Here is a 117,783-nt window from a genome sequence, read left to right as displayed (position 1 = left end):
ATATTTTTTTTATTTCAAAACAAAGCAGAAACAAGACCTTTAACTGCGTATTTGTATTTGAGCTCATGAGAGGTTCATTCCAACGACTCAAATGTCTACAAGAAAAAGCAAAGTGATGTTTGAACGTGACTGATCAGAATTAAATAGAAAATAGATGGTGTTCATAAAATGTGAAACTATACTATACTATACTAGATTATAGGTCTGATATTTCAGTTATTTCCTTCAAGGGAAACAAATTAAACTCATTTGTTTGGTCGAACAACAGACCGCTAAGCTACAGGATTGATTTTATTTCTAATCAACTTCACGAGGCAGCAGTGAAACGGGGGATACCTCAGAACTCTGAGTTAAACAAAGCAGAAAAGTTTGGCATCACAAGTCACTCTCTTCTTTGCTCTGATGGATTTTAACACCCAAATTGGATCCCTGAGAAAAAATATCCTTGAGATTCAAAACTGGACGTGACAATTTTGGCTTTGATAAAAACAGAGGAAACCAGAGGAATCTGGGCCATTTTCCCATAGACTTCAATGCAGTTTGAATTCTTTTTACAACCAATGGAACTGTCGCCCGCCGGTCATTAAAGCACTGAGACTCAAGGGGTGAGCTGATTTGTCAGGTCAAAGGTCAAGGGCGCTCTGACCTCACAAAACCACATCCCAGAAATTTTACATCCAAAAGGTCAGAGGTCAACTTTACTGTGACCTCATAATGCTTGTGGGCGCTGCAACTCAGGTTCGAGAGTTTGTGGTCGTATTTTCTAAAACTTGGATGGTTTTCAGAGATGTACAGCCTTTAACCATGTTGCATACTTTAATGATTAAGTTCTCAGCTGCCAAACAAACAATTTTATCGAATGAATTACTTCACTGGAAATGATTAAAAGGTCGAGTGCTGAGCCAAATTAGGATTGTTCTTATGTGTCCGTACATGCTGATTGTTTTAGATAAAGATATGGCCCCCTGCCAGCGAGCCAGTTCTGAGTAAATGCCATTTTAGTATTCATCCTTCTCTTGAACTGTAGCCTGCAGGTTTGGTCAGGTCTTAAACCTGCAATGTCAATTAGCACGCAATACATCATCAAACTAAAACAGCAGCTCACACTTTCACCGAGGAGTCTAATACATATGCTGTTAGAAAATCTTGATTGAATTGATTGTATGTAAGTGAGCAACAGACCTTTGTGACTCTGTCAGGATAAATAAAGTATGTATATCTATCTTGAAGATTCTAAATCGTGTGTCGCCGATTCACAGTGCAAACATTCACCTTTTTTCTGGCTTGTTCTCAGATCTGCAGAGAATCAGATCCAGGTCCTGTCCTGAAAGCAAAAGCGGCACCGGAGTTGGATGCCAACACAAAAGCCAGTGAACTCCCAGAGGGGACGTTCACACAGAGAGGCATAAAAGATCCTTTAAGACATGTTCGCTCATTTTTCTGATTTTCCACCAGATCTGCCATCAATTTCAAAATGAGCAGCTTTCTTTTTTAAAGTTCACTCTGAGTCAAACAGCTTTCACTTCTAAAGTGCTGGCTGGCCGCTGCTTTAAGGAGACATTTTATCCTTCTGCTGCAGGAATATGACTGAATCTGTTCAATATTTCTGTATTCGTTCATTTTATTTATAGAAATAAAAGCTTCCTGCTGTGTTATGGTGCCTGTTCTCTGTCGTTTATCATTCATTGCCCACTTATGATGAGAGGATGTCTTCCTTTAGCTCTCCACATTGTTAAAAGTCCTGCAGGAAATTGCTCAGACCTTCCTGGTCTGTAAGCAGTGAATTCATCAGGTCAGGAATGTTTCCAAAACTGTTTCCATTGTGCGTTCATGTCAACAACACACCCAGTTCACTCTGCCCAAAACTTCATTAATATCTGTCCACTTGTCTTTAAAAACTAATTATTTCAAGTCATCAAGGCTCTTTTGCTGTCACCCAAACCTGAACTGTACAATGTGTACCAAAGGATTAACAGGTGTGTTACAAAATCCTCCAGAACACCTCTAACAGGTTTGTTTGTTTGCCAGATGGATTACACAAAAAGTGCTGAAACATCTGCAGCCAAAGCTGGTGGCAGGAAGGATTGTGCAACAGGTGAGATGGTGGCAAAAAAAGCCCTTTTCCTAAATGTTTTCAGATATGTTTCTCTGCTTACATGGATCACGATGTGAAGAGATCAGGAAAAATAATGGTGCCAATCTGTTCTCGCTGTCACAAAAATATTCAAATCTGAAGGAAATGAGATCTGTTTCTCCGGCTACAACCACTAAATCTGGTTTGATTCTCCAGGTAATGTTCCGCTGTGACTGTTTATTAGCTGTTGAAACAGCTCAGTGCTCTGATCCAGTCAGTGTGTCCTCAAACAGCCAGCTGATTTCTGCATTCCACGAGCCCACTGGGCAGGTTTTATCAGGAGGTGTTATCTCCGACACACCCAGTCGTTCCCCACGCAGGCATCAATCCTGTGGAAATGTCTTGTGACATGTTTGCCCACTGCATCTGTCTGTCTGTCTGTCTGTCTCTCTATCTGTCTGTCTATCTGTCTGTCTGTCTGTCTGTCTGTCTATCTGTCTGTCTGTCTGTCTGTCTGTCTGTCTGTCTATCTGTCTGTCTGTCTGTCTATCTATCTGTCTGTCTATCTGTCTAGCTATCTGTCTGTCTGTCTGTCTATCTATCTGTCTGTCTATCTGTCTGTCTGTCTGTCTGTCTGTCTGTCTGTCTGTCTGTCTGTCTGTCTATCTGTCTGTCTATCTGTCTAGCTATCTGTCTGTCTGTCTGTCTGTCTATCTATCTGTCTATCTGTCTATCTAGCTGTCTATCTATCTATCTGTCTGTCTGTCTGTCTGTCTGTCTATCTATCTGTCTATCTGTCTATCTAGCTGTCTGTCTATCTGTCTGTCTGTCTATCTGTCTATCTATCTGTCTGTCTGTCTGTCTGTCTATCTGTCTATCTATCTGTCTGTCTGTCTGTCTGTCTGTCTGTCTGTCTGTCTATCTATCTGTCTGTCTGTCTGTCTGTCTGTCTGTCTATCTGTCTGTCTATCTGTCTAGCTATCTGTCTGTCTGTCTGTCTATCTATCTGTCTATCTGTCTATCTAGCTGTCTATCTATCTATCTGTCTGTCTTTCTGTCTGTCTGTCTATCTATCTGTCTATCTGTCTATCTAGCTGTCTATCTATCTATCTGTCTGTCTATCTGTCGATCTACCTGTCTGTCCGTCATACTTTCCATTTAAAAAAAGCAGAAATGTAGATTTCTAATATGAAATAATGGTTTCACACATATGTAGGAGTTTGTTGGTGCAGAAATGCGTTTTTCTGAAGTCGGTGATATAAAGTGGCATTTTCCTGAAAAATTAGAGGTTAATAAAAAACGTCATTGTTCCAGAAGTCCTCAGTAATCTCAGAGCCATTTCAATGCTGTTGTGATGTGACGACCGGCCTGGAGTTCAGATTAGTTGGCTTAGAAAGAAATGATTCATTTAGCAGCTCTCTTGTTTTCATGTCTCCATATCTGCACATCGTAGTCCCAACCCTTCTGTGGAACAACATCTAAAACAAAAACGGAGGGATTTGTTCAGCATGACAGTATGACAGCAGATCAACGCTCTAAGGAGGTTCCCAGGAAACACTTTTCATTTGTGTTGAGTCAACTCAACGCAAATTTTATTCATAACAACTGATCAATTTGACAGCTCACACCTCAACACAAACAACAAAGTCTGCAGCTCTGTGGAAGATCTACCGGCTCTACTCATCATAACTTTTGTTTCTGAATGCATTAACTGCCTGATTTTAAAGCAGCTGTTGTCACGCTGAACTCCAATCAGTTTGCCATTTATCTCAAATGTCTTTTTTAATGGTGGAGCTTTTACATTTTCTAATTTAACTTACAAAGTTACAAACTTGCTGATTGTCAATCAGCAGGGAGCGTCTTTTAAACATCATTTACTTGGTGATTTTGTCCACCTTGTGAATTGTTGGATCCTGGAGCTCATTCAGTTATTGTGCTGGCTGTCAGTCAAAGGAGGAAGGAAAGACACACACATGTTTACTGAAAGTGGAACACAACAGAAACAAAAACAAACCTTAAAAACGCCACTTTTATAATACCGATAACCGCTTTGGATAAAATATGAATAACTGGGCACACCACAGGCTGTTTTTCCTCCCTAAAGTTTTGATGCTTAAAGTAAAGTTGGCTGATAAACGATGTTCGGTACAGTAAAAAAAAAAACAGCCCGTCTAAGCTGCTTTCATGTTCCTTTACAGATTCAGCTGTCAAGTTTTAATTTCCTCAGAACCGATGTGAGCAGCCAAATGTGTTTTTGGGAGGAGCAGAGCTCTAAGATGACTCCGGCTGGCACTCATGTTTGTTTTTAACAGGTCATACTAAAGTGAACTTTGGAAATGAGCCTAATTACCTGACTCGGATTCATCTTTAAGACTGTGAGGTTGATATTTCTGAGAAGTAATACTTTTGTTTGAGATTACTAAAATCTGCATAAATACAACGAGGGCCCAGTTTATGCTGTTGCTTTAGCTTATCAGCAGGGCCGGGCTCTGTACGCAGCGAACAATGAAAAGTGGAGGTTGGAAGCAGCTGAGGGCTGTTTTCATGTTTTCATCACTTCTTTCAACAGGGGAGTCTGCAGAGCCAACACAGTAACACAGCCCCAGTTTAGACTTGCTGAGTGTTGAATTTCGTCCGGTGTGACTAATGTGCCTTCTTATCTTCTCCTGCCTAAATTGCCTTTTTTATCTTGAACAGCAGCGCTCTTAGACACTGGGTGAACAGATTTGATTCCCAGATTTGACCCTTTAGTTGCTTAATTTGACATCGAAGCAGCTTCGTATCGTTTCCCTGAATCTTTATTGTCTCAGAGTGAAAACACAGACTAAAAGGTGAGAATCCCACACATTTACACCTGAAAGTGTTTATTTCTATTTGTATAACATGTACTTTATATTTATGTGTATGTGTGTAAAAATATATCTATAATAACTGACATAAACTGAATCAATAAAATAATGAATAACGACGTACCTCCCTGGTGTCCGACCTTCTCCACGTCTCATCTGCCATCAGCTCATCAGCTGATTGTCCTTCCTGTTGGGTGTTAATTCTGCAGAAATCAGAGGCCGTTAGTAAAAATGAATGTAGACACAAGGCTGAAAAACAAATCCTGTGTTATATAAGAAGTCAGATTGTATTGAAGTGAATAGGAAAAAGTCCCTCCTTCTCCCTGACCTTATTGGATCAGTAAATTCCTAATAACTATAAGTTCCTAATGAGTTTGTGGTCTCAGTCTGCAGCTTCAAGTCTCCTTCAATATAACATGATCTTTTTTTAAATGATGCTCCCATTTAGAGGAAAACAGGCCATAAATCTGTGGATGAATCGGGGAAGCCGTCTGTGTGATTGACAGACTGGACTACAACTTATAAACTCCAGGCTTCGAAACAGCAGCTTACAAACTTAGAGGTGACGTCATCGTGGGTTGAAACTTAGAGATAACTTCACAGCTTGAGAAGGACTTGCATTTCATACAGTTTTCATGATTCCCTGACGACGACTAATGGCTTTGTTTCCATCAGAAGATATAAATTGAGACAAAGAGAGATAAGGAGAGTTGAAATCGGTCCACACTGGGCAGTTCACAGATCTCACCTCTGCCCAGCTGCACCAACTGAACCCCTTCAAGCTGCCGATGCCAGCATGAATCAGTCTGATGAAAATCCTCTCAGCGTGAAGAGGGTGAGGGTGAGGTTGGAGGCGCGGTACAACGCTGTACGCTCCCTCCTGGCATTCTTCGCAGCTTCAGCACTCTGGTGACAAATATCAGTGACCAGTAATAAACCAGAATGGCTCAGTGAGACACTGTGTCACCTCGAGGTCAGACCTCACTCACATGTTTAACTTGGCGTAATAAATCCTGGATTTATTCTTTTCTCCCTCCAACTCCGGCTGCTCCAGCTCAACAAAGACAGCAGAAAAACTCTTTCAATAAAAAAAAATGACAAGAAGTCTGAAGTCAACATTTCTATGTTTATTTCTAATCTGAAAATGGAAATACAAAATTATTTCACCAGTGCTGAAACTCTGAACTATCAGCAGGCTGAGTACATGAACTCCAAACAGTGTGCAGAACATTCACAACAACAATCAACAAAATGAGCAGCGCAGAAATGACTGGAATCCTCCACTGGAATCTCAGTGAGCACTAACCCAGGTTCTCCGGGTCCGGCTGCCTCGGCATCAGATCCTCCTTGAAGGCCTCTGGATACGGCGGCTGCTCATGTGGGAAGAAGACCAGCCTGCAGTCCTGACGTAAAGAAAGAGGTTCATTTTTAATATGGCTGCAGTTTACTGTAACCAAACGAGAAACAACTAAATGTCCCCTTACAGCTGGACGTCCAGGATCCGGGGGGGCCGGGTAATGCACCGCACCCTGCTGGAAGTGGGGGAATATTTGGGCGCCACAGAGGCCGAAGCAGGCGGCAGGCGGCAGCTGCGGCACGTTGAACAAGACGTTTGGGAGGAGAGCGTAGCTGCTGGAGTAAAGGCCGGGCATCCTCAGGGGAAAACGAATAACAGGAACAGGAGGGGTCGGCCCCATTTCCCTGAAGAAAGGATGAGCACCTGGAAGGAAAGTGGGAGCTTCATCAGCCACAGCCCGATTTATAGTACAGCATGACTGCCCCTCACTATTATTATTTAAATAAAAACTAATTTTTAACATCATAATCTTCCACTCATCTGTAAATTACAGCTACATGTGTTTTTCTTTGCAGATTCAGATTAAGTCGTTTAAAACAAACCCCGGGGTTAATTCAAATTAAATGTATGATTTCTGTTCAATGTTAAATTAAAGTTGAGTTTTAATGTTAATTAATAAAAATGTTTGTTTAGATTAAAAAAGGCGAACAGTGACTTCTTCTTCTCTCGTCGCCATTTTGGTTTTCTTCTTCTTCTCTGTCCGCCATTTTGGTTTTCTAACGCCGGTTATTTTCAGGAATTTGGCTCAAAACTCGTTTAAAATATTAAAAACTTGAGTTGACTCTCTCAGCTAAACTTTAAAATGGACTGTAAACTCACCGTAGGTCGGACCCGCTCCTCCTCCCGGTCCTCCGGAGCTCTCCCGGCGGCTCCGTCCAGGTGTGGCCGACGGACGAGCGCCTTCCTCCGGGGCCGAGGCGCAGGGAGTCCCCGCTGTCGGAGGGTCCTGCCCGCTGGTCCCGGAGCCGGAGGCCGGATCGGGGGGCTCATTCTGGGCCTTCTTCAGGTGGCGCTGGAGGGTCGCGATCCGAGTCCGCTGGGAAACCAGGCGGCACTTCCAGCAGAGACACCCCAGAAACGGACACGTCTTCAGGTGGCCCTTCTGCGGGACGACGATCCCGTGGTGCCGGCACCGGCTGCACTTCGGCCGCCTCGGCCCGGGCGGAGACATACTGGACCGGGTCCAGCGGGCTTTAAGGGTCTGAAGTCCGGCCGGAACCATCCGGATTCCCCGCTGTCTCCTCCAGCTGTGAACACACAGCTTTGTACAAAATGTATCGATTTGACCGTGAGAAGATGGGACAGATAACAGCGGCCTCCAGACAACAACCGTCCCTCCATATTTAGTTCAGACATACAGCTGACATCATGGACCGGGTCAGGACCGGGTCATGGGGTCAGGACGGGGTCAGGATGGGGTCAGGATGGGGTCATGGGGACAGGACGGGGTCAGGATGGGGTCATGGGGTCAGGACGGGGTCAGGATGGGGTCAGGATGGGGTCAGAATGGGGTCATGGGGTCAGGACGGGGTCAGGATGGGGTTAGGATGGGGTCATGGGGACAGGACGGGGTCATGGGGTCAGGACGGGGTCAGGATGGGGTCATGGGGACAGGATGGGGTCAGGATGGGGTTAGGATGGGGTCATGGGGACAGGACGGGGTCAGGATGGGGTCAGGATGGGGTTAGGATGGGGTCATGGGGACAGGACGGGGTCAGGATGGGGTCATGGGGTCAGGACGGGGTCAGGATGGGGTCATGGGGACAGGATGGGGTCAGGATGGGGTTAGGATGGGGTCAGGATGGGGTCATGGGGACAGGATGGGGTCAGGATGGGGTTAGGATGGGGTCAGGATGGGGTCATGGGGACAGGATGGGGTCAGGACGGGGTTAGGATGGGGTTAGGATGGGGTCATGGGGACAGGACAGGGTCAGGACGGGGTTAGGACGGGGTCAGGATGGGGTCATGGGGTCAGTCCTGGACTGGCTCCCAGTCTATCACAGGACCAACACATGGAGACAAACGGCCTTAACACGCTCACCTCTGACTAAAGTACAACAGCTTGAATGGACATTAAATGAAATGATGTTGGTCCAAAGTGCCGGACGCTTTGAGCTGAAAGGTGACTCAAGGTGAGCGGGAAGTGTTGAAGAGTCTGTGTGAGATGAGACAGGAGGGAAACTGTCATGGCTGATTTATTAAGTATTTTATGAAGCTCCTTTTTTTCCTTCTGTAAAACACTTCATCCATAATTTTATTATAGAGCTCAGCTTTTTAAGAAAAGTGCTGTATAAATAAAGTTTATTATCCTTGAGAGGCCCCGACTTGAACAAACATCTTTAGGAGATCTGAAGACAGCTGTTTGTAAGTCTGCACACAAAGTGACAGCCTGAGAATGGCAGAAAGAAAATCCCCGAACATAAAATGAAAACAGAAAATGAAAGTTTCCCTTCTTCACGCTGAAACCTGCCAACGCCGCTCTGAAATATCTGAGATGACCACATGTGACATAATAAATGAACGGTGGTCACGTGTGTCACCTGAGCTGAGGGAGAGGTGCCGGAACAGTTCTCATTTCTTTTGTTTTTTGTCAGCAGAGGGAGCTCAGATCGTCGGGGGTCAGCTGCAGGTCAAAATGTTGCTCTGTAACTGCAGGGAGCCGTTTGTTGACACAGTCAGTGATCAGCTCACAAAGACGAAGCTTAATGTGTCATAACCAAGTAAAACAAACTGAGTCATCTCTCTGCTTCACCTGAGCTAAATATATCACCGGCCACAACTCGAGACCTTTTTCATCCATTTATGCAAACAAACTCTAACCCTTCAGCTTAGCCGTGTAGAACGAATGATGTTTTGGGACCACGTGCTGGATCTGAAGCAGCTAAAATGAGCGACTGACAAACAGGCTGAGGGGTGCGTTTTATTTACTGACCTCTGCTGCCACGACTCAAAAGGTGCAGGAGTCTAAACAGACTGAGCTGTCAGAAATGAGGTTTTGAACACCAGCTCTGCTCCAACAGCGTCCTGGTGGAAGCTGAAACATATTCTGGTTATTATTGTTTCGTCTGTAACTGTTGCCTTATTGATTTCTGATGTTGGCTAAAACCAGCGCTGCTCAGTAGAAATACTAACTGATTCCTCGGGTCCTGATTATAATAATGATTATAATAAATCACAGCTCAGCCACCTGATGAGCTCCTTTTCCTAAACGACTTCTGCTCATGAAGCTTTTAGCTGATGATTCAGGTTTGGGCCTCTGTCATCCAGCACCTGTCAGGTCCAACGGCGTCACAGTGATACTGTGTAAATGAAACAACCCTGCAGCGCTGCAGGTGGCTCAGAATCACACAGTCAACTTTCAATTTCTACATCTTCCATAAAATAAGCTTGACTGAGAGAAAAAAAAATCCATTTCCATGTTTATTTACATCGCATAAGGTGTTACAATAAAATTCCTTGTCACCATTTTATTATAAATACACCATTTTAAACAAGGCTTGATAACCCTCATTAAAATACATCCTTCAAACCTTTTGAAACGTAATAATAAACCAAATGCTTTAATGGATACAACTACTTAATTTTTGCATCTTTTAAATGTGAGTAAAATCATGCAAAGCAGAAACACAGAGTACGAAAATAAAACAGCATCGATCCATCAAATGTGTCGCTTTAAAAAGGAGAATTAAAATCAAAAAGATACGAGGTGGAAAATACAAATACTGAATCTGGTGGCAAAACTTAAAGATCTCTCTCAAAGAAATGTTAAATAATGGCTTTCAGCATTAGTGCTCTATATAATCATTAATATACAGTACATACATGACCTGTCTGAAGGGAGAAACAGCTGTTACACATTCAGACTGAACATTTGAGCCCTGTACGACTACATACGGAAGTTAACTGGTTTTTTTTTTTACATTAGATTGTTACACACTGTAGTTGGCTTACCTGATAACACCGTAATCAAACCTTTATGCGTAGCATTGCTCCTTCACTCATGCATCAGTCAGTTTACAGTGTCACCACTGCACAATCCTATAATACCCAACATCCCTTTAAAGTGTTACACAGTATTTTGCAGGCACTTTCAAAGCATGGATTCAGGCCTTTAATGATTTTAAAGTTAGATGCAGGTTTCAAAATGGTCCACTGTTAAAAGGATTGAAATGGAGCGCGGCATGAATACGTTGATTTGTGTGCCGTTGCATAAACTTGGTGGTTACAATAAAGCTCACTCCCCAAATTAATGCCACAGATCTCTGGAAGACGTCCAAGAAAGAAAAGAGCTGGAGGTAAATGAATCATTCAGACGATCCCTGAAAGAGAAAAGGTCAATTCATTAGACTTTGAATAATCCAGAAACTGAGTGACGCATTGAAAAAAAAGGAAATGACATTTTAAATACCTATTTAGGTGTCCAAAAAGGTGTGGATTTGTACGTGTTGGGTCTTGAGGTTGGGTATCTAAATGGTCCTAACAGGCTACATATTTCTTCCGTTGGTGGGAGCTTGCTGTTGGAAGTCAAGTTCAAAAGACTATTATGTTGCTGTAACTGCAGATTTGACGTCAGACGTTTGGGAATGGAATGGAGCTCAGACGTTGGTGTATGCAGCAATGAGGCCCACGAGAGAAAAGATCTTCAAGCTTGGCATTCTTAATAAAGCAGACACTGATAGTGTTACTCAGGTTCAGGAGACTCCTTATTCTGCTCTGCAGACTGGCTTTTATCTTCCTTTAAACCACTTTAGCTAATAGTCAGAAATATACATGTACAGAATGTGTTGGTTGTCTTTAGACTAATGACCCTGAACACTTTCTGTTAGTGTAACACAACATTGTAAGTGAATAAATTCATGTTGAGTAAATGTTGAGGATAATAAACTCTTAAAAAAAAAAAAAAAAAGGTAATGTACACAGTTTGTGCACTCCAAGTTCTTACAGTACGGTATTCAGAGAGTCTGATAGGATAGCATGAACACAACTAAAATCTAAAATATACAAAAATCTAAATTATGCAACTTGTATAAAATTAAATATTAAAAGTCACGTAACAACTGTATGCAGAGCAGAATAAAGGTCATTTTTACTCCACTGATATTTAGGCATCTGGTGAGCACTGTAAGTTTCCCTTCCCTCAGTATCGACGGCCGTAGCTGGGCGAACTGTAGGAGGAAGAGAAGGTGGTTGTGGTGAAACTTGATCCTGTAGCATCAAAGCTGCCTCTTCTGGAGCCGGACCTGGATCCGGTTCTTGAGCCAGACCGTGAGCCAGAAGCAGAACCTGAGCCGCTGATGCTGTAGGGACTGTAGAGGCCTTTGCTGGACTGGGATGAAGCCTCAAGCAGCCGCAGACCCGTCCCCTCCTCTATCATGCTTCGCTCCATGGCATCCTTGTAGGAGATCTTCAGCTTGGTTTTTGGGCATGTGAGGTATTTTGAATATGCACTAACATCTCGCAACTTCTGCGCAGTGCGTGCGTCTAAGGTGCCTTTCTTCACTGCCTCATCTATAGACACTCTGTTGGTCGCATCCGGATCAATTAAGCCACCGGTCAGATACTGGACCTCCAGGAATCTCTGTCCGGCCTCGTAGTACAGCCAACCTTTCTTGAGGGCCTGGGCTGCTGACATTTTGGTTTTGGTTCTAGGATCTTCAAATCCATTGTAGGCTTTCTGGGCGAGACTGATCCGGTCTACCATAATCTTATCCACCAGCCCTTTGTTCATGGCATCGGTGACAGAGAATTTCTCTCCGGTATTTGGGTCGATGATGCCTCCAGTGCAGGCCTGGGCCTCCAGCAACCTTTGACCTGTGATATTGTCCACGAGGTTTCTGTGAATGGCCTCTGTAACGGACACCTTCTCCAGGGTTTCTGTGTCTAAGATCCCGGCTACAGGGCCAGTTTCCTCCGTTGGATCGCTCCACGTGGTTGCTGGTGTTTTTATGGAAGGTACTGGGCTCATGGGGTAGGAGGAAGAGGAGCCGAAGGACGATGAACGTGACCTGACACCACTCATGTTTCCGGACAACATGTCCGCAAACTCGGTGATGGACAGAGTTCCTGCTCGGTACTGATCGAGAGCTGACTTGTCGATCAGGGCCCTTGAGATTGCATCATCGATGTCGTACTGCCGACCGGACCGTCTGTCGATGATCATCGATTTCACTACTCCGTCCGATGAGGTGATGGTGATTTCCTCCCATTCGCACTCTTGTTCTGCAAGTTCTATGTAGGTTTGGTGGTCAATGAGCCCCTTCTGATATGCTTCATACACAGACATCTCTTTGCCAGTCTCCGGGTCGACGATCACAACCCTACGCTTGCGAACAGAAGACTTGGACGATGTCTTCCTCTCGCGCTTCTTCTCTTTCAGCAGCAGAAGAGCGAGGCCTGTCTCCGGGTCAGTCATACATCTCTCCATCAGCTGCAGGTAGGTGAGGTTTTCCTCAGTGTTGGGATCAAAGAAGCCCTTCGTGTCGTCAGAGGGATCAGTGAGGATTTCATTCATTTCTTCGTCAAAGAGGCCACGTTCATACGCCGTTTCAACGGGCAAACGGTGGCTCTCCTGAGGATCGATGATGCCGCCGGTGGCAATCTGAGCCTCCAGCAGACGAATGCCATGATCTTTCAGAATCAGGCCCTTCTTCATGGCCTGGAAGAGGGAGATGGTCTTCCCAGAATAAGGTTCCTTGTAGCCTGTGACAGCTCTTTCAGCTGAGATGAGTTTATCTTTAAACTCTGGGCCAACAACGCCCATTTTCACGGCTTCTGCGACATTTAGTTTCAGATTCTTTATGGGATCAATTACATATCCTGTGGCGGCCTGAGCCTCAAGAAGCTCAAAGGCGGTCCCTGGTCGGATCATGTTCTTCTTCATGGCTTGGTAAATTGACAGGCGGTCTTTGCTAGATTCTACATACACACCGGCGATACAACTGGTACCCTCAAGGTATTTCTTCAGATCCCTGCTGACCTCCTCCACTGTGATGAGTCCCTCAGTGAGGTCGTTGTATGTCTTTTGGTCAATAATCTGTGAACGCAGCAGCTCGTCCACAGTGATCTGCTTCCTGAGACCCTTGAAAAGGAGTCTTCTGTCTGCCAGTGAAAGCAGCCGCAGACCGCTTTCTTTATCAACTCTGCATCTTCTCAGCAGCTGGGCGTACGACTGTTTCTCATCTGTGGTCGGATCAATGAATCCTCGCACGTCCCCTGTAGGTTCAGAAATCCTGTCAAGTGTGTCTTTATTGATGTATCCACGCTGCATGGCTACGTCTACGGGGAGGTGGAAGTAGTACTCGGGATCCATTAACCCTCCTGTGGCATTCTGGGCCTCCAAAAGCTTCAAGGCGTAATCCTCTGGGATCAGGCCTTTCTTCATAGCCTGGAAGAGAGAGATCACTTTTCCACTGTACGGATCCTTGTAACCAGTCACGGCTCTCTCAGCAGAGAGGAGTTTATCATGGAGTTCAGGCCCCACCAGCCCTTTACGCACAGCTTCATCCACCGTTAGGAGCTCGTCTTTCAGCGGGTCAATCATGAATCCCGTTGCTGCTTGAGCCTCCAGGAGATTCAAAGCAACTTCAGGCTTAATCTGTCCGTTCTTCATAGCCTGGTAAATGCTGATCTTTGGTGGACTGTCTGACATGATTCCAGCGATACAACCAGTGCCAAAGAGATACTGTTTCACTGAAGGCATCTCCATTGCTTCGCGGATGGTCATCTTTTCTTGTTTCAGGAGGTTGTACGTCTTTAAATCAATAATTCGAGCGCTGTAAAGCTCCTCAATGGTCACTCGTCTCCTGATGACATCACAGGACATGCTTTGCTCTGACATCAGAATCTCTCTTTGTTCGATGATTTCGATGATGACGAAGACTATTCTCTCCTTGGTGATTTGGCCCAAGCGGTACTGCTCCATGAGGCGGCGCCTCTCTGCTTCTGGGAGCATATTTGAGTTCATGACTTCCCAGATGGTCGTACTCTTTCCTGCAAAACTTTTATGAGGGACGTCAATCTGAGTGTTGGCCAGATCTGTCTGGGCTTGCTCCTCCGTGTACTGATAGGATTTCTCGACAGGAGCTGGAGCCTCGGCCTTGGACAGAGGCAGGTAGCACAGACCAGAGTTGGGGTCTCTGGAACATTTCTCCAGCAGCTGTTTGTAAGTTACACTTTCATTGGTGTTGGGATTGGTGAAACCTTTAATGTCTCCTGATGGATCATTGAAGGACTTGGCAATTGGTTGGCTGAAATAGCCGCGCTGAATGGCTACGTCATCAGGAACACGGTGGCTGCTGACTGGATCAATGATCCCTCCCGTCGTAACCTGAGCCTCCAGGAGAGGGATTGCATGCTCCCTGAGCACAAGCTCTTTCTTCATGGCTTGGAATAGTGAAATCTTGTTGCCTGTATATGGATCTTTGTATCCTGTCACTGCTTTTTCCGCTGACAGAAGTTTCTCATGAAGCTCTGGGCCGACAACTCCAGCCTTCACAGCGTCATCCACAGAGTACTTCAGATTTTTCACTGGATCAGTAATGAAACCGGTTCCAGCTTGAGCCTCTAGCAGTGCAAGGCCAGTGCTTTGTTGTAAAATGTTCTTTTTCATCGCTTCATAAATGCTGAACTTCTGATTTGAATCTTCCATAGTGACACCATCAATACGGTCAGTGCCCTGCAGGTACTTCCTGACCTTATCAGTTTCACTGACTTCCTTAGGCGTCTTCTTGCCCTGTTGGAGTTGATCGAATGTGGCTTTGTCAATTATGTTGGAGTCAAGTAATGAGCTGGCAGTGACTGGTGCCCTGAGGCCTTCAAAACAGGCATCCTCCTTTGTTTTGTCCTCCTTTTCATCAACCATTGTCACTACAATCTTTATCAGCTTCTCAATGGTCACCTGCCCCATTCTGTACTGACGAATCAGCTCTATTCTTTGCTCCTCAGTGATGTATACGGAGTGTATGATCTCCCAAATTGTGACTTTTCTTCCTTTGAATGGTCCGTACTCCAGCTCCATAGTTGTCTGGTTCAAAGCTTCTTTTGTCTTAGCCTCTGTGATCTGCTTGTCCTTCTTTGGCTTTGCAGCCTTCTTTGAGAGGGGAAGCAGCAGAAGTCCAGTTTCCTCATCGGTGACACATTTATTTATCAGCTGTGCGTAGGTTGCATCCTCCTGTGAGTTGGGATCATAAAAGACCTTTGTCTCATCAGTGTTTTTGTTCAGGGTCTTGGCCATTTCCTCATCGAAATATCCACGCTTACAAGCCACCTCATGTGGGATGCGGTAGCTCTTAACGGGATCGATGATTCCACCTGTGGAGAGCTGTGCCTGCAGCAGGCGGATGCCTTGGTCTTTCTTGATTAGGTCTTTGTTCATGGCCTCAAACAGAGACACCTTCTTTCCTGTGTATGGATCTCTGTAGCCGCTGACAGCTCTTTCTGCTGACAGAAGTCGTTCGTGCAGTTCTGGGCCGACGAGACCAGATTTAACAGCTTCGTCCACAGGGACCCTCTCATTTTTGATCGGGTCGATTACGAACCCTGTCGCTGCTTGAGCTTCAAGATAGTTCACTGCAGTCTCTGGTGACAGTAATTCCTTCTTCATAGCTTGATAGAAAGGCATTTTCTCCTTGGTTGGCTCATTCAACAGCCCAGCGATGCTCGGGGTCCCCTGTAGTGCCTTCTTGACAGGCTCCATCTCAGAGATCTCCTTCACCGTTATTTTTCCAGTACTCAGCTTGTTAAACAGGTCTTTGTTTATAATCTTACACTCTAACAGTTCATTGGCAGAGACCGGAGCCCTCAAACCATTAAACACATTCTCATTATTCTTCTCCTTGTCCTCTGCAACAGTAATGACAATTTTGATGATCTTCTCCACTGTGATCTTGCCCGTCTTGTACTGGCGAATCAGTTCCCGTCTTTGTTCTTCGGTGAAATATTCGGAATTGATGACTTCCCAAATGGTGACAGTTTTCCCTTTAAATCTTCCAAACGGCACGTTGACCATTGATTTACTGAGCACTTCTTTAGTCTCAGCATCTGAGTATTTTTCAGTTTGGGCGGCTTTTTCAGATACTGGTAATATCAGCAGGCCGGTCTCTGGATCTTTGGTGCATCTCTCCAGTAACTGTTTGTAGGTGATCTTCTCCTGAGTGCTGGGGTCGATGAATAATTTGCAGTCCTCACTGGGATCGGTGAGTTTCTTGTTCATGTCTGCATCAAACTGACCCTGTTTGTATGCAGTCTGCGGGGGCACTCTGTGACTATTGATGGGATCGATGATGCCACCAGTTGCAAGCTGTACATCCAGGAATTTGGTGGCCTGGTCCTTATCGATCAGTCCCTTTTTCATGGCCTCGTAGAGAGAGATTTTGGCCCCGGTATAGGGATCTTTGAAACCGGTGGCTGCTCTCTCTGCGGAGAGCATCTTGTCATGGAGCTCAGGGCCAATTAACTCCTCCTTAACAGCCTCGTCTACAGACAGCAGTTTATTTTTGACTGGATCTACAATGTAACCAGCAGCTGCTTGAGCCTCCAAGAGCATTGTTGCGGTGTCGGGAGTAATCTGCTTCTCTGTCATGGCCTGATAGATACTCATTTTCTCTTTGGATGGAGTCATGACAGCTCCGACACAGTTCTGCCCCTTAAGACATGATTTCATTTTATCCGTCTTTCCGAGCTCTTGCACGGAGACTTTGCCCTTTTTCAACTTGTCCAGCTCCTTTTTGGTCAGGACGCCAATGTTGTGGAGCCTTTCAGCGGGAACTTTGCCTCTTATTCCCTCAAACGCGAACGGTGAGTCCTCGTCCTTCTTCACTCCGTCCACTTCGACGGAGCCGTTGAAAACTTTCTTTGTTGTTCCAACCATCGTCATGGCAACCAGCTGCTCCTCGGGAACCTCATCAGTCTGGACTTCAATCTCCTTTGTTTTGGACGCCGCCTGTTTGGAGGCAACCTCGAGGTTCTGAAGTTTCTCTCTCAGCTTTTTGTTCTCCTCTCCCAATAGTTTTTCTTGTTCAAGCTGTTTCTTTTCAAGCACTTCCATCTCCTTTTGCTTGTTTTTCATCTCCGCTTCAGCCTCCTTTTGTTTCTTTACAGCTTCGTCCATTATTTCCTGAAGTTTCTTCTTCTCCTCTTCTATCAGCTTCTTCTGACGTTCTTGTTCGTCTTTGAGAGCTTTGGCTTTCTTCACCTCGTCCTCGAGGTTTTTCTCAAGCTTCTTTTTCTCATCTTCGACGGCCTTTTCTCTTTTCAGCAGCAGTTCCTTCTCTGAGAGGAAGGATTGCTGAAGAATGGCCTTCTGCTGCTCAATTTGCTCTTGTTGGGCATTTGCCATCTGTTTGGAAAAAGGAAGGAAAAAATTTGTAAAATGTAAACAAATCATTAGTAAATCAAGACACACTAAATATGACGCTGGAGCTAATAACCAACATTAAGACTGCTCTCTACCAGCATCTTTAAAGCTCCCTGATGAACACACTAATCCACACAAAATAAAAGTGGACCGCTGCCTGCTGTCTTCATCCATATGTTCAAGTGAAAAAGTAAATAACCATATCTGAAACATCCTGTGGTGTGTTACTGTGGCTGTTGTGATTGTGTAATATTGTGTACTGAATGACATTCATGTAAATTGCTGGATGTTAATGAAAATCACTGCAATTTACATGAAGAGTTACACGTGTTGGCTAAAATACTACAGTTAGTGTGTGCTACTTCAGGGGATCGTACCTCTTTGGATTTCTTCTGAAGCTCCTCTGCCTCTCTCTTCAGTTTCTCTCTCTCTTTTTCCAGGTCAGCGATGGCTTTCTTCAGGTCGTCGGCCTCTCTGGTGCTCTGCAGTCTCTGTGTCTCTAGCTTTTGCACGACTGTTTCTGTAGTTTGCTTTTCTGTCTCTTGAAGACGAGCTTTAGCTTCATCGGCTTGCTTCTTGAATTTCTTTGCCTCCGTCTCGGCTTTGGCTTGAGCATCGCTGAGCTCTTTCACCCTCAATTTCAGTTTCTCTGCCTCAGCTGAAACTTCGAGCTGCCTCTTTCTCTCGGCCTCCAGAGATTTTTGAAAGCCTTCGGTCTCCTTGTCAAGTCGCTGCTGGATCTGCTGTTTGTCCTCCAGTAGTTTTTTAGCCTTTTCCTGAGCCTGGTTCTTCTGTTTCTGGAGCTCCTCTGCCTCGGCTTTCAGTTTGGTAGCCTCTTGGATGGCCTGCATTTTCTCCTTCAGCATCTTCTCTGCGAGCGCCCTCTGTTCGGCCAAGTCCGTCTCGGCAATCTGCCGCTGTCTGGCTGTTTCTTCGGCCTCCACACTGAGTCTGGCAGCTTCTTCCGCCAAGCTTTTCATCTTCTCTGCTTCCTCTGCAAGTAATTTCTGGGTGCTATCTTTGTCCTTTTGCATGAGGCGCCGATTTTCTTCCTCTATTTTGATCTTAAGCTTCAGGAGCTGATCCATCTGGATCTTGACCTTAGACAGTTCCTCCTCGACCTGTGCCTTTTGTTTGACAGCGTCATTTACTTCCCCTTTGACCCGCTGAAGCTCCTCGTCCAGCACTGCTTTCTGTTTGTCCGTCTCATCCAGTTGTAGCTTAACCATTGTTAGTTCCTTTTCCACCTGAGACTTCTGTTTAAGTGCTTGTTCTGCTTCTTTTTTGTGCTTCACCATCTCTGCATCAGCCTGTTGCTTCTGCTTCAGAGCTGCTGCCTCAGCTGCTGCTCTCTTGGAGGCCTCCTCCTCTGCTTCTTTCTTCAGCCTCTCGGCATCTTTTTGAGCTTTGGCCTGTTTCGCAGCTTCATCCTCTGCTGCTTTTCTCTGTTTTTCAGCCTCTTCTGCTTTTTGACGGAGCAATGCAGCCTCTTTCTCTGCTTTCTCTTTGGCTTTCTCAGCTGCTTGTGCAAGTTTCTTAGCGTTTTCAAACTCATCTTTCAGCTTCTCCTGAGCGAGGATGTCCTCTTTATTCTTACTGAGAACATTTTGAGCTTTCTGCTCTGCGGCGGTACATTTCTGCGCTGCCTCTTTGGCCAGAACGACCTGCTTCTCTGCCTCTTTCTCAGCCTTGTCCTTCTGTTTATTGGCTTCTTGAGCCTTCTTTTTAAGGCGTTCAACTTCCTCCTGAGCAGCTTTGCACTGTCTCGCCGCCTCCTCTTCTGCTGCAGTGATCCTCTTCACCTTCTCCTCAGCTTCTTTCCTTTTCTTCTCTTCCTCTGCAGCCAGCTTTTTCAGCTTCTCTGCCTCCTCTTCAGCTTTCACTTTGCTTTTCTGTGTCTCATCTGCAGTACCCTTCAGTTTCTTTAATTCCACTTCCAAATCTGACTTCTCTTTTGATGCCTTCTCGAAGCTGATCTTAATGATGTGAATTTCTTCTTCGACGACCTTCTTTTGCCTCAGAGTCTCTTCCACGATTGTTTTTTGTCGCTCAAGCTCAGAAACAGACGAGCTCTTCAGGTGTGTGATTTTCTCCTCGATGTCTTGTTTATGTTGGGCGGCCTGGTCCTCCAGCAGCTTCCTCTGATAAGCTTCATCCTCAGCCTGTCTTTTCAGCCTTTCATTCTCTGCTTCTTTAGCTTTCAGAGCGATCTCAGCTTCGGTCTTCAGACGAGTCGCCTCATTGATGGCAGCCAGTTTCTCCTTGAGTACTTTTTCGGCCTCCGCTCTTTGCCGAGCCGCTTCCTCCTCCGCCATCTGCCTCTGCTTCTTTGCCTCTTCGGCGACTGACCTCAGTCTGCTTGCTTCCTCTGCAAGTTGTTTCATTTTCAGCGCCTCTGACTCAAGAAGCTGTTTGCTCTTTTCTGTGTTCGACAGCGTTGCCTTCTCCGCTTGAATCTTCATCTGCAGAAGAGCATCCATTTCAGCTCTGACTTTAGCCAGCTCGTCCTCCAGTTGCTTCCTCTGGTTTTCGGCAGCATTCACCTCGTTCTTCAGACGCTGGAGCTCATTATCCAGGAGGCCCCTCTGCTGCTCAGCATGTTCAAAGTCAGCCTTCAAACGGATGCACTCTTGCTCTGCAGACAGCTTTTGCTGAGCAATTTGCTCAGCAAATTTCTTCTGTTTTTCCAACTCTTTCTCTGCATTTTCCTTCTGCTTGAGTGCAGCTTCTTCAGCTTTAGCCCTCTTCTTGGCGTCTTTCTCAGCCTCAAGCTTCTGCTTTTCTGCCTCTTCTTGAGCCTGGCTCTTCTTCTGGGCCTCTTCCTCAGCTTGTAGCCTCAAGCGGAGAGCCTCGTTGGCTTTCTGTCTCCATGTTTCAAGCTCTTTCTCTGCCTGCTCCCTGGCTTTGGCCGCTTCCTCCTGTTGTTGCCTGAGCTTTTCAGCTTCTTCTTGCAACTGAAGAACAGTGCCCTGCTCTCTCTTGAGGGATTCTTCCAGCTTTGTTGCCTTTTCATTGAAGGACATGGATTTAGCTTGCAGAGTTGTGGCAGCGGTCTTCTGTGCCACCTCTTCCACAACCTTAATCTGCCTAAATTTCTCCTCCTCGGCCTGTTTCATGCGCCTCTCTGCCTCTTCTGCTTGAAGTTTGAATTTCTGCAGGTCATCTAGTGCTCTCTGTTTTTGCTTTGCAGCTTCTTTTTCTGCTTCAGATTTACGCTTCAGCTCATCTTCTGCGTTTTTCTTCTTCTGAGTCTCTTCGGTGACCTGCTTGCGGAGCCTCTCTGCCTCCTCCTGAGCAGCTTTCCTGAGCTTCTCAGCCTCAGATGCCCTGTCTCTGAGCTTCTGCAGCTCGGCTTCAGCTGTGGACTTCTGGGAGATTGTTGTCTCCAGCTGGACTCTGATGATGTGGATTTCCTCTTCGATCTTCCTACGACTGACGAGCGCCTCCTCCAGCTGCTGAGCCTTGGACTTAATCTCCTGATCTGACAGACTCTTGAGGTGATGCAGCTCTTGCTGTATGTTCTGCTTCTGTTTCTCGGCGTCTGCTGCGATGTCCTGCCTCTTGCTGGCCTCTTCTTTCATCTTCAGCTTCAGCTCCTGCGCTTCTTGTTCAGCCTTGGCCACTGATTTAGCATGAGCTTCAGCCAACTGTTTCTGTTTATCTAACTCGGCCTGTATCTCTGCCATCCTTTTCCTCTCCTCTTCTTTCAGTTTTTCAGAAGCTTTCTGCATTAGTTGAAGTAGAGGGAGTGAAGGGAATTGGGAGAATGTTAGAGGTGTTAGACTAAAAAATGTGTCTAAAACATGTAGGTACATAAAGATGTAAATACATGAGAATATGTTACAGCTACAGTTTATTATCTACAACAAAGAGACTACGACTAAATACTGTATTGGGAAATGCTTGTCATATTTAATCAGTGTACGGCACACAGAATGGCACTTTACTTCACAACACAGCACGGCACTGTACTTTGATTTCATGCAGTCGACGCACTTTAGTTGACCAACAGGCTCGATGCAGGTAGAAGGAATTATACCACAAGGTTGTGTCATTTAACGCGGTTAGTATTCAACAATGTGGGACACAACATCAATTTGTGTGCATGTAATATTAGCAAATACACAAGATGTGATAAAAATGGAGTTGCTGCTGCTATATCTCAATTTCCCATCTGACACCAATACGATTGTTTCATTCTCCATCTGAGTTGTTCCTCAGTCAGCACACACAGCTTCATTTTGAGGGGTAAATAATAATCAGCATGCAAAAAGTATTAAGCATTGTGGGAAATGCACTAAAACTACACAAAGAAGCTGAGAAACAGCACAGTCATTAGAAACAATGAAGATTTCAGCACAGTTAGAACTGATCGTGTAAAAACTAGAATATCCAACACTATGAAGATTAGCTTAGTGATGCAGAAAACACAGCATGGGATCATGTGACACGCAGCACAAAGGGAAGCAGGAGTGGCAAGAAGCGACATCAAGAGATGAGCTATACCATTGAGTTCAGGTGATTATATCTGTAAGGAAGGTTCAACATTTTTAAAACCTGTGCATCCATCAGTCAGCCAATTAGACAGAAAAATGCACTTCGAGTATTTTGGTAATCCATCCAATAGGGAAAAAAATAAATGAATAGATAAAACGTCTTCTGGTTCCAGCTCCCCTGATGAGAGGATCTGCTGTACCTTAAAATAGAAATAATAGTTTTAGCCCTAAACATTCATATCTAAAAGTTTTGTGGTTATGTGGTCTCATCATTTTGAATACATTTCCAAATATAATAATAATAATAAATAAAAAACAAACAACAGGATGATGAGTTAAAATCTGTGAAACATGAAAAAGTTGTGAATCTTGAACCTTCCTTTTATTACAGACAAGGGTCTGATGTACAGAGGAATGATATGAACTGAGAGCGTCTGTACTGTTTTTGTTGTTGTTTTTTTAAATACCTGGTGCTTTGGGGGTTAATTCATCTCTTAAGCTTGTGAATAATATTCACCATGACAAAACACTGGTGAGGAGGTTCATAAAGGATCAAACACAACATTAAGTTAGAAAAGAAGAAAAGGGAAAAAGTAACCATAGATTGAGAAATAATATCTGAGCGGGCAAGGAGCCAAAACTGAAACCCCCAAATCACTGCTGTGAGTGATTTCAAGAGGAAATAAAGAAGCAGCTACCAAAGCAAAATTATTGGACAAGCAGCTGAGCGGTCAGAAAATGTGGCTGAATTTAGAGCGAACGCCGAATCGGAGTCGTGTGTTCAGACTATGTGACGTGACTTGAATACACAGTGTAGAGGAACGAGAGACGTATACATCGTGGGGATGTGATGTGCTACGACAGCAGGATGAAACCGCTTGCTTCACCGCTGTATTCTCTGCTATCGGAGTCAGAAAGTTCTGGAGTACCAACATTTTGTCAGTAATAATGACAAAATATTTCCCAAACGTTCATCAGTCAGGAGGCTTCAGATTTTAAACTGCTGCTGCTGAGGATGATGAATGTGTAAGTACCTCGTCATCCTCCAGGCGGCGCTGTGTCTCCATGATGAATTTGATGTACTGGCTGGTGAGCGTCATCAGCTCGCTGTAGCGGGTTCTCAGAGTGACATACTGAAAGAATAGCAGCAGAACAGAGGAGTTAAACTTGACTCATGGGTGGAGGCATTTCAGTTGCTAAGACAAAGCTTTAGGCTAAACTAAACATCCAATCAAAACAGCCAACACATTGTTATTTACAGCTTTAACGAGGCTGGATGATAACCAGCTTTGGCACGGACAGAGCTGCTCGTTAACACACCTCTTGGATGATGTTATCGGATGCACACTCCATTTTGGGTTTCTTTAGCGGGGATGCGATTGGATCCTGGAGGGCTTTGTAGGTCAAAATCTGGAACTCATAATCCTAAAGAGCAAGAAAGAATGAGAATAAAGTCAGACCAGAAAATAAACGTGCTGTTTTTGTAAAGCTGAAATGATCAGTACAGACCTTGACTGAGTCAATGTAAGCTTTTGCATTTTTCTGGCAGTTTTCAACATTGTCCTTGTTTTTCTCGACCTCTTCCAGGAGTTTCTGTGAGTGGCAATGAAAACATGGAAACATGAAAACATATTCAGTCTCTTTTCACGTTCCCTAAACAGGCAAAGCCACAGCTGCTGAGTTTGTGTTCATTAATATGAATCTGTTTCATAACAGTCAGTGAGTAAACAAAGTGAAGCAAGAAGATTGAATGTGACCAGAAGTTTAATGACCCTTTCCCTCTCATCCTCCCACAGTACCTTCTCCTCTGCCAGCTGCTCCTTGAGAGCCTTCCCGTCGCCGATCGGCACACCCTGAATCTTCTCCTGCCTCTGTCTCGCCTCTGTGAGCCATTGGATGAGCCACTCGTAGTTTTCGTGGTAGGAATTCATGTGGCGCCCGAGGAGGTCGAGCTCCCGCAGCCTCAGCTCGATCTGAGCGAACACGGCCTGCCAGCGGTCCAGCATGCTGCTGACCAGCTGACGGTAATGCTCCAGGTCGGCGTCGCGCTCGCTGTGGATCCTCGTCATCTTGTCGTTGATGCCTGTGGCCCTCCTGAGTTCGTCCTGCAGCTGGTCGAACACGGCCTGGTCGGCCTCGGCTTCGGTACGCATCGACTGGAACAAACCGAAATAACCGTTCATTCACAGCTAATACGAAACAAGTCACATACAACGATTTTAGATTAGTAACTGTTGGGGAAATACCTTCAGCTGACTGCGATGGTCCTCCACTTCCTTCTTCTTAGACGGGACGTTACTGACGTCACGCAGACGGGTCTCATACCTCTTCAGCGTGTCCTCTGCGTCTTTAGTGTTTCTGATCACAACATCGATGGTCTTCAGCCTGAAATGAAAAGGTTCACTCTGTAAGACTGAAAACAGAACAATCCTAGCTGAAAATTTGCCAGAAACAGCTGACATGGACTCACTTGTCCAGGTAGACAGAGGACAGGCCGTAGACGTGGTCCATCTTCTTCAGCGTGACGTCCAGCTCGGAGCGCAGTATCGGAGCAGAGCTGGACTGCTGAGGAGACGCCAGGACCTCCTCCGTCTTCTCAGCAATGGAGCTCAAGTCTTTCTTCAGGCCCTCCAGCTCAGACTGGACTTTCTGCCACGAATCATCGAGTGAGCAGACACATCCAGTCAGTCATAAGGTGTGTCTGATTCATTTAGATTCAGATGTGCTGATGTTTTTTAAGGTTACCATTTGCTCTGCAGTCTTCAGGGCACACGCCTTCAGCGGCTCCTTGTCCACCGGCTGGCGAAGGCGCGTCACTGTTCGATTCTCGCATCCCTCCAGCCTCAGGCGGAGGTCCTTGATCTTTGTCAGGTAGGTCTTACACACTGACTCGTCCTGCTCGCCTGGTTAAGTCAACACAATAGTTTTAGATGTGATCTGTTTTCAAAGAGCTCAGGTGCTGAACAATTCAAGCTGGTTATTAGTTCAAGTTTTGGCTTTGCACATAATATATAGATTATAACAAAACAAACAAACAAGCGACTGCACAAAAACAGGGCACGAATTAGTTAGAGGCATTTATTTAACAGAGAGGCTTAGAAGCAACTTTAATTTTGATGTAGTTATGCCATTTTAAAAATTTAGAAAAAAACTACAGTTCTACATAAAATCAATGTCCCTCATTTGTAAACACATGTACCCTTTTAATGACTGTATTGATGGTGATTCATTATAGTGAATAATTTTAATTTTAGTGATTCAGTCTGGAAATCAGCTGCCATGAAACACATGCACAGACACAGGTGAAGTTAGGAGGAATAAAAAAATCAGTCAGACTGATGAAGCTGATTGAGTTAACAGACAAAGTGAAACACTACAGCGCAACAGCCCTTGGCACACACACACACACACGCACGCACACTCAGCCAATGAAAAGCTCCTGTTAAACATCTGCCACTGTGACTGAAGCGCCTTACCTGCCCTGGGGGGCACGAAGCCTGTAACGTGAATCCAACAGTCAACTTACACACAAATGATCGTGATTGAATGTCAAGAACAACTATGAGGAGTAATGTGCTAAAGCGTGTATTCAGTGTTTGGGTGATGGTGAATGAATCCACAGCGGTGTAACCAAAGTGTACACACCTTGCTCTGCAGAGCTGACCATTGTGTTGTAGTGCTGGTTGGCTCTGTTGTAGTTGGACTCCACCTGCATGCGGTCCTCCGCCCCAAACATCTGGGAGTCCTGACTGTCTTGAAGGAACTCCTGATAATGCTGCTCCAGATTTCTCAGAGCCAGCCGGTACTCCTCCACCCTCATGGTTTTAAACTGCACAAAACAAGACAAGACAAAAACACCAGATCAACACACTGTTGTGTCTTTATTCCAGTGTATTAGGGGAAAACAGCAAATGATGAGTGTTTTTAAAAAGTCATCAGTGATGAAATTGAATAAACACGAGCGCTCATCCAAACACTAAACACATTTTATCCAAGCTCTCAGTTAATTTGAACTGTTCTCATACTTTCTTATACACAAAAATCTATTTAGATGTTAGCAAAAGACAACAGCTGCAATTAAAGTAACATTCATCTGATCCCAACTTATCAGGAACGGCAGCTTCTGTTTTCATTAGCTAAAGCTAACAGCTTCAGAAACCTGAAAAGGTCGTTACCATGGTAATGTTCCACGTTTTGATGATGTGGATGTCTCTCATCAGGTACTGCCAGGACAGCAGACTCTTCATGTCCACAAACATCGTCTGCCACATCGTCTGCAGCCTTTGGAGGTTTCCGTCCAGACTGAGGAAGAGCGCAGCGGTGGTGAGCTCTGCGTGTACGTGAATGTGACTGCTGACTGACAGTAATCTAAGACAACGTGAGCTCACCCAGCCACGCTGTTCACGGCGTCCTTATTGGTGGGCGGGACCAGGAAGCAGATAGACGGTACAGACGCCTCGCTGCCTTTATCGTTCAGCACCCGCCACTTGTAAGGCTGCGAGTTGTTCAGCAGGGCACATTCATCTCCTCTGTGGACGGTGATCTGCAGGGACATAAACATGGAGGCTCACGTCCAACTTGTCTAAACTTCACTCTCTAATTTATCTGTGGTCACGATGGAAACAGTGCATGCTACTTTATTAGATTCATCAGATGTTCACAACAGCCTTTAGTTGCTGCCCTGATTTCTCTCCAGGTCCTACAGAATTTAAATGTTTTACCTCCACCTGTTTGAAGTCACAAACAGCCTGGATGGGCTGTTTTCCCTTTATTGGGCTAGCAGGGTTACGTGGTTTCAGCTGGACGATTGTCTTGGCTCTGCGCTTCAGGCCTTCCAGGTGAGTTTTGAAATCAGCCAGTTGTTCTTTTTCATCCTGTTATGATAAAATTAATATTCAATAGAATGAGATGCAAATTTCAGTGGAACTGTAAACATCAAACAAAATCTCGATGTGTCTATTAAAGTAAAACCTACAGCTGCATCCTGCAGCAGATCCTCCAGCCGTGTGACCGTGATGGAGCGGTCACACGTGTACTTCCTCTTCATTGTGTCCTGCATCTTTTTGAGCCTGTCCTCTGCCTCCTTCACATCCGAAAAAAACTAGACGAGGACAAAAGTGAAGACGTTAAGCTGTATTGACCATGTTGGCTGGTATCAGACACATGCTAAATAATGATGTAACTACAGTACGAGGCAGTGAACGTACCTGGAAGTAGGCAGTGTTTTCTTTCAGGTGGGTTTCGACGCAGCAGCACAGCTGGAGGATCCAACTCCACTGAGTCTGCAGAGCTGCAGTGAAGGCCTGAGGAGGGGGAGGCAGACGGGGCAGCAGAGTGTTAATGAGTGTATATAAAATATGTGATGTAGTGTCTGGAGACTGCAGCAGTGGACTGAGTTGTACCTCTATGGTCTTCCTGGCAGGGTGTCCATCTCTCAGCAGTTTGTCTCCTGTGGTCTGGACAGTGTTCACCTTCTTCTCCCTGAGCTCCAGCTCTCTCATCAAACCCTGTTCACAACACAAGCCGGTTACAGATGTTACACCGAGAACTTGCACCACGTTCGTTATCACCGCAGAGCACTGCTGCTGTGGCCTCACCGAGTAGTTATCCTTCTTGGACACCATGTTGGTGTTTCGCTCGCTCCAGTCGTAGTTCACCTCCTCCTCCTCTTTCTCGTTCAGCCACATCAGCTCTTTGGTCGCTGCGACCACGAAGGCGTGGAGCTGGTCCAGGTAGCGCAGGCGGGCTTTGGAAGCGTTCTGTGGTGACATAGATGACACGAGTTATGATGCAGAAGTAAACTTCACCAGCAGTGATGAGTGATTTAATCAGAAGAGTGATTATTTGAGTCTGTTGTGACTTACGAGGAGTTTGCCGTACTGAAGCTCCAGTTTTCCCAGATAGTCGCGGTACGCAGCTTTACTGGCAGGTGAGATCTGACTCTGATATAGAGGAGAGACAAAGTCAAAGGGCAGCTTGGGAAGATTTTCTAAGAGGTATCACTGTTGTTGCTGTTTTTAGACCAACAGGTAACAACAAATAACAGATGTGGTTGGTGGTAAAAAAAAAAAAAAATCTTTCTCTTTCTACCCGAGACATTTCCTCGAACCATGTTTGTACCTCGTCAGCCTTTGCCCTCTCGATCTTGGAGCGGAACTCCTCCACTGACTGGTGCAGGCCCCGGTGGCTGCCCAGCTGCGACTCCACGGAGGGCAGGTCGGACCCCCACTCTCCGTCATCCACACGCCGCTGGTTCTCCTCCACCCAGCCCAGCAGATCTTTGATGTAGCGCATGGTGACTTCGTCCAGCTCTGGCCGCACCCTCATGGGGGCCTGCTGCAGGATCGTGGTGGTCTGGATTTCACGCATGGGGATCTGCACAGTGGTCACGCCGGACTTGAGCCTCAGGTTGTACTCACTGCGGAGGTTCACCAGACGCTCGTGGAGACGATACACCCTTCAGCCAGATAATGAAAGTTAGAGCTGAACATCGATTACCATGTTTGTTTTTTTTTATACTGTCTCAGGTCTTCTAAATATTCATTAGCGCCAACTTATCAAACTCAAAGTGTTGTGTTTATTGTTGCACCTGCGATACATCTGTTCAGCCTGCAGGTGGCGTCCATCTTTGAGCAGCTGAACGTCGTTGAAGAGGAAGCGGATCATTCCTTCAGCTTTCTCCAGGTCGGCCTCCATCTCTGCGGTGTGCTGAGCAGGTTTCCCCGCGCTCAGCATCCTCACATCCTGCAGCAGAAAGACGGAGACGTTACAGCTCTGCATCAACACTGAGAAAACGTGACGAGCTTTTTAATGCATCTCACCGCCTGCAGCAGCGTTTCCACCTGGTTGAGCTGCTCCTCACAGACCCCCGACTCCATCTGGACCTTACTGACTACCCTCTGGAGTCGCTCCAGCCTGGAGGGAGGGGGGTCAAAACTCAGGTTAAACAAAGGGCAACAGCTGACAGACAAACAATTATGGTTAAAAGTTCACTTTTCATTTAACTATGCCCGTTGGCATAGTTAAATGAAAAAAATATTATTGCACTCACTCCGTCTTCTGGCGGAATAAATATTTTAACTCGTATCCCTGATGCAGGAAAGCCATGGTGGAGCTGAATCTATCCACTGAAGTGCAGCTGAGATTTTTCAAAACTCTCCACAACACTTTCCCAAAACATTGAGTCAAACTCGAAGCTACGCCCTGTCTCCCATGTGATGATTAAAAAAAAAAAAAAAAAACAGAAGTTCATAGATCAAATAACCATATTGTTGTGAGATTGTTTTTGTACGACGGAGCAACCGTCATGTGTTTGCCCTAATGTGATGTTTCTTCTCACCCCACAAAGCCAACTCAGTTGCATTTCTTTCACAGAGTGGATTTTAGTCGTTAGGAAATGAGTCATCGTCATGCTCACACAGAACTGGTTTCTTAATTTTTTTGTGGTTTGTACCATTTAGAAAAAAAAAAGTAGTTTTTCTTTGTTGGCGGACAGCATGTGATGTGGTTTGGCCTGTGTACCTCTCAAACTCAGTCCTGAGGAGACGCTCTCTCTCCAGTATGGCCACGTGCAGGCGGCCCCATTCCTTCTCCACATCAAGGGGATGGTAACCTGGTGGCACTTTGACATGACCTGCCTGCACTGCACCCTGTAAAAAGGCAGTTGAACAACTGGGTCTGAATTTTGTCTCTAATGACGGAGACAGCAGCAGAATCATTTTAACCATTTAAAATCCATCCAGACGTTCGGAGATGGTTCACTTGGAACTGAAAAAAGTGGCCAATTTTCATGACTGACTGAATGTGGATGAGTAACTCACCTCAAAAGACTTGAAGATGTGTTTGGAGCGGTTCTTGTCGGCCTCCTTCGCTGGGAGCTCCGTTTCCTTAAACTTCAGAAACTGACGCCAAAGAACCTGCAGGTCGGAGAAGAGATTTGGATTTAGTTTGCCGTCAGTTTCATCACTCTGCTGTTATTTCAGTCAAAACACAAGATCCAGTCACCTCGATCTCCTCATAGCTGGTGGGGAACTTCCTTTCCTCAAAGACGAGGATGTGGTGTCTGATCCACTGCAGCAGCACAGTGACCAGCTCATAATACTCCTGCCAGCGCAGCTCCAGCTCCTGAAGCACAGATACAGGAAAGGTTCAAACCCAGAGGACCAGGTTTGGGTCCATGAACTGACACTACTGTTGTTTTACCTTGAATGAATCATACCTACGACGGGTTATTACTTAAATCATCAGGAACATTTAATAAATGCTGCATTTATTTTATTTATTCTTCTGCAGATTTAAGTTGTTCCCTTTCCAGTGATTTCTTGTAATGTTGTTGGATTTCACATATTTTGAGGACGACGACTCACATTGGCTTTAACTCCATCCTGGACGTCTGGTACCCTGGGCATGACATCATACATAGAGGAGACGTACGTGATGATGGATTTCTCATCTGGATGGGGCACATCAACATCTGTAGAGGAGGAGAAAAATTAGGACACTAATTTATTGCTTTTTTTTTTAAATCAAATTTGGTTTGTAAAAGTGGCTTTGTACACTAGACGCAGTTGAGGCAGGGAACCTGACACTTTTCACCATTTATCAGTACGATAATACCGGTTTTCCAGATGAATGGTCCTACAAAAGTGAAAAACCTGCAGGCTCCAGTGTTCCCCGGTGTAAAAGGACTCACCCTCGGGGTCCAGCAGTCTGGTGACTCCCAGCTCTCTCTCTGCCACGCTGAAGGCCTGCTCCAGATTCTCCTGGTTGCTCTGTCGGTACACTTGACTCATGTCAATCAGAGTCGGCCTGCAGAGGAAAAACCACCCAGAAATATCAGCGACTGGAAATGAGTCTTCAGCTTATCTACTCCTGTCAGTCAGAAAAGATTTATGAAGGTTTGGTATTAAATCAGAGCTGTGAAAAATGCGTAAGAGATTATTATATTAACTTTTGAGCTCTAGATCTGTTTTACTTTCTTTCTTTTATTTTTACCTGCCAGCTGGCAGGTAAAAATGTTACACTGCATACTTCATTAATTACATCGCTAGAGGCTGGACAATGAGTTGAACTATTCCTGAAAAGACAAGCAAAAACACGAGCGCTCACTTCCAGAGCAGCTTTATATTTCCTTATATTTGTTTTACACACAAACAAGACATGCTCTTTGCCTCTGAGTGCACTGTGCCAGAGAGATAACAGCAGACTAATAACATGTGGGCACAAGCACAGAGAGGATCATAACACTTGGAGGATAAAAGGCTTCTCGCAGGATGTGTAGTAAAGCCTGCAGAGCTCAAGCTTTGCCAAAACACCACATACACTTGCACCACTCTGCGGATGTAGTACTCTCTGTGCGCCGGGGCCGGTTCTTTCTCCACATAGCAGGCCCTCCTGTAGGACGGTCTGTCCCGGCTCAGGTGGATGATATCGGGCTCTGATCCAGATTCCTGCTCCTCGCTCTGGGACCCTCGACTGCAGCGAGCCCGGGGGCTCTGGGGCGCTTCGCCCAAGTCGAGGGAGGTCTCAGTGGGAATGTCCTCACACAGCATGACCACCCTGTCCTCCAGGTCGCTGACGGAGCCCACCGTGCTGCTGGAGGCGCTGGTCAGGCGCCTCTTTGAGTGCAACTTCCTCTTCAGGTTTAGCATTGTAGCAGGGGTCGAGTTAAATGAGTTGGTAAAAACTGAATTAAAAATTTTTAAGCTATGGCCAAAGGGAGAGCACTCTCATCCTTGCTTGTAGGGTTTTGTGATCCCTGCTTGCAGTGCAGTCCTCTTTTTATTGTCCATTTCCAGCCATAAACCACAGAAAGTCCTCTAGACAGCTCTGCAGCTCTCTGCGTCCTGCTCGTCCTCCTCCAAGAAAGAATCTACGGCAGAGTGGTTGGCGTACCTGTGCTTTGCTACAACCTGCTGAGCCTGCAGTCAGCATACCTCCGGGGCAGCCTTTTCTCAAATTAGCATGATACGCCCCCACACTGTCAGAGAGAAGGTGCTCTCCTGTCAGGCTGACGGATGCCAACTGCACATCCAACATGTTGTTTTAGCGCCGCGTGGCGAATGTTCCAGCAGGGTTTGGTTTGCAGCGCGAAGGCAAAGACTTAAAGTGGCACTCCACCCAAAATACACGGTTGGAGCCCAAACCGGTCGCCTGGAGGTTTCAAAGCTGCCTGTTATAGTTCAGAGTTTCCTCACTCACGAGCACGGTGGCTCTCTGTCAGTTCTTATGGTTGTGGGCAGAAAACAATATTTCAAAGCCCTGCTGTCACTGTGCACACCGAATGATGGCCGATGCAACTGTTTTTTTTTTTGTTTTTTGTTTTTTTTTTTTTACATGAAATGAAATGAAGCTGTTTTTAGAGCAGATGTTAACCCTTCAATAGAGTCTGATAATTAAAACAAGTTTTCTAAACACTCACATAAGAGGCTGAAAGCAGCTACTTCTTCAGGACATTTCAAAGTTCTTATTCATATATTTGTCAACAACCATAACTAACCATTATTGTTGAATTAACAGATAATGAATGATTGAACTTTACCTGTCCTTACAGACCTGCTTTTCTTATTTGACTCACTTTCTTTCAATATTCTTACAGTGTCAGTCATAAAATGTTTTATGTTTCTTCAGAGAAATTTTTCTAAATGTTAAGGAACAGATCTAACAACACTTTACCTGACATGTACTTACAGTAGCGTTTCATAAACCTTCACTTACAGCTTGTAATTGTTTAATGAGGGCTTTGTTAAAATATAGTACGAGTAGAAAGGATTGAACTGAGGAACTCAAACCTGAAATTTAGCTGTTTCCATAAAAGCCATTCTTTTTGTCCTGACAGGTAATGCCCTAAAACTCAAATATGAATTTTGCATTCCTGCCTCTGAACTTCTTGCAATAAATAAAACAAGCAGCGTGATGTGAAGTATGCAGAAGGTCACACAGGAGACCCTTTTAACTGCCTGTAAAGTTCATTTCCTACGGTGGTACAAGATTCCAGGTCCAGACAAGTTTTTGTGTGGTTTGAAAAATGCTTTGATGTTACATTTTCAAACCATCCATTTGTGCTATCATCATCAGCTCTTTTCTTGATCCACTGATTCTCTGGGTCTCACCTGTGCTTGTGTATGATGGCGTTGAAGAGCTTTCCGTCCCTCCAGCTGGTGGTGAAGTTGTCGCAGCGCAGGCCCTGGTATCCCTCCACCATCCTCTGAGACCAGAGCAGCAGCTTCTCTTTGGCCGTCATGTCGTCTGACTGACCGTTCACCTGGATGTCTGAGATCTGGAGGAGAAGACGGCCTTTAGTCAGCAACTGGGCTGAAATTTATTTACTTTACAGAAGCACATTTTCTTTTGAAACGTTGAATAGGAACTTCAGGTTCACAAAAAGAGAAAGAATTTTTTTTTTTTCTTTTTCCCATTTTGCCCTCTAATTTCTTCCAGACTTGAGATGAGTCACATTTGAAAACCTCAAATAGCAACCGCCACTTTGACTTGCAAGGCACATGGAATCCAAGAAACTCAGTGTTTTGGAGAGAAACACCAACACTTTGTGATTACTAGTGACTAAAACAAATCATAGGAGTGAAATCCTGTCTGAGTCATCAATGTCACTGTACTTTCCAAACTACAAATATCTGCATAAATACTCATGGAGTTGATGTCAATGAAGCAAAACGTCCCACAGCCAAATTCCTCTGTTTTCAAAATCTGCAAGAGAAAGCTATGAATCAAAAGGCCGCAGCGCTAAAACTCCCTCAGCTTATTATTTTTTTTATGTATGAAAGACAGACTACAAGATAAACTGCAAAATGAATCAATACACATGTTTGAGGTGAGTTCCTGCTGAGGCTGATGGAACCAACATGAAGTTTTCTGGTTTGATCGTTGAGTCTCATCTATATTAATCCGCCACCCGGCGGTTAGCGTCTGTTCCACGTCTATAATCGGATGTGCCAATGCTTATGTGGAGCCCACGGTGTTTGTTTTGCTGCGCCTGATGCAGCAGAAGGGTGGGGCTGCAACAAAAGCTGGCACAGGCAGCTACAACAATCACATGAAACCTTTTGCACGTTAATTCTGCCGGCTTTTTTTTTTTTTTTTTTTTTCACCTTAGCTAGTTCACCTGTCCTGTTGCTGAAAGCTTCACCTACTTCAATCACAAAATAAATGTAGTTTTATTTTGAAACATTTGATCTACAGTTAGTGATGATATTTCACATGATAAGCTTCGCTGACTGGAACAAGCTGTTTTTTTTTACATCTACATACTATTTTCAGTGTTTTGGTGGTATGTTGATGAGTCAGAGCAGAATTTATAATTTCACTTGGGACCCCCCCTTTTTTTTTTGCAGGAAAGGGTGGAGGATGGAAAAAGTAGGCCTTTCTTCCTTCTGCTATTTGCCTTTGGATGGGAAACCCTGGTGCTGCACTGCGGACGTCGGCACAAACTGACTCAGACGCTGAATAGAAACAGGACCTACGCCCTCCATATATTTTATTTATTTATTTATTTTGGTGTTGAGAGGATACCGTTATTGCACACCCATTATTTCAACCAGTCACCTGTGTATTAGTAAACCATTAAAAGCTCCTTGGAGGCTCAGAGGAAACTCTCCATTGTTTGTGATGACCAGCACGTGTTCAAACAAAGAGATCGCGGCTTTGCTTTGAGGAAGTAATGGCTGCCTGATGACTAAGTGCATCTAAATGTAAGCACTTGGTTAACCAGAAAAGCAAAAGGCAAAATTACTATTTTTAAACATACATAAATATACAACATAACAGAAAAAAGTTAGGTACAAAACTGTAGTTAGATTTTAAAACAGATTTTTCGAGTATTGTCTTCTTTCAGCATTCTCGTGGCAATCTCTGAGTCACACTGAGGAAAAGGATGCCACATTCACATCCAAATTTAACTGTAAAAGCCATCAAAGATTCTTCATGTGCTCCCACTACTTTTTCCAAATCTACCAAACCATCTGTCGGATGGATTTTTTTATTCCCCTGTCATCTGCCCGGTGACTAACACTTTCCTACGATGCCAGCACAGTTATGCTGTTAAAAACCAAGAGAGTTTCCCCACGAAAAGGAAACAAAAAAAGACTTGAGAAGAAGATCCATCTTAAAAAAATGAATGAATGGCTCTTTTCTGTGTTTAGTCCTTGGGCACTCTAGGGGCTCGAGCAGCAGTGGTAGTTGTGTATAAGAAGCTAAGTGCTGCCAAAAGTCCAATAAAGCCCATTTGGAAATGATTTAGCGCCGTGTGTTGTAGCTGCTGTGTCAACATGGGGATAAATTGAAGCTGATGATTGAACCGAGCGCGGGGAACCTCACGTTGAGGTTTCTCATTGTGCGGCGGAAGCAAACTAATCACAACATAATGAAAGTAAACTGTACAAAATGTATATTACTCATACTCATAAGGATTTGATCTTATGCAACACCAACATGCAATTTGAGGTATAAACACCACATGTTCAGGAAATGTGACTGAGATGTTGCCAGATTTCTTCAAATCTCCCACTTCAGAGAAATACTGGCCCTTAAAAGTGTCCTGCATTACCTGGAAGTGAAGGATGATGGTCCATATCAAGCCCAGGGTCAGCTTGGGATTCCCATCTGCAATGTCATCATTCCTGATGTTGACCAGTTTGACCTGAATCGATGCAAACAGAGAAAGGAAAATCAAAATGTATACTTTATATAACTAAGCATAAAAAAAGAAAAGTGTTCTTCTTTACCGACCTGTCTGTGTTTGAGAAAGTCCAGAGCGATCTGTACATTCTGCAGCTTGTGGAAGCGCATCCGGCCTTTCTCCCGCGGCTGAAAGAGACGAGATGATGCTCAACGTTACAGAGAGAAAACCCAGGAGGTTTGAATAATCCGCAAACATCAAGGCCCCATGACTGAGGATCAGGTGTTTCAGGTGCTTAAATCAAACATCTACTCTGTTGCACTTAGAGCTTCACAGTCATGGTCTTTGAAACTGAAAAATAAATAAATAAGACAGCAAATTTGAAGTGCCATTCAAATTCTGCGTGGTTGTGATGAAAGCGTTTGGCCAGAGCTTCACCAGATCTGAGCCTACAAAACATGACCCTGAAATGCAGTCGCGATCCAGCCAGGATGTCTGCGGGTGAAAGCATGATGATGAATGAAAAACGATCTCAGTGATTTTTCCCCAAATCATCAGTCTCGATCTTTCTCCCCCGAGAGCTACCAACAACCTGTGCCTGCACCTCAGCAAACACCTTTTCCTTCATGACACAGTCCAGTCGACCGTCTACAGTTACCCCCCGGGGTGATGGCTGTGACATGCATTGGCACTGCGCATGTTAAGCTTTCAGCCAGTTTCAAGCTTTGCTGCAGAGTTAGTCAACATATCAACTTGCAGTGATGAAACTTTGGCTTTTTGCTTTCAATACAGTGAAAACCCGCAACTCTTGTTTGACCCTAAATAACTCCATCTAACAGATTTCAAGGACCACACCGATTGTTCTTGTCCATGGTTTTTAATTTTGTAAACTATACATGTATCAAAAACCGTGACCCAACTTCGGTTATGTGGTTGAAGATGGATGTGTTTTTCTGCTAGCCAACCTAACTTGATTGGACTGATTTGCCCAGTTATGTCAGTTTGCAGCTGCCGCTTCTCTGTGAATTTAAAGTTTTTGAACACCTTTTATAGTGCGGTTGTTTTGGATTTTTCCGTGTTTCTCCTTCGACTGTCAACTTCTATTTCAAGTGTGGAGGCGCCTTTAGCGCAATAATGACGCCCTGCTGATGCAGCTGCACACAACCATTTGGAAGAAGAAGTTCTTGGCTACACACACAAACGAAAGATTCATAAGCTACTGTATGTGTGCTTTTGGAGAAGGTCTTTGGGGATCCTGCAGTTTTAAGTGTTGGAAAGTTTCCTAGTTTGCAGACAAAAGTCTGGTTCTGTAAACAGCTAACTTACACAAATTTCCTTCATAAAATGTATTTGATTAATTTATCACTTCAAAGATCAAAAGGCACAACCAGGAAGTTTCTTTACAGTAAACGATAACAGGAGAGTCTTCATGCATCTGGAGGCAACAGCACTACCTAAACCAACTAACATCGAAACATGACGCCTGTCTGATAAAATGGAGGAGGACGATGTTGGACACAGAAGGGGACAATATACAGGGAGTGTGACTGTCATCATGCACAACCCAGCAGCCACCTGGGGTGGTGACACATGCCACGCCCGAGGAGGCGGCCAGCCACAGTCCAGGCGCCACTCACCAACCGCAAGTTCCTCACAACGTCACGTTCCCTCGGCTACCAAGGCAAGAGCATCGCAAGAGAGGAAGGCAGAGGCAAAGGGGGAAAGGTCAGGGCAAAGGTCAGCAAACAGGAATTAGATAAAGGAAAAACCAGGGATCAAACAAGTCAGTGCAGAAAGGTTACGAGATGGAAGCAAAGAATGAAAATTAGTGTTTTAAGGCTACATCACCACACGGTGTGTTTCCAAAAGACCACTGCTAAAGGTAAGTAAAGTAAAAGAGTGCGCATAACCTCAGCATGTACTGAAATGTCCAAACAATCTCTGGAGAGTCAAATTTGACAACATGCAAGAGTGGAGACGAGGAGCCTGCCAGAGTAAGACTCAGATAAACATTTAGGACAGTTTGAGTTACAATGGAACAAATATGACAGCAAATAAAGCCCGTAGGACAGGAGAGCAGGGACAATAAGAAAGAAAGGTCTGGACAGGACGGCAGGAGAAGATATCCCAATATCTAAAGGTCAGAGGTCAGTAATGCTCACCAGCGTCTCTCCAGAGAGCACCTCCAGCAGGGAGATGAGGTTGTGTCCATCTCTGAGGTCCTCATAAAGGTCAGTGATGTGTCTCTGGGCCTGGACCGAGAAGAGAGGAGACAAATTTTTACTGACCCAACCGACACGTCAGTATGAGAGTTGAATCGATGCTTCAGTTCAGCTGATCTCCACAACGGCAGCAAGAATATCACATTAGTTTTCAATCGCATCTGACTTTAGAAAGTAAAAAAAAAAAAAAAAAAAAAAAGAAAGAAAGATGAAGAAAGTTATATAAAAGGAAAAATGTAAAAAAGTTGATTCTTACTTTCACAGTTTTGTGTTTGGGATCATTTGACATGACACAGCAAGAAGCATGAGCAGTTAGATCAGTTATAAACATTAACTACATTATCTAAGTCTTTTGCTCAGAGGTGAAAACACAAGTGAGCACACACACGTTGGCTATCATCCCTCACGCACACAAAAAAAACATACACACAATCACACAAAGTAAAGTTGGCCTTTCAGTGCAGATTGTGAGGAAGGAGGAAAGAAAAGGTCAGAGGTTGTTTTTGTTTTTTTTTTTTAAAGAAAGGAAAATGAGGGTGAGGGTGAGGAAGGGTAAAAATGTTAACACGGCTCACACACAACACCTACCTCTCCTTTCCAGTGCTGATGGGAAAGGATGGGAGGACAGGGTGAAGGATGAAGGATGGAAAGAAGAAACAGTTTGATGTGAGAAAAATGTAAAACTGGCGCGACAGAAGACAGACGACAAACATGCAGCCGCTGGTTTGATTTTAAAGACGGCAGACAAAGATCGTTGCATTTGATTTGGTCTGATCCTGTTTGTTTTTTATTTTGGGATGCATAGAGTTTAGATGACGCACTAAATAATGACCAGTTTTTACGATTTTAGGTGTAACTTCTGAGACAGCTAACAGTAACAAATCAGGCATTCTTGGCGTCATCGTTAAATCTCATGACTCTGTTGTTACCATGAGTCCAAAAAGGCCTCGGGGGGCAGCGAGACCGCCGCCCAGCTCGAGTTTGAATCTGGGGGATTTTTCCTGACAGACAAACAGCGGCTGACGACAAAGCGCCGCAAATCACAGGACGCATATGGAGGATGGCAGACATTCCTCGCTGTTTCACACACATCAGCACTCGTGTGAAAACAAAAGATCCATCATCCTGAACTTCCCTCTGAACAGCAGCCAACACGCTGCAGGTCAATTAGTCTCAAACGTCAGTGTGCTTAAAAATATTCTCTCAATGTAAATATCATTGGTAACACTGCCAACGCATGACTGTGAATGTTGTGTTCTGCGTTAGTGACAGAAAAATATTAACGTCATTTGAATCACATTATGTTTGACGCACCGATCTCTGTCTGTTACATAATGACATTACATTACCAGAGTTAATGTAGACACTGCCCTACAGAGACGTCATCAGCTGCAGTCCTGGACTCTGCAGCTGACTGCTTACATATCAGTTCTCCTTTTCAGGGGTCATAGGCCAGAATCCTCAGCCAGTACTGCTCTACAGTATCGTGGCTGAAAACTTATTTTAGAGCTGTTGGTTGCAGATTAAGTCTGGCAGCTTCCTGTTCCCCTGCAGAGCCCTGAGAAGCCGCCCTGTCGGTCTGGAGCCCAGATGTGAACCCTGAACCTGAGCCCCGGCCCAGCGTACCGCTGTGAGAGCGAGACCAGGTGTTCGTGACTCACTGCCTCCCTCAAACACACCCAGTGCAGTTAACACAAAGAGCTCTGTGAATTTTAGTGTGCAGAGACCTGATCTTTGAGGTTTTCACTTCTTCTTTTTTTTAACAATGGGATGTCAAGACTATGAATCAGGCTTTTCTTTGTTTTCTGTCTCCTGTTTATCTGCTGCTTTGAACTGATTTCATCCAGCAGCTAATCAGATCGGACAGTAGTTCATCTTCAAAGCAAACTTTTTTGTGTAATCTAATTATCATTACCAGGTGAGTTGTGGAATTAGAGTGAGACAGCACAGCTGTTAAAGGTCTTTTAAGGACATCTGGAGTCTTCTGTTTGCTTTCTTTGAAGAGAAATTTAGCCAAATGTACAGACTGAATTTGTATTAGTGACTGAAGGTGAAGTAGCTTCTTACCTTCACCAGGTGCTTGTTGACCCATTTGGTGAAGGTCTTTTTCTGGACTCGGTCCCGTTCATCTGCAGAAAGACAAAATGAAACAAAGGCTCAGTTTAAATACAGCAATTCTTCAGCAAGATCCACGTACTTCTAGAGGCTTTGGATAAAAGCGTTGTAATTTTGTGGGAAATGTATAAGAGCCTGAAGAGTTTAATTGGTGTTCCTGTCCATTTATCATTGTACAGAAAGCTTTCGAAACACAAACAATCAATAATTCATCACTGATTATTTGTGTGGATTTGATTTTTGCTTTCCTACTGACGGTCTTGTCTATTATGACAACTTAATGTGTTTTGATGGAGATTGATCAGTCTGAAGGAAATCACAAGTCTCTATAAATCTATTTCAATCACACAGTGAAATGGTTGGAAATCAATCAGCTCTTAAAACTATTAGGCTTTTGGACTGTGGCCATTTCAAACGAAGCAAAGTGATTGTCATTATAGTTGTGAACCAGAAGTGGAATATTATTTTTCGAAGCCAGAGGGAACATACACATAAAAAAATTGAGTAAACTCATAAAAAATAAACATAACTTTGCTTTCACATACAGACTTCCCCCCCAGTAATCCCACAACCCCTTCAATTAATTTTGTGACCTCAACCAATGCTTCAGAAGATGAGAGCATAAACATCCAAAACCGAAGTTCTGCTCCCACATGTGATGGGACCCTACAGGGAACAATAACTTGAATAAATAAATAAATAAATAAATATTTTTCCCAGAGCTGCAGACGATCTGATTAACGAAGCCAGAGCACTGAACATGTGACATCACCAAAAACAAGAAAGATGTGGTTGATGACTCCGGCGGCAACCTGTTCTCTGTCTTATAGCGGTTTAAAACACGTCCATCAAAACAAAAAGGGAAAGGCATCGCACATGTCAGGGGAAACCAGTAAATTCCCTCTGACATCCCTCAGATTAGCACCTTCTCAGCAACATGTCTCAACTCGTAAGACTTCTGCTGTTTTGGTTTTGACTTCACAGTCTGATTATTCTAAACAGGGTTTGCGCATAACGGCAGGTTGCGTGCTGTGCCATGTTTTGGTCACCTCTTCCCCGCTGAGCTTCAGAGATTTGACATGGCTGGTTGTCAAACCATGTTTGTGCCTCAGTGTGTGAGGAGAAGTGATCAGATGGAAAGGGAACAGAGAAACCAAAGGAGGGGACGACATCCCTTCGTGCCAACGCCCTTTTTCATGGTGGCATTAGATGAGTCACAAAAAAAAAAAAAGTGACTGTTTCAGAATCAAAATGGGGAAGTGGAAAAAACCCTCAAAAGACAAAAAATTGGACATCTGCATGACTCTGCATCCACGTGGTGATCAAATCAGACACTTAAATAAGGACAACCTGGTGACACTTTAACTGTTATTTCAGCAGCTCGCTGCCTCTGAAGACAATGTGAGGAATAAAAGTCGGAGGCTGAAAGCTGCTGTTAACATTCCTGACCAGAAAAGTAAACTTCACCGATCTCTCTCCAAAACGAGGTGGCTGCTCGGCTGAGATTTGTGGCCCGGAGCGACAGACTGAGCCGAAGACGTTTCTGCTCATCTATCAAATCAAAGTAACTCTGAGGATGAGGTGTGAGATGTCAAGTGAACTGACAGAGCAGAGTGGCTGCAAAATAAACACAAAATCTTTTTACATATATATAAAAATTTACGATAAACACTTTACTGCTTCACGCAGTTGATTATTGCATTAGAAAACAGCGTTTGGTCGATTGTAGAGTGCAGCAACAACCAGTTTAATGCAACGAAACAGTTTTCTCCTCTTTCACCAGTTTTTCCTTTAAAAATGGGTGTCAGCTCAGTTGACCAATAAAAAAAGGAAAAACCGTGACACATGAAGGGGAGTGGCCCGTTTAATAAAAGGGAGGCAGAAGACCACCAGGACAGACAAAACTAGCTCCTGAGCCACATTCAGACAGTAAATTACCGACTTTATACGCCCTTAGATTTTCGATAAACATCTGTGGGGCAGAGCTAAATACCAAAGACTTCAAAACTAGTGATAAATTCAGCAGTTGAGAGAAAGACGAACTTCTAACTCGTCCCAAATCAAATAATTTAACTGAAGAAAGCAAACGCAGGAAAACACGAGAAGCTCTACCTTTCTTGTAGTCCATGGCCCTGAGCATCCCCTGGTAGTAGGACTCGTCTATGAAGACCCCGTCACTGCCCACGCTGTCAGAGGAGTAGTTTCTGAACCTCTGCTGCATCGCCATGCTGGCTTTAAGTCAGTGATCAAAAACAAAGATAAAAGCCTCTGCGGGCCGACGTTATCTCCTGTTTGAGACTTCTACTTCTCCTTATTGCCTGAGAGGCTGTTTCACAGTGAGGGATCCTGCAGTTAGATGGGAGTGTTCAAGCCACCGGTTCAGTTCCTTAAGTCTTACTCCCTTTTTTTTCCTCCTCCTGTTCTCTGTTTGCTGTCTCTCACACTCTATGCTCCCTTTTTTTCTTTTTCACCGGCACTTGCAAAATGTTTGCCTGCGGGCTGCGATGTCAGCGGCTGTCATTCACCACAGAGTGGTCTATAGAGGGAGGGAAGATTCCCCAAGCTGGCCCAACCCCACCCACCTAACCACACCTCAGCAAAGACCCTCACAGACCAGCCAAACTAATCAGGCCTTTGCACTACTAACATCCAAATGCTCTGATAAGGTTGGTCACGCTTTAACAGAGCAGCAGATTGAATCACAAAAGTCCTCCTGAGATAAACATCTTTTTCTGACGACTATTTTCAATCTAGGGGGGGGCATTACTCTATTCAGCCCAAGCTGCGCTCTGTGGGTTCTCCGGAGCTTGTAAACCCGAAATGAACTCCACGTGCACAAGCCAGCAGTTGCAAAAGTGTGCAGTCGGATGCCTGACGGCTGGACGTGCCAGAGAGCATTAGGACGCTGCCAGCAGGCGGCAGTCAGTGGAAACAACGTTTGTGGTCATTTCTCGTCACAGTACAATCAACAAGAAAACCTGGAGCAAGAACTCGTCCTGCATCAGGATGCAATTATGGTGAAACTGGCACCGAGAGCTTCGTTTCCGTGCATAAGAGACAGCAGCCGTTTTTCTTCTGAGTGGGACGAGGGGGCTGCTGTCTGTGGGAGGGAGTCCAGCAGAGAGAAGAATAGAAGCATTTTAAGATTTCTAACGAGACTTGACTTTCATTTCAAGCATTTGGTTTGAGTTATTCTTCTTATAGCTTCTGCTGGGCCAGTTCATTTCCACATATAACAGGAAAAAAAAAGTAAAAAGACAAAAGGAGGCTGTAAGCTTTCGCTTTAAAAAGACTCTTAATAGTAACCACACTGCTGCAGAAATGATCCCAGAGACAAAGCAGCTATTGTGGGCTTTGTGCAGAGTGACAAACATTGAGTGTGTGTCTGGTTGCATGAGAGCAAAAAGAAAAGCAGGATTGTTACGTTTGATTATTGTCCGTGAAATAAAAATTTTCAAACAAGCTGTCTGAGAGAAATCCTTTGTCCCAGAAAGAAAAGACATGTTTTTTTTTGTTGTTTTGTTTTTGGGAAGGCAGCAAACTTTAGACGCTCAGCTGCTCACGCTCCGACAAACAGAGCACCTAAACACCTGAAGCTCCTCTCACCCTTGGGAGCATCAGTTTTCTGTGCAGATACTCACAAAACACTGTAAAGGAGAGATTTTTTGGATGCCAACGGAGGGAAGCAGCTTGTTGGGACTTGAGAAATGGAAGCTACTGATATTTAAGCCAGCACCAGACTTTAATCTGACCATATAGGCTGAAAAATGAACCCTGGAATTCAAAAAGAGTGCCTTAAGATCGAAGTTAGCGCCGATTCCTTCCATAGAAAAAGAAAAGTTTAGTTAATTATGAGACTTAAATCCAGTGTGGAGAATCTCTCCAGATGTTTATTGCAGTTGCCGAACTGCTGCAGTATTGTTCCCATGATGCAATCACGGGACTAGTTTTGATTTATTGATTTCATTCTTAATGTTTGCGATGTGTGCAGGATAAAGAGCTTTCTGATATCGCACATCATCACACAGTGCAGGACTGTGTTTCCCTGTTAACTGATAACATGCAGTGATTAACCTGGTTCAGAGAGAGCTGATAGGAGTTTTACAGTGACAGCTCTGCCGTGACAAGCTCGCAGCTCTGCCGTGCATTCTTGAAGAGGGCGCGCTCCCACCCCCCCCACCCCCCCAGCCTCAAAGACAAGGGGAGCCGCCTTTCTGCGATAACCCGACCCCAAACAAACACTCCCCATCTGTCTGTTTGTCTTTGCATGTGACAGCATGTGATGAGGAGCCCACTGAGGACCGGAATGTGAACTGACCCGAGCTATCCTCTGGCTCGCAGGTCTTGATGAGGCTCATGATGGAGGGATGATGGTATGAATTTTGGATGCTTCAGGGAGGGACTGTGCCAAGGTGAGGACTGGAAGCCCCGAGGCATTATGGGGCTGAGCCAACATGTAGCTGGCAACAAAGGGTGAAAGTATGCACTACCACAGAAGATTACAACTGTGAGGAATTTATTCTTCTACAAAACAAATTGAGTGCTGACAGGTGGTAGAAAAGAAAGCCTGGAGGCGCAGATGGACATTGAATTCAGGTAACCCGAAGAGCGAAAACCCTGAACTCCTCGAGTTTGTTCACATCGTGATCTCCCTCCATAATTACCATTATCCATCTCACATTATCACTCATGTGTACCAAAACGCATAATCGGTCACATGTGGTGTTTACAATCTTGTGCTGACAAAAATATGAAAACTGGATAATTGCTGGATTTATGATCTTCATGTGCGACAGGATAAAGGTATTACTCCAGACTGTCTGTCACCCCCTGCTGCTGGAGGGGCCGCACTACAAAACATGAGGAGGGCCTCGTGTTTACATTCACTCTGCTGAGCTGGTTGGTGTTTTCAGATTCAAGCTGTGATCGTATCAAAAGTGAGCACCAGTGAAAGAAACAGGCTAATTCCCTTCAGAGCTCCAAAAACCTGGAACTTCTGACTCAGTTAATTATTATTTAATCTGCCAATTATTCGCTTCATTAATAAAAAGTCATAAAAAGATAAAACAAAAAAGAAATGACAGGATCAGAAATGCTTGCTGGTTAAATTTCTTTGTCACTTGATCAGTTAATCATCTGAGCACAGTGGAGTAATATTTGCTTTGTGATAATGAAGACAGCCCAAACTGATAAAACGCATTTGACATGTGTTTGAGAAAAGCACTTCAAATGTTCAAAGCTCTGGTCAGAGACTTTCTGCGCGTCCTGTCTTTTGACCCTCGGGACTTGCTGTGTTGTGGGAGGAGGCATGGATAAAGTTAACATCCCCACCAGCAGCAGCAGCCCCTCCCAAACAGAGCCTCCTCCGGTTACGGCGGCGGCGGACGGAGACGGCGCTCGGACCTACCTGCGCAGCACATGCGGCTGTACAAATGAGGGCCCACTTCCCCGCAGCTCATTTCGTGGATGTAATTGGTTCGTCGGTATACAATCCCCCCCTCCAGGCCTCCGTACCACGGCGGCACGGCGGCGCGCATCGTCTCCTCCACTCCGGCCATCCTGCGCTGAGTCTTTGCGCCGCGCGTAAACGCACCGGGTCCCGGGACTGTGTGGAAAACGCCCCCCGAGTAGTGCCAGCCCTCAAAACTTCTCCTCTCTCAGCCCAGAGCACATGGAGAAGGAACAAAAAAAAAAAAAAAAAAAAACAACCCACACACACACACTGGGTCGTCTCAGATTGCAGGCTGTCGGTCACAGACCCGGCCCTCTTTTGTTTTGTGTGCTGAGATGAAGTGATGAGCTGTCGCCTTTGTGCGTAAAAACGAGCTGTGCCATTAAAGCGCGTGTGGGAGGGACAGCCCATAAACACACACACACACACACACACACACACAGGGCTACAGAGCCTACTGAGGACGAGCACTCCTCAGTCCTTATTTTAGTCTGCGCCTCTCCCAGGGTTACATAACCCCGCCGGCCCTTAATGCAAAGACGGCTCTTCTCTGCTGTGTGCGGGAACACTGCATCTCTCATCAGGCGGTGTAAACTCATAACTGTCCCTCCACAACCACAACAGCTGCTGCCAGATCCTGCTTTCTCTTTGTGTCTTAAAAACGTCACACTAAAGTTTCGTTATACTGATAACAGAAAAGTAACACCTCTTAAAATCTGAATATCTTACAGGGATATTCGATCACTTCCTTATAAATCAAGTAAGTCCATTTTGTTCGTTGTTTTTAAGGAACTCACTTCTGAAAGTTAAAGCCAGTTTAACTGTATTCAAATTAGGTTATTAGATGATCAAAATCTGAGTCACAGCATTCAAATATTCAGACAAACCCACCATCTGTGTTCAGCCCCAGCCTTCAAAAACATCCATACATGAATCGAATTCATTTGTCAGAGACACCACCGCTCGTTGAATGTGTGTCTGAGTGTGATTCAGATTTTTGGAGGGTTTAGAGTGATCTGAGTGTGTCCAGGAAACACGGCTGCTGGTTCTTCACCCTCTGAAATATAAACACAGATGGGAGCTGCCCCCCCGTGAAGCTGAGCCGACGGTGTGGGAACACAACGTGCTGCGGTCGGTGTGTTGTGTGACAGAATCCTGGAGAGGTTTACCACTGATGTGCGTTTTGCTGTGTTGTGTTGGTGTTTGTGGACGGCATGTAAGGACAGCGTGTTTTGTTCCGTTTTTTTTCACTTTTCAGTCAGAGGAGTCTGTCATTAAAGCCGCAGTGAAATGAGACAGAAAAAGTGAGTCACAGCTGCAGACCCGGAGCCAAACCTAAACCCGATCCTGCAGCCTGCTGTATGCGGCATGCAGCTTCGCAGACACAGCCGCCAGTTCGATGGCGCATCCCTGAACACTGGCGGGGGCAGATTTGGGTGCGGCCTCCTAAACGGATTAGACATATTCAGCGTTGAGGCCCACGTTGTAAAGCTTCCAATCCTCAGAGAATTTAAAAGATATTATTCAAAGAAACCTCGAGGTTTCCAAAACTGAAGTCGGTGTGCTCAAAGTCAACAGGAGCCTCTAAGTGTAGTCATAAAGGTTTTTAATTCGCAGAAACACATAATGACTCCTTAATTATCTGTACGCCCACACAGAGCTCAGATTCCTTTCGGGTCCTGAGGATCAGCACGAGGCCTCGTGAAGGGAAACCAAAGACCTCCTGGTCCAGTTTGTTACGGCTGTAACCAGGAAACACGGTCCAGGGTTTCTCAGTGTCAAGTTTACTACCATCAGACAGCCGGCATGTGTGAGCTTTTTTTAACCCTGGTAGGGTGAACTCCCTTTTACCTACTTTCATCTTGACACTGTGTCAAAGGCACCTTGCTGCTATAAAGGTCAGCTTGCACAACAGGACAAGTCGTGTCCTTACATCCAGTGTGCGACACTGCAGTTGTTTGACTTGTGCTGGGCCTGTAGTGTAAATAATGACCGCACGTCCAGAAGGATAGAAATCAATGCGGACGCCTCCCTCCCCCTGTTAGAAATACATCATCAAAGCACAGATGGGTGCTGGGAAGTGGGAATATGCCCAGTGCCGATGTACAGGGTGTAGTCGCAGTCTGCACTGCGGCGAACACAGCGCTGAAAGCAGATCTCCTCAGATGCAAAATGGTTTGGATATTGACAGAAGGTGGAGATAAGGATGCGGCCTGCTTTTTCAACGCAATGTTTGCCCTCAATTTACCAGTCAAAAGACTCTCCCAGACAGCCCGACCTGTGCTCCACAGTTTAGGGAACACACACGGTCGTGACAATCAGATTAATCTAAATGAATTTTACAGTTTGTACTTTTGTTCTTTGATTTGCATATTAGTGCTCTGCACATGCAGAGAGGCTTCTTCTGTCTGTTGTTTTCCTAATGATTTGTCAGTGCCATGACAGTTCCTCTTCCTGACATAAACTCGGGCAGGTCACGGCTGTGAAAACTCTTATCTAGTCAGGGTGTGTCTTCCTTGTTTCGCCTTGAAAAGGATTGTAGAGTTTATTACGAGACCACCGGGAGCGATCTGGTGAAAGTACAGTTCCTGACTTGCCTTCAGCAAAAACAATCAACAATTCCAAGTTGGTGTTCTTCCTTTCACAAACAATATAAACCTCCCTCCTTTGAAATTTTGACCACCTGAGCAGCTACATGCAGGTTATTATGAGGATATTATTATTAGGATACTTGAGTTTTTCCATCTCATCGTAAATTCTGGATTGTTTCTGTGCCCTAAACTAGTTTGTAATGATGCTTTCAGAGGCAGAATAAAGTCCTTTATGTTACCCTAACCTGCAGACTGGCTGCCTGGCATCCTCTAATTTGCCTGAAGGTGTGTCGCATTGACAGCCACCATTGTTAGAAGTTGTGTCAACATGAGAATGCAGCGTCCCAAGGTGTGTCTGGTGACACTGAAAGCCACAAATGCAGGAAAATATCTTTCAGGCTTGTCAGTGGGTTGATCAGAATGAAATGCAATTTCTTTCCCCCTTGAGGCACAGGATTGGTTTCAGATGATAATGCACTAAACCTTTAAGACAAAAAGCATTCCAAGGAGAAACTGGCCAAACAAGAACGTCAACAAGACAGGATTAACCAAAACTGAAGTTAAGATGTTCTGAGTAACTCACATCAAGTCATCCTGAAGACCCAAACAATTCAAGCGTGACAACTACAAATCTACAAAACCAGAGCCTGGATAAAGTGATGACTTCCAGCAGAGGAGGTGTGCACAGAGAAACCCCTCAGCTGGGCAGAACAACACGAGCTCTGACGTCACCAGATTACAGCCAGCATTTACAGGGTTAAGTGCAACATCTCTATAGCCACAGGAAACTGAGACGTGTGAAGGGAAAAAAAAGAGGGGGGAGTGAGGAAGACGCAACGAGCACAACGAAAAGCACTCCGGACAGGAGAGAGCAGAGACGGCAGACGAGGACAGCCGACAAGAAACGATTAGCGCAGAAAAGCTTTTGATCCGCCTCCTTCTTTAGACTGATCCTGAAGTCGGCGGGGGGGTTTTCTGGCTCTTACCTTGCTTCTTGCGTATTCTCCACTGCCAGACTACGATCAAGGTAACAATGTGGCCCACAACCACCAGGGTTGGGAACACATTTCCATGGGGGCTTGTCGGCATCGGGCCTCGTACAAAGTGGAGAGTCCCGGGATCTGAAAACAGGTGGGAGGAGGGAGGGAGGGAGGGTGGGGTGGGGGGGTGAGGAGCGCTGGGTGGGGGTGAAAGGTGAGGGGGAGTTGGGGGAGGGGCGCCTAGGGGTGTGGTGCCATCCAAGACTTTAAAACCAGCGCTGCAGCCAAGTTGTCCGCGACTTTTACAGGAGAGAGAAGAAGGAAAGAGTGCGCCCCTCCTTCTCCTCCGTGACTCACTCCTCTGGCACAAGAGGCCAGTCTGGCTTGCCTTCCCTCCCCCCTCCCTCCCCCACTCCCTGCCGCCCTGTGCTCTAATAATTCCACTCCGTCTTCCTGGTCCTTTCTTCTCCGCTCTTTAAAGTTGCAACTTATTCTAGAACCAGATCTACTTCTACTAGCGACCTTGTTGCTCACCTCCTCTTCCTCCTCTGAGCACAAGCGACTGCTGGTTTTGCCCTGCAGGAGTTGGCTGCCTGCTTTCCTATCGCTGTGCAGCCTATCTGCAGGAGTTAATAATACATAAGGTTGTTTTGTGAGACACACACACACACACACACACACACACACACACACTCAACTCTATCACTCTTGATAAGAGCTATAACAGTGCGAATGAGAGCCACCTTGATCCAGGAGTCAAAGTTTCCAACTCAGTAATTTTGTCAACCCTCCGAAGCCCTTTTCAGTTATTTTCCGTCGTGGTTTGCAAGTCGCAGACCATCCAAGCCCAACCCCTTCCTCTCTTTTCCAAATGTTTATACTGAAGCCATGCCTCCAGTCCATTTTAATTTTTCCCTCCTCACACACACTTACGCACAAAAATAAATAAATCACCCACTCACTATCAAATCATTCTCATTATATAACTTTACGATGTTAATTGTTTCCATGTGTTTGGACAGCGTTACCAGCTCCTATACACATCTCAGTGTCTCAGCTATTTAACTGAACACACTTTAACCACAGACTGTTGAAGTGCTTCTTTTTAACCCCTTATATATGAAAAAAGAGGTCCTCTTCATGTTTCTTCTGGACAGGCCCTGTTATTACAACTGAGAGTGACCTCCAAGGAAAAAAAAAAAAACATTCTCCTCAAATTAGACCTGACCTTCTCAAACCTGCCAATCAGCCAAACATACAACAGTTGGCTGTCACAATACGACCGCCAGTAGCAACCTGTTACTGCCAGCTATTGATAGCTATCATTAACTATTGAGCTGCATAAGGCCTGACAGGAGGATCAACGAACTAACTGTAAAATACACACACACTGTTAAGACATCAAAATAACTGCACTGCAGGCAAAACATTAGAGCCAGTGTGTCTGTTGTCAGGACATTGTGCAGAAGAGTGCAGAACGTGTCAAGCAGAAACCCAACACCGTGACCGATGTCATGATCCAGCAACGTGATGCTTCATGCAGAAAATAGACTTTGCAACACAGACCTACAACTGCCTTTGACTTAAGTGTCATTTATAAACAGAGGACAGTTCAGATTCCTGACCTTGGACATTGTGAAACAAAAAAAACAAAAAAAAAAAAACTAACAAAAAAAATAAATAAAATTCTAAAGTTGCCCCTAAAGACCAGAAGCTAAAATCAGAAGCAAAAGGATCAGAGAAGAAGAAAAGTTCATTGTGAGACGATGGTTTCATTCTGGATGAAAGCCTTACATGACCCTGATATGAAAATGTCAACCAACTCCCCAAGGTCTTAGAACCCGGCAGTTTAAATTGGTAATTGGTCACAGAGAAAATCTGGGAACAAAACCAGGGGAGCGGTACAGATGTCAGCAGTAAATCCATTCCACCACTCCTTCAAGGGAGGAGTCGGCCAACTCCCCCTCTCTTCACATGTGTTTGCTCAATGATTCCCAGATTCTGATACATGCCCTGCATAGTCAGCGTGCAGGCAATGTGGTCCTTTTTCCCAAAAACTTCACAGTTTGATAAGAAGTCCTTTTGATTTCAGCTAAATGCCTCAATCACGAAAGAGAAAGATTTCCCTGAGAGCACTGATAGGTGAGCGATGAGAGGAATGTCACAGATGGTTTTAATCTACATTCTTCTAAAATGCTGCCGGTGCCGGGAGCTGGGAGTGATAACATTCAAAACACGAGCATTTAAACTTTATTTCCTTTATTCCTGCGCTAGCATCACCATGTGCAGTCAAAGAGTCTGAGACAAAAAAAAATAAAATATGTATTTAAAAAAAAAAAAAAAAAAGCCTACCGTCTCGTGGTCCTGAACAGAAACAGCAGCATAAGTCCATCTTCAGACAGCGTCTTCACAACTTTTAGAGAAAATACTGAACTGCCAGGGAGTCAAACTGACCTCACGACATTGTGTTCTGATGAAAACCAGGGGGGCGTGCTGAAAAAGCACCAAAAAAAAAAGGAAAAAGGAGAAACAAAGAGAGGAAAAAAAGAAAAAGAAAAGGAGAACCGGAGGCTCGGCCGGGAAGTAAAAACTAGACAGCGCTGCGAGTTTGATTTAATTTGTGAGGCTTTCCTCAGTGGAAACAGCATCTCATGCGTGGTGGTTTCTGACGAGCACTGCTGGATCAGATCCATGTGCAGGACTGCAGAAACTCCCAGGGACACATTCACATTTTCTTACAGGATTTAGACAAAGAGCGGAAAATCTGATTTTCGCCAGAGAACTATAATAACAAAGGCTTCTCTGTGGAAGCTGTAAAAAAGTTGGAGACGGTGCAGTTATGCCCCCGTATCCACAGGATGTGGATCATACTGTAAGAAGGTAACAATGGATTGGATTGAACGTTAAGAAAATAATGGCTGGAACATTGTGTTTGTATTATAAACTGACTTATTTTCATATTAATACACTTAAATATAGTATGAGCTTTGAAAAAAATATTTAATCTGGTCTTCATCTTTTAATGAGTTAAGAACATTTATCATGTGCTTAGTTTTATCTCCTTTGCCGCAGATGTTTTTTTACATTTTGCTGAATTAAACAGTTAAGTCTTTGAAATTGTGTGTGTGTGTGTGTGTGTGTGTGGGGGGGGTCTTCACTGGTACCAACTTCTCAAATTTGATGATTCACATTTTCTGTGTTGTGTAACTGTAAGATAAATGTATGAAATAATGAAGTAATTATGATCTGCAGCCTGAACAATGAGTAATAACGTGTCTAAAATTATTTATTTATTTATTCCAGTCCACATACAGTTTGCATGTCTTTAAACACGCTCTGTACACAGCTGCCCATTGTTCCTCAGCACATCCAGACCTGCTACTTCACGTCGATGCCAGGCATCCACACTGGCGTCCTGTGCAGGGGGGGATGTGGAGCAGCCTGTCAGGGGCCTCCCTGCTTCCCACGCCCCCCCTGGATTTAACTCCAGGGAACATGATCCCCCGTGCCGCCAAGCAGCATGGGTGGCGTCTCACTCAAAGCAAATCTTCAGTGTAAAGTTGTGAACTGTAATTTGCTTCAGTCTCGCTCTGTAAATAAACACTTGCTGTACATTCAGGATCAGTGTAAACCAAACCGACATCTAACAAAGCGCCGTCCTGGACTGTTATCTGATACGCAGACACACCCATACCTGCTTCATCATCTTTGGTCCTCCGCACCAACCCAGACTAAGCGTAAAGTACTTCTGTGCTGACACCTTTTGGTAAGAAGACAGAACTGTTCCAGTAACAAAAGCATCCTACCTTGGCCGTGTTGAATCAAAGCCTCCATGAAGTCACGAGTGTAATTCATTTCCCTCGGAGCTCAAGTGGCTTCTTGCTGATTTTCTCTTTTTCACTGTGTCACGCACTAAAGAGAGGACATAGTACTGAACTAGAATTGAGCAAGTCTGTGTGCTGCTCCGGCTCTTCCATTCAAATACAGTAAGGTCTTTTTAAACGTTGGGGTTTATGTTCATTGCAGGCTGGGCTAAAACACTGAAGGGCAGATGAAAGGTGGCAACTGCCACATGTTTTCATCTGGACCGCTCTGCAGCTTCGCCCTTCTTGTGGAGGCATGGGCAGGAAAAGCTGAGTGTGGTTTAATCAGACTCACATTTCCCAGTCTCCGGTTAGTCATATATCTGCCCTGACTCTGGAAAGTTCTCACACTGACTGTGTGTTCAGGTAAAGCCTGGCACTTTAATGTTTCTCTCATTCAGAATCACTGGACTTCATCAAGCTTAAACTTGAAGTAAAACTTTATTAATACTTCAGTGGGAGCTCCAGAAAATTCTGCATGTTCTTTAACATCAAGAGAAAATAGTATTTGGGTGAGTACCTTGACCCGAACATGCAGGATGTGCATGTGAAGAATGTTCACATGCACATCCTGTCCAACAGCACAATAATTAACGGGGATAACTTTTCCCCAGCAGAGGGCAGAACTTCTTCCAGCCCTCATTTATCTAAAACACACAAAAGGCTCCAAATATCATTGGATTGAGGTTATCTGCACGTCTATGGCTATAATTAAAATCAGTCTTCAAGAGCAACGCAAATACTCGAGTGAAAATATAAACTTTAAAAAGGTAAATGTGCTCTCCAGGACTGCTATAGACATATAAAACAAACACTGCACAGGTGGTGATTTAGCCAATTTGGATTAGAAGTAAAATCTCAGAATATATTTATTCTTTTTATCAAAATGAAAAGTCTCTATTTGGATCCAAGTGACAGAGAGGACTTTAAAATGATGCACATTATCTAATCTGTATATATCCTAAATAACAAAGTGGAATTAGTCCACACTAACCCACGGTTTATTTTTTTATTTATACAAATGTTTCTTGAGACAATATATTCATTAATTGAATTGCTTCAGATGACTACAAGCACTAACTATATTTCAAGTCTGAGATCAAAGTTATCTCCAAAAAGCATCTGTAACAGCTCACGCCGAGCAATGGCACCGAACTACACAGGTTACAGTGTTGTTTTAGATGTTTGATAAACTAACAGCATGTATTTTCCCGTGATAGTCAGAAAACAGATGGATTTCTTCTAGGATACTGAAGCGCCCCTGTTAAAATTAAACTTAGTAATTGGCCATGAGTACAAGTGAAAGATTGGCACAGTTCATCATATAACCGGGAAAATTAAACCTAATTGGCAGCCTGGTTATTATTTAGCTGTATGGAAAATGACAAGGTCATTGCTCATTTCGTTAGAAGATTAAATTATCCCCCTCCCACCCTTTGGAGCAAAAGGAGTGCCAATAGAAAGCCTCCAGTGGAGATAAGAAGAAAGAGAGGGAAACAGATAAAGAGGAAAAAGGAGGAGGGAGAACTAAGACTGACCTTCTAAGAAGTCAGACCAGACCCTTGGGGCCTCCTGATCCTTCTCAAGGCCCTCTGTGAAGAAGCCCGTGGCCCCCTGAAGCAGACAGGTCTGCAGGGCAGCAGCTGGGCTGTCCGGAGGGTCTACAGGGTCACGACAGTCTCCATGAAATGCTACTCTGGACAAAGTCTCTAAAGGAGAGCTCTCGTAGGAATGGGCTTCTCCATGACAGAGTCAAAGTCCACCACTTCAGCTCTTTGAAATGACGTGTGGCTGGTGACGGAGAGGTCAGTGAATCGTGGTCAGGATCAGATTCAAGGGTCTTTGATTGGGTCTTGAGGCTGAAGGACTCAACATCTAGCTGCTTTGACGTCTTAATGTCATTCGACAACTCCACAGTATCTTGAGACACGTCTTTGGGGATTCCTGGTCCAGACGGACAAGAAAAAAGGACTGAACAAGATGAAAGCTTGGCCTCCCTGGCTGAGACAGAACATCTGATCAACTGATGCATCAACCTGATATGACCCTGATATGAAAGTTCTTCGGAGGCCTGCCCATCTCCTCCCACTGACTTTCTTGTCCACCTTTTGATGTGGGGCCTTTCCCTGTCTGGAATTGAGCAGAAGACGACGAATAGCGGCTCATAGACTGCCCTCAAATCAGCCAAAGCCAGCATCATGCCACCATTTTGACTCTGGTGATTTTCCCTGACTTCCCTGCGCATCAGTTAATGCTTCATTGGGATAAATTGTGATTTATCACACAATTCGACGCAAACAGCAATTCTAACAACCCCTCCTACCTTTTCCTTATCTCTGTCCTCAGTCGAAAGAAACAGCGTAGATGCGAGGCGAGATGGATGGAAGGAGGAGAGTCTGAGTGGGTGTGTGCACGGAGGATGCAAGAAGAAACCAAAAGACTCAGAGGGAGCAGAGTGGACAAAGCTTTCGCCCCATGTGCCACCACACACACGAGAATCTCATAAATTTCCTTTGTGTAATCAGTAACTGATTATTTAGTTTAGTTTTACCAGCTGCAAGTAAAAAAAAAACAAAACAAAACAACAAAAAAAACAAACATTTAGGCCACTGGAAATAGACTATTGTTAGTGCTACACCTATGAAAGGTAGTTTGTTTGTCCTTTAACGTGGTTATTGAGTGAGTTATTAGTGAGTGGTCTTTAAACCAAACAGTGTAATAATCGACAGGATGAATTGCACGAGAATTGAAATAATCCAGACATAACCCTCACCCTGCTTCCTCGTTTCACCGCTGAATAAAGAGAAAGTAAAGCTCATGAATAAAGAGAGAAATCACAGGACCGTAGATGCTGTACCTGCAGAACTGTAAACATCTGTTCAATACGATGTCTACATTTAAATATAATGGCTGATATAATGTGTACAATGTGACCCTCAGGCCAGACTCCGTGGGACATTAGTAAGAGATGACCCAACCATCTGGAAGACATATAGGAGCAGATTTCATAACAACTTCCTGAAAACTTTAAATGTCACATCCCTTGTGCTCATGTTTAAAATGATATTTCTGCTCTGTTTTTAAAACCATGTTGTCCGTATCCAGAAGGAAGGAAAAAGAAAAACATCACCAACAGGCCTGAAGTGCAAAACAGTGGCAGCTGTAACAAGGATTCAGCTTTTAGTTCTAAAAGCTGGTGACTTTTGGTATTTAACGTGAAAAAAGTTAAAGTGAACAACATTCTGCTTGTTAAACTGAAATGGCAGTATCCAATATAATAAACTGTCAAAGTTACTTATCCTTTCTAAAGGTTGGGAGGTGAGTCAGAGCGTTCTAGTATTTCTTATGGAAAGACCAAACCTAAAGGTCAGCCACTGAGAGAGAACGGACAGAGTCCATAATCTCTGGGCTCCGTACTTTCCACTCATAAGTCCACAACCAGCCAACTCTGCAAACCTAAATGGAAAAGCCATCAAATCACTTTTTTCCCTGAAGAGAAGACAATTGTGCCTGTGTGTAAGTCTCTTTATTTAACCTCCTCAGAGACCGATCGACACTGGAAAACAATATGGAGTCCAGGAGAAGCTAAAAATAAGACCAGGAGGTCTGGAAAATGTTGGCAGCGGATGGTGATTTTTCTCAGTTTGCAGTTAATTAAATATAGCGGCAGAACATCACTATTAGGATAAATCCCACTGTATTCTATTAGACTGTGAATGGTGCAGAGAAAAATGATAAGCGAGAAGTTTCAGGTTTTGGGGGAAACATCTGGTGTCAGTGTTCTGTTTCTAGCCGTTACTCATCTGGTAATTTATCCCAAGCAACCGTTTCACAATCCCCTTAATGAAACTCACCTTTGGCCCGTTTGTCACTCTGGGAATGATGTTCATGTGAAACAGATTCCTTCTCTACTGGGAGCAATGTTTCATAAACAACAAGACAGCAACAGCAGAGGAATCCATTTGCTTAGTCAAAAATGTCTCCTTAACAGTGTTGCACAGCTTTGTGGGATCTATTTGAAAATGTCCCTTCTGTTGCTAACGTCTCGACGCTGCGACCTCTGCAGGTGGAGATGACCCCACCTTCGTGGGGCATGGCAACCTTAAAACAACCACTGGAAAAACATTTTTATGCCAGATGAGAACATACCAGGCAAATGATGTGCTGCCAGTTCCCTGGAATTTTAATATCCTGTCGTAATATTTCAGATGATATATTAAAGTGAAGTTATCTAGAAGAATGAGGCATAAATGAAAAACATGGCTGAACTGCTGCCTTACTAGCGTCGGGCAAAATCTTGATATACGACACAGCAGGCAGAACAACCAGATCTCTTACAGGCCAAGAATTCACTGATATGTTGATTCTTCTGAAACCTTGAAGCCTGCGTTGAGCTGGTTCATTGGATTCAGAGACTTTATCTCCATGTGCTCTGCATTACCTGTCCTGGGGCTCTAAATCTAACAAAGCAGTGCCAATAACAGACTTTTTGTTTGGTTGCCACCACCAAACCACAAATGGAGAAAAACTAAACAATCTGCACCTGCGAATTAAAAACAACAACAACAAAAAAAAGGCTAAAAACCTCTGGGAAAATCTGCCTCTCCTTCTCTGAGAAAACTTTGCCTGGATATAAAAAATAAATAAAAAAAAAGCTCATTGCCATGGTGGAGATGGCAGAGAAGAGAGAATGTAGACAGTCAAAGTGATGGCGGCTGCTCTAAAACAAACCTATTCAACTCTGCTGGCAGATGAAGTGCTCTCTGCATTCCAGTACATACTTTATAGGGAGTCATTTCAGCTATATGGTTTCCCTCCAAATCGTTAAAAGCAACTCGGCGTCCTGACATTTGGAAAACAGGCCGCTGGGAAAAAAAATTCTTCGAGGGGTGTTTGCTTAAACAAAACACACAAATCACACACTTGCACAAATCTGCTGGGTGGTAAATTCACTCACTAATCTGCAACTCTCACACTTGAATATCCGTCTAACTTGCAGATCAATAAACACTGAGGGTCCTCCTGTGTGGCGAACTGTCTGCAGTCGCATGAAAGCCAAATATGTAAAAATCAAAAGATGTCCTTCTGAGATTCATCTGTTTCCCCTCTGCTCTGCACTTCACATCTGCCCAACTCATGTTCACTGAAATATAAAATCTGCCACATTTTTCCCAAAGCGGACTGATCACCTATTAAAAACGCTCTTTCAAAAAGAAAAGTGGATTTGTTAACTTTCTCTGTTGGTTGTCATTACTGATTCTCACTTTCGGTCATTGTTGACTTTACAAGTCTGGAGCTGGTAATGTAAACTATGTACAGCTCTACATCTTCAGGACAGACGTTATTTTGATGCATGAAACTTTTCTCTTCAGGATTGCTGAAGAACGTCTGCTGTAGAACTCAGGTTGTGCAGGTTGAGTGACAGGATCAGTAATTCATCACTATCCAGTTGTGCTACACACAGTAGTTTGTTTCATACGGAATTCAAGACACAAATCTGCTGTTCATCTGGACAGAAATCAGACCGTCACACGTGTGTAAGAGGACCACTTGACTTTAGCCTATCTGGGGGAGGACACACATACTGGCTGTGTTTATAATTGAGGAGGTAGAGCAGTGAGGCCACCCAGGCTTTCACTGGCTTCAAATCTTCATGCTTCTTGTTCAAGAAGCATGAAGTTGTGAAAGTTGCTATATTTCCCTTAACCAGCAACAGAAAGGTTATTTTTATTCTGGGTATGAGGAAGATTTGTCATAGACTCAACCTTCAACATGACCAAGCAGGAGAAACCAGTTGGACCAACAATTTAGGCTGTTAATGTACGAACCACTCAGGCTGAAAAAACAAAACGCTGGAACGTGAGCTGTCTGGAGGGAAGCTGAGCTAAAATGGCCGATGTGTTACGAGCAGCCAATAGTTGCTCCCGTGGGTGACACGCCATGATTTTGCAAAATCTGCTTGATATGAGAAAATCCTGGCATGCAGCAGCTGCAGTGTCAACATACTAACGTAAAGCATTTAAAAGTTTAAAAACGCAAAAGGAGTAAAATAGAAGCGAGTTTGTCGAAAATCACCATCGAGCGAAAATGGCCGACTTGGAAAATCGATGACTGCACTTTGCCAAAGTTTCCAGTTTGCCAAATCAGATCAGCAGAGCATCATATGATTAAGAGGAACAAAAACGTGGAAATGGAGGAGGCCGAAATACAAGCACTCCCCTGTGTGTGTGTGTGTGTGTGCTACTGGCCACTGCAGTGAGTCATCAAAAACCCATGGTTGGGTGCGGCCAGCCAGGAATGTCTGTAACCATGGTAACATGACACACCAGAGAAATATGAGTAAATAGAGAAAGAGGCCAGAACGGCGGTCAGAGGCGATAGCATTGCCACTGGCAACACACACAACAGACCCACTCTTCCTGGAAGTGAGAGTCGCTCCGCGGTTTATCCCCACACAACCCAAACTGGCCTTGGTAACTCTTCAGATGATAAAAACGTTAAAAAAAAAAAAAAAGACAAGATGAGTGAAGTCTGGTTTTGACATTATTTTGGAGAGAGCGCTTTCATGTTACCATGTTCACACACTTTGATCTCTCATCCCTGAAACCTCAACCCGAAATCTGAAGCTGACCACGAGAATGTCAGCTGCTGTGATTAAAGATGAAATCTACTGGAACTGTGATTTTTACTTTCACTCACTTCTTTGAAACAAATATTGTTTACAGTGTGCTGAAGGTGCCAGTCACCGGCAGATATGTGCAATATGATTTGGGAGTGATATAATTGCTGCGCTGCAATTTGAAGCCACAATAACACTGAACCACAGAAGGTAAACGTTCAACTGTTTCTCCTTCATGTTTACTTCTTAATTACTGAACTTATTATGGTGTTTTGTTTGGACTTGGATTTGAAACCCTCAACTACGCTCCCTAAAGCGAGGTGCCAACAGGGATGTGTTCTCCTGCTGTGTAAATCAGTGGGTTGTTGATGCTTAAACGTCAGACTGGGCTCTGGATCACCGCTCAGTCGGCTTCAAGTTAGACATATTTTAACATGACGTCTAATCAGTGACACTCAAGACAATCCTCATTAGACCCTGTCTAATATAAACCCAAGAGTCTGCTCTGCAGGGCCACAGTCAGGCAGCTCCACTGTCTCATTTGTGTTGTGGCCTTGGTCAGGGCTCATTAAAGCACCCTAATGTTCGAACTCTGACTACTGTCTTCACGGCGCTGACTAACTGCTCGCTGAAGAGAACACTTTTGCTCAAAGTGCTGCCTCTGTGAGGATGTCACCCACGGGGATTTCATTGGTAATGGGCAATCTATCCACTGTGACTCAACAATGGTGCTTTTGACTAACATAGAAACAGGAACAAAACCTAAAAGCACTTTGGCAAAGTCCTGTATGACAGTGTTGTAGCTGTAGGAAACACCCCGAGGCCCCACTGTCAGGATGATATGTGTGGGGTGCCATTAGTGGGAGCCCATATATCCGTGTGTACACCTCATAAACCAAACACTGACAGTGTGAAAGGCTTTTTACGTCCATCCCCTGATCCAACCCCTGTCTACACTTCCCTCTCCCCCAGACTTTGCACTGCCATGAGAAAAATGCCTGATAGTAGCAGAGAATTGTGGCAAAAAAGAAGCCTCATGGGGAAAGATTACATTTTCTTTTTCCACAGTAGGGGCGTCTTTCTGGCTGTCGTAGCCCGTTTTGCCTGTGGTGAGGGTTGGCAAACAAACAGCCCCTGCAGCTTTTATAACTTTGCTCCATGCCATGAAAGTTCTGGAAATGGCACAAGCATGAGGGCTTTATAGCTGACAATTACCGACAAACTTAAATGTCAGTGGGAGGCATAAAAAAAGAAATTCAGGAGTATATTATTTTGTCCTGGTGCTTGATTATACCCACACAACCAAAATATAGCGTATACATTACACAATGTATGTAGGAAACTTATGGCACTTTGAGCTTCATGCAGCCTTTGCAAATCCAGCAATGAGGTGTAACAAAATCCATCAACAGTCAGTTAATTTAAGTTAGTTTAAATCAACTTTGAAAATCAGCTACTTGTTTCATCGCAGATTAAACGTCCTTGAGTTGTGGACTCCTGGTTTTCTATACATTGGTACTGGTAATGAATTGTTGTGAAAAAAAAAAAAAAAAAAAAAAGCAAACTAAACAACTGGACTATCAGTCTGTTAAAATGACTGCAGCACATGTGACGCCTTCGTCTCAACCCAGCAGTTCGACATTTCAACAGTTGGAAAGACGGCAACAGAGACCCAGCCTGGAGCTTCCCATCGGATCCTGTTGATTCACTCAGTATCAAAGGAAAGAATAAGTCGGGTTTGATGACAAATATCCTGCAGCCTCTTATGCCACAAACAGCTCAGTCATTATCAAATAAAAAGCTGCATTGATTTAAAAAGCGTGTCAAATACAAAACTGGAATGCAACAAGTGTGTTGGGAACAAAATACATTGAAAGCGGCACTCATGCTGTCTGAGAAGACTGGAGGGTTTACTGAAATAAGAGGATAAAACCAAAAGACCTGATGACGTCTGTGAGTCTGATCTGCAGACCGTGCAAGAGGAGCTCACCCTTTGTGTGCCACCCAACAGCCTCCACAGGCCCACAAACAGTTTAAAGGCAGGAACAGCCACTTACCTAAAGGGCAAGAAAAAAAAAAAAGACAAGAGAGGGGAGAAAACACAGTTAGTGAAAATGCAACATACCACAATAGAAGCAGTGTTGACACACAAACATATCCAACGGCGGTTGATAATGGATTGAACAGTAACACAGGACCAATTAAACAAGGATCACAAAAATAAAAATAAAGCCAGACATCATGGAAACAGCTGTGGAAGCACTGAACTCTCATTAAAGCCTCCAGCAGCTCTCGGTAGCCTCACAATCAGTGCCACCTCCTGGCCGCTTCAGGTCAAAGCGCAAACAGAAACTGCTGCTTGGGTTTTAAAACAAATTTCACGATGGATTTAAGCATCACCTGCTCTCCATCTCCCACCTGATTCCCTTTTCTTTGACAAAACAATGAGTAATTAGGTCACCCAGAGGAAAGGATTAGAAGGAGTGGTTCATTATGCAGGTTGTGTCGGAGGCAGTTGTCTGCCTGAATAACAGGAAACCTGAGGTTAATGAGATTATGGGATCGCATCAGCTACGACTGTTGACTTATCAACCAGCATGCCTGACAGACTCATTGACACTGACGGTCCCTGAGAAATATAGACCCAAATCCAACCAGACATTTTGTACTTGGGCAGAGTCAAACACTTTGTTGAAACCAACTCTAATTCATTTTTAATTCCAAATATGTTTCACATTGTGAAATGTGAGAGCTTGAGTTTCCATGACAGTAAATTGAATGCTTTTTGGTTTGGGACAGTTCATATCAGATAATGGAATATAATGAACATGAACAGGAATAAAGAATTACTAGATTAAAAATTAGAGTTGCCCCAGTTAATTAAAGGCCTTAATGTCAATGATTACTGAGACGAGTTTGTGCATGCAGTTTGCAGGTTTAACTGACTTCAGCTCTCCCATCTGGAGATTCATACTGGCTGCATACAAACAGGTGAGGAATCTGAAATGCTGCCGACCATCAATTCCTGCAGCTCAAATAGCAGCTGAAGCATCAGAGCTACTGAAAGCTGCTGCTGCAGAGACTGGAGAAGTGACATATGATCCTCCCGCAAACAGGACGTATGCATCAGCATCATCTTAAACACACACGAAATGAATGAAGGCCACTTACAAGAATCACATCTGCACAGAAATAAAACCCATAAAATCTAAATGCTACACAAAAGTTATTTCGGAAAAAGAGTCCAAAATTTTAAACCACAGCCTTCACTGCTCTGTGCCAACCACAGCAGTCCATCAGTTGTGCCCTGCGCTGCCCTCCTGGATCATTTCAGGCTGCCAAAGTTTTGGCAGGCAGACAATGCAGTGGTGGAGGAGAAAGATACTGCTGATCTGATACTGCAATGGATTCTTATCAGCAGATATCAAACAGAGCATGACTGCAGATAAACAACCACTGGAAATAAGGATGAACATCATGGAGCGATACTCCATCCACACAATCTAAGCCATATTCTTTTAAAGGTCAAGATAATAACCATGTTTTGATGCCGTGGTTTTTACTTTACTAACTGGGTTAAGGACAGTCCACATACTGTTTTTCTGTCCAGGCCTAGGGGAAGTTTCACCACATGATCATTCAGGATTCATAGAACTCAGAGAAAAAAATCACAAGTTAACTGAAGTGAATGATGAAAAAACATCAACACAGAGTAATGTATCTTTTGTGCATTTGTAGAGAAGCATGTGTGTGAAACACAATGTCAGAACGATCTCTGTGTATCTTTGACATTACAAAGCTCTTCCTGTCTGTCTCTGTCCTGTTTAGACACAATGGTCTGCCCTCAGGGCTGCAGGCCTGGAGAAGGCAGCTGATGACCCCTGATCATCTGCCCGGTTTATTGGCAAACAGGCTGCATGTTCAGCGCTCTGTATGTACAGTTCATAACTCCATGTGCAGCAAAAACAATAGCCAAGCCTTCCTCAAAACAAATCTTATTAGTGCGTGGCTCTTTTTTTTATTTTTAGGTAATATGTGCATTAATAACCCTGATTGGGGATCACTGGTGCACAACAGCTGCAACAAACTTGTACTTGAAAGGATTTCCTGACAAATTTCAAGAGGTGCGCCTGCCAAATGTCGGGAAGCTGCTTTGCCACTTACTCCTGTTACTTTAAACCACTCGGAGGTCACATGTAATGACCCCTGACCTGAGTTTTTGAACCAGATACCGCTGGTTTGGACCTGAGCTGCAGAAAATTCCTGCTATAACTCTGTCACTAGCAAAAAAACCTTCAGAGAGCATCCCTCCTAAAGGTGGGCTGTTAGTGAAAACACTCTGATCAGGGCTAAACAGCAGCCCTGCAGCAGAGGGACTGTTGAAACACGCACAGCTGCAGACACAACCACCAACTGAGCTCCTCAAAAGACAAAGGTCAAACAGGTTAAGAGATTTACTCATTGTTCAAAAGAACCAAAAAGTGTGTAACCTTTTATTTAACAAGTAAATTCCCATGAGGTTGGAAATCTCCTCTGGCAGAGGAGGAAAAGTTTCAATAAAACAATAATCCATTATTTCATCATTATGATCATCTAAAATCAAAGAGGAGACAAGGAAAGGAAATAAGATAAAAGGGAACGAAGAGGCTTCATTATCTTCCAAACAGGTGAAGTGCTTCACTTGTAGCTAAATGCACCTTCTTTGAATTTTATTTCTAAAAGCTGGTCAGCACAAGCCGGCGCTCCCGTCATCAGGGCTAAACTGGGAGCAGACTGGTGAGAGGAGGTAAGAGTCCGCTTCCAATTGTCAATACACCTGCTAGCAACAGGCCACCTATCAATGGTGGCCTTGCGTGTCTCAACACATGCAGGAGATAATCAACAGGCTCCTCTGTTAAAGAGCTGATTCTGTACCAAGTGCCTCAAAATAGCTGACAAGAATGGACAATGGGGGAGCAATGCTCTGGAGGTGACGACATGTTTACAAATGAACTGAGATTGACTGAGTAAGCAGCAGTGTCCAACATATTAAGTAACTCCATTGGGAGGGCTCAGTGAAGCGAGGCACCTTTTGTCTCGGTAGCCCTGGGGAAAACATTCTCAGCCTGTCCGAGAACGCAGAACTCCTTCAGATCCCTCTCCAGGATCATTTAAATGCCTCTGCCGCACGGATAACTCCTCCAAAGCGTTACCTCCTTTTTTTTCTCTTCTTCTTCTTCTTTCTTTTTTGGCCAGGTTACTCTAGCCAGACAAGCTTTAAAAAAAAAAAAAAAAAAAAAATACATATAAAAGCTCTCCTTTTAGGCTGTGCCAGGTTCACCAGCCTGGTTTGGTCCAGTCTCCTAAAGTCGGAGGCTTTCTGTCGTCATGTCAGTCAGAGTGTTTTCATCCTTTTCTCGGTCAGATTTAGATGGAGGACGTGAACTGAAAAGACTCTCTATGGTTTGAATACCTGATAAACTCCAGTCATGCAGACTAGAATACCTGCAGGGTGCTGCTCACAGATGGGAACAGGAGGAGTAGCATTTGAATAAATTAAGTTGCCTTTGGGATACAGACTTATTGGGTGAATGCCAGTTAATAAACTGCACTTTAACTTAGAGTTTGTGTTACTAATTAAACACATTAACGATTCTTGACTTTGTAAGTTGAGCAATTAAGAAGAAAATTGGAAATGTATTATTGTGCAATTCTCTGATAACTTTCAAAGCTGTGGTATTTCTGCTGTGGGGTTTTGTCAGGTTACCACATATTTAATGTATTATCTGCAGTAGACTCAGTTCAGAGAAACAGGCTGATGATGTGCTGCTATTCATGGCGCCAAAAGAAAAATGTGTTTTAAGCACTCTTAAAAGATGGCATATGTGTTCAGTCTATTTTGAGTATTTTCAGCACATCATCTTCCTGTCAGGACAGGATTTTCCTTAACTGCTGGACCGCCATAGTCCAACGCACAAGTGGACACTAGTGCATCGCAACTACGAGTAGAGTAGAGCTAAACTTTGACGGGAAAATATAGCACCGAAAATAGCCTGAATACCAAATATAATGTATTCTTCAAAGTTAATTGTGAGGAAATGATACATTTTTCCCCCCACAAAGCTATTTTCAAGTTCATAAAATGTTATAAAGGATTTCTTCTTTATCTAAAACAGTCAACATTTTAAGCCAAGTCATATGCTAGTGAAATATAAAATTAGTATGCAGGATTATGAATTGGACACTCTGACATTCTGCACCAGACGTGTACTGAGGTTTGACATCCAGCCTGTGTGGAGAAGTCCAACTGCACCTCGTATTATTTCATTTCTAGTCTCTGTGACGTAGTGTGACATCTATGAGGTAGGAGGAGCAAGCTCGGCTGATGTACTGCAACTCTGCAAACAAACACAGATGTGTCTCGATCACATACACAGATGTGCAGCTTCAACCAGCCTCTCTGCACCAACAGTCCCGTCCCTGACTGAGGGGCAGGGCAACATTTGGCCGTGCCGCTGCTGTTACCGCGGTGATGCAGCAGCCAGTGCACTGCAGCTTTGCTCTGCATCTCCCGGCGCAGACGCATTTAACGTGCCGCATGCAGCAGCAGACTCCCATTGCATCTCACAGACATGCTCATAAAAACCCACCGTCTAAGCACAATTGTTACCCCCTGACCCCCGAGGTTCAACCCCTGCGGTCAACGTCACACACACACACACACACAACGCGGAACAAAAGCTTTTCATTCCTCTTATCCCCAAAAACACGCAGGAAGGGAGGGGGGTGGCAGAACTGAGGCTTAGAATTCCTCCATTTAACTCAACAGCCCGGAAACCTTCAAAACTCAACTTTTTCTATAAGATGAGGAGGTCCTCAAAAGGGAGGGGTTGTGGGAAAACAAGGCGGTCCTGAAAGCATACGATGCTGATGACAAGAGACCGAGGAAGGAGAAACTGAAACAAGGCGAGAGGAGTACCTTTGAGAGAGCTGATCTCATGCTGGATGGACCTTCCAGGATCCATGCTCACAGTCTCCCCTCTCGCAGCTGCCTGAGGCTCCAAACAGCCGAATCTGAGCTCTGCAAGGTCAGCTCAGCACCGACACACCACGTTGGATGATGGAAATGTCTCTCTGCTACTGGCAGCCTCTTTCTAACCCTCTCTCCCTCTCTCTCTCTCTCTCTCTCTGCTATCCTGCTGCCACAGGAGTTGGCAGCTTGGTGTTTTTGCTCACTCCCTTCTCTCTCTCTCTCTCTCACTCTCTCTCTCTCTCTCTCTCCTTCCTCCCTGCTTGAACACAATCCCTGTCAACAGAGAAAGTGGAAAAGAAAGAAGCCCCCCCTCCCTTCCACCTTCTACCCCTCCCTGATGTCGTCCCACCTCATCCTCATGGTGGTTCACTGGGAGGCGCCCCGACCAATAACAGTCATGCTCCTCCATCCCATCATGTGTACAGTCAATACAGACAGTGTGAGGCGAGGTGTTGAATAATGAGAAAAGTCGCACATTATATCTGCCCTGATACAGTATTAATCTAATCTAAAGTCTAAAAGACCTGAAATAAAACATTTCTTTACAAATCTTTTTTTTTTTTTTAAGAAGAGTGAGCAAAGTATTAAATTGATTGAACAGTAATATTGAATAACTAAAGTCACTTCTCCTCCATCACAGTGTCTGAGCAGTGACTCAGCATTGCCTTCTAAACTGCTCCATTTTGACCACGGCAGAAGAGGAGCCGCTACATTTTTCATGAAAAAGCACTGCAGAACCATTTCTGCCTGCAAGAAATGATATCTATACTCAAAGTGCAACAGAAAAAAATTGCATGGGTTACATTTTCCATTTTAATAATTAATAAATGAGTGAGTAAAATACTCAAGGATTTTGTTCGCTGACTACAGGATTATTTTAATAGTTAGGTTTAGACTCTCACAGTACCTTGTTAATTTTAGAGAAGGATCATGGTCTCGTTTGATCCAGAAAAAGTTCCCAGTGACCTCTGACACGACACGTTTATTTACATTCACCAAAGACGACCATGTTTTTGGTCCCTGAACCACAGGCGAGACTGTGGATGTGAACCTCAGGCTCTGATGTGACAAGTCGTGAGCTTTGAACCTTCGCCATTCAAACTGCATGCAATGAGAGTTTCCACATAAAATATCTCCAATTAGAGCTGCAAATCTAATCTTCTTAGATTATCCAAGAAGAAATTCGGGCATCTGAGCTGCTAATTCTCCACCTGCAGGAATTTTATGTGATTAATATACAATTATCCAATTCTATAATCATTACATAACACACCTGGCATATAGGCAGTGATCTACTCTAACGCTTTACACGCTCAGAGCCTTGGCAGTTTTTAAAATGACAATCAAGGTTATGCTGATTCTGACTCAGCAGTTTCTCCAAGAAGTGACTCTCACTTCTTTGCTGTGTTGGGCCTGAAGTCAGCAACACTCAAAACGCTGTTTTGCCTGAGTATGAGTGACAGAGGACATTGCTTTGCATGTAGACAAGATGTTTTCTGAGCTAATTCAATTCTCCCTGTTCAGCACACACAAAGGGATACGATTTTGTTTGTTCAAAACGTTTCCACAAACACAGTGTGTTTACAGATGCCCGAAATCTCAACTTGGATTTTAACCATCGCCATAAAGTGGCTATTATGGTCAAATTAGATTTTGGAAATGAGGAAAAATACAGCAGAGGATCCAAGGTCAGCACAAAAAAAGCCAGTCTGCCGCACGGACATTTTAAAAAACAAAAGCAAATTTTCTGCGTCGAGGGCTTTGAATGTGGAAACGCTGGCGTGAGACGTGTAAAAACAAGGTGAACACAGACTGGTACAGATTCTGAGCAGAGCTGGCTCAGCTATGAATCACTGAGATGTACAATGGGAACTTTCTCTAAATGTCACAGCAACCTGGAAAACTCAGATGATTCACTTCACAACGCACTGAGCCAGTGCAGACGGTGTTTTGGCTTACACTTGCACACAAATGCTAGAATAATCAGTTAAATCAAAAGCTGAAGCTTATTTCTGACAACAGACGGCTCCACAGGTGTGTAAATTGTTTCTGTGCTTGTACTTAATCCCAAACTGTGACTAATAAGACCACGCTTCCCATCAAATGATTTATCACACAGTTCCACAGGACAGATGGTCATGTGGTTCATGCTGGCTACGGTTTCAGAGTCGAAGTCGTTTCCCGCACCAGGCTTGTCTTCCCCTTAATTAAGTGTCTGCTGGCCAGACTACTTAAAAGCAGAGCACCTGTTCAATGAACATAGTCATTCTCAGGACTTCCACTGATACAGAAAGCCCTGTTTCATCAGCTGCTTTTATTAATAAAATGACAAATTCTTCACCCCATGCATCCACTAAATCGTGATAACAAAATTTAGAAGTGCCCTGAAACAAAACAAACACCCACTGTGAGGGAAATCACAAAGACGAGTTACACTAAATGACTGAAACCTTTCAGACACAGATGGTGGAATCATCTGGGTCACACGTGAATATGAATGAGTAGATAATATAAATATAGATCCATTCAAAAGGAGGAAAAAAAAAGCCATGGGGTTGATAAAAGAGCTCTTCTAACAGGGTGCTGTTGAATTCAGCAGCCAGTCTCGGACCTTGCACTCTCACACACTGATCCTTCATCTCGTTCGGAGCTGCTTAAAGTGTGAAGAAACATGGACAAGGCACCCATGTAATGTTTGTGTGCCTGCTCTGCTATAAACCATGTGGGCTGTAGCTAAGAAATTATTCAGGAAGGCCAATCGATATATAATCAATAGATGCTTGTCAGGCTGAAGGCGTGCAGATCCAGTTTCAGCCAGCTACAGCAGCCACGAGGAGACAAATATACAGGTACAGTATCTGTGGGTGGGAGGTGAGATCAGAAGGGGATGCTGTCTGCAGACGTTAACCCTTCAGAGGATGATAACAGGAACCGAAATGTTCACATAACCAGTCAGTTTTTTAAATGCTCCTTTAAAAAAAAATAAATAAATAAATAAAGGCCTAAAAAGCTTTCTCTAGGGACAAGAACACAATTGTGCAAAAATTCCAGTTTCCCCCCTAACCACAGAGTAGCTTTATGTCTTAATGAATGTTTTCAATCAGAAAGGACTTTTAGGAGGCTAATCCTTCCTCCTGAGATTGGTTTGTTTCTAAATGCACCATGGACAGGAAACAAGCTCCGCAAAGAACTTTACTTTACTTTATCACATGAAAAACTGTCATCGCTTCTAATAATTTATTTAATGTACCATAATTCATCACTAAGGGTTGCACTTAGTTGTACTTATTTATGACTCCACATCTTGTATAAAGGAGTGTGACTGTATTGAAGCCTATGGAAAAATGTCTGCACTCCTCCCTTAATTGATCACCTGAGTTTATGTTTTCCTAATAAGTTTATGGTCTTAATCTCAAAGACATCCAAAGAGCAGTTTACAAACCAACAGCTGACATCCAAAGAAATCTGACTGAAAGTGAAGTTTGAGGTGATGACAACAGGGAGGACACGTCTGAAACCTCAGCTTAATGAAGAACATTTTCACATCTATGATAGTATGGCAGCAGCAACAAGAGGAATTGACAGTATTTGATCATCAACTACATTGATAAAGATTTTACTGTCAAAAATCAGATACAAGTTAGAAAAATATGTAAAATGAATCATTTTAATAGTGAAGTGTTATAGTACCTTTTCCTGAAATTCATTCAAAATTTTCTCCCAAAAGTGCACAGTACACCTTATTGTTCTTAATGCAAATAAAGAAAACTGCGTTTTCCTGCTAAAAGTGTGGCCACCTAACTCCACCAGCGGCCGACTTGATGTTTCCGTTTCCATGCAGCTGTTCAGTACCTCAGTGTCAACACAGTCTGAAACTCAGCCCAAGTCTCATGTCCCTCTTATTTGGAGCAGGAGGACCTGACACCCCCACCCCACCCATCTCTAGTGGATGTGGTTCTTCCCTCCATGGAGCTCAGGCATTTACAAGCTGGAGCAGGACCAGTAGATTGCTGGGGGTAGGATAGTGCCGGTGCCTTCCTTTGCTATCTATATTCATTAAAGTGATATGAAACTCCATGTGCAGTTGTTGCAGCTCATCTGCACACAAATATACAAACAGACAGAAACCAGTCAGGTCAGCTGTCAGCAGCTAAAAATAATCTCTTTCAGACGGACACACCCAAACATAAAACATCAGAAACTGTCCATCACAATGTCTCATGGCACCCGGCGGCACAAAAAAACGTCTGGCTCTGTGTGTCACCAAGAAATATTCACTTCACTGTAATATGAAGCAGAATCTAATGAGTAGTTACAGCTTTAGTAGTTATAAATGTTTGCAGTTTTATGAGTTTACTCTTTAGTCCAGCATGGTTAGCCTGTCCAGCATCATTTCAATATCCTCAAACTGCTTCTTTCATCATGTTAATTTGCAGAATCTGATGTAAACAACAAGTGTTTAGTTTTGCTCCTAAATTGGTGAATTTACTCTGCTGGTGTCAAAACAAAGTGTTCATACTGAGAATTGCAGCTGATGTGAGAACAATAATGTGATAGAGGGAGAAACATGGTTTGTGTGCATCTTTTCTGAGGACTGTTGGAAAGAAGAAAAACGGAGGGAAATACCAACATCGGAGGTGTTACTATGAAAGATGCTTTTCTGAGACCGGCTATCTTTCAGATCTCAGAGACACATTCAGGCTGTCTCTTGGCCTTTTGTGCAGTGCTGACAGAGAACCACCAAGAAGATCTTTTTTTTTTTTTTTTTTTAAACCAAAGTCCAGTCAGAGTTCAAGATAAGAAGATGAGAACACGAGGACTTAGTTTACAACAGGATATTAATGTGCAGTAATCAGCATGATGAATTTTCAGTACGGAGCGTCAGCCTCATTTACACCACTGAGCATTCTGGCTTTAGACAGGAAATGTTTTATCAACCTTCAGATGGTGGACTTTTCTCAGTTTAATAACATTAAAGTGATCAACGGCCCTGAGCTCATAGTTTCAGCTCAAAAATTAAATGTTGAAATGTTTCATGTAAATGTTGTGATTGTTGACTTGCTGATGCAGATGGACTGCTCATAGCTCTGAGAGTGTTACTAAAAACTGAGGCGGACAGCAGAGCTGGGCGTGGATACGTGGAAAACCCAGGAACACCGCTGAAAAACAAGAGGACGTGCCAGCCAGCTCACGGCCTACATTCCTGGCTTTCGCCCGGCTTACTGTAGCGTGCCAGACCCGGAGCGTTAGTACTATTGTTCCACACCGCAGGCCCAGCATGAGGCCAAATCCCTCTGCACCCTGATACAGGTCAGGCTGAGAGATCAACAGTCAAGACAAGGATGGTGAGGCTGATATTGACCATTTATTAGCTAATAATCAACACTGAATCCCTTAATAAATGGACATTAATACACACAGCACTACAGTCTACACCACTGCTGAGGATGAGCTTCTCATCTATTCTCGTGTCCAGTTATAGCTCGACTGTCCTGAGACGGATAAAGTGACCGTTTGTATTTGACTGTATCCTAGAGACTGAAGTCTCCCTGCAACCAGACAGCTTTCTCCGCTGTTCATCATCCTCGCAGGCAGATTAGAAAAACACCCGTCTCGGTGTCGCCACAGTCAGTCGACATCGTACCGGACTAAACGCGGAAGCCGTATGATGTCACCTGGGTCTCTGTGGGAAAGTAAACACTGACATCCCGCTGTTCAGTCACTTGAGGTCAATTGTTAAAAAAACCTCTGTCTTCTCTCACTGTAAAACAGGTGACGTAATCAAAGGGAATGATAAAGCAGAAAGAGCAAAACATATGCACAATTATTAAGGTTTTTTGTTTTTGATATTAATTATCCACTGATTTATTTAATTTCTTGTCCTGATACAATTTGTCCTCCATCTCTGGTCCTTTAACTTGTTCCAGCAGGGACTGAAAAATTTCTTAGAGTTCATAATTTTTGGTGCTTGTAAATAAAAAAAACTCTTTGGATTTAGTTTGAGATTTCCAGAACAAATATTTTGCAGCATGGTTACATGATGAATGTCAGCTGTTAGAAGGTCCACTGGTTTGGGAAGACCCTAATCCTCTGCTCGAACACAAATCCCATCTCAATTACAGCATTTCCCCGTCCGTCCATTTCTGTCCCAGCAGCAGATTTTGCCAGACTGAGTTCACATCGCAGTGATTCATGGCCTGGTTTTGGTTCTGTTCAGACCTGAAACTGTTTCATGGCAGAAAACAGAGCCAGAGTAGAGATACTGGCGACATCCTGATGTTATTTATCATTAAAAGGGATTTGTCATCTGTTAGAGCCATTCAAAATGGTGTGATTGATGGAGACTGCAGCCAGAACAGCTTTACAAACAGCTTTAATATAATGAATAATATGTCCACCCATTCATCTGATCCAACTGTGGCTCTGGTTTCATCAGATTTCATCACAGATTTGTCACACAATCATGTGTGTGTTATTTTAACAGGAGAAAAATTATTTCTGAATACATCAAATAAGAATAAACTTTTGAGAGTTGTGTTTCTTGAATGTTGCTTGTATCAAACTAATACACAAATACATCTACTGTCACACAACCTTAGCAAGTTGATTCTCCACTTGACAATCTCTCACTGACAACACTATTAAGAATTTGCTGTTTCGTAAACCATAAAAAAAAATAAATAAATTAAAAAATCCAGCTGTGGAGTGAGCATGATAATGTTAATACAGTTGTATCCAATCCCTCCACTCATGCTCACACACACCATGTTATCAGTACACACAATGTTTCAGCTGCACATGTGAACAAACAGAGGCCAAAGAAGTCGACTCACAAACTGCTGCGAGGTTGCAGACAGGTGAGAGGAGTCCAGGTCCTGGAGAATCTACAGTACACTGAACCGTGCTGTTGGCACCGCAGTGTGGGACAGAGCTTAGGTGTGAACATATGTGGAGATAATATATGTGTGTGTCCCCTGTCAGCAGAGGTCATCATCACTGTGAGACGCATTAAAACAATACACAACTGGCCTAAATGTGAAAGCATTTCGTCTACCTACAGAGTTAAGATTAGCCATTTCCATATTTTGGACCATTTTAACGGTCTGTCTGTTTTAATGTAGTAGTATAAATTCATTATCTATCGTCAAGCCTTTCCTCTCGTCATGCATAAAGACCAAATCATATTCCATGACAGGAACTTTCTAAACTAAACTTAAAATCTCACGTCCTGTCTCTCTCCACATCAACTTCCACCCGCCAAGTTCTGCTGATATGTTTTAAACTTTCTCTCAGTAAATTGCTGTTTCTTGTGCAGCAGGTTGATGCTGAGATTATGTCACCAGATGATTGACAGCTCACAGCAGTTGCCAGCAGACTTTGGAAGCCTTTTAATTAAAATAAGGACTCAATTTACTTTAAGGGCTACTTTCAGTCCATCAATAAAGAAATCCCACCCTCAACGAAAGAAAGCTCAGACAAGCTTGAATTAATCTGGACATGTGCAGACACACAGACAGACACTACAGTCAACACACATCATTCTCAATTACAGGGAATTATATTCTGCCAGCAAAAGAAACAAGAAGATGAAAGAAAACTAATTCTTCCTCCTGTTGAATGTATAATATTTACTTAATATCAAATGCAGATAATGCATTTTAACAATGATAATTATTCTGAGCCCACATCTCAATGTGTTTAATAATTTCATTTATCACTGGAAGGTCTAACACTTTAGGCTGAGGAAGTTCAATGGTACACGACAATAAAATGTATTATTCAGCTCAAACAGAATCTGAAATATGTTTCAACGGCAGGTGTTAGTGATGGCCCCTTCCATGATACGAGGAAGAAAAGGCTGGGCTGAACTAATTGAAGTCGTTTGGCCCCTGTGTGGATTTTCGGAGTGCACAAAGTGCATAGCTTGAGGACCATGACTATTTTTGAAGTTGAGGTCAAGTTGCAAGAAACTGATCTGAGGCGAGTACTGGAAGTGAGGGGTGGAAGGGGCTTCTCTGTGGACGCTCTGATTTGACAGTGATCCACATGACAAGCTAATCGCAGCCCTTTTAGATGTGAACTCTGCTGGTATTTACTCATACACACAGAAGAGTTCACGTGCAAATACAGGATCTGCTGTAGCTCCAGGTCTCCCAGTGTGTTGGTTTATTTTAGTGTGTTTAAAAAGTAGGAGTGGGACATTTAACCCACTCCAGGATTCGATAAGTGACATCACCTTAACAGAGCAAACATGCCGACGAGGTCAGGACAAACAAAGACTACTGTCCTTGTCTAGCATCACCTGACAGCTAAGACAAGGAATTACAATTTCCTTCTAACTTAAAAAAAAAAAAAAACAGAGTTTAGATTCTTCTGAAAGTGCTTGATAACTTTTATTTCCTAATTATTTGTTTTGTGTAAAAAGCGACTTAGAAAACCAGATTTTATTAACAATGATCATCTTACAGTTTGAGAGACAAGTCCCTTACTTTGACAACTAGCCTGAAAGGAATACATACTTGAGGCTACGATCACCAAGCAGGACCTGAACAAACTCCCCTGAGGCACCTAAAACAGAGACCAGGTCGCTGCGCTTATTAGTAAGTGGAAGTAGTAGTTCTCTGTTTGCAGGAGTCATTACTCAGGTCTCTCCAGTAACGCTCCTGCCTCAGCACTTCAGGTATTCTCAGTATTTCCACACTGAGGATGAATCCCGTAGACAAGCATCTATAACAACAAAACCGCCAAAGCTTTTTCCATGAGATGCCACTTACTTACAAGTTGGGGGTTGCAGAAAGAAAAAAGTTCAATAAAGCTGATATGAAATTTGATTTCTTTTTGCAAGACAAATAAAGTTTATAGTAAGAGACACCACTTTTCATTTAATCATTTACAGCAACATCAAACTAAATGTCAAAAGTTTTTGTGGTTTGTCTTTCAACCAGAATAACCAGAAGACTGACGGAGTAAACTCCTGAGATATATTTGCTGACTATGTGAGCAACTATTTAAAGCAGAGCTGCGTGTTTTACTCCGATAGATCAGTTCAGTTACTATAAAAAACCTTGAGCTCCACACGACCACGATTAATCGTCACCAAAGGATATTCAGTCTCGCCTATTGCCATAACACATACAAACGGTTCCCACAGGACAGTTGGTACGTATAACATGTTTGTTATGGGTTTGAACCATAATCATGTGGCGAGTGGTACAACGTGTCCTGTGAAGCTGTACATGAGAAGTTATTTTCATATATCATTATTATTTTTAGATCCACGAGCTGATATCACTCAACAGTGTTGTGAATTTTGACCCAGCGTCAACTATCTTCAAAAATAGAAGGGAATTTAGCGCTGTCAGGAGACCACAGCCCTAAGAACTTCAATTATGTATTACATTCAAAGAAATATGGAAAATTATGTCACGAATATCAGCTGCGGGTTATCAATGCCTACTTTCAAATCCACTGCTTTAAGGGAGGACTTTTTCTAAGTTTTCACTGCCTGTGAATGAGGTTTCTTGCTGTGAGCGGGTGATAATACATCCTCTGAGCGCTTACGTCTTCTAAGCAGACTGCGATTTGCTGATGAAGAAACAGGACGCCGGTTAGTGTGAAGAAAACCTGTGATAGAGACAAAATGTTGAAGCTGGTGACAGCTGTTGGTGAGTCGAGGAACGAGCTTTGATGTTGAACTCAACATCAACATCTCCTCTTGACTGGAGACTGAACAGCTGCTAATGCTAACGTTTGCAATGTAGCAAGAGCAAAATTTACAAATAGTTCTTTTAAATTCCATATGGCGGTCTGTTATACAACAAACACACAGACATTTCATTAAGTGGGCCATATTTTAGTTATTCAGGCCACCCACAGCATCTCCACACATGCGTCATCTCAGCGCTGACATCTCATGACTAATCCCAAAACAATAAACCCACTTTAAGGTGAAGCAGAACGCCAAAATTAAGAGTTTATGAAAATGTAAAGTACTTTCAACCTCCCCTGACTTCCTTCGTTCACCATTTTTTGAGGAGGTACAATTATCAAAAACGAATAGTTTCCAGTCAAATACCAACAATGAGAAATAGTAACAGGAAGTGAGATCTTGGCAGAGGAACTGGAGGTTATAACTGGGGCGTGGAGCATCAGACTGGTGCCAGAGCGACACAGCAGGAACTCTGCCCACAGTGACACGCACAGTGGGCAACTGCATGGGAAGAAAATTATTAGACTGGTGTGATTGGACAGAATGATCCTGTTCCCAACATACTGAGAGCAAGGCCAGTCCCATTTGTCTGGATGGGGTGGAAATCAGGCCTACGATTTTTATTTCTAACCTATTTTTACCCAGAGATCTGCAGAACATCCACGCTGCTCCTTAGCAACAATGCCTGGATTTATCCTTCTATGCAGTCAGACTGTATAGACAGTGTAGGCCGACACCAAACAAACCACTCACGAAAAATTGACTGTCTGCATCTGTCCTGATCCGAACCACCTTCAGATGCTGTTCTAACTCATCTGTGTTTACTGACTGAGCATGAAAACCACCAATGTAAGGCCAATATGGTGGCCTGCTGGACAAATTTCTCCATCTCTTCACTGTTAACCATTAACACAATTACAAAATACGTCTTGAAGTTGCTATAATTCTTTTCATGTTACCTCCAACAACTGCCAGGGGAACAGCGTGAAACCACAGGAATGTGAATTATGGAGCCCACAATCACACACATGCTTGATAAAAACAAAACAGAAGTGACACAGGAACAGTTCTGTCAACAAATCATTTTATCAGCTGAGTATTTCAGCTTTACGTCTTGCTCAAAGCCAATTTTGAAAGTTGAATTCTTCACATGCATTGTCTACTTTTACATGGACCTATTTCATGACAGTAGAGTGGGGGCAGCATACACACATCTTAACCCTGCTGCACAGAAATCATGATTTCCTCTCATAAATCAGCTAGACAAATGAGCTACAGGAGCATTGTGAGAGTGCGTCTGAATTTCAACAATATGAGAATACCTTCAATCGTGGAATGATAAGTGTCCACCCTGACACAGTCAGGTGGATGTCCTTCTGATGTGCTGCCTGGCAGCTATTCTCACTCATGCTGCATTGTTGGATCTGTGCCGATTAACCAAGGGCCAAATGTCTCACCTTTCAGTGCCCACACTGCCCAGAGACTCCCCTGCATGCAAAGCAGCCTGTCAGGGCAAAAGTGAAGAGGAAACAAACCAGACAGAAGGGGACTCCACTTTGTTTCAGCGACACAAACATCTCCAATCACTCATCTTGTATTAAGACTAATTCATAGCCAGAGCTCATTCATTCACCACAGAACTACGTGTCACGGCTCTGCATCTCTTCCAATGTTTAATGATTATAATAAAAATCTCATGCTGCTTCCACCACATGGCCATGCCATTTCTCATAGAGAACTTTATGTGTCCTGCTACGACAGCTCATTGGGAGGACTCTTAAATCACACATCCCATCCTGACTGAAGCACACACCCACCTCCCATTTAAACATGCCCTCACCGTGGTTATCACATGTACATGTAGGGTAAATGCCGGTGAAGAAGAGAAGAGCAGGGGTGCTGTTACCTTTATACTTCTCTCTGACGTTCTCATAGGCTTGCACATAGTCCTGCTCCTCTGGCAGCCGCTGACCTGGGTCAATGGGCATGGACATGGCCTGGCAGGTACTGAGACAGTGTGAGGGCACCTTCCTCTCTCTTCAAACTTTCCCTTTAACTTCCCACTGGCACTGTGCTCCCCTGCTTGACTCTCTGTCCCCCTCAGTGCTGATAAAAGCCCTGCTGGCTGTCTGTCCAACTATCTGTGTGTCCCCACCTTCTTCCTCACCCACTCTCAGTCACAGTATTTCCCTCTGAAGCTGTAGATTTTGTTCCAGACCACCACCACTCCCCTCCTCTGCTTGAGAAATACCCTTACACACACAGACACACACACATGCATATCAGACCCTCCTCTTAAAGGCACAGAGGCCAACACACACCACAGAGATTCAGCCCAGTAAGGCAGAGCAGCACCAGCTCCACCCAACACAGAGACACACATGGTTACCTCGATGAGAAAACAAATGACGGCGCTGCGTGGGGTTATATGAGTTCCTGCTGCTGGAGAAACTGGGGCAAAGCACGGCAAGTGGAGCTTCGGCTATTCACAGCTTTAAAAAAAAAAAAAAAAAAAAAAAAAAAAAGACTCCCAGACCACTTACACGGCTCTCCTCAAAGTCACGTCATATTCCCAAAACTGAATGACGGCAGATTGTGAGGTTGTAATGCCAGGGCGCCACTTAACTGTGGGACAAAACACTGGGTAAGTTTTGGATAATACATATAAAAAGAAGGACAGAACTTCTAGATCTTCTAATCACTCACGTAATGTTTTCCAAAAGCAACAGCCTTTAAAAATTAGGTGAAATATTTCAGACACAGTTTAAATGGAGAGGGGGGGAAAAAGAACAAAAAAAAAAACAAACTCAAAAAGGCTGAACATTCATCATCATTCAGTTTCAAATATATTTCCAATAAGTCAAAACACACCACAATTAACTGATCCTGACATAATCTATCAATTTTGCACTCCCTGCTCTGATTTAGCTGAAGGAAACAAACAATGAATCTTCTTCCAGACCATTTACAATTGGATTAATATTAATAGCTAAGATCAGACTCTCATCAAGTGATGAGATATTGCGATTAGTAGTAGTAGCAGTCCATTTCCTCAGCCCTGGAGTTAAAGGGGTGAGAATGCTATAGCCACACTGCCAAAACCACAGTAATCAGATGTACTATTTCAATCAAACTAAAGCCTCGTGGATGAAGCGGTGACAAGAACTACTGCAGCTCCACTTGGCTGCTCCTTTGAGGAAATTCACTGTGAATCATTCAAACAATGTGTCTCTCTCATGTTGATAATGATCGACAGCATCATAAGGTTTTGTGTGTTATTAGTTAATGCACATTGGTGGTGTCAGGCCTGAACCTCAGGAAAAAGTAACGACCTCAGACATCCAGAAGGAGTTCGGCAGACAGTGAGTTGCTGCTGCCTCACGTCAAAAAGGAGCCAGTTAAGGTGGTTCGAGCATCTCATTATGATTCCTCCCTGGTGCCTTCCCTTGGAGGTTTTCCAGGCATGTCTAACAGCGAAGAACCCCTGGGCTGGTACCAGGACTTGCTGGAGGGATTACAGATACCATCTGGCCTGGGGACATGTTGACATCCCCCAGGAGAAGCAGAAAAATCGCCGCTTGGGAGAGGGCGATGTCTGGACTAGCCCATCTTTAAAGGCCTTTTTCACAGCTGACAATTGTCCTAATACTAAGTAAGATATTAATGTTCCATATATTGTTAAAAGAATCTAAACAATTGAATTAAACATCTAAAGTGGTAAAAAACGCATCATATTTTCAAAGATCTAAAATCTAAAATGCCAATTATGCAACACACAAATGACGACTCAAGTTATGAGATACAGAGTTGAGTTTTTAATAAAGGAGTGGAACTGACAACATTAATGACAGCACAGTTCCGTTTGAAAACTTTGTTCATGTTATTAGGATTTAGATGCATCTGTAAGTAAGAATCGATGATCTGCTGACGAGATCAATTTCCTACTGCAGCACAGCCAAGTATACTGTGTGTGAGTCTACAATAACCTGTGTAGGTGCAGTTGTGTGTCTGTGTCAGCTACACAGCTGCCCCTCTATCTTTTAATTGCTCTAAAGAATTATTATAATCCATGTTCAAGCAAATGCTTTCAGCCCAAGTTCATGTTTGTTATACATCAATGTCGTCTGATACAATGAAAACAAGCCATGATGCCATTAAAACTTCTGGAGGACAGTTATTTTGCAGAAGTGATACAGAATGGGAATAACAACATATGGCCCCTATATTTACAGCCAAACTGGGCCAGCCAGAATACACCACACACTTGGTGCTAAAAGCAACATGGCAGATACGCTCGCAGAGTGAACACATTTGTGTGTGTTATCATGTTCTCATGCGGTGGGGAGTGTGTGTTTACTCAGCTATCAGGAGAATTAGGAGGATTTCAGGGGGGCAAAACTGCAACTTGCAAAATTTACGTGAATAAATCCTTCACATCAGGAATGTGAAAAATTATTCTAAACTCTGAGTCATTTAAATAAATCAACCTCAGCATTGCAACACTGTGCCCCAAAGCAAAAGTGCAGCATTTCTCAAACATTGAGTTATGACTGAAAATTACTGACAAAGACAATGTTGTACTTTTTTAAAAATCCATAACCAGTTCCAGCACCTACAGCTGACAATTTTAAAAATCCACCAATCTCCAGTTTGGCAGAAAATGGCTAACTAATTTATTAACTGTTAAACTTCCACACAATGTTTTCTTATAAACCGGTTTAAAATAATTTTTTTAAAGTCAGATCGATTCTATATTCATACATTTTATTGGCTCAGCTTTAAGAACAAACCACACAAACTGACTTCATCCATCGACAATCACTTTTTCATCCTTATATAACAGCAAATACACAAGTTAAGAACTTTGATTTGCTGCCACAGAGCAGGTGGTCTAATTATAAAGAGATAATAATAATAATAATAATAATAATAATAATAATAGTAACAACAACAACAACGGTTTTCTCATCACTGGCCATTGCGTGGTGCCTCTAGGAGATAAAGTCTCACTTTTGTCTCTATGTTTGCTTGTCTGGCTTTGGCCTGAGCAATGGCATGCAGTTCCAACCAGCCCACCCACAAATCACCAAACTAAAGGGTCTGTGCCACGGCTGGCCACTATTTTACATCCTCAGCTGAAATAAAACAAAAACAACAACACATCTAGGGAAGAACACAACCTCCCACTCACTATTCATTGACTGTTTTTCTGTGTAGTCACTGATTTGTGTTTGTAAGAATTTGCCTGGTTACGCACTTGCCGGGTGACAGCCTGAATGCTAATAAGAGTTGGTGCAGGCACAAAGTGTTCCAGGTCTATATATCAGTGTCGTCACGTTATTATTTCAAAATTTAATCCAATATATCTGAAAAGGTCATTTCTTTTCTTTTTCTTGGATTAATTTGATGCCATATGTAATGTCTAATTGAAATAATTATGTCTTGAAAATTAAACTATAGGAAGCATTTTAGTTCCATGTGACGCTCACAGAGAATAGAGTGTGTTGATGAACTCAGTAGGAAAGATTCAAAGACTTGCTTTGCCAATGACCCTGATAATTCATGCTAATACTCTGATTTGTTTTTTCCCTGAAGATTTTGTAAAATTCTTTGTCAGTGTGGAGTCACATGAAAGAATCATGAATGGAGATGCACTGAAGAACAGAAAACAGTATATAATCAGTGAAGGATGAGTGGCTCATAAAGATAAAGACAAACTCCACTGCACTTCATCTTTGCATGCTGTCCTCTAGTGTCCAGCAGGTATACTGCACGAACTGTGATGAGCGATCATTGACATGATAGGAAACCTATTATCTGTTCACACGGGAGACACTCAGGCGTTTTCATTATGTGGTGGATTCATAACATCACAGGAAAAAGCTACAGGATGGTAAATATTAAGCATTTCTGTATTGGCACCTTGGGCTCCCGAAGACACCCTCAGCAGTAAAAAACCTGCTGATGCAAGCAGCCAAAGTGAAGGCTGTCAAAAAGTCGATACTGGATCCATAATTGAATATTCTGACAAAAACTGTACAAAGCCTGGTGTTGAAGCAGAGCTGAATAATTCATCAGAATCGGTTGTTAGGAGCTGATTCTCCCATATTCTTTAACTTTTCTGTGTTTAGAATAAAGAGGAGAAAGATTCAGGAGGAAAAACAAGATCAATCTAATAGTTAAAGGAAAGGAACATCTCACAGCAGAGAAAAACGCTGTGTTTCTGCACCCACTCTCTTCATCCTGACTCAGAAATTCATCTTGTTCAATGTTTGGTGAAGTGTACAGCCTTGACTTGTATTCCTGAATGAAATAAGGAAATTAAGGAAATATTCACTGGTGCTGCAATAACACAGTGCTCCTCTCCCTCACTTTGGAGCATAAACTGACTCATGAGATGTCATGTTGTGCACCACACTTAAAAACTGACCGCAGACCAAAAGACAGAAGCTGACCTTCAAAGCTGCAGCCAACTAATCTCATTGATGCGTTTGCAGTTGACAGTCTGCAGAAGTTATCTATATATTTCAGATGTCAGGCATAACAGGAACTGACAAGAAGGACGTCACACGTCACTGAGATGATGGATTATGTAACAAGACTGAGCTCAACCTTTCAAGCACCTTTCATCATATCAGCCAAAAGACATGACTTCAAACTAGAAGATAAAAAGATTTGGCATATTGCAATGCGTTATATTTCTGCCAGAACAGCACACAGCTTTCCCTCACAAGTTTTTGTGTCACTAACTCATAATGATGTGTCAAATAGCAAACACTCAAATGTTTTGAAAGTTTTACAACTCTGGATAACTGAAACAGGAAAACACAGCCCAAATATATATATTTGGCTTGAAACAAGCCAGTACCTGAATAATATCTTCTAACAATTTGCCCATCAAATCACATTGAATCACAACAAAGCCCTGGCCCTAATAGGTATACCCTTTTGAACTATTGTTCTCATGTTTGCCGACATGAAAAAAAAAGAGTCTTTAGAGTTACTTACATATGAATTTCAAAAATGGACCTGGCTGACCATTATGAGGCATGACTCATCAGTTTTGCCAACCTGTGTATGTTTCAGATCTGTATTTCTAGAAGTACTGCTTTGCATTGTTTTATCACCATCACTCTGCACTGACGTCAACAGAACAACATCCAAGAGTCAGTGTCATCCCATTAATCGACTTGCATGTTAGAAGCATCAAAATCTAGGATTCATGCTGAGTGACATCTAATTTAATGTCAGCTGACACTGCCTTCATTTCAAATAATCTACAGTCAGATTATGAAGGGTTTTGTCTCAATTTATTGTGAGATAAAGCTGCAGCTCAAGCCCTCTATGTCTCTCACAAAGCTAATGGATTAGGCCAAGGTCATTATGGCAACAGTCCAGTGAGACAACATTGATACAGTCGCCTTCATCTAATACATTTGATCAGACGCTGACATCTGTTGTCTCGGAGCACCAGAGCAACACAGGGGAAGCTATTAGAAGGACATTTGAGTGAAAGTATTCCAATCTATAAATCAGCCTCGTACTTCATCCCACTGTCTCCCAAATTTGAACTCTTGGCCTCATACAGTCCTGCCCATTGCCGTAATGTGTGTGCAGAGACAATAGCACCCGGTCACACAAAACTACTGCAGTACCCCACCCTACCTAATCAATATCAAAGACGACCAGGGAGGGGAGGGGAAGATGAGGTAGATGCTGCTATTTGTGGACCAAAGAGACAATCTGAACCCAACACTAAAGGAAGTGCTGAGCCAGCGGGGGTCACGTCATCTGAGTCCTGCCTTCCAGTTCAGACAGCTAGCGGAGGAGGTGGTGAAGCTGGAAAAGCTCTCTAGTGGATAAACAGACACTCCTCACAGTTTCAAACTCCCTCTGGAGATATGAATGAGCATGATGAGAGCAGGTAATGCTATTATCACACAATGCATCGTTTCCAGCTGTGTGCATGAGTCTCCGGGACTGTGTACCACCATAGTACTCAAATTTCAAATAATAGATCAGGTTTCCTTTGAAACGGTGCCGAGAGGGTTTTTTTTTTTTTTTTTTTGTCAAAGTCAAAGTAATCCAGGAAATACTACACATTACATAAGCAAAAGCCAAACTGCTTATACAAATGTTCATCCTGAAATCAAATGAGCCCATAAATGTGCACAGTTAGATCCACAAATCAAGAGCAACTACCACCACAGCTTGTAACAATAACATACAACAGCAGAAATAACACAAAAGCATAAGGGCAGAAATAACAAGCAAGCAAACCAAGATGGCACGTGCACACAGTCTGTAGAAAGGTAATATAAACAGCCAGCAGGCTCCTAATGAGTTTGCCAAGAACATAAACACATAATAAAGCCAAGACTCATGGTCAAGGTTAGCATATGCAACGAATTCTCAGCTCATTGTGTGGATAACAAATAAGCTCAAAGAAATGCCAGAAGCCACAAACAAGAGCACAGATCAGGCAAAAATGATCACAGTTTCTTCATGAAAGGCTACATGAGCAGCAGGTAGTTGATAGCTGTGTTACAAATGAGAAAACAAGAACATAAAAGAGCAGGAAGTATCTTATAAACCCTCCTAAGCTCTACCTCAATTTTCGCTTTTGTGTGAATTACGCACCTGCAATGCGGATGACGGCCCTCTCCGCCGGGTCCAGCACATCTCCAGAGGCCGACTTGGATCTCTTGATGCGATGGTGTTTGGGCAGGTTCCATGGCAGCGTGTCTCCGGGGGACACAGAGCAGCCCAATAAACTCACGTCGCTGGAGCTCTCCTCTGATGCAGCCCTGACCAGAGGCCTCCTCTTGGGTTTGTCCTTCACCTCCTGCATGGTCTGGACAACGACATGGGGAGAAATCATGAATACACTAAACCTCACAAACCAGAAGTAGAGAGTGCAGGACTACAAGTTTTCTGAAAACTAGTCTGCAGGCACAATGTGGAAAAACAACCATACCGCAATTATTCTGACTGATGTTTTGATTGCCATATGATAAAGGTTAAACGTCTTTTACATATATTTTGGCATCTGGGTATGAAAACTAATCAGAGATTAGTCATGGCTGACTGATGGTCTAATAATTGAAGCTCTTAATATAACTATGTGGCCACAAAAAGCCAACAAAAAATAAAAAACCCAGCTGATTTTCACCAAAAATATACAACCAACATAAAGATAGACATCTGAAAAATCTGAAAAATAAAACTGCCCTCTTCAATGCAAGAAAAAAAAAATAAATGAAAGTTAATCAATTATCAACCAAGAGTCATTCTTAATTAGCTGACCTGATCTCATTTCACCAATAGCACAAGCAAGAGCACCCAAACTACAATAAATCAATAGCAGGGTTATATAAAGAAGCAAAAAACGAACATAATATATCGAACTTTTGGTCATTTTGTTTCGTCAGCTAGCTTAAAAACACACAGCAGCTAATGAAGCCGTTTCGTGGTTTTAAAACGGTGACGTATCGCTGACGTAGTACGGCGACAAACAGGAAGTTTTCGGGATCACGGAGAAATTCTTTCTGTTTGTTATTATGGAAAAAAAAAATCTTATGGACTTACCATCTTCTAGCATGATTTCCCTTAACTTCCTGGCTCACCGGATAAAACTGAGTTCAGACCATTTTGCTGCTAAAACACTTCTTCCGTAGGCTACAGCTAACGTTAGCATTAGCTAGCATTAGCTAATGGGGCCACCTGACCAACACCTGACGAAAAGACCCACAATGCAACGCTCCCCGAGAGCAACAGGTGAGTTCAGTCAGTTTAATGTCCATCAAAGTGATTATAAAAATTAGAAAGACCACTAAACAGATTGGAATGATTTTTAAATAAAAATGTCTCATTGTTAAGGAACTTACTTGAACACTGTAAATAATTAAAGTAATTACATTGGTTTAGTAAATGCTCAGCCGCCAAAGTAATAGATTACTTAATCTCCTTTTCTTAGTTATTTAGCTCTCAACAGTATCAAAATAATGGACCGGTCTGCCCAGTGACACGGTGACCTTCCTATTGGATTAGTATCTGAAATAATCCGATAGAATGGATTACTGTATTTCCAATTGCGATCGCTTACGCTATGGAAACACTATCCAAGCAAAATGAAACTTCCTGTGTGAGATGTAGAAGGAGGAAACTTTTTTTTTCATTAATAATTGAAGTTATTTAATAAAACTGTCCTTAGATGTTTAGAGGGCAAATATCTCTGCATGTGTGACAAGAGGCCACAACGCTCCATTTTGGAAAGCCTTCACCAAAAACATATAATAATGCAAAATATTACTTTAGTACAGTACTTTAGACATAATTTAAGGAATCTATAATAAAGCCTGTGCTGCAAGAGTTTAATCTTGAAGTTTAGAGCTCAGGCTGAGGCCTGACTTATTTGAAGAGCTGCTGGGAGGAGCAGCACAGGTGCTGCTGATGCTCTGTACAACGTCATCAAGCTGTCTTTTTCTGTCGAGTCACCATCCAGCTCACAACATGCTCTTCACAGGGACGCTGGCTCGCCTCAGCCTCTGTGATTGGACAGCAGCAGCAGACAAGACCAAAGCTCTCAAGAGTAATCTCTACAGCGCATCAGCTACAGTTCACATTCAGGTTATGATTTAGTTGGCTGCTATTTCCAGCTATTTGTGTTTGCTATGACTGCAGACCTGCAACACTTCAGGCATATTCTGTACTTTAAGCTCTTATCTAATCAATGGAGTCCAGTTATCTAGTACATGGTGTGAGTCTGATATCAGGCTTCTCTAGGACTGAAGGGAGTGCACAGTTTAACAGCTGAATTTTGAATTTGATACATATCTTGTTATACCTTATCTCAAGTTGTCATGGACAAACTAATAACAGTGTTTACCTCAGAGTAGAGCAGTCACACATTATACTTTCGAGTGCCAGTTCATTGATTGATCTAAATGGAGTCCTGGGCATGTGGCCACTATTTGACAGGTCAGATAATACTGCTGTTTGGATTCTGGTTGGATTCTTTTCATGTACAGAAAAAGACGCAGTATCAATATTTAAGTTCATCTAGTTCAGACTGGCCTGTTTAAAAGGTTAGAGCTCCACAGAGTGAGTGAGTCATGTTAAAAATTCAGAGTTTTTAAAGAATACCCCCCCCAACCACAACCAAGACAGGGAGCCCTAAGACTCCCCTGAGGTGCCACTGAAACCTCTGCATGTGGATCCTACTTGTACAGTCTCAATCTGGTCTCAAAATCCTGCAGTCATCAGGAGGCAAAGTGTGATCTCGAGCTCAGAGTCATCTCTCTGAGTGAATAATTACTGTGCTGCAGAGCACCAACCTCTTCAGTGCTCACAACGAGGCAGCGAAAGCATCAGCTGATTGCACTCTGGAGACGTTTAATCCACATTATAAACTTCTCTCCTGACATCCCCACCTCTGTGCTCCTGGCCATAACCTACGTTACTATTCAGATGGACACTGCTTTCCTCACTGGCCTTCCTTCAAACAGGGTGATCCGTAGTTAGCAGACAACCCTGAAGAGCATTAGAGAGTAAGCTCCTGAAACTCTCCAGACATGGAAATGGAAGAAACTGAAGTGGTGTGCGCTGGCATGAATGGACTGACTGACAGTGTCGGAATCACTGAGCCAGCTGACAGACAGACTGTCCTCTGTCTGTCACCCCCCCACACAGTGAACAGCTGATGGACCTCATTAAGACCTGATCTGTTGATCATCAGTTGACAGAGAAAGCTGTCAGGGCTGAGGCTGCACCGCCACACCTGAGAAAGGAGCCGCAGTGAGGACAGGTGTCTGCAGGTCAGGGGGATGCAGACAGCCTGCTGCAGTCTCTCAGGGTTATTTCTAATCTGCAGCTTTTAAAATGACACTAAATCATGTGATAGTCAGCGTCAACAATGCGGCAAATCGGGATCTCTAGAAATTCTGTATTCGCAGGTTTACTCACGCCAAAAAAAAAATATCCAGGACCACTGCTGTTTAAGGCTCCGGGTAAATAATCATTAAAATAGTTAAAAATAAATCCTTTTGCTGCAGCGGCACCGTCTGCAGATTCCTCCCAGTCAAACTTAGAGAGCCATCCTCCTCCGCCTCATCCGCAGCGGGAGTCGCGCCTGCGTTCTGCAGCCTCAGCGTCCTGGTGGATCCGGTCAGACCTGGACTGATCCGGGCCACGGAGCCAGCCCAGAGCAGCAATGTGCACCCTCCCAGCTGGGCCGGGTAGTCGGCGGACGGATGGAGGACAGAGCCGAGGTCTGATTGCGCATGTGAAAACTGATCCCGGGTCAGGCTTATCGCAGCGTGCAGAGGCAGGAGCTTCTTCACACGTCAGGCTGCGTCCTGCACCATGACTTTGGTGATCTGTCAGTGCAGTGGAGACAGTTTCTCACGTCCTGACAGAATGCCCTTAAACTTCACATTTCAAGGCCGTCACAGGACAGGCGGTTCAGATTCTGTAGATAAGATGACACTTTAAAAGTGGTCTGGCATGTTTAACACCTGTCTGTCTGTCAGCCATATATCTTATAGAGGAACCGTTGTGGATTAAAAGGAACAACATTTTGTCAGGTGCTTTGTGTTCAATTCCTAATTCAACATTTACACAGGTTGATTCAGAGAGTTATGACAAATCAAACAGCGTCCACGAGGAGCTCCAGCTACTGAAAAGGTCCATCAGTTTAGTTTTAAAGCTCTAGTTGAAATTGAATAATTCAATCTTGTCGAGCATTTACTTTAATGAAGTTAAATCATGCAGTCCAAATATTTCATGGACAGATTCACACATACTGACAAGTTGAACTGATTGTTGATCGTGAAAACATGTTGGCTGAACTGTGTTCACATCATGCAATTTTATCTAAAAAAAAAAAAAAATGCAAATAAACAGCTATTAATCAGGGAATCTCTCCCATTTAGTGTCTGGTAACCACATGGCCAATAATTCTCTTTCATGTTTGCTCCAAATGATTGTACTGAGTCAAATTAAAAACTGTCATGCTGAGCCATTACATAATCAAAACACCATGAATGATGGTTGGCTTGTTTGTGTGGTCCTACTACACTATTAGTCTCCCTCATGGAGAATAAATCAATGGACACGGAGACGACGGGGTGGGGGTGGGTGGTGTAGTATTGGCTCAGTCTAACACTGAGCCCACTCTTGTGTTCATAAACGATGCGTGTCAAGAGCCCTGAATCACAGTTGTCTGTGCCAGCTCTGCAGCCATTGTGCTGACAGTTGAATCTGATCAATCAACTGTTTCATGAACTGAGAGAGGAGGAGGAGCACTGAGGAAGGTGAAGGTCACTCCAGGTCAGGTCAGACTGATGTAGTAATGAAAAGTCCTTCATGTATGAGTGAAAAATGAGCCCAGTCAGAGAACAAACCGCACTTAAGTCATATGTGACTGAATCAGTAAGGGCGGAAGTAAGTTGAGGAGTACTACTGAGAACTGAAAGTGTTAGAAAAGCTCAGGGAGGACAGATATAGTGAGAGTAACAGCCAGCTTTAAAAAAAAACACATTATTTATATTCACAAAATGAGCTGAGAGAGAGCAGGAGATCGTTCCAGAGTCCAATTTATGATCTGAAATCCAGTTACACTCTGCACCAAATTTCTTTATATGTTATATATTATTTATATATTAAATATTTTAAGTCAGTTTGAACTATGCGACTGGCTTTAAATCATTTGAGTTGAAGCATTAGTATGTGTAGTATGTATTTGGAGTTTAAAATAATTAGAATCACTGAGAAAAAGAAGTGCATTAAGTCAACATTATGACCTTGTTGCCCCTGCTATCACAGTAAAAAGGCAAAATGCAGTATTCAACATATTAAACAGACCTTTTTCTTTCTTCTGGCATCGCTTACAACCTGAGAAAAGCAATGTTGTCCCTGTTAAGTAAACTGAAAGTGCAGAATTTAGCGCAAAAGAATTCTTAATGAACAAACGCCTCAATTGGCTTTTAATTAATGTCACTGAAAAAGTAGTGAATCCACTTTGTGTTGATCCTCGCTGACAGAGGGATCATCACTGGAGTTTCAAACTGGTCCTGAATAAGCAGGAAAGAATCTTTTTGCTGGTGCTCAGTACAGAAATATTCCTCACCTCAGTCACAGTTTCCACACTGGCTTTAAGAGGTCGTCGCCTCCGTTTCCTCACCGCTGGGCCCGACGGTGGCTCCTGTCCAGGATCCACAGCCTCCTTGACCACGATTTCCTCTGACTGAGCAGTGACAGCTGGCTTCTCCTTGGACTTTTTCTTCCTCTGAAATGACAGGCAACTTTTGATCATTTCACATTTTCAGTTACCTGATGTAGTCAAAGCAGCATTTTCACACATTTCACCACATGGAAGCAGCTACTCTAGTTTATTAGTTTATGTTTGAGGGAGCAGTTTCCGTGGTCTTAATTGCCAGAATTACTGTAAGGCAACATCCACCTGATCCAAGGTCAGCATTTATTTCCTATATTAGAAACCCCTTTTTAAAGTTAAGAACAGACTTTTGTATTTTTAATTATAATAAGTGAAGAATCAGCCATCTCTGGGATAACTGAAGCACTGTCATATTTTCTGCAGTTAAAAAGTTTGACATGAAGTGTTTTGAATGGAGTTACTGTAAAGTTGTTTCCATTAAGATTAAAGAAATGCATGAATGGCATTTTCATTGTCAAAAAACACACAAGCTTCTCTTTCATCCAGCTGAAAACCAGATGCATTCACCATGAAATCATGCACTTTGTGTTCCGGCAGGGAAACACAGGCGGCTCAGCTCAACTGTGACCTCTGAATCAGAAGCTGACACAAACTACGATTACAACATTACGGACCCTTTCAGGCGACACCCCGGTCCTGGTTCGACCCCCAACACACCTGCCCATGCAGCGGTAAGTCTGGACTCAGATTTTGTCACTTGTATGGTTATAATCTCCAAACAGCCTGATGACATATGGTTACTGCACTATGTCAGTCAATGTGTGCAGTTCTGTCCCTCACACAGAGACCTCAAACGTCTCCCTGCCCCCACCCTCCCACCCCGCAAAAGGAGATGGACCTTTGTTGGCATGTTAGTGCCAAGCTAGACAAAGAGGTCCACTCATGGAACTGTTTCAGAGAGCCTCTCCGACTTATCACTAACAATGACTGCACAGTGCTTTTCCACTGTGTAGCAACCCTCATAGTGGCGGTGCCAAAACACAGAGTGAGGACAGTTATAGCAAAACACCAACCCACTTATACGATACTCAAATGGGATTGATGCGAGGTAAAGCTGCTGCCACTCAGAGGTAACTCTACTTGGATCAAATATGAATGATACAGGGAACGTCCTTGTGGGGCGACGTGATAGCCGAGTGATGAGGGCGCCAACCACATGGTGTATGATCAGAACAGAGAAGCTTCCACTCTGACTCTCTCCTGCATGTCATTCCCCGTCACTTCCTGTTTCTATACACTGCCCTATCAAGTAAAGGTGTAAAATACCCCCAAAAATGATGAGAAGAACATGCTGTTTTCCAGATGGGGGGTGCGGTTGACAGCAGCAGAGGTGTTGTCATAGTGTGTGTTGTATCTAGTTTAGCATTAAGACTTAAAACCCAAGGTGTTGCACTCTGCTTCACTGTTCAGTTAAAAATAAAAAGAGTAAAGTTTCCAAGTCACTGCGTGTTAAGAGGAAAAAGCGTGTCCTTTTTTTCTGCTTCAGCAAATAGCAGTTCCTCTTGTGTTATAAAGAAACACGCTTGTTCATGCCAGAAACATTAAATGCATCACTCCCCCCCCCCCCTTTGTTTTTACTGAGTCACAACAATCAGATGTAAAAACAGGCCATTGTCATAGGTTGCTATGAATACTGGCTGCAACATAAAATCACACAACCACTCAGCATGTGATTTTCAGTCAGTTTATCTGTCTGAAATGCTGCTGCTCAGCTTAAAGAGCTCATTCTGGACGCTGTGTAAATGTTGAAGGATCAAACCTACTTCATGACGTCTTTCCCGATCGAATATCTAAATACTGTGAAGTGACTCTGCAGCTGCAAACTCAGGAATGTAACATTATGGCAGAGGTACCAATTAGGGCAGCAGTTGAGTGAGAAGGTGACCAAGCAGGTTTTCATCTCTTTATGCCAGATGTTGTCAGAGACATATAATCATAATGACAATCAGACCAAGAAATATTCATGAGTCAGGACTTGGAATTAGTGACGCTAGACTGTTTGAGTTGCTTTGATGAACATGTCAAACTCGGTGTGTCACTGTGGAAAATGGAAGTGAAGGGGGACCTCTAAAGACTGAAGCAGGCATTACGGGCTCCTATGAAAACTGCTGTGATAACCAGACCACATTTAAACTTTGAGGAATTTAAAACATGAAGGCTTCATATTTTTCTTGCAGTTGCTGATTAAAACTCAAAGTGTTAATTTAATCTCACAAAATGCATTTTCTCACCTGAGTTGGAGCTTTGGACTTTGAGTGCTTCGCCATCACTGTATGGAAACAAACACATTTTATTTAAACAAGGTGAAAGCAAAAAAAGCAGCAATGGAATTGATTACAGCAAAAGTGGCTAATTTCAGCTGCCATCATAAAGGATGACAGAAGTATTCATTCATCGTTCAGACTGCAGTTGTCCACGTGCTATTCGCAGTGAAAAAGTTTTCCATGACACTGCAGATTTCTGACAGGAGCTGCAGGTTCACATCCCGTTATTTAGATGGAAAAGTACGTCTTAGTAGTGCTCATAGCTGCATCCTAAAAATAAAAACTCTTATTGCGCTCATGAGCATGAAAGACCCATTGTATCGTCTCACATGGGCAACAGCTCATTTAAACATGGATTGCTCCAACCACAAAACGGAGCCGGAGCCAGCAGGAGCTGGCGGTTTGTGGAAAATGTGGAGCTACAGCCTTGGAAAGGAAACACTAACAATTTGCAATTACCACCCTTGGAAAAAAAAAAAAACTGCATTTCCAAACTGAGTTGAAGTTAGAGCTCTGCAGTGTCTGACTTGTTTGAGTATATCACAGGCCTCCACACACCCACAGGATCGAGGGGGTGGGGCAGTGGACCCACCTACCTGCCAGGTACCTCTCCAAGGAGGGCGAGGAGCTCTGGTTCCAGCTGTAGCAGCAGCAGAAGAAGAGCCAGACCAGGAGGGTGGCCAGCACCAGTGCTAGGACCCAGAGGAGCCGGGCCACAGCTGGGTTCGTGACAGCCCAGGCTGTCAGGATATCCATGCTCGAAGAGGCTGCTTGTTTCAAACACAATCTGACTGGCTGGGTGTGAGTGGAGCGGAGCAGAGCGCAGCATGAAGAGGCTGCAGCGGGCCGCTCTGAGTCCTGAGTCCTCTCAGGAAGCCACACCGCCAACAGCAGCAGCCGGAGCAGCAGCAGCAGCAGCAGCAGCCACAGATGGAGACCAGCTGTTCCAGAAGGAGCCCTGCTCAGACCTCAGCCCACGTCAGCTCTGAGTGTGCGTGAGCGTGGGTGTGTATTAGCTTGTGCTTACGCATGAGTGTCTGTTCTACTTCAATGAGTCCTGAAAAAGTGTGTTTGCGAGTGTGTGTGCATAAGGAAAGCAGTTTGGAGGAGTGGCTAGGAGTCACAGCCACTCCCAGGCTGAACATCAGAAGGAATCCTGACATGGTAAAGGGGCTCTGGTGTTGAGGGGCAACACAGAAATGCACCTGGGGCTTTCCACTCATTATCTGAGCAGCTGGCAGCTGTTTGTGTTGGAAAGGTATAATTTTCTCCTGTACGCATTTTGAAGGCGAGCTAGGTCTGCCTGTCATTCCTCAGCCATCTTATATTTTGGAGATTTAGATTAGCAGGTTAGTCCTTTACATTAAAAAAAAAAACAACAACAACACGAATTTCCCTCTCAGGTGGAAATTATACAATCAGCACACACTAAACGAACACAAGTATTCACCCAGCCGGTTTGTGTTGGACCAGCTACATGTTACCGTAATTAATGTCTCTACTACAAACAGCACAAGTTGCACGTCAAATATTTGCTGAGAACGTGACAACAGATGGTCATTCAATATTCAGGAATAAGGCGTGGTCAGATACTAACTGCACAAGAATCACCAACTGACAGACTTGCAACACAAACAGCAGGGTTGAAATCGGTCCAAGAGTGTGACTGGTGCATTATCAGAGTCCTGTGAAATCTGCCTGCACAGGAAACTGATTTTCTTTCATATCATTCTTCTTCAGGTCGACGCCACTGGCCTCTGTTCTTACGGTTATGACAAATAATACAAATGTTAAACCCAGACACATACCGAGCTGGAGTCTGATGAATGCAGCTGAAAGCAAAAACAAACCAAGTACGCCATCTAGTGTTATATTATAAATGAAGGAGGAAGAAAAACTTTCTGAGGAAGCAAAATATGTTTAATGCTTAAAACATTTTTTTGGATTTTTTTGGTTTAAGCTGCCTCATAATCAAATCAACTCCAGATTTCCAATCAAAAGAAGTACCCATAATAAGCAAAATTGCTTCTTCTTGAAGTTTTTGTATTTCAGCAGTTAAAGTGGAAGTTAGAATATTATATGGTTGAACTCATAAATTAATAAATACAATAAAAATTCCTAAAAATATCCAAAGGTTCTTCGGCATCCTCTTGATGCCGATTTCCTTTTTAGTAGAAGCCCGAGTCTTGAGCAGCCCAGTTTGGTGTCTGAGGAGATGGCGACAAAGAGAGGTAAACATTAGCAGAGAAGTTAGTCGAAGCCATTTAACAAATAAAGGCACCAAGAGATGTGATTCAGTGAGGTGTGTTTTTTTTTTATGAACATGAGATCATATGTGACGCTGATGAACTTAAGCTCAGTGAAAAACTGAAGAGTGAAACTGAGTGTATTTTCACATGAATCCATCAGAGGGCAGCAGGACTCTGACTGTCTGAACTCAGATCTCACAGGTGAGCAACAACAGTACGACTTATCAAACATTCAGTGGTTAATTTTGTGTGTTTGAATCTTTCCAGACAAATAAATCCAGCTTTGAACTGGTGGTGACGGCAACCAGGCTGTCGATATATAATCTGACCAGACATCCTCTTTCTCTCAACAGTTCCTGAGTGTACCTCGTTCCTGTTGCTGTGAGCCAACCTCTTCTCAATGTTCATCGCCAACATCTGGCTACGGAAGGACAGACTCTTGGTCTTCTCGATCACCTGCTGGTAAGGCGATATTGCATTGTTGCCCATCACCACATGACCCTGAGAGGCAAAAATGGAAATATTAATTTCTGTGAAAGTATGACTAAGGTAGAGCTGCACTGTTGGATTTAATCCTGAGAGCTCTCATGCAGTTTTTCAGTCTGACAACAGCGGTATAAACAAATTAACACAGCTATGGTGCATTACCACACAGATTAGTGGTCTGTTTATGATAGTGTGAGTGATTTGAAGATTATCTGGAAGACGGCGGATCACTGAACGCAGAGCCTCACCAGTTTGGAGTCAATCTTGGCATCAAGCCTGGCGTTACGGATGAGGTTGACAATCCACCTCTCCGCCTCCTCGGGCGTCATGTTGAGCTTGTCTGCCAGCATGCTGAGAGGAGAGAGCGAAGGAGGAGGGGGGTATCTCAGTAAGTAATATCTTTTGGGGGAATATAAAGCCTTAAAAGCTCCCCTTTAAAAGTTTACTGTTCACTAGTTGGGGGGAAAAAAACTAGCGGGACATGAATTAAAATCCAAAACTGAGGAGCAACAAAAATCAAAATTACGTTGGTCATCTGGGTGTATTAATCTCAAACATCTTTTTATCTGTATCTCTCATCTGTCAATGGCGTCAGTTGTCTCACAAAGACCCAGCACACACATGGAATCTGTTCTGCCGTTCAAGGATATTGCACCTGATGCTGATACATTGATGGATTCGACAAAAAGTCTCAAAGATGAATAGACGGGCATTTTCTATGAAGTCCTCAAGGCAAGCGACCAGGAAAAAGTCATTCACAAGAACCTGAAGGAAAAAAGAAACCATACTACTGTGAGTACTCGGCTCTTTATGTACAAATCGCCCACAGCCTGAAGAAAAGACCAAATGTTTTCACAGCCAGTTGATCTACTTCTCTGCAAGCATGAGGCAACTTTCCAGGTGAACACACTCTTCTTCCAAATGTGTGTGTTTTCTCTATTCAGACAGATGAAACTGAAGCTCTTATTTCCAACCATAAACATGCTTCAACAGAATAAGTCTACTATGAGCAACACTTGAGTACATAATAGCACCATGCAACAACCACATCTGGAGTGTAGGCTGCCATTTCCAGTGATTTAGTTTTTACTTTCCATCTGATGGTTCATCTACCTTAACATAAAAATGCCCTCCCAATGCAGAGTCATTTTATTCAGATAGTTTTATATCGTAAGTTTAACAAAAGATTATGCTCATACAAGCTGTGTAGAATCACAGCAAGGTCTATTCATTGGCCAGACTTCTTCCAAGTGTGTTCAGGGCATCTGAATCACACGCTGCCTACAAGTTATTTTATTACAAAGAACCTGAATGTTCTGCCCTTGTGAAAATGAATATGAACAAATAAAATCTGAATAAACATGTTCAGACTTTGTTTATCAGAGAGATTTCTCCAGCACTAAACTGGAGAAGATATGGAGGCAGTAACATGAGCTGTGAAGCATCAACAGACTTGAGCTTAACAGTGACTTCTAGGAGATTATGGGTGACATTAAATCAGGCTGGATGTTTGGCCACCTCAAGAACTTAAATTTATTGAAAACATTGGTATTCAAGAATCTGAAAAAAAGCAGCAACCTTATTTTACTAACAACCTAACAAGGGAAATGAAAGTGAAAGTATTTATTCAATAACCCAGAAATACTCAATTAGCTTACAAGTCAAGAAAAATTGCCAACAGTAGATTAAAATCATGCAAAAATGTTTGTTTTTGGTTTTCTTTTCAAATGAAAACAACTTATTGATCTCTAGAGTTAAATATGAACGGGAAAATTTAAATCCCATTACTTTTAAAAGCCACAGACTTAATCAATGACGTTAATTCTTCCATCAATGCGCTCACTCTGTATCTGACAGCTGAGGTCTACTCAAGCACTGCCCAATTTCCACAAGAAAGAAGCCAGTGGATCAGAGTGCTCAGAGGATGTGCAAAGTGGCCCACGAGCACAACTACAAAAACTGCAGTCAGGGGTTTCTAAAGAGAAGGCAACCAAGCCCCAAATCTGACAGCTGGTCCGCTTTGAAAATCATACTGAATAAAACTAAGAGCCAGCAAATCAGGCCAGACATGGATTTGCTGAAGCTGAATAGCTGCAAAGTTAAATGCCTGGGACTCAGGAGATCAGTGCACCATGGCTGAGTGAAGCTTCATATTACCCTTCAGTCCCAGGAGACCGCTAACTGTTGTGGGGTGATTTAGGCATGCACTCCATGACAAACGCACACTGTCAAGCAGGGGAGCTCTGCTTACCGACTCGCACTCCCTGAGCTTCTTCTGGGCGCTGTCAAAGTCAAAGTTCACATAGAGACACTCCACAAATTCTGTGATTGGGTCTTTGTATGTGTACGACTCCTGTGGGAGAGCGGGAGAATTATTTATCAGTCATTTGATGACCAAATCCTTCAACTGTGTGACATAAAGCTTATTATGAAAACATACAATTATCTTACCTGTTGAATGACCTTTACCAAATCCTTCAGCACTTGTCTGCGCTTCCGAACGTCTTTGTTGGTGATGACTGCAGTTGTAAGGTACCGTAAGATGTGTGGGCACATTGTCTGGATGGCATTCAAGTACCTGACAAATACAAAGGAGGCAAACTAGTTCATTAATTATTGCGGTTTAAAAAAACGGTAGTGCACTCAGTGTATTATCATATTTTTAATAAATAAATAAAAATATAATATTTCTGTTTCCCAGTTCAGGATGTAAAGGAGGAATACACGGAGAATGCTGATCTACCGATTTATTTCTGCCGTTTAAAGTCCATTCTATTTCACAATGTAGTTAGTTATTTCACAATCCTGTTGCAGTGCTTCATGAATTTATTTTATCTGTCAAACTCACCCATCGAAGTTTGACCCCCCCCCCCCCAACAAATGGTTTGGCCACCGATCCTTCGCTAAGCCAAGCCCTCCTTAGTTACTGTTGCTATGCTAGGCTGTTTTCTGAGCCGATCGTTATGGAGAAATAATCCAGGCAGGATGAGAATTATACACCGTGGCCATATTCTTACCTGGAACACGCACAGAGGTGTGCATGTTACAAAAACTATTATAATGAAAAACAATGAACAGTAATGTTAGACTAGCACAAATATAGCAAGTTTTTTTTTTTTTTTTAATGTTGATCTTTTTTTAATCGCAGTCCAACGACACTTGCTGGAGATCCAGCAGGAGGCCGGATTACTTTCAGCCCTGTATACTGAGACTCAGACGTAGTAAGTATTTCCAGGGCAAGAAAATATATTTACATTATGAGTTGGAAGGACGTATAATTGTTTAAAACAACTACATCTATGTTGGAGAGACAGTGACTCACTGGGGCTGGTAGAGGAAGAGCTCGATGATGTTGTCCCTGCCTTTGGGATGGTTGAAGAAGACAAAGAGGGACCAGTGGATGAGCCAGGTCCTCTGCTGGAGCGACTGCAGCGGAGAGCTCACAGACTGAAACCACACAAACAGTTATGCACTGGTCATTTCCCACTTCAGTTAAAACAAACGGGGAACTTAATATCATCTAGCTAAAAGCTACTTGAACCATCTAAAATGTTTTGATTGCATCACTAAAATAAAATGCGACCTAGAACAGCCAAAGTTTCATCTTACATTGTTGTCTATAGTCTCTCTTAGTCGAGTGAGATCCTCCATGGCTGCTTCCCAGTTCTGCATCAGGATCTCAGAGGCCAGTTTCCCCCACAGGGAGCTCAGAGCATTCCTGTCTGTTGAGGGTACCTGAGCAGGAGACCAACAAAGACAGTGAGCAAGGAGCAGCATTTTTATTTTAAAAATATATAAAGAAAAGGAGTAAAATAAACAGTTTTACACAATACTTAAAATAAATGGGGTCATTCTCACCAAAACACGGAAGAAGTAGAGGTACTCAGCAGCCCCGGAGTAGTTACCACACTCGTACTGGAATTTAGCATACCTGTACAGAGTGTCCAGGTATTCCTGACGAAACTGAAACATTACAAAAGGTCAAATTTAAGAGGGTCCAACTCAGCAATCACCAGTGACACACAAATAACAAGTACCCTCCACTAAAAGGGCTTCTTATTTCTTCTTGAAATTTTGGTAGATAAAAGGCACAGCGAGGCACTAAAGTTATGACCTGAGGTTTTAAAGCAGTTAGATTTATCCACTGCTTTTCTAAATGTGAGCTTCTTAACTTTTTCTCTCCACCTCTTTAAACATTCAAAAAAATTATAATAATCCTGAGAGCTGCATGGATGACTGAGTCTGGCTGATTACTGGATGTTCTAGCATCTTTTATCTTTTTAGGCAAAGACAGTTCTTTTTGACAGCAAATTCTATTTCAAGTGGGTGTGAATAATGTTTATATGTACCAACTGCTCACAAACAAGGATTATAATTTAAGTTTTTTTTTTTTTTTTAGGTAAAATATTAAGCCATTGGCAGCCAGTGGAACTAGCTACTCTGATCTCAGTGAACAATGATTGGTGGGTGTTTTATTATTCTGAGAATCCTGCTGGCTCACAATGGTAACTGGTTGTTATGGAAACAAAAACACACAGCATGCTCCCCATTTTACAAGATTATAATGCAGTACACTTTTTATACAACCAGAGGAACAGTGAACTTACATTATGTTTCTCTGACAGATAGTCAAACAGCATCCTCCCATCTCTGATGAAGAAAAAACAGACTATAATACTTTCACAGGGATTGACAGCTATCAGTGATGTAGTATTTAATGAGCAAACTACTCGAAATAAAATCTTTTCTTTGACAAGTTTGTGTGACCTTGTGGATTGCATCTGCCGAGTGGTTTCTGGGTCTTCAAACATTTTGACAATTGGCTCTGTCTCTGACTGCAGCTGCTTTAGTTGGGCCACCACAGTGCTCCTCTTCTCTCTCAGGGCTAAAACACAATATTTTCCATCGTGAATTTTTACAACACACATTACAAAATAGTAATAATAGTAATAATCTCCCCAAGCAACTGGGAGAAATTAATGTTGTATTGGCATCCTTTTATAATCGTTCTTGTTGTTAGTGTCAGAATTAACAACCAAAGAGAAAAAAGCAGTGACAGTAAATGCTTCTATTTTCAAACCTTCTCCAGCTAGTGCCATGTTGAGATAACACTAAAAGACTGTGCTCTGATTCTTTCAACATAGCAGGACAATTGTGGCAACTATTAATAATAATAATCTCTGACTATTTTGGCCATTACCTCAGTCATTGATTTGTGAGTGTCAGAAAATAATAAGGAAATGTCTGCTGCAGTTTTAATGAGGCCCACCTGAATTCATCAAGCTGTCAGACTCACAAGGACCGAAAATGTTACCAGAAATAACCATCTTTAAGATGCAGATTGCTGGGATTTCTTATCTTATTAAACACCAAATAATTAATTCAACGTCCAAAATAGGTGGTGATTGATTTTCAAGCATCGTGGCATATGTGGTGAATTATAGCAGCTGCGGGTGTTAAAATCTGCCTCAAATGCTGCACCAAGATAGCTCATCATGTCAGAATCAGATCAGAATCAGACAATCTCCAGAGACAACAGCAACAGAATGACTGGTCCTGATCAACATTACAGTCAGCATGTGAACATGGTATTGCCTGCTGGGCTCTGTCCTGGGCTGCAGCCTCGAGTCTGTGGAGGTGGAGGGGGACAGGAGGATGACGGCGAAGCTGTCATCAATCACGGGCGATGTCGCCCACCCTCCACAGGAGACTTTGAGATCACCGGTAAGCTCCACCCACAGCGCGTGAAGGAGAGGCACCACAAGCGCTTCCTCCCCTCCGCTGACAGATTTTACAGCCAGCTCTGCTCCCAGCAGACCAATAACGTCATATGAGCAATATTCTATTCTGGTGTTACAATCCCATCACAACCACACCACATGTGCACCATATTTATGTGTTTATTCATTTACACACCCCATCCAGCCTACAGGAACCTAGTACATGTATATATATTTGCACAACTGCATTGATGGTAATACACCTCTGTACACCTTTCTCTACATTTTTATACAGTCCACTTATTCGCACCGAGTGCACTGGATGTGTGTGTCTGTGTGTACTGCTGCTGTTAACACTGAATTTCCCCACTGTGGAATAAATAAAGGAAACTCTAATCTAAAGAACTGTAGCACGTTCTCCAACATCATGAAAGAACCTGCCACCTGACTTCTTACTACTCTGATTGGATCCTTTTTGTTCACATTAACTATCCATCACATGAATGTGATGATTCACTCACAATGTGGGATCTCCTTGTCCGGGTACAGGTTTTTGTACACATCCATGGCGAAATCCACCATGTTAGTGTCGCTGAGGAGATCCAGCTTCCCCTGAAGAAGCTCCTTCTCATTGTAGATCTGTCACAATCGACAAACACGATCGACATTTCACCATGCAGCTAAACAACCAAACAGCTGTGAAGACATTATTAAAATACATATATAAATCAAGTTACAACGAACACAACACATGAATCCCTGAAGATGCTACATGCTAAATGCTAAAGTAACAAGAATAAGCGTATTAGCCAACTCCTAAAGATACAACACTGGCTTCACCGTTTTCTAGTAATATTTTACTTATTTAAAAATTAACCTCACACTAACTCTGCAGTTAAAAAATACTAAAACTAATCTGTAGTTTGGCTGCTCGTCGTCAGGCTATCTGGCGAGTGTTAGCCGGCTAGCAACTCCGAGGAATTATCGTATCTACAGATCAAAAACCCGACAGACAATCAATTACTTTTAAATGTACGATTCACGACATCAGCTGTGATGTACCTCTTTCACTGACAGGAACTCCAGCAGAGGAAAAACCAGATGTCGGTCCAGAAAATGTGCTATCTTGGTTGTCAAGTCGTACTCCGCCATCTTGGCCGGCTTCAAAAACAAACTTTATTGACAAAAAGGGCGATGACAAACAGAAATGTCATTCACTTTTCCCGTTTTTTTTGTTGGTTTGTTTCGTTGTTGTTTTTTGCTTTGTTTTTTTTTTTTTTTGGGGGGGGGGGGCGTTGAGGGAGCTTCATAAATAATATTTCGTGAAGGACTTTTTAGTTTTAATTGCACCGGAAATAAAAATATGAAATGTGTGTGTAATGGTAAGAGCAACGTAAAAATATAAATAAAGCACAGAAAACTAACCATGAAGGAACAAAACACATTATACAACACACTCGAAAGATAAAGTCAGGAAAGACGGTAATAAAGATTAGAAAAAAAATAGACAAAACTCTTCCAGTGAAAAATACATTTGGATTTTTTTTTAGAGGGTTTGAAATTTGCTAACCTTGTCTGTTTAGAGGTTGGTGGTTTTGTTTGTTTTTTATTACAGCATTACTTTTTTTTTTTTTTGGTGGGGGGTGTCGGTCGTTTCAAAAGATAAAAGCTCAATTGTGCTGAAAAATGTCATTGTGTCTCTGTTAGTGCTTTCGCCCCATGAATGTACGATTGGTTTGAGAGCTCCAGCTGTGGATTGGGCCACATCAGTGCAGATGCAGGTTATTATCCCCTGTAGCTATGACAAAAGCTCCAGGCAGCCAGGAAAATGCTGCGTGGAGTGTTTATGATCTTACACAAAGTCATACTAATACACCACAAAAATAAATACATGTGGAAACAAATGCACTAACTTTGTCATGGTCTCGTAGAAAAAGTCAGAGTATCTGCTATAAAAAGGTATAAACTCAAAAACACGTCAGCCGAAACATATGGGCTGAATCACACTCTGGACTCTTTAGACTTGCAGCCAAACTGAATGAGTCTGTGCTGCTTTATTGACCTCCCTGAGGTCAGAAGAAGGATTGGTAAGACAGTTAGCAGCTGTCACCACAGCAGGGACTGTGAGCCTTATCAGCATCAGTCAATGAGCAGGAAAAAGCACTGCTCTGCCTGCAAGGGACGGAACCAGCTCAAACCAGCTGAGATCAGGGACGACAAACTCACAGTGCTTTTTGTTTAGGGCGGCAGAATTAGGTGTGCAATGAGTGAAACTTTTAGTTGAAGCCAAAAATTATGATCAAATACCCAACAAGCACAAGCAACTGAGACAAGACTGATTGTTATGCACGTCGACAGACTTGCCCAACCTTTCCAGTGTCAGCACAACCTGACGATGGTGCTGGATTAGAAGTCAGAGAGTCATCCTGAGGGGGACGCAAACTTCTGAGCTGTCCATGTTGACAGAGAGAGGAGATAAAAAGTTAGAGGTCATTTATTATCTCGGATGCAGAACCAAAAAATGGCTTTGAAACGGTTTCAGGAATGTCTCTAACCAATAAGATATTCACACACATTTCATTCTGCAGCAGCTGAGAGCTGTTGCCAAGCCAGGCGTCACACTGTAAGCACAGCTTTGCAAATCATAAGCCTGAGTGCAAAAAAGGCGCTTGTTCCCAGAGTTAGTGGGAGAGGAAAGAGCTCCAGTTCCTTGTTACACTGGAATCAGTGGGCTTAAAGTGAGAAAAGCAACTTCTGCATGCACCACAAAACGCTTAGAGTAACTTGTCCAAAACTGCTTTCTCATCACTTTCTGGTTTCTCAAAGGCAGCGGCCGAGGTAAGTACAGACATTTTCATTGGTTTGTGAACAGCTAGGCAATGAATTCCCACATGAAATCTCCATGGAGATTGGCCGTGTCTTATTATTGCAATAAAAATTACAACCTCGGCTGAAATGAATCTCATTTTTTACCAGCACCCACTCCCATTCCCGCTCCCTCCCTTTCTGTGTCCATCCTCAAGGCCAAGACTCATCCCTTCCTCACTCTGAGCTGCTGGCTGTGTTCCACTTCTTCTTCTTCTTTTTTAATGAGACTAAGAGCCAGCTGGACACGAAACACTCCAGAAATGAAGCCAAGGATTTAATAAAGACATCAGAGGAGGAGACACGAATGAAACTGATTAATTACATACAAAGAAAAACGTTGTAGAAAGTGTAACTCTGCATATAATAACCTCTGCCTGCCATGATTCAAATTCAGTGAATTTGCCACTGAAGGTCGCTATAGTCGAGTCAGATGTATCGCCATGCTTTGACTGTAAAGCAGTGGAATTAAAAAAAAAAGGGAGACAACAGCCTGTCCTGCAGACCCCTACCCCTCCTCAAATGTCAACTTCCAATTCAGTTTCCCCGCTAACGCAGGCTGCTGGCCGATGTTTACTCGTGCGGCGGTTGGAAACAAGGCCAGTGATGGCTCGTGGCTTGTCAGGTGCGCTGGCAGCTCTGCAGTCACCAGGCAACAGTGGGGAGCTCCTTCCTCACAGCGTCCACTCCTGTATCCCCAAAGTGATATAAAGGACAAAATGGTGCGCGACCCTGATTTTAAGCTCATTTTTTAACCAGGACGAATTAGGTAATATGCTAATGTGCCGCCTGTTTCCTTCCCCCCCCGGCCTTGATAGGCTGAGAATCCAGATAAAAGCAATAAAATCAGCAGTTCCACTTCATCTTTGTAAACTAACCTGGAATCCAATGATCTAATATGCCGTGATACGTGAATTACACGCAGTTTAAGCAGCAGTAAACGGGTGAATAAATAAGTAATTCTCCTCACTCAGTGCTGCCTGAACTCATTCCTCTGGGTGAGACACTGTCTGTCATCAGATAATAACGGACATTTAGTTCATCTGTCTGCTACGTTGCCACACAGCGCTTGAAGATTTCTGGTCTGAGTCTCCTGAATAACACATGGCCAAGTCATTTTAGAAATCAGATTCTATAAAGATATAACTAAACATCTTCAGTGTCATTGATCTGCCAGTCTTTTCCCTCCAAGAGAAACCTTCCTGCCTTAACAATCCTAACTATCTGGTAACTACACAACAGATTTGTTTGATTGTTACACTGACTATGATAGATTCATGTGTCTTTAAGGCTTTAAGATGAATCTGTATAACAATCGTTATAGGTCAAATTAATAACGACCTGATTAACTTTACATCGTCTGTAAAAAGTTTAAAATGTTTACATGTGAGTCCCACACAAAGCTTTCCATAAACCAAAGTCATTGCCATCATTGTTTTTGTCTCATTCATGCTGATTCAAGCTGACAATCTTAAGAGGAGGCAGACTGAACAATCCCCGGCAAACATCTCCATATAAAAGAACTTTTACTTCTTTAATTCTGTCTTCTAAAGCCAAATTCCTTTGACATGCAGAGTAAATGCCACTGGTTCTGATTCTTCTTATAAATTGTCTACAATATAGATAAGATTTTGGCAGAGAAAGTTTCTCCTGTACAGGCACCAGCAGCAAAGTGCAGGAATTAAATACAAAATGAAGACCCATGAGCTGAAACCTCTTTTTCCTCCTGACAGTATTAAACCTCGTTGTCGCGACTTGTCAGCCGCATTCAAAGAGCTGCTTCTTTCAAAAAACAAACATGTTGGAAGCGAATCTTCTTCTGGGAGCCTCATAAACTCTGAAAGCTTTGGCTCGATTTGTATTGGAAGAATAAATGTGAAAAAATGTGACCCAGATGCAGAGAAAGTAGACCGGCGCTATAAAAGCCTTCCAGGGTTCTCAATAATGGGCAGTTTGTTAATTACACCACGATGTAAAATCAATGGTGTAACGTTAATGCACCGCACGTAGCTGTTTACCGTAGGCCCTATTATAAATATTGCATGTACATGCAGGTGGAGTGAAGGGCATTAAACCTTAGATGGGTGGTGTACTCAGCCAAAGTCATAAGTTATCACCAGCAGAGCAGAGGAGACAGTCAGAGCTGAGCGAGGGAAGCCTGCGGTGTGAAAACGGCTGCAATAGGAAACGAAATGAAAGAGGAACCATCAATAAAAAAAACCACACTCACTGTGTCTGATGGTCACAGTTAAGTAAGCTCAACCAAAACATCTTCTATCAAATGAGCATGAATTACATTCCAGGAGTGTGTGCAGCTGTGTCACAGCAGCACGGCCAGGTTGTGCTGATTTAAAGGCTCCTTCCTCTGCGGGCCGCCGATCCCAAGATGCTTTGTATGCTGATGACAAAGACAACATCACTTATCAGCTGGTATTAAAAGCAGAAGTCATTTGATGTCGTGATTTCAACTGAATTCAAAATCAAAGCCTAAATTCATCTGTGCATAAAACTCAGAAATAAAACAGAAATACAGAACAATGCACTTTGTGCATTTGTGTGTTTCCTGAGTGAGTGTGCATTGGTTTGTGTGTGTGTGTGTGTAAAAAAAAAAAAAAAAAAACCTCACAAAGGCTTCAGGCAACAAAAAAGAGATGTCAAATGAGTCATTACATCTAAATTATAGTTGGAGAACCTGAAATGGTTCCATAAAAAAGGGACACAAGAAACTGTCTTGAATTGCTCGTAATGATGGCTGAACATATTCATGTAGAACAAAACAACAGACTCTCGTATATTCTACACTGAATAAAAACAAACTGAGGCCTTTAAGTTGCAAGCGCGTGAGTCCAGTCAAGCAAGCTCCAAATCAAAACAGACTGAATTTCAGGGCACTTTTCATTTACCAAAGAAAAGTAATTCTCCACCACGAGGAGGCAGTTTGAAAACAGGTAGAAACTTTCAGCAGGAATCGGCGACTGAGACTCGGAGAAAAATTGTCATCTTCTTAGTGGTTTATCTGTAATGTTAAAGATTTCCTCGGTGGGAAGGAAGACGCTCGGTGCTTTGATCCTTGGCTTAGCCCTGCCATCATCTCCGAACACACAACTTTAGACCTCATAAAATATGCACTGTTTGTGCAGATGTAATGTTAGAGAGCAGGCAAAGTGTTTTTTACAGTGTCGATTGGTGAAGATTTCTTGGTTCGGGCTTGAAATGAATGTGGCCTTGACACTGAAAGTGGCAGCTTTACAAAGATTATATGATCAAATGAAACAGAGGTCTAAAAAAGTGATTTGTTTCGTTGCAGTTACAGAGAAGCACAGAATGAGAAAAACATTCTTCATACTTCTCCCTGTTGTGCTGTCAATCCCCTGTAATTTCCTGCAGGGCATGAAGATAAGAGCTGGAGCTGGAGGGGGAGAGCATTTTGTAAGGAACACAAGAGCAGGAATTGTTCATTATTATGTCTTGGTTTCCATCATAAAGCTCAGCTCGGCATGCAGAGTTATCAACCTTTCGCTTTTTTGAAGATCACAGTTTGATCCACGACTGACTGTTCAGCTTCGATGACTATATGATACTTTTAGAAGCCTGTGGGTGGAAGAACAAGTCGCAAACAACAACAACAAAAGTGACATGTTATCTTTTTCTTCAAGTCCTGGCAATAACTAAGGCAACATTAACATTCATTTGTTGTTCTGTTCAGTCAGTTTTAGTGAGGTTTCGTCTCTACGCTGAGCGATAAGACGTACAGTATATATGTCCATTAAGCTAGCTGGAGGTTTGATCGGTTCACTGTCAGCGTCGGTGTCTGTGGGAGAAAATGTTCCTGGGTCAACCAAAACATTAAGTTACAGGATGAAAAACCACAATGGAGACCAGCCAGTCCTGATGACGGCAGCCGTGCTGGGCCTTGGTTGTCATGGTTAAAATAATAACCACATTACAAGCTTTTTCAAACGGATAATCGGAACATTAACTTTATAGAACAAACCACAAAGTGCCCTCAAACAAATTTCCTCTGGAGATTTTCAAGCTTTATTATTTCTGAGTTTCTTGTTTTGTGTCGTTGTGCTGTCTGTGCTGATGATTGTGCTTTGGTGGTCTCGGGCCTCTCTTGAAGAAAAAGACTGTAATCTCAGTGGCCCTGATTAAATCAAGAGCTGGACAAATCAAAGCCACCACTTTCACTCCTGCTCTTTTGTTGTCACAGTATTTACAGCCAGCAGCAGCCAAACGTGATGATCAGCTCACAATAAACAGCTAATGTTCCCTTTAACGTGAAGATGCACTCAACATAAAAATATTGACATAACATTTTACATAATACAGGTTCCATTTATTTCAGCCATACAAACGTCGTCTCATCAGTGTCCAGATGAAAGAACTGATTGTGAGTTTGGTCTCATACATAATGACCACCATCAAATTTTGAGACCGCTTGCTCAGATTTTTTTTAGATTTTTTAGAGTTAACCAAACCCGAAGCACACAAACAGCTCAGGACACACAATCAATGATTCGATGGCTATTTGTGGATACAAAAAAAGCCAAAGTGTTCCTTCTACTGAGTAGAGAATATTTTTACTTTTACAAGCGAAGTGAGATGTGTCGCCATTTACAGAGCAGAGCAGCTGTCAAAAAAAAAAAACAAAATCACAATCCAGGATCAATCTGGACACAATAACTGCCTGAAATGACTCCGTGTTAACATCCTTGGAATAAAACTGGAACTGTAATTAGCTCATAACGACACATTGTGATAAACTTGACAGAAATCCACATGCAGAGGAGAAGTGAGTAGGCTGGGTTAAATAAATCACAATATATGTATATTTATATATAGATGGACTAAAGGTCTGTGACGTTTCCTGATCAGCACACAGACTCATTATTTTTCCGTGCAGAGAAGGACAAACAAAGTGCGGTTTTTGTGTGTGTGTTTGTTTTTGTGTCACTTGGCTCTTGCTTGTTGGCGGCGCAGATGTGAAGCACCTCAATTTGATCTGAATTGAATGACAGACGCTTTCATTCCCCCTGAAGAGCACACAGGGGTCGGGGGGTCGGGGCGGACAAAGAGTCCTTTTTCTCTCCGGATTTGCAACCTTAAATGTTTCATCAGGGTTTCCACTCAGAAGTCTTCATTAAAGGGGAATCTGCCTACATGAATCAAAGAAGAGATTTCAAAGGAGGAACACACAAACATCAAAGATGAGCAGCGATTTAGGTGCTCATTACATTACACATCCACCCAAAAGACCAAAAGAGTTGTGTGTTTTATTCTGGCTCCAGCTGAGTGATGGATATGTTGTCGCCATGATCACCAACGGACTCATTAGTCAGTCGACACATTTTTAACCCTGCAGAACGTCACAACGCTGCAAACAGCCTGTGCAGGAAAAAAAAAAAAAAAATCATGATTGGATGCACGTTTGGTGTTTTTTTAAGTTCTACTTTGAGAAGACAGACTTCATGTGTGGCTCACTGCAGCGATCAAACAGCACCGTCTCTGTGCTTTGGGTTAACACACACACTGTCGCACACAGTATTTCTTCTGCAGAACCTGTATGAGTCCAGAACGAGGACTGTGGACTGTCGTCCTCAGTCGTTCTGGAAAAGGATGATTCATTTTCACACATTTTTTAAAAAAGTGACACCTTGGAAGTATTAAATTTCTTTCAGCACATGAACAACGCTAAGATACAGACATTAAAAACTTACCCTGGAGACTTTCTGCTAAGGTATAAACGGACCATTCCTCAGCTGGAAAATACACAAATATTGATTGTGATCGAGCAACACAGGAAGAATAGACACAATCAATGTTACCAGAAGAGGAAAAAAAAAACTCCTGGAGTGTTTGATGCAGAAAAATTGCTCTCAATTGATCCCACCTAAATAAAGCTGTGTCTGTTTCTGAGAAAACGACCGCTGAGCCAATCAACACTGAGAAGTGACGTCAAACACGCCTGAAAGTTTCTGCTTCGACTTTAAGGTCCCATAAAGCACCGAGTGGTACGTCCATGTCCTGTTCTATTAGAAAGGAGACGTAGGTGAAAGTGTGTGTGAAACTGAAGTAATCACTCAGAACACGTTCAGAAAATCAGATGAGACTCTCTGAGCCTCTCACTCAATTAGCTGTTGCTCCTCAAGCTCCCAGAAAAAGTAAAAGTTTAAAAAAAAAAAAAAAAAAAAAAGAGATGTAAAACTACACAGAGGATTTTTGGTTGTTTTTTATTCTTAGAACCACAAAAGTAACTTTTAATATATCAAACCTTCAGAAAATAGTGAAATATGGGACCTTTGAATGGAAGTTAGTGACGAGTAGAAACCTTTTATGGCCTCACTCAGAGACTATCTGCTCACATATGAAATCCTGACACGTAGGAAGAATTGCAGCATAAATCAGCGACAAGGTAAGCAAACCTGTCCTGCTGTGAGATTAATTTACCTCCTCCCTTCACTTCATGCCTCAAAGTGCTGCAATATCCATTCAGAGGAAACACACAGAGAGCCTATATCATCTTTTCTCCCGGCAAACACTCATATCTCACCTTAATGCATCTCTGTTTGATGGATCGGTGTTTTTCTGTGACCTAATAGTTTGGTCTAAACTCTCTGGAGATGATTATGATTATTTTATTTTTATTTATTTATTTTTTTTTTTTAGAAACACCACAACAACAATAACATCCCCCTTTACATTTATCCAGTCATTCCCTGTTACTGGAGCTCCGCGATGAAATATGTGGTACTTTTCAGAGCAGATTCATCCGTGTTCATTAACAGTCCATCACTGTCAGCAGCTCCTGAACATCTATGGACGTTTTATACCTCTGAGTGTTTCTCTCTTTTTAAATGTCTTTCATTCCTACACAGGCATTGATCACAGCGAAGATCTGTATTCACATCACCTGCCTGCAGCTGTCTGCTCTTTAGATGTTGTTTACTTATGTATTTTTAAGGGTGTGTTCTGTTATACGGAGTGAGGTGGACAGAAAAGTCAGTCAATCGATCAAAGTTCAACGTTAACATTACTAATTTGTACAAACGCGAAGCTGCTATTAGCTGCTCTAAAATCTAAAGTTGGTCCATTTTAAATCTCTGAAACCTTTTTTTTTTTTTTTTTTTTTTTAATGAAAGCTTTGACTCGCAGTCACCATTACTTTAGTTTTTTTTTTCCGTCCACTCCTCCTTCATCTGGTCCCACCTCAGCAGACAGACCTCAGTTGTCATGGACACAGCTCAGATGCCAGCAGTACAGGATGACGGCATGATGACAACCACGCCATCTCCATGGCAACAGCTGGTTGAAAGATACAAAGGAGGGGGGAAAGTGGATCATTGTTGTAACAATCCAGTTTGTTATTTAAAATCAAGTGATTAATTAATCGTTCATTCATTCATTCATCTTCTACTGCTGATCCGCTTCCAGGTCACGATGGGCTGCTGGAGCTCGGGGTCAGCCTGGACGGGTCGCCAGTCCATCACAAGGCCTCTCATCCATCAAATCTCCCTGACGCTAAAAGCATTTTACAATCTAAGGTTTGTTTGTTCGTTTGCTTTTTTAATAAACAAACAACGATGATAACAGTTATTGTAATTTGCTCCTGGATGTGCTGCTGATTAGGAGCTCTTTCACTTAACTACGACTTTCTGGATGCAGAACAACTAAAAAAGATCCCATTTCGATGTTAGAAGTCTAAAACACACTGGGCTAAATTTTTCAACAAATATTCTGGCAGGCTGATTCGGTGAAGAAGAGTAGGCGGTGGACGGAGGACGGGCGGAGGGGACAGTGCAGATTAGAAATATTTGTTTTCTGGCAGATTTAGGCGAACAGTTTTTGTTTTTTTTTTTTGGTTTCTGTTTTCACCACATGCATCTGCAGGCATATTAAAAAAAAGTCAATATACATCCACTGGGAATATGTAGAAATGGAGCTGGTGAGAAATGATTCTGACTTTTTCTGTTTCTGGTTATTGTCTTGTTTCCAATTAACAACTGGAGAGAATGTTTGGCAGCACTTGCACTGAGGCAGCGGAGGGAGAGTGACCCTGTGCAGATCTCTCCTCAGAAGGTTGTGTCAGTTTGCATGAAATAAATCTATAAACAGAAATGCTGTGCTGGAAGAAGCAGCGGCGTAAGCAGTCTTACTGACTCTGAGCTGAACAGAGTGCAGGCTGGCAGTCTTTTCTGCCTTTTCTTACTCCTCTGAAGAGGCGGCTGTTCGACGGGAGACTTTCAGCGACAGCAGCTGACGCGTCTGCTCAAGTGAGGTGTGCAGTTCAGAAAGCCTCTTTATGTTAGGTGCAGCTTCCACACAGGCTCTACAGCTGCCATCAGAGTGGCAAATCAAAGGAGGAGCACCTTTACCTCCTTTACACCGAGTCACTGTGGCTCACAGGCATCTCTCCGTGGCAACAGGCTGACTCCGTTTCTATGGTTATGGTGTCTCTTCTGCTTTTCTTCCCGGACAACGATGGCAAAAGGAAGAGAAATTAAAAAAAGAGAGAAGGGACAGTCAAATCTCAGTCAAAAGGTCCAAACTGAAACTGATACTTCTGGTTAGTTGCCCTCTTTCACCTCCTCTCCCTCTGAGAGCTGACTTAAGATGCAGCTTGCAGGTATATTGGGTATACCCTCCTGAAGGGGGGGGGGGGGCTGAATGAATACTTTTATTTACAATTATTTCCTCTACTCCTTTTTTTTGTCTTTTAAACTTCTTCTCAGCTGAATCTCTGCTCATCCCTCCTTCCTCCGAGCCATGACTGAGTCAGCCCATTGTTGCTATGCAACAATCACGGTAACGAGAGTCATTATTGAATAAGTCATTAACTTAAGGCAATAGTTCAAGAGAGCATTTCAGACTGGGAGACATGATCTTATTCCTAATTTACTACGAAGAACCAAGTGTGACCCCCGGTGTGCTGCAGCCGGTCCTCGGTCGCTCAGGGTGATGAGTGCTCGTGACAGCTGATGATAAGTGGCTGCCCCACAGCAGAGGCTTCTCCGCCTCAGTGTCCACAGCCACACCCAAGCTCTTGACCCCGAGCGACCCCTTCAGCAATCCAATTCCATTTCCTGCTGCCAGCTGCCCTGAATGATTACTCTGACTAGCTCCATTCATGGACGAGGGAGAGGGAGGAAGAAGTGTGTTTGTGATACAACTCACATCCATCCGTCTGTCTGCTGATGTGTGTTTTTGACAGAGGTCCATATTTTCTGCACAAGCTTGTGTGTGAGATTTTGTTTGCAGAAGTTTTGGCAGCTTGTGTGTCTCTTTGTGTGTGTGTGTGTTTTATTACAGGTTGGATTTTGTGTCTTGCTGCAGTCCCCTGACAAAACAAAGACAGACACCAATTAAAGCTGCTGCAGCGTCCCAGCCTCCTTTACATCAGTAACGAAGCTCGCTGCTCTGGCTCTTCTCATCCGACGTCAGCTGTTTCATCTGATCTGAACTGACATTTAAAAAGCCATACTGGTTAATCCATGAGACACGTGTGTGTGTGTGTGTGTGTGTTTCTTTGTGTTTGTGGATCTATCCTCAGACTGGGTTCTTGAGCATTGGGGGTTAAAAAGATCATGTCAGGTTGTAGAGCACAATTTAATCATCGAATAAAACAGAAACAGGATCTGATGATGCCATGTTGCCATGGAGATGCCACTGTCAATAAACTCTGATCGGACCCACACATTCTCCTCCTGGTTTCAAAAAGATTTTCTAAAGTTTACACTTCAGTGTCAGAAGTTACACACCAAACACCCAGAGACCGGCAACACACACACAGCTCCAGAGCTCACAGCAATGAAATGATCAGTAACTGATCAAACCACACTGATTCAAATTTAAATCTAGACTTTGGAAGAAGTATCTCAGATTAAACAGACTGCTGTTGTTAGCACCAAAAACAAAAACTTCAAGCTTGTTTTTGCTTCTAACACGTCTTTATTTTTTATTTATTTCCAGGGCCACCGGATTGGCTGTAACTGACATGTACATGTATGACGCGACGTTACAGACGAGTCTCCAACAATTCAGCAGAAAATGTGAGCAGCTGACGTGGAGCAGCGTCACTGCGGGCCGAGTAACTTTGAATTAATGTCAGTAAAGAGAAATCTGCTGATATCCCCGCAGACAGCAGCCACGGCGGTCCAGAATGCATCACATGCTGTTTTTTTTTTATTTTATTTTATTTTATTTATTTTATTTAAGTCCATGAAGTCCATGAGTCGCTCACTTCGCTCTGATTATCTCTCCGGTCCCACATACTTAACTCCACAGCTGCTGTGGAAGCAGACAAGGGTAAGAAATCACTGAGTGAAAGAGATGAGTCAGGAGGAGGAGGACACACTTCATCACAAAGTAACTGATGGGCGATGGGACGGGATGGGATGGGAGGGCAGTGTGTGTGTGTGTGTGTGTGGGGGGGGGGGGGTTCCCTTTCATAAAGCAAAGAAAAACAGACACCTGTGACCAAAACTGTAAATCAATAACAGTAAATCTGACAGATTCACACAAGGAGCTGAATTAATATTTCATCAGCTGATTTCACCTCTTTAATTACTTTAATGAGGTGAAAGTGAGTGAAGGTCTTTTGGAGGATAATGTCGTGCGGCCGCCTGCGTCAGCACTTCCAATTACACCGGCTGCACGCTTTGTGTGCACCGTAAGCAGGAGACACAATTTGTTTGTTGGCAGCGTCGTCCCTCGGAGGAGGCCAATCCGTTACTCTGAGGGAGACGCCACGTCTCCTCCTGATGCTGCAGCTGGAAACGTTAGAATGTGGTTGTTTTTGTTTGGCGAGGCCTCCTACAAGCAATAAGGTAACACCGGTTACCAGGAGAGGTTGACTTTCTGTATCCCTCTGAACATCTGCAGTCCCCGCCCTCCCTCCGGGCCCCCTCCAGCACAACTTGAGCGTATTTGATGTAACCCGAGCTTCCCCGCCGTCTGTGCTCAACCACAAAATCTAATTACACCTCCTGTGGTATTTCTATTTGTGTTGTGCCACAATGATGTTAGAACAGAATCCTCAGAGTTCAACTGTGGGATCAGGAAACATTTGTCTTTTCTGAAGCCAGATCTGCACAGCAAATCAGTCTGAGGGGGGGGGTCAGGTTTGGTCTCTGATGACAGCTGCAGCTCACTCAGACCTTCAGTGTACAATTCTGCACTGGAGAAAACAAACGGGGGGTCAGAGGTCACCGGGAGGTGAACCAGCAACACAGTTAATGATTCACTCTTCCTGTCAAAGAAAAAAAAGTGCTTTTCACTGATCTTCCTTTAAATATTACCAACCTGTATATTTCCCTCCACCATCACAGGCTGATCCGTTTCATTGGGGAGCAAATCTGCAGATTCATTTTGAATAAAATTGGATACACTGAAAAAGTTTGTTCCTTTTGCCAACAGATCCATAATCAATCTGAAACCAGTGGAAAGGTCAGAAGCGTTGTCGTTCACATGCACTCATTTGGAGGAGTTCAGTAGAGCAGAACAGAGCCGGGTGTTGAACCACCAAGCCTCTGATTAGTTCGACAACATCCTGAGCCACAGACACAGAATCCACAGGCTCTGTTAGAAAAATCATTTCAGATGCAGCAAAAGTTAAAGTGAGTGGGTGTATTTCAGAGTTACAGCCCTTAAATATGAAACTCCCTCTTTCTTCCTCTTGGACAGAAGGTGTTTTGCTGCTGAATCAACAAACACAAAGATTTCAAATCAAAGATGCAAAACACAGACGGATCTGCTGCAAACGATAAAATAAAGACAACAGTTCAAATCTCATCTTGGAGCGTCTTAACTCTTTTTGGCATCCAATTCTAAAAAAAATTCTAGGACGTATGAGCAACACACACAAGCCCCTTGTTGTCTGAAAGCAAATCCAACTTTACTTTCAAAGAAAACTTTGGTTTTGTCCTCAATCTGTGAGGTTCAGATGGATCTGTGCTGACAGAAGGAACAATGTGGGGACCGGATTAGGTCTACATGAAGCAGCTGATGGAAATAAAAAAGGCCAGTTGGATACCACTGGGAGTTTTTTCCTCCACAGATTCAGCTGAGCACCTCTAAATCCTCCTCTGGCCCAGACAGATGTGAGCAGGATTCCCGGGTCGGGCTGGAGCCCGCTCTCAGATTGATGGACCCGTACAACTTGGCTGCATGTTTGGAATAAGCAAATGCCTTCCTCCTCATCATCTCCCCCTTCCACATGGAGATCATGAGCAGGGTGGAGAGCAGCACGCCCCCCAGGGTGAGCAGGCACAGTCCTGCTATGACACACCGATCCAGATGGGCCCCGACTCGGGCTTTCTCCTGCTCCAGCCGCTCCATCTCCCGGGCGGACACGCTGTCCGGGTCCACCCGCACGTCCCGGGGGATGGTGTAGGAGATGGCCACCAGAGAGATGCCGGTCACCAGGCAGGACACCGCGATGATGAAGCCGTAATCCACCGACTTCCCCGAGCCATCAGAGGAGAGGTCGTCATCGGACAGCAGGAAAAGTTCTGGGATGTCCTCCTCCTCCTCCATCACCTCCCCCTCCTCCATCACCTCCCCCTCCTCCTCGTACAGTCCACCTGAGGAGCTCCAGATCAGTCTGCAGGTCTGCGGACTTCCTTCATCTTCTCCATCATCTTCTTCATCATCTGGAGGTTTGCAGCTGAAAGATGTTTCCGTTTCCCGCGCTGGCCGAGTCTCTGTCCATGGTGCTGAAGCGGATCCGCCGCCGCCGCCACCGCCGCAGAAATCCGGACTTTGTTCGGTCCAAACCAGGGAGGCGTCTCTGGGATCCGGCTGATCAAAGTAAAACAGTTCCAGACCAGCCATCGGAACATGTGCTGGGTGTCTCCGGCTTGTCAAGCCCATCCGTCCGCCTCTGTCAGTGAAACATGACGAACAGAAAGCAGAAAGACGTTTAAACTCCGTGAAATCACTCAACATGAGGCAGCAACTTTCATTCTGGGTCACTTTACATCTGCAAAAAATAAGAAATAAAAATCAACATGCATCTCCCGGCATTTTAAAAGAAGTGACCTGAAAGTACGCAAGTGTGAAACGACAGCATCCAACACCTCCATCTAACCGTAATGAAATCCTCACTCATTAATACTTTCAGTCTCGCCCCCCCCCCCCGATGAATCTAACTGCCCCCCCCCCCTCCCCCCGGATGAATCTAACTGCCCCCCCCCCCCCCCCCCCCCCCCGGTGAATCTAACTGCCCCCCCCCGGTGAATCTAACTGCCCCCTGGGGTGTCTGAATGGTCGGATATCAGCGGCAGAATGCGCTTTTCTGAGTACCTCTCTGTCCGTCCGCCGCCGCTCGCTTCTGCTGCTGCTCCGCGGTCAATTAGCCAGAAAGGTTTGGCAGACCCCTCCCACGGACTGAGCTCATGAGCCAGCCACAGCTGAGAGCAGATAGGTCCGCTGACTTTCTGAGGAGCTCATCAGCTCTCATTGTCATGGTGGGCGCTGCTTGGTAAGAGAAACTTTTGGGTTGCCAGGTTGTCGATGATTCAGTTATTTCTTTATTTTTTTTTTTTTTTCAAGGTAGTTAACGATAAGATGAGAAGATCCGTCGTTCTGATGATTAAAATTCATCCTGAGGGGAACATAATGACGATCCAGCTGCTAGCT

General features: G+C 43.4%; 3 protein-coding genes across 12 annotated transcripts; all 3 read right to left on the bottom strand.

Moving 5' to 3' along the window:
* Nucleotides 1–9,687: 9,687 nt before the first annotated feature.
* On the bottom strand, nt 9,688–93,581 carry pleca (plectin a). Of its 9 annotated transcripts, XM_029514931.1 has the most exons (37): nt 93,422–93,581; nt 92,793–92,830; nt 90,454–90,612; nt 84,966–85,179; nt 40,052–40,113; nt 37,925–38,014; nt 35,873–35,950; nt 35,691–35,783; nt 33,241–33,407; nt 30,822–30,937; nt 30,496–30,602; nt 30,134–30,253; nt 29,950–30,045; nt 29,651–29,778; nt 28,951–29,044; nt 28,719–28,873; nt 28,250–28,586; nt 27,994–28,071; nt 27,727–27,888; nt 27,532–27,636; nt 27,337–27,432; nt 27,105–27,230; nt 26,851–27,003; nt 26,518–26,672; nt 26,305–26,431; nt 25,775–25,958; nt 25,606–25,626; nt 24,875–25,032; nt 24,600–24,778; nt 24,376–24,514; nt 23,929–24,285; nt 23,639–23,722; nt 23,450–23,554; nt 23,164–23,262; nt 18,011–21,358; nt 10,689–17,615; nt 9,688–10,599 (listed from the first exon to the last, which is right to left on the bottom strand). In XM_029514931.1, the coding sequence occupies exons 1-36, from the start codon at nt 93,579–93,581 to the stop codon at nt 11,418–11,420; spliced, it is 14,088 nt and encodes a 4,695-aa protein (XP_029370791.1). In that variant the 3' UTR covers nt 9,688–10,599; nt 10,689–11,417. The 9 variants fall into 9 exon arrangements, with proteins under 9 accessions (XP_029370791.1, XP_029370792.1, XP_029370799.1 ...); XM_029514932.1 differs by lacking the exon at nt 25,606–25,626; XM_029514939.1 differs by lacking the exons at nt 84,966–85,179; nt 90,454–90,612; nt 92,793–92,830; nt 93,422–93,581 and adding an exon at nt 78,232–78,435.
* A 1,148-nt stretch (nt 93,582–94,729) lies between these two features.
* eif3eb (eukaryotic translation initiation factor 3, subunit E, b) lies at nt 94,730–102,449 on the bottom strand. Of its 2 annotated transcripts, none has more exons than XM_029513720.1 (13): nt 102,343–102,449; nt 101,802–101,976; nt 100,328–100,445; nt 100,168–100,210; nt 99,419–99,523; nt 99,170–99,295; nt 98,883–99,007; nt 98,012–98,138; nt 97,812–97,913; nt 96,216–96,325; nt 95,809–95,911; nt 95,441–95,575; nt 94,730–95,032 (listed from the first exon to the last, which is right to left on the bottom strand). In XM_029513720.1, the coding sequence occupies exons 2-13, from the start codon at nt 101,860–101,862 to the stop codon at nt 94,994–94,996; spliced, it is 1,194 nt and encodes a 397-aa protein (XP_029369580.1). In that variant the 5' UTR covers nt 101,863–101,976; nt 102,343–102,449; the 3' UTR covers nt 94,730–94,993. The 2 variants fall into 2 exon arrangements, with proteins under 2 accessions (XP_029369580.1, XP_029369579.1); XM_029513719.1 differs by having other exon boundaries at nt 101,802–101,919; nt 102,343–102,445.
* A 13,753-nt stretch (nt 102,450–116,202) lies between these two features.
* On the bottom strand, nt 116,203–116,679 carry LOC115051408 (transmembrane protein 74). Its single transcript, XM_029514801.1, has one exon. The coding sequence runs from the start codon at nt 116,677–116,679 to the stop codon at nt 116,203–116,205; it is 477 nt and encodes a 158-aa protein (XP_029370661.1).
* Nucleotides 116,680–117,783: the final 1,104 nt, after the last annotated feature.

The sequence above is a fragment of the Echeneis naucrates genome, chromosome 11, assembly GCF_900963305.1.
Source record: "Echeneis naucrates chromosome 11, fEcheNa1.1, whole genome shotgun sequence".
Classification (NCBI taxonomy): domain Eukaryota; kingdom Metazoa; phylum Chordata; class Actinopteri; order Carangiformes; family Echeneidae; genus Echeneis; species Echeneis naucrates.
This window is presented reverse-complemented; position numbering and strand designations above follow the sequence as displayed.

Coding starts and splice junctions, on each gene's coding strand:
- LOC115051408 (XM_029514801.1), bottom strand. CDS start 116,679: ATGGAGGAGGAGGAGGACATCCCAGAACTTTTCCTGCTGTCCGATGAC.
- pleca (XM_029514931.1), bottom strand. CDS start 93,581: ATGGATATCCTGACAGCCTGGGCTGTCACGAACCCAGCTGTGGCCCGG. Junction 27,433..27,531: donor CTGCCAGGAAGACCATAGAG/GTACAACTCAGT, acceptor CCCCCTCCTCAG/GCCTTCACTGCAGCTCTGCA. Junction 24,286..24,375: donor ACCATCGCAGTCAGCTGAAG/GTATTTCCCCAA, acceptor GGTTTGTTCCAG/TCGATGCGTACCGAAGCCGA.
- eif3eb (XM_029513719.1), bottom strand. CDS start 102,432: ATGGCGGAGTACGACTTGACAACCAAGATAGCACATTTTCTGGACCGA. Junction 100,446..101,801: donor GGACAAGGAGATCCCACATT/GTGAGTGAATCA, acceptor ATTGTGTTTTAG/CCCTGAGAGAGAAGAGGAGC. Junction 99,524..100,167: donor ATCTGTCAGAGAAACATAAT/GTAAGTTCACTG, acceptor GTAATGTTTCAG/TTTCGTCAGGAATACCTGGA.